The following is a 144,179-nucleotide window of genomic DNA, read 5'->3' as shown; positions in this document are numbered from 1 at the left end:
TTTTAAAATACGTCTCATTTTTATTTTATCCTTAAAAATAGGAATCCAGTCTAGGTCCAAAAAGATATGGAGAATTTTTACGATTTTTTCTGTATCTCAACCAGAACATCTTCTGAAGCATTATCTGATTACTCTGGTACTCACTTACTGGCATTTTAAGGCTAATTCAGGCCTTACTAACTATCCTTAATTGTCTGCATCACCATAATATTCTTGGAGGGGTAAGCAAACAAAAGCACTTTAGAAAAAACAGGGGAGGGAAAAAATAGGAAAAAAAAAATCCCTAGAAAACACATTCTGACCCTTAATCCAGTCTTTGAATAGGAATCTCTTCCCTATCTCTGTATGGTATAGCAGAAAAACAAATTGCCAAGGAAAAAGTACCACAAAAGTCCCTAGGCATTCTTTCTTGTAGACAAAACATTCAACATTGTTCCCTTTTTGAGAAATGCAAAAGTCCACAGTACTGTATTTTAGGAGTCACATATTGTCTGTATATTAATATAATAATTTACTGTTATTTAGATCCTGAATAAAAGATGGCTCCTTTGTCCACATGAGCATCTGCAGTACAGAAGATGAGCCTGATTTTTTCAAGACTAATCATGACAAAGAGGAAAACATTAATATAGCCTTATCCATAAGGCTGTCTACCTGAGCCTGTCTAGAAAATATAAGTGCCCCAAAAATTATCCAAAATTGGAAGTGAGTCTGTACAATAATATCATCCATTTTAAACCCTAGAATTAAAAGTAGTACTTATATTTAAATTAATGCATGATTATTGCAAAGAGAATTTAGCAGGCATGGTTAAAAATGTCCCTGAAATCTATTAGCAAAATACAACATAGCTGACAAGCAACTATCACATACTTACACCAAAAGAGATTTTTTGTATTGAGGAATTCACCAGGTAGCTTCTTTTTCTGTCTTCAATATTTGTCTGAAGACTGCATTTAATGGGCTTGTTTATTACATTATAAAACACTTATTTTTGCTTTTATCTCTATGAAAATGGGACCTTATTTTTTTCAGGAAATGTTCTTGGATTGAGTAGCCCCAAAAGAGTCTTACATCCCTTTAATCTGCAAAAAAGTCACAAACTGTCTAAAACAAAATCCACATTAGTCTTCTTACTTCCAAAACATGATTTAGAGCACTACTATATTATCACACAAAAGTAATAAATTCTGGAAAAGGCTTCATGGGCAATCACTTGCAGAATCATGGCTCTTAGGAGAAACAAACACATGGGTTATGTAGAAGGAACAGGACAAACCTATGACTTAAAATTATCTACACATTTTATGAAAACAGAAAGCAATGAAACATAAATAAAAACTTTGCATTGGAAGTTTGAGATCTAGAAGAGTCCTTTTTTTTGAGTCAAATGTGATTTTAAATTATTTTAGCTTCAAATCAATGGCTTTTTGGTGGAAAATGGAGGACATAAGAATCTGAAAGGCATTTTTGGGAAGAAAAGTAAGTGTGGAGGAGAAATTTAACAACACCTTCTTATGAGCGCATCTCTCCTGAGTATCCCTCAAATTAATCCAATACCCTTTCTTTCAATATTACAAATAATTGCTATGGAAATTTAAATAGTAACATTTTAGAATGATAAAATGGTATCACACAGCCAAAGATCTTCAGACAGGACTGAGTTGAAGAAGCTACAAAATACTTTCATGTAAATATGTTTTGCAATTAAAAAAAAAAGTAAGAAAAAATTAACAAAGGGTACCAACACAGACTAAAAAGAAAGAGCATTTACATCTCATGGGTATTTTGAATACACTTTTGCCTCCATGAGGTGGAACTAGAGCTAGCTGGAAACCCACTGTATTTCAAATCGCTCCATATGGTCTCATTTTTCTACAAAATGACAGAGATATCCATGTTCTATCTGAATTTTATTATTTCATATTCACCCATAAAAACAGCAAATATAAAGGGAAAATACTCTATCAATGCTATCACACTGTTTTCCTCCTTACAGACATGAGTTTCACCCAAATGCCTTACATCTTCCTTCTGAGGAAAGAGTTTAAAGCATTCTTATCTTTTTCCACTTCATTATCCCTTTGACTACATGACCTTTTGTGTTTTGGGATGCAATTGATCATGGGAAAAGTCAGCAGATTAATATTGCAAACAAATGAAAGTCAGCTTTCAAAAGATCAAATATCCTTCAACAAGGCATCCTAAAATGAGGAACAAAAGCAAAGCATATTTTCCTGAGTGCTTTGTACATAATGTTATGTTGTGTCAAAGAGGTAAAAAATCTCTGAAGTCGTTCAATCTGAAAGCAATTGTCTTTTTTTCTTCTACATTCCCCTCTACACTTTAATAGGGGTGAAAAAAATATTTTTCAAGGAACAAGTTATGAATATTGAACGCAGCTCTTCTTTATCCTGTTGTTTCATGGTTAATTTTCATCAAAATGTGAAAGCTGGCATGGTACTGAGAAGCTGCATACTCCCTTTCTTTAAAAGAAATTATGAAGTTCACCAGATGATACACCACTCCTTCCCTCATTGATTTTCTCCTCTCAATTCTAATTTAAACAATGAGATACATTCACTTCTTCCATCCTCAAAAATTAAAAATAATAAATGATGAAAGTGACTTGGCTTTAGCTTCCATCACAAAGCAGCAGGAACTCATACTGAAAGAAAACCATTTGTTTTCCACTGAAAGAATTGCCTTTTTATTTAAAAATTAATATAATAAGTTTTTGAATTATTGTAGGGGAAAAAATCTATTTTCTTATCCATTAACTTCTTTCAGACTCTAGAATTTTCAGCTATTTTCTAGTGACAAGTTAAGGAGACTACATTTTACCTATATATGAAAATATTGTGATCACAGAATCTTGTTCCTATTTTCACAGATTCTTTTCTCACACAGTTTCTGAACTTTTTCTTCCCATCCCTAGCAGAATACATAAGGACATTTGAAGTCACCACTAATTTGGAGATTTCTCAGAGAGACTCTGACCAGAGCTTTCACTTCACCAGCAAAGACTGCAATTATTCAGCCATTAGAGAAAAGACAGGCAACATGTTTACCCCTCCTTTACAAAATCCTCTGGAATCTATTACTGGATTTAGATGGAAAGACTTTTTTAAAGGTTAAGCCTCAGTAAGAAGCTTTATGTTCAGATGGGCCAACCTGAGGAAAGACAAGTTTTCTATCCCTACCATGCCAACTTGATTTTATAAGCATGAATGTAGAAAGGACCTCTGAGTAAGAAGCAAGTCAGTATCACTCAGCTGCCATAGCAGACATGAATTCAACAATTACAAAAACAACAAATTATTATTTCCACTTTTAGCAGGCTTGATTTGCTGTTTTAAAAAAAAAAAAAATAACGTGACTGTCTCTTATGAGGAAAAAAAAATAATTGATGGAAATTGTCTGAAGCTCTGTGTTACACTTTACTTAGCAAAGCACTCTGAAAAACAAGGGCACACTATCCGCTATAAACCTGTTACTTTTATATATAAAGTGTTTAAATTCTGCTTGTTTGAGGACATGGGGTTGATGCAATACATTTCCTCTCGGTGCACAGCAGCACAAGGCCAAGGGCACATAAATCCAAACACTTGAGTCAGTCCTGTGGTATTTATTCCACCCTCTAAAGACACTGGCTGAAACCTTCACAGAGGTGCTGAGTGATACAGTTCTGCATCATTCCCATCTCTAGAGCATCACAAATGTTAAGTAAATCGACACCTTGGTGCTACAGAAAGTGTCTAGTTTTCTCAACAGAGATATCTTTTAGGCTTTTTAACCTTTCTGGATCTTTGGTAGAAGCTCTTCATCCACTTCAAATTCTCTGTAATCCACACCCTACATACCAGGAAAGTATTTGGTTTCTCTAGTGAAAACTGTTTTCAGTAAAAACTTTTAACACAAACACAGGCATTAAGAGAAAATTATTGTGCATTGTCCCAGGTGACTTGTACAGTTATTTCAATTCCTAGAAATTCCATGCAAGAAGATCCCATAGTTAACAGCAATTAAGAAGCCCCCCACCAGCTATAAATAAAAAACAGAGTTAAAAAATAAGTAACTTACTTCACCGAATTGATTAAATAATTGTCTGCTGATGGAAAGTCTGTGTATTACCTAAGCTGCAACTTTAACAGTTGTCCTAGTTCATATGAAATTTCAAGCAAAAACAGATGGAGAAAATCAGACCACTTATCTAGCATGAAATATCATCTCAACTTACTTTAGATTTCATTTTTGAAAACTTTTACCACGGTCTTTCATATTGGCATAGATCAAGACAGTCTAAATGACAGCCAGGAGCATTTCCCTGTGAAAGTAAGACTTTGAGAAGCATGCTTCTGTTGTGCAAACTCAGTGATAATCCTTTCATAAAGTAACTGCATTGACCCTAGCTGTAATCTACTTATTTGGATAAAAATACTTTTCATCTTTTGAGAGAGCTTCCTATCCAAAGTGAGATATGATCAGACACCTGCTGAAGCTCCATGAACAATTTTTAACTACAGATACAAGCTGATCCAACAGCTTCACAAAATTGCTTCAGGACAAGCAAAGCTAATTTAAAATGTTGCTTGTCAATGTTATCTTCTGCCTACTGCAAATTATCTAAACATCAGAACAGGACTACTCGTCTTCACAAAAAAGATTGGCTGCTGATGAGAAAACATATACACTCAGAAAAGGTGCTTGTAAAATTAATATTTAAGTATGTGAGTAGACTGGACTATTAAATCTTCCTTTCCTAAAGTTCCCTTTAGGGAATTTAAAGCCATGACTTAGTGGGTGAATTCACAAGCAACATCAATAGGTTAATGACTGAAGCCCAAGAAGAATAAACAATGAAGAGGAGCTATGAACTTTTCCTCCTTAAATTCTCATCTGAGTCATTTATTCACTCTGATCAAGTCTGTTTGGTAAGCCAGATATACAGCTTTGTCTTTCCATACTTAGAAGATGGAGGTTTCTGGAATCAGTCAAGGTCTGAGACACAAATGGATGTTGACTATTGCAGAGCATTATGCTCAAAATCTTGTTTATCGGGAGAGGAAAAAAAGCCAAGAATTTAACATTAGTATAATAACCTAATTTGTCATTATTATTGAAATCTTGGGCCTAATCCAAGATTCATTATGAGTACATATGTAATTATTACCAGGAAAAGAGAAAAATTCTTTGATTCAAGAAAGTTTAAACAGTAATACAGTTAAAATTGTTACAAAGAGAATTCTTGGTTTCTTTTCCTGATATTAAGCTCACACTTCCATGGTTCAAAAGGCACCTGGTGTCACTCTAGTGTTGGCAGTGGAGGATTCTACAGCTACTTACCATCAACAGTCAGTGGCTTCTTCTGTCTAAAACTCACTTGAGGTCATTTCTATACATCTGGTACATTTGTTTTTACAGTTTGCTTTCTCTTCATTGGCCTGCAGCAATACAGGACACTGAATTTACGGAGGTGGTAGGGTTTATGGAGTTGTGATACATTTTATTTGTTCTCTTTGTTACCCCTAAACTCAGTTTCATCCAGTTCCAGGTCTTCATTTCTTTAGCTGACCATAAGAAATTAATTTCTGAGGGGTCTGAAGTGCCCCATATCTAGTCATCTCACAACAGTGCTCCTCTACAGTGCACTCTAGACACGTCTAGGGTTTATCCATCCCCAGACATCTGCTACCATTCCAGGACTGTACTTCTCTACACTGCATCATTCTGTTAGATAAGAAATATCTTGTTTCACATAAACTGTTTCCTTGTTACAGATATCTATAAGAAACTATTGCCATACTGTACAATTTCCTTTTTCTAATAAAAAAATGAGGCACAGATACCTGGTCAATTACAGAAATAGCTGCCACAGCTAAATGAAGTACAGCAAAGTACAAGAAGGTCAAGAAAAGTTCAGAGAAAGCAAGTCTGACATGCCTCAGTCCTGAAGCCTTCAAACTGTGCAAAATTTGCAGCCAGCTGCAGTAGAGAAATTGCAGTGGAGTGTGGTAGGGCTGTACAGTGGCAAGAGAGATTTCTGGCATGGAAGCTGGCAGAAGATTCTGATGATGACACATTAGCCAAGGTACAAACTGAGCTAGAGAACTCACTGACACTATCTATGTGACAACAAGGCATTGAAACCACTGCTGCAGAATGATAAATATAAGCTCATATAATTATTTTTTTTTAATTAAGAACTTGATAAAAGTTATTTTCTTATACAGGTAATGAACTATGAGGCTTAAAGCAAACAAGAAGTTCTAGAATTCAGTAAAGAAAGGATCCCAGAAAGTTAGTGAGAGAGTGTTTTTTATTAAAGACGCTTTAATTTGATATTTCTGCTTTAAAAGATAAACTGGATAGGACACAAACAGCAGGCTTCACTGAAAGAAAACAGCCTAGCAGTGATAAAAGCAGACTAATATAGAGATGAAGAGGATTTGAACACTTTATTTCAAGGGATAAACATTTTATAATGATTTCTGTTGAAATAATACTGAATGTTGAACTAAAAGAAAGTTCAAAGAAACATTTTAGAGTGTGAGACAAAGTGGTTAATGCCTTTTTCAAATGTCATAGCAGGTACAAGTTCTCTGATTTTAATTAAACTAAGGAAAAAATCTAAAAGAAGAGGCTATCAAGCTGGAACAAGCCTGGAAAGATTTAAAAGATGTGTAGAGATGGTGCTTATGGACATGGTTTGGTGGTGGACTTGGCAGGGTTAGGTCAATGATCAGACTGAATGATCTTCAAGGTCTTTTTCAACTTAAACTATTGCATGGCTCTACGTAATTCTTCTATTGACAAAATTAAGTTGCTCTCACTTTTTAATAAGTGCTAGACATACATAGCATCAAAATCAAGACTAGGCAAATTGTAGTCTACCTCATCTTGTGCATCACCAAACACGCATACAGTTGCTATCAGGAGTGAAAATAGAGCAAACCTACTTTGCATGTTTGAAAGAATAAACAAATTAAGTCTCACTAGGAGTTGCAAGTTTCTCTGGTTTTAGATTCTGATGTTTAATGTGGTACAGACATATTGCAACACACTCCTTTCATTAGGTGCCTTTTCCTCAATATTCCTCCAATTCCTCAATATTATTGGAGAAGGCTAAGGTCTTACAAGAATACAATCTGCTATTTCCTCTTTAAAATACCTGAGTATGATACAGCCTGATGAGCTATTCAACAGAATTATGAGGCTGTTTCTCACCTTTTGTTTTCTCCCTTTCATGCCATCACCTATTTGCATTTCTTATATTAATGTTTGAAGCTGAGACTTTTGAGGCTGAAATCATACTTTTTTGGTTCAGTAGCTTCTAGCATATATAGCTGATACATAAATTAAATGCATTACATTAAAACGTGTATTAAGAAATGGCTTTTTTCTTTGTAAATGAAATTTTGCTAGACGTTATTTACATTAATTGTGCTTTGAAGACAGATCAAAGAGGTCATGACAGGGAATAGCAGAGGTTTTTTTTATTTATATGATAAATGAAAGCATTACACATAAACACATACAGAATATTACCTACTCCACTAAATACAAAACTGTAGGAACAGAGTCCTGATACATAAACTCAAGCCAAACCTGCACATGCAGAGCTGTTCCAGTAAGACATCTGTGGGCATGAAAACTGACAAAAGATGTAACAGCTATGAAGTTGTGCATATTTTTAAAATTTGAATTCTTTTAAGCATTAGGAGATATCTGTATAAATATCCCATTGTTTTCTCAAATTCTAAGAGAAACTGCTTTGCCTTTTATCTTTAATAAAATAAATGGCTATAACAAAAACAAAACTGGTTGTTTTGGTAAAATTAAGCAAATTTTATTTAGCCATATTTGACTTCTGTTCTCCTAAAGATTCCTGCTTCAGAGGGTGATTTCAAGTGAAATTTTTATTTACTGAACTCCTGAAGAAAGACATCCCTTTTTCCTGGGACACAGATAAAATCTTCAGGCTCAGTATTGGAAACTACTGACCAGAGCATTCATCCTATGAAATATCAAATTTTAGCAGTCACTAAAATGTGGATTTATTCAATGTTTAAAATCGCAATCAAAATCTTCTTCCCGAAAAAAGAAATACTACTAACAAAAAAAAAAAAAAATTGGGTTGGAGCTGTCTTTTAACTGACTTTTCAGGCTCAGAAAAACAGCTACTGTTGTGAGAAGAGTCAGAACATATTAATTTTGATGACTAAAGTTACTAGCAGCCCCTATCAGAAGAAGTGCAACTTCTTCCTACTGCCTCTGCATATTTTTGTCCCATTCAGGAGGACTGGCAAGTATCTTTTTGGAAAATACAGTAATTAAATAGCTTTTGTAGGTTTCAGTTTCCACATTGAAACTGATTGGAATGAAAGGAGATGAAAGAATCAGAAAACAAATATATTAAAGCAGATTATTCCAGTAAACCATTCAAGGGGAGGTTCTTTTTGTGTTGTTTGCTTTGCTTAAATTTGTAATCTGAAAAGTGATTACAACCCCAAGGTTCTATATGCAGTTTTCTCGCCATCCTTACTTTTTGCCATGGAACTCAGCTCCATGCCCTTCTTCCCCTCCTCTCTTAAAGTATTGTGCAGCATTTACAAAATTAGTAATTCCCAAGTTTCAAGAGACTGATGTCACAACTTTTAAAAAAATTATTGTAACAGACATCATATGGTATTTGTTTTCTTCCTCACACACAGGAGCTTCCAGAGGAAATATAATCAACAGTCAGGAAAACAAATTATACTTTAAGTATATAAAACACTAAGATTTTTAGATTTCTAATATGCCAGACAAAAATACTTTAGCTATCCAAAGAATCTCAGTTTAGTTTTATGAAACCACACTCTCAAAAAAAAAAATTAAAATCCATAGATTATATTTATATATCTCTCAATGGCTAACAGCAATTTCCATTTCAATTGTCAAAGAAGACACTTAGAGGTGATTTGGTCAGCATGTGAGAGTACTTTATTTAGTAGGGACAAGAATTCTGATTCAAGTAGGTGAAGACATGGTAAGGTCTAGAGGCCAGAAAAAAACTAAACAAATTAGACTGAAAATGAATTAACAGTGATGATAATGAACAGTGAGAACAGTTTATTTAAAGATGTGCTTGAACTGTTCATCATCACAGACTTCAAACTGAGTGGCTCCTTTTCCTTGGCCAGAAGTTAAGAGCAGGATGTGAGAACTACTGCAAAGCTCTGTGGCCTGGGTTGTAGAAGAGGTCAATGAGCACCATTATATTGGTTTCTGCTGAAAACAATCTCTCTACACTTTAATTAAAGCTGAAGAACATGCCTTCCAGGAGCATGCCTTGATGGCTATGCTACTGAAACACATTAAGAATTCTCATTCCTCAGAAAGCATGAAAATTAAAACTCTCCTTAAAGATCCGTGGGTGGGGAAGAAAAAGTGTTCAAAAGGAGCAAGCTTCAGATCCACACAGGAATTTTTAACCCCCACAGCATGTCCATAAAACTACTTTCTTACAAAAACAGTAGTCATTACTTCCTAATACAAGAAAGCACAAGAACCCCAAAAGAAAAAAAAAAAAACCCACAATGTCAGAAGTGGCATCCATTTTTCCAAGATCTACTGGAAAAAAACAGGAATACGCTGGGCATCCAAATAAATTTTTAAAGATGTACCAGCCAAGAAAACTTCTGGCACTGTGGGACCCATCAATTGTGACTGCTTCAGTGCAGGCTGAGCAACAATGCTAAAAAATTTGGAGAAAAACCTCTTCTTGACAATGATAACAACTTTTAATTAACTTGATTCTCTTTCCAACTTAAGAGACATGTCTGCTTAGATATTCAAATTTTTAAACATTTTCAAACTCAAATTCTCTTAAATTGGTAAATTCTTTTGTTTCTGTGCATGACCTTTAATTTAAAATTATTTTTGCTATGATTACATAATGGCAACCGGATGGCAATATTTTTTCCATCAGGTAAAAGTTTTTAATGGATAAGATTTCAAGAAGCTGCAGAGAGTCATGATTTTAATATTACAGTTTAGAGCTATTTATGTTATTGTAAATTTCAGCAGCGAATGCAAAATAAATCTCACTTAATGCAGTGAGTGTGTATGGAAAAGTATTTACTAAAATCCTCTTTATGTAGCTGTCTTTTTCATCAGCTGAATAGCTTTGGTAATGCATCAGCAACATCACCTTGAAAAGTAGCTGGGGGGTTTTAATGACCAATATTGGTCTTATTTGCAATCTATCACTCTGCAAGTGCGCAAGCTCATTGTCCAAGAGCATTCTCTTACCATCCCACATCGGTTTACACAGTGTTTGAACTTGCCCTTGGACATGGTGAGAATGCCACATGCTTGCAGAGGCAGTTTTGGCTGAAGTCAAAGGAAGCCGGTTTATGAGCGTGAATGTAACACGTACTCTATGGTTGCTTACTGAAACACCGAGGGATAGAATAGACTAGAACTATTTCAGTTGGAAGGGACCTGCAGTGGCCAGCCACTCTTACTGCCTGACCTCTTGAGGGATGACCAAAAGTGAAAGCAGATTATTATGGGCACTATCCAAATGCTGTTTAAACACACAGAATTATTGGGCATCAACCACCTCTCTAGGAAGCCTGTTGCCATGTTCAACCACTCCCTCCATAAAGAAATGCTTCCCAATGTCCAGTCTAAACCTCTGCTGGTGAAGTTTTGAGTCATTCCCATGCATCCTGCCACTGGGCACCAGGGAGAAGGGTCCAGCACCTCCCTCTCCAGGTACCCTCCTCTGGAAGCTGCGGGGAGCAATGAGGTCACCCCTCAGACTCCTCTTCTCAAACCAAGATAAACCCAGAGTGCTCAACTGGTCCTCACAGGACAGGCATCCAGCCCATTCACCAGCTCACTTCCCCTCTTCTAGAGGCATTCAAGAGCCTTCATATCCTCCTTAAATTGCACACAGCACTCACCAACACTGAATACACCAGGATAATCACCAGTTTTGAGCAGATACTGTGATTCTTGCAGCCCAGGATGCCATTTGTCATCTTGGCTGATGTGCCACACTGAGGTGGCTGCAGCTTCCCCCTGGTGATGCCTCTGAAGGAAGAAGCCTTTTCAGTATCTACCCTGCAATACTGAGATGATCTCATCTGACATGTTTGTGGTTACATATATAAAAAGATTACAGCTTTTAAACAGGGGCATGGGAATTGTCTTTATCAATGCCATCAGCATCAATGACAAATATGTTTAGTCTTAGCTCATTCTGGGCAGATTCTGATATGGCTGTTCACACTCCAAGCATCATATAAATACCACATGCCACAGATTTTAATCAATAATATTGTCAGCCAAATCCTACATATTGGTAAGCAGATTTGGTGGAAAGAGCAATAAAAACATTTGTATATTGAAAAAAAAAATTAAAATATTTATCTGAAGCTTTAATAATAAAAAAATTTTAAAATCACAGATATGCAGTATGATGAAATCCCAGTGTCCTATTTATTAACAGACATGCTTTCATTGGGAATTTTTTTTGCTAATTTTATCCTTATGTTAAATACAAATTAATTTTTCACTAATTCATTAATTACACAATTAGTTTTGTGTTTATCATTTGAGTTTACTTTCCACACCCAAAAAGATCTAAGGTACATAGTAAAAAATCCATATGCATTTCTAATATACTTCTACCACAGTTCAAGAAAATACCTATTTAAATTGGTTTTAGTAATGACAGGTGTCTGAACATTGTTTTGACATTTTAGGTAAGTATAATAGTAAGGCTGTGATACTAAGATGTGATATTAAGGTTCTCAAAAGCAATTGTCTGTTTACTTCCCACTGAAAAATAAAAAAGTCAAGTGACTTTAGCTAGCATGTTTGACTGCTGAGAACAGAGTAAGTCAGGGTCTGAAATAAAATGTGATTATTATTTCTGAATAATGATTATAACGTCCAAAATCAGAACTATAACTTCAAAACTCACAGCTGTGCTTTGGAGGTGGGAAAGTAAGCAAGTGCCTTATAGCAGCGCATTTTTACTGCTCACAAGGAACAGCATTGCATTGGGTTAAACACTGTGGCACTCAGCTCAGACTCAACAAGTAATTACACACAGTTTTAGTTTCCAGATAATGATATCAAACACATACTGCACATTTTCCTAAGGGAAGTTCTTAGTAGCTAACATGTTTGGAGTTTCCCCATTTATTTATTATTGATTAAATAGCTTAATCCTGTTCAACGCAAAAGTACAAGAAAATAAAAAGGAGACTCTATAAAAGTCTTCTGTGTGGCTCTTGAGTTCAAAGCAAATTTTCCAGCTGAGTTATAAAGCCCTGGAATGAATTTCCAATGAAAATGCTAACAGGCCTTTAGCTACAGTTGTGCTAGCGGGTGTTGCTAAAACAAATAGAAAACCCTGTGAGTGCCAGAAAAGCAGCCCATCATTAGAGGCACTTTTCTAGACACTTTTTATTATATCTGGGTGATGATAATCTTCCCACCAGTGGGCATGCTGGGTTTTGGCACACATCAAGCTTGTCAGAATCATTTTACACATTCCAAACAGCAGGCAGAATAGACAGTAACAAAAGAGAAAAGAAACTTTCTCAACATGGTGTGCATCTTTGTTCTCAGGCGTTGCTATTGCCTTTTGATGGAGGAAACAAAGAGCCATTTAACCAAACCACTATGCCTATTAGAGCCATTGACTCAAGTTCCAGAGGGGATACCAGAGGGTTTTTGGTCCACCCTCAGCTCTGACAGAAGAGGGCAGAATCAGGTTTTTGTGTGAAAGTGGAAAACAGCATGCCCAGTAGGTTCTTTCCAGACCCTAAACCAGTCAGTTACAGCTATGTCCCCAGAAAGCTCTTAGCAAAAAAACAGTTTTATCTTGACATTAGGATATAAACTTATATAAATTCAGTCTTGCAGAGGAAGACAGTACAGGACACAGTTACTGAGTCACCCACACAGATCACCCTTTTCAGCAAAATCAGCAGGTGCCACTCTCAGTGTCAAAATAAGGAGAATTTTTATCCAGTGTTCCCAGTTTTATCCAGAGCAGCCAAAACATTACATTTCACAACACTTACACAAAGTATCACCGTTGAAGGAGACAAGGAAATGATACAAGGCAGTCATGGGAACTGTGACCTAATCCAGCAAAAACTCAAAAAGGCTGCTCACAGTGAAATGTACAACCCTCTTAAGAGGTATTGCAAGGGTTAGATCAAACTAGAAGCAAAATCAGGAATGACACTGGACATTACTGACCATGTTCCCCACCATAGTTGATGCACAGCTCCACGTTACCTCACCTTTTTTGGGTGATGTTAAGGACACAATGTCAGACAGCAAGCAATAATGAGATTGTTCTCCCACAGAACAGGAGGAGAGAAAGTCAAGGTAAAACCTGACCTGTTCTTAAATTAAATTTAGCATATTCACTCTGGAAATGACTGAGAAATATCCAATATAGGTCCTCACAAAGCTGCTGTCAATCACTTTCAATTTTTCAAAGTGTAACTAACCAACAGATACTTGGAAGAAAATAACACAGACACCTGAAAAAGCTGTATGTCATGGGTGCCACATCCATGATGAACATTTTGCCTCTAGAAATTATGCAGAGTTCTCCTTCATTTCCAAAATGAACTGACTTCTTCATACTGAAATGTACATTATTCATAATGGCTAATTGATGCAAAAGACATTATGAAGTGTGAATCTGATTTCACAATTTGGACATATGATTTCTCAAAATCACACATGTACGTGAAATATGTGAATTCATTCACTCTGTTCCCTGAATTAGTATCCCCTGAGGTATGTAACATGTTTCTGTTCTAGGATTTAACTAAAAGTTGCAACAATTGACAGAATTGGATATTTACTCTTTATCATATAAAACTCAGTATGGATTATTTCTTTCAAATGTGACATCACATTACAGTTGTTGTGCTGTTCTTTATTCATACACATTCCTTCCCACACTTTTCACTAACAATGTCTGCCCAGGCACTGTACTTTTCAAATGTCAATGTACCTTCAGACCCAGTTTTTCAGATGGCAGTACATGGAGGAAGCTTAAATTCCACAACCCTGAGCCTGCCATGATTCTTTTTGAATGACCATAATGAAATGTATAACTTAAGGATTTACATTAAGATAATATTTCCTCCTTTCAAAGCAGAATTTTTTTTTCACAACTCCATACATCCAAACACACTTTTGTTGGCACATTTTCTTCCAGGCTTTCTGCTTACCTTCCAGAAATAATGGGGGGGAACAAAAGGGAAAAAAAAAAAAAAAAGAAAAAGGTGCTAGATTAAGTCTTCTAAAACTTTTCCCAATTGTATACATTGCTTCTGCTTTATATACAAAGACTTAGCTTGGAGGAAGTCTCTAATGCTAATTTATAAATCCTTGAAATGGGGGGTTTAGAACAGAATGTTAATATAACTAACTATATAGAGATATGCTTGCAGGCACTGCTATAATGAAAGAAATAATTACATCAATAAAATTATATTAGTTTGACATTAACAATTTGCCCAAGCAAACAATTCCGAATGACTAACAAGCACTATAAATATGACTGCTGTCATAAATCAAAGCTGCCCATAACCTAAGTTCATGCAGCCCCTTGGAAAAATATAAAAAGAAAGTATCATTAGCAATATTAGGAATTTCATTAAGTACAGAATTCTAAACTTTGTCTAGATCTGAAAATTTAATCAACCATCATGTTTGTAAGACTAAAAGAAAAAAAAACCAAAAAAACCCAAAAAAACAATCTTATATCTCTTTGATTGTAGTTATTTCTGCACATAGGAAATTATAGTAGCATTATTAGCTTCGTGGAAAAATTTCACCTACACATTACAAGATCCAGTTTCTCACATCAACTGCTACAGTGTTTTGTGATAGCAGTTTTCTGTTTCTTAAAGATATTTTTCTCTCCATATTCTTTAAGGGGTTGCAAAATATAGTTGAAAAACCTTGAGTAACTTTATCATATGAACGTTTTTGTAAAATCATAAATACAGATTCAAAAGTTGAGAGTCCAGAGATTCTTCTGCCCACACCCATTGAAAAGTCTACCTTCTTCATTGACATAGGATTTTCTTTTGTTAGTCTGATTTAAACTAGAAACAAAACTCTTAGAGCTAAATCCACACTATCTCATCTGTAAATTTGCTAGAGCATGTCCCAGGAATAGGAATATAGAAAAATCCTAATACATTCAGAAACAGATTTGCTGAATATAAGCTTGTGAACAAGTCTCAGCATGGGTTAAATGGTCACCTTTGCCCAAAAAATACATGGCTGCCTATAAGCTAGTGAGCTACGAGAGCATTTCTTTTCCAGCTTGACCTAAGAAAGTAAGCACCATCACATTAAAAAAAAGTAATAAGTATAATAAATCTCAAATCAAAAGCCAAATACATTTTCATAAATATTTGTAGCTGACAGTAACACCTGCCAAGTTAGGAGAATATTTTGTTGAGTGAAGAGGAAGAGGACAGTTTCTGTTGGAAATTTGGCAACAGTCTGTGGACATAATCAAACAATTTACAATATTTCTCTGGGAGTATTTCCAAATATACTGTATCGATGAGATGATGAGCTGTTATAAAGTAAAGCCTAAAAACATAATTAAATTCAAAAGTATTTCCCACTACTTTCTGAAGGCCTCAATATTTTTCAAGCAGTTATTAGAATGGAAGCACAATGAGTTTTTCACAATCTGGCCCTTCTGTTATGGATCGCTCTCGATTCCAGGACACTTAATTTGTGTAATGCATGACGATGATCTATGATGTGTAGCATCATCTCAAGCAGAACTAGTGAACTCTGTTTTTTCACTTTGAGTAGTGCATCCAGAGGGAAGCATACAAACAAAATGAAGAGCTTTAGCATGAAAAATATGTTGCTACAGTAAATTGATGTGTTAAATCGTATTGACAATTCTCCTCACCCTGATAAATATCTTCCTGACCTGTACCGCTATTACATAACAGACCATTGCCATGCACAGCCATTAACACAGCTATCTAACCTAAATATTACCTTCTTCTCTTACAGGTACATCAGATTTTCTGCCAGTGCAATGATACTTGAACTAGAAAGACCAATGTATTGAGGCAGTAGACAACTATATCCTGCTGAAAAGCTCAAAGGACAAGCTCAAGAAAGAGAAAAATTGCAAAACAGGTCTTATGTCAGGTAATCATTTACAGCACTGTCATACTAATGGCTACAGAAAACCAGGGGAGCAGTGACAATAGGTGCATTCATCTTGCTACAATGCTAGAAAAGCTCCACCTGTATCCCCCTGCACTCTGTCTCCTGCTGTCCCCTGACAAGTGCATCCCATGACAGTGGATCTGATAGTGGGGACATTACCAATCTGTCATCCCTTCTTCCTGAAAGGCACCTTGACTGCAAATAATGACTAAAGGAGAGCAAGAAACTACCTCTACATACAGGTTTCTTTGTTATGATGCTAAATTCACAGTCATCTACTGAATGGCTCTAAAGAAAAGATAAAGCATCTTAAAACTCATTTTGCCAGCTATGTTGATATATATGTATATATATGTAAATGTATATAAAATACATTTGCACTTCAACAATAGCTTTGTAAATATTTGCAATCTTAAACTCTTGCGGTAATTCATAGTAGCAGGACAACTCTTGTTGCTAATGGTCCTCATAATCAATGTGGTCAAAAATTACTGTGGCAAAAAGGAGGTTCCCCACTTTTAAATCCTACTTTTTTAATCCTTTTAAATTAAATTTCATGGTATTCATAGGACTACTACAGTTAAAAGCTATTTGTGCTTGTTTTCTGCCAAAGACTGTAAACAGATTTTTAGGATTGTGTCATTTCACTTTGTATCTAAAATGAAGAAGAATCATGAAAGCTTTCCATTCTCTGTCATGTCTATGACATCACAGTCAAAAAATACTGAAGCAAAAAAACAAGCAGGTCTACCTTGGGCCAACAACACTGAAGAGAGTAACAATCTGCTGAAAATTCTGTGTCTTAATCCTTTTTCTTTGATAAGAAAGAAGGCAATACGTCCACCTGTATTCTTCTATTAAAAGGCTATTGCTAAGTTTTCCTGTAATTTTGAGATGCCTTTGCAGCAATTATTGCAATGTGAGTGATATGATAAATTTTGACAAGATTTGGAAGATTTACTCTTCCTATCTTTGTGATTTTTTTCTTTTTAACAATATGTCTTTTGTTGTGCTTTTGCAATCCCATAAAATTTTACGCACAAGTTATTTATTACAGCAAAGTTTAGCTTGGGGATTTCTATTGGTATGAGGTTTACAAATGGAGATGAGATGAGGGAGAATGTTCATTGTCATGATAGTGTATTCTCCCCATAATGATAATAATAATCTGTCCCATCTGTCTAAATCTAATCTAATAGTGTTTATGAGTGGTTGAAGGCGTATTTTAATTAAGTCTTGTTGTTGCACTGGTATGTATTTTAGTCCCTTCAGGGATCATTTAAATTTCCAGTTTTCAATATAGGGTATGTAACCACTACATCATGTGAGAAGCAGCCTGGGCTTGAAGCAGTTAATTTTTGCATCAGAACTACAGGATCTATAAGCTTAAAACAAAGATCTAAAACAAACATTTCTGGAAGAACAGAGGTTCATTACTCATAGCCCAGAAAATGTTTTGGTCTGCCAAGAGTCAAATATCCAAAGTAAAATGTGAACAAGCAGTATATTTTTATGCTGTTTCCATTGTAACTGAGAAATTATTTCATAGAGGTGTATTTTGTAAAAATGGATTTTTAAGCAGATCTTTTTCTTTTTTAAATCCTTTGAACCTCCTTACCTAAAACATACTGTGACAATATTTCTCATAGATATATGAGATATATATAGAATATTCTCTAAATCCTTGCAAACTTCAGCTGTTACCCCAACAAGATAGGCTGTATTCCAACAACACAGATCAAATCTACTAGATTAAACTACATGAAAGCAAGGCAGTTACCTGAAAGTTTTAGCTTTTGAAGGAAACTCCTGATCTTTAGCCTGCCCAGGCCAGTGTATAGATTAAAAGCACACTGAGGGCACCCTCAAAACTGATATGACATTTCTCATGTCCAACCTGCTCACTCAAGCTTACAATGAATCTTTACATTTGCACTTCCATCAAAGACAGCAATTTAAAAACTGCTGATTCTTCCAGTCACAGGTTACCTCCTTAAGCACATATGTACTGGTTGTTCAACTTCCACATTTTAAAAAGGACAGTGATTACAGGTCGGAAGAACTTCAGTTTAGATCTTAAACTTGTATAAAAGGGAGATCTCTACTGAAGTGACCTCAGCTTTATTCACATGCAGGCACTCCACACACTCCATACAAAACCATAAACCTACTCTTCATATGCATATGTATACATATGAATATACTTCATATGGACACACAAGTACAACAAATGTATATATACTGTTTAATTTTAATAATATTGGAGGTCCCACAGTCTGTGGAGATAGGAGTAGCTTAAAACTTTTATATTGAAAATTCTATTCCACTGAAATCACTCAGGAACACAGAGTGCCACTATCTAATCTAATCTAACCTTACCTGTGCAATTATAAATTGGATGTCTGGTCCAAACCAGTCATTATACTGGTTCTGCAGTCAATAGAGACTCTTGTGCCACTGCAAAGGATGTCTCATGGCAGCTGAAATAAATGCACATGTGGGTTAGATTGGCCTCTTAGATACTTCTGCATCTCTGCTGACTTCATAGCAAGTCTCTGAAGTGAAGTTCAATGGGGAAGTCAAGCTGGATAGGACAGTCAAGGACTAGGTTTGACTGCCTTTGGAAGGCATGATGGATACATGGAAACAGTAATAAATCACTCCTTTTGGAATCCATAGGAACTTTCCTATGGACCTGAGCAAGAGTCAGATATCCCTTCCACTCTTACTATATCCACTGATGATCTTTCATACGCCTGTTTACCTATGCATGTTTTTACACCCTTTAAGAACATTCAAAACATGGCAAATTTATGCTATACATTCAGTATAAATAAAGTAGTAAGGCAAAAATTGACTGACAAGTAAATGCTTTCTTTCAAGCTTTTTTTCATTTGCTTATTTTGCTGCTCTCACTTTAATGCACAGGACACGCTGTCATAAAAAAACATGTCTAATTAGTGTGCAAGTGCAAAAATTATTTTTAAAGGTTTTGCTTCTAGCCCCTAGTTCTACCAGAGAAATAGATGGATCTCTTCCTTTCATGTTTTCTTGTTTTGTTTAGGTTTTTTTAAGGGACAAAGTAACATAAGTTCTTTAATTGTATCACATGCTAGTTTTACTGCTAGAATATTTTGAGGATTTCAAACCATGGACTTAGGAGAACCAGTGGACACCTTTTATCTAGACCTTTCAAAAGCTTTCTATGAGATTATTGGAAAATATAATGAGATTTTTATCTTTTTACAAGAATCATCAGGAAAAACAGTACACAGGGTTAAGTGTTAGCATTGATAGACTGGATATAACCCCCTCACACTGCCAAAAAATGCTCAGAATTATTAACAGTCTTTATTAATTTTTGAGAGCCCTCAAAGCTTTCATACAAGAATTCTTATTATTGCCCAAGTTTGCTACTGTGCAGTCACAAGAACAGATAAAATCAACAAGTGTATCATTGCAGCAGTGCTGAAAATCCAAAACATCAGAAAGCCAAAGACTATATTATACCAAATAGTTTTATAGTATCTCGTAATTTTATATGCAGCAGACTGAGAATTTCCTTTTAGAATAGTGTATGCAAAGATTTACTACAACAGAAGAGAAAGGAAACAACATTCAATAATTAATGATAAAGACAGGATATTTGCTATTTTACTGTAAAACCACACCACTACAAATCCAGGGGGAGGCACCTATTTTCAAAAGTAATGCTTTTCATTTTGTCTAGGGATGTTGTCTAAATAAATTGTCACTGGAGGTTTCTTAAAAAAATAGGACCTGAAGAACAGGATTTCCTACCAAGATAGTTTAAAAAAAATAGTTCAATGTGTTAAATTACTGGACAAAGTGACAAGGCTTTTATTGTTTTTTAATAACTCTACTGTTTTCTTAGGAGATGATGCTGAACCAGTTATGAGACCAATTTAATTACAGAAAACAACAAATGATGATTTGAGTATAATGCTACTGTGGTTGATTTTGTTCCATTTCTAAGTTACAATATAATTTTAACAGAGTAATCCTCCAGGGTTGTTACAGGCACTGCTTTTTCCAGAAAAAAAGATAGTGAGAAAATGTGATAATTAGGTATTCTATAACCAAAAAGAAAACCAAACAGAACTCCCCAAGAGCACTCTGTAAACATTTCTCCAGAACCCTGATGACACTGTTTCTCTTTTTGTTGTTATATTCTGGATTGGAAGCCAAGTGAATTTTGTATACAGGTTTCTTTATCACATCACCAACAGCAACAGCTGCATGTCCCAATACAACACATGGAGAAAGCACATATTTGCAAAGCCGTCCTTCCTTCCCCTGCTTTTGCAGTAGCAGATCTATGAAAGTCTTGCTATGATAGTTTCAACCCTGAAAATTACACACAATTGTCTGAAGATAGTGCTGAAACTGGTTAGTGCTGCAGAGACGGATGTCCAGAAAAATTTCCAAGCACAACCGGCCAACAGCAATACCACGTGGCCTAAAACATTAAATTTATGTCCACACTCTGAAGAAGGAGAAATTCTGGACTGTTTTATTTCCCATTATTTTTCAGTACTACTGACACACAAAACTGTAAGAATTTCAGAGAAAGGCAGCAAGGGTGACCAAAGGCCACCATCCCTAAATGTTCTAGGACTCTTCTTAAGAAGGATGAGGAAGGATGGAAAGGAAGAAGGGAAAAAGAATAACTGACTGGAGGACACTTTTTGTAGTAGAGTTCTATAAGATCATGAGAGACATGCAGAGATTGGGTAAGGGGCAGAAGCTTATTGCTTCTTCCAGTAAAGGGCCTAAGGAGAAGCAACTGAAGCTAAGGAATTTCAAAGCTATTAAAAAGCAAATTGTTCATATAACATCATTACACTGTAGAACTCCCTTCTGCCAGATTGTTGTAGCTTTAAGAAGCTCACACAGGTTTCAAAGCAAAGAGCCTAATGTGGGAGAAAAAATACACAGAAATAAGCATTGAATCTCGTTGAGATGTAAATTATTAAAGAGATGGGGAGATTCATACAAGTACTGCTCTTTACTTGTCCCAATTTTGCATGCTTCCTTAGATTACCTGCTTTTAACTGCTGCTGGAGAAGGGAATCTGAGCTACAAGCCTTTGGCTTAACCTAGCACAACTATTCTTAGAAGGCATATGAAAGTGCAGATATTACCAAAAGCTCATTGTAGTTTCAGATTCACAAATAACACCAAGCAGCACCACACATGAATTTCAGCATATCCATGTAACCTTAACTTGCACAACACGTGGACTCTCAGGTGGTTTGTATGATCTCCCACTTGTATTATTTTCCTCACTCTAAGCAACCACCTCATGTACTCATATTTAAAGTCTGGATACTGAGCAATATAATCAGTTATATTGTTATAATCCTTACTAAAACTAATTTGAAGCCAAAATCAATGGTCCATAGTAGCATGATTATGTAATTTCCATAAAAAGGGAAAAAAAAATCACTAAAACAACCTAATTTTGCAGCTGTACAAAATCTAAAATGCCACCAGTTCAATCAGTTTATCTGTTGTGAAAACAAAAGTTTTCAAAATATGCTTTCTGATAGCTGCAGATAATTTTGTAATGCCATTATGTAGGAATTCAAACTTGAACTGAAACCTACCACCCAATGCTGCAAAAATATATATTTCAGATCAGTTTTCTGTCCCCTTTCTGTCCTTCAGCCTGAAGTAGAACCATAGCATAGTACTAAGAGATAAACCACATAGTTTATGGCTCTAATGAGATAAACAAAAACGTAGTAGGATCAGATTTACTCTGTCTTACTGTTTAATCAAATTGCATGCATTTGGAAAAAAAATGATTGCTACCTAGAAGGATTCTTATGAGCTGGTCCTAAAGGCTATCCCACTGGTAAGCACCACTAGAATAATGAAGTTCAGGCTTGTCAAGCAAATTCAATTGTATTATTTACAAATATTGTGTAAAATCACTAATAATGGGAAAAGAGTGCACGCAATACCATTTTGCTATTTTGTTTGGGTTATTTGTGGTTGCTTTCTTAAAACACAGCTTGAAAAATCTAAACACCTGGAAATATATTTACTTGTAGAAGTCATGCATGAACACAAACTTCTTCATTAAGGACACTAAACAAACACACATTTCTTAGAACAGGATAAAAATCTTGTGTACACTATCAAATCAAGGGGAAATTCTAACTATGGTACTTGCATTAAAGCAAACTTCCAGCTTCCTGTAAACTTACTCAATACTACTCTTCCCTTAAAGAAGGGAAAATTCACACTTCCCCCCCCCCCCCCACTTAAATAAAAGGAAAGCACTCTTTGTTCTCAAAATACAAACAGATGCAAACTGATTGAATTACTGTTGCTGGTTAGCTCCCTAAATGTTATGACTGCTGCTGTAAAAGTTTAAGAGTCCTCTGATTTGTAGAAAGAGCATTAATTGTTCCTATGGGGCATAATTAGGCTAAATGTAATGTAAATGTTGACCCTCAGGTCAACAGAAATAAATACCAAATTTCCAAGAGGAGCTGCCCCTTGTTCCTTCTTTTAAAAATAGATACTCCTACTTCATTAGTTTACTTTATAAAATAGTATCATCTTCTTGTGACAAGTCCACCTTTAAAATATTCAGAGAAGAAAATCCTCCTTTTCCAATAGTGCTTAATATGTTCCTATGCCTTAGATTATTGGCTTTTAAGATTACAAGGGGAAAGATTAGGAAATTATTAACCAAATTTCAAGGAGGAACTTGAATTCCGCTCTACTCTTTATGTTCTTTCACATCTATATTGTGATTACTACAGCTAGGTCTTCAGTAATTGTCTGCAGTATCTGAAACAAATGAAGAACAGAGAATGAAAGATCACTACTTTTGGTTTACATTACACACCATTGCATTTCCTCCAGGTCAGTGATGCTGACCTATCAATCAGAAGAATCAATCAGAACATCTTGATGAACTCCACCAGACTGGTAAATAACATGAACACACTAAGGCAAATCATTCAGTAACTTAGACAAAGAAACTACTTCATTTAAATTGCCATTGAAAAGTTATGAAGGCTGTTTCTAATGGAAGGTAAAATGTTTAAAAAATTGTGATTAAAAATTGTTGTAATATGTGTGCATTCTGTAACCATTGATTTTTACATGGCATGGGGAGGAGCACTCAGATTAAAAACTAAAATCAGAAGCAAATCAGGTTTTTGCTGTCTTCAAAGAATTTTAAAACACAAACATCAGGCATCCAGTTAGAATAAAAGATAGCTTTGCTGAAGCCAGCACCACTACAGGATTGACTTGAGTTCAAAAGCCACTTATTACGTTCTGCCCAGGACTCTTAAAAGGAAACAAAAATTTGTGTTTTCCTGATTATATTCTTTTCCATTAGCAGAAAACCTTTGAGTATCTGAAAAATAACATTTATCCATTGTATACCAGGAAAACTCTGGAACACACAAAATGCTTGTCTTGCCTGGAATCCAGCATGATGAAAGACATTAAATGGATCACCACATTCAACACTGAAATAGTCATTCACCCTACAATTTATCCCTTAGATGCTTATTGCTGCACCATGTAAACAAACACATCTATTTTCCTTAAATAAACTGAAACATTCTGCTTCTCTTAGCAGTTTGCACAAGTTTTCCCTCTTAAATGTCCTCAGTTAAGGAGATGTTACACTGACTGCCATGACTGTCAGTCTGTCTTAAATACCACGTGTGCAAAAAACAGCAAGACCTGAGTCTTGCTTGGATACATGGGATGATGCAAAGCCCTGCAGAGAGAAAGTACAAGCTGGGAAAGGAGAAGGGTACCAAGGTAAGTGTGACTTTCAAGACCAAGCACTGGTGAACACATACAAAAAAATATACCTGGGAACCCACACCAAAAAGCCTAAAATGTCCACTGGAATCACAAATCATCTGCTTATTATTTGATCCACAAGCAAAGGAGTAGTTATAGTATGCCTGAACTGTAAAGGGTATGCCAGTGAAGTTAAAAATATATCATAATTTCTCCTTATCTGGTAAGTTAAATAATAGCCCTTTTCACAGACCCTTTTTCTCTTCAGATTTACTTTATTGCAGATATTCTGCTGCCTTTTAGCTTCTGAGAAATATTAAATATGTTTATGAGAACACCTGGATGAATTTTGAGTCATACCATCCTTTTCTAATTCAAATACTATGTTGCATAATTGCAAGCCACTTCATGCTATGTTACCAAGCGACTGTTTCTATCTTTAGTGTAGAATTGGTATTTTTTCTTACAGTGTGTAGTTAATGAAGGACAGAAACTTCATGATTAATTTAATTTTAACCATAGAAGTAGGAGATGACTACACAAGGATGACTAGATAGGAAATTGTCCTTTTATAATTGTCAATTTGTCAGAATCAGTCTAGAATTTCACTGTGAATTTATTTTCCATTTTATTCTCTGATCTGCACCCAAGCCCAGGCATGTAACACTTATCTTCTCAGTGATCTTACCTTGTGTATTTGTATAACAACTTGCACAACAGAGCCTTGATCAGCTTCTCCCAGGCACTGCTGTGATAAAAATTAAGTGACTGTTTTTCCTAGACAGTGTCAGGAAATGACTGCGTGTAGGGTTCCATTAAACAACAGAGTCTATTAGAAAAGGATTAGAATCCCATTTTTTAGGTACCTTGTGTCAGTATCGTGGTTAATCTAAATAGAAAGAAAAATATAGACCATCTTATGATGGTCATAATCAAGATCATAAGAAAAGTACCCGACAAATATTCTGCACTTACAATTTGTCATGACCTTACTTTAGTAACCTAAAATAAGCAAACAAACCCACAAAACCCAAGAACAAACCACCTTTTCCAAAGCTTGGGTATATGTTTTACTACTATAAAACATTTTAATTTTCTACTTTATTACCTTTATTATTTTTAAACCACTCTCACTGTTTGTATAATTAAAAAAGACAGAATTTGACATGCTTCTTGATGTAATCTTTCTTCTAGTCCTGTTTTATACCTGTTTAAAAGCATAAAGCATTTCCTGTACTACACAGTTTTTATCATAAAATATATTCTAAATTATGTTGTGAATCACATGACACAGGTCAAAGACTTGCATAGCTTATCAAGCATAACTTCTGAGCTGAATTATGTCAAAAGTATCTTCCATTTATTTATTAAAATGCCACACTTTAATCATAGGTCAATGAAGAATAAAAACTTCTCATTAGAAATTAAATACCTATGAAAAATATGTCTGCATTATGATTGGTATGTAATGGAAAAAATCAGAAAAGTGGGTGATCCTTGTAATTATACAATTTCCAGCCCTATGGTAGCTGACTCTCTATGAAATGTCAACCAATGCTACAGGGCAAAAGGAAAAAAAAAGCAGAGAACATGAGGAATGGGTAATTTCAAATGAAAATCTGTGTTTCTCATTTCACATTCTGAGCATTCTAATACATTACAAGAGGTCTTGAGAATTATTACTTTTGCAAATAAGAGATTTTAAATACAAACTAGCTCAGAAGCATGAGTTTTTCTTTGCAGTGAGAAAATAATTTGTTATCCATGTATTATTCACTTGTTCAACTACATTACTGGTAGCTACTTTTACAACATGTTATACAAATACATTTTATACAAAAATCTGCTGTGAATGAATTCTGAGGCATAAAAAAGTGTGTTAGAGGACCTACAATAAAGTGCAATTTCATAGGGGAGTTTTGAAAAGTGGTGTTTCTGATATATTCTCATCTTAATTTCTCCAAGCTCTGACGCAGGAGCAAGAAATGAGAAAATGAATGTATAATGCAGATAATATATTCACATCTAAGAGGCAGGAGGTTTATTCTTCTAATACTTCTGTCAGTGATATACTGGATAAAAAGAAGATCCAAAATAACAAAAACTTATTAGTAACTAATCTATATTTCAATAAAACACAAAGGAGTAAAGTAGAATATTGCATAGAAACATATACAGAAGAGACTATACCAGACCTTACTGAAGTAGTAGGATCTGATTTTTGTTTACAATAAGAAAACTACAGTAATATTTTCAGGACTATAAAAAAGCATTACAGGAAAAACTGCTGAATATTTTTAACTAAAATGAATATCAAATGGCTCCAAATATCAAAAGTCTTTAAAAAAAAAAAAATCTCAGCATGTTGTCTTACCAGGAAAACTGAGCGCAAAAATAATTTTAAATATTTCAACCTGAAGCTTTTGGTTTGTTTTTTTTTTCAGTTGGGGCTGCAATCATCCCTTCAATAAGATAGATAATTTGTTCAAAAAACATTACTAGACAATAATGATATGAACTGCTCCAGTTAGGTAAACATGAGGAATTTGGGGCAGACCCTCTCTTTTCAGAGGCTGACTTGTCCCTACATCTGTACGCATCACCGACATCCTTTCCAATGTGTAATTCAGTAAGTTCTTCGTGCAGTCAGTGTTATAAATCCTTTCTTTAAAGATGTGTATAGCAAAATAGTCTTCTATTCCAGCATTCTGGTTTCTATCAATGACACTGTTCTGCATGTTGCTACTCAAGCCCCCTCTTCTGAGAGGGTTCGATGTAAGTTCCAACACACCAGCAAAGAGGGTCCCTTCCTCTCCCACACCTGTGAGATTATGAGGGGCTCAGGGAAAAGATGAAGGGGAACTTTTATCTACCCATCAGTATGGGTAGAATGAATGCAAGTTTTCTTTCCCCATCTGGGCAAGGACTCAACAACAATTATTTGCATGATTGTCATGTCGAGATTAATTTTTTGGAAGATTTTCTAATGATGAGAAGCTGAAGGCTGTAAATGAGCTGTTCTGTTTTAAAGGATAATTCTGTAATTTGTGACTGTACCAGTATTCTTCCTCATTTCAAGGCCAGAGCTTTATATGCCCATCTACGGGAACCTTCTGTAGCTTATGAGATAGTATCCTAGTTAGGAAGATCTGAGGCATACAACAAGTACAAGATGCTGAGGAAGTGTCTTTGACTAGAGCCTTAACTTGTCAATCCTCTAAACATGCTGCAAAGCACATATTTTACAATTCTCTGCTTAGGCTGTGAAAGTAAATAGATACATACATGGTTTCTGGTTACTCCAATTTTGTTGTAATTATGAATACACAGGCGAGGCATGCTTACATTCTAGATGAATGCAGACAAAAACACTGGGGAAAGGTATAAATAAAAATGTATTCTTATGGTATAGGCTTCTAAACCGCAGTAGGAAAGGGATTTTATACCCTCTTTTCTAGAAACAGAGTAGCAAGATCATTTTTTCTCTCAGTAAGGTTTTGCAAGCAGTGGAAGAAATATTCCAGAAGCTGAAAGGTGATACCCACTTAACCACAATACTCCTTCTGTAAACTAGTTAAGCTCATTGATTACTTAAGCACTGGAACAGTTCGGGGTGCTATTACAATCTCTTTGCATCCAGAGTGTCAAAGGGGAGAGAAATAATAACTAGACTTATAAATCTAAGAGGCTCTTGAATCTCTGCTGGAAAACACTTAAGGAAAATAAAATACTTCACTGTTTTATTTTTAGAGTCTGGAGCATGTAAAAGCATTATATAAAGTTAGTTCTTTCAGTGTGGAAGTGTAGCTGGATACAATTAAACATATACATCCATCAAAATAATTTTACGGGGCCTAGTCTGACTGAAACAGTTACTATTTTGTATTTTTAATGTAAATTATCTGTACGTTCATCAACAACAAAAAGCATACAAGAAGAAAGGATACAGAGTCACATATAAAGAAATCATAAAAACCAGAAAAATTCTTACCATCTTCTACTATAAATTTACCAGTAACCACAGTACTATATTTCTGAATAGAATCCTAGCCCATTCACATTCTAACTTCCAAATCTTTAATCTCATTCTTTTAACTCTTTTCTGGAGTGCCTAAACTGTTGTTGATACATGCATACATTAGCATTTATCTAGTCTCAAATAGGAATTAAATCCAGTATTTCCCATTGAACTAGTTGAAAACTACACTACTTCTGTTTCCTTGAATACCAGATGCATTCACCAGATACAGAGGAGTGCATAGATCTACTGTTTTGATTCTTGACATTTCATCCTTTACAACTGGTTGAAACTTTTAAAATTTTGACCACTATAACCAAGACATCCAAGCAAAAAAGGGAATAGGACAAAAAAAGGGAAAGCAAGTCCTCTGGCCTGTAGCAGGCTTTCTCACAGACTTCTTATGGCTTTTCCTTAAAGCTTCAATGAAATAGAAAGTAACTCTTAATGCCAGATGCTTCTTTTAACATTCAGAAGTTATTTACATTGGGTAAAGATACAAATTATAGAAAAATAAGACACATAGATAAAAGCTCATTAGTTTTACTCCTTACCTCCCTAATTTTTCAACTCAACTGTGTATGAGACTAAAAATCTGTGGACTTCTGTGAATGTCCCAAAGGAATCACATAGATTTTAACCTCCAAGAATTTAGATTTAAGAGAAGAGAACACAAAAATTAGCATTAATAACACTGAAATAATTTTTATTATATTTCACCTAGAGACCATACAATATTCCTATGTCAAATGGTTTGAGAAACCCCTTCAGAATAACTTAAACAATCATCTAACCATTCATACTGTTAAATTAAAAACCCTATATATTAATTTTTAAAAATAAGTGATAATGGGGCTTTTGTTGGTGGACTGAGAACTGGAGACATTTTCTGATTGGTGTCCAGGAAAGATATGCCATATTTAAAACATTCCTGACAACTGCAATATATTGCAACTCTGATTCTTCGTTTTTATTTTGATGATGTCTTTAAAGAAAATTCTATTTAGAAAAGTGAATGCAACAGCAACATCACTTTCTACTTTTACCACCTTCTAACTACTTTTATTGGCTTCAAAAATATCTGAGTCCCAGAGCTCTGACAGCATGACAGGCATTTTCTGCTTGCTCATCATTATCAAATAAAAAAAGATCCTGCCATGTACCCTTTCGTCACAGCAGGCTACATTACATTCTCAGTCTCACTGCACAACTCACTGTACTCATATTACATGGGGAACAGATCCTCACAAAACTGCCTTAAAACAAGTGACAGGAATGAAATCTATTTTAAAATTTGTAACTCAAAGTGTTAGATATAATTAAATATACACAAGGAAATCTGTTAAGAGTACAGCATTTACAGAGTCATCAGGCATGTAATATGATAAATTCTAGGTAACCATTACTACTTTAACAAAAACTGTTAATTCATAGTAATCGATCAAATTTTGTTCAAAAAACTAGGATAACACACATAAAGCTACCTCTTTGTGGTAAAGTAATACGTGAAATAAAGTTTGCATATTTTTTGTCTTGGTTTATAAAGCTTAGTAAAAGATCACTACTCTTATACAGCCCGATATTTTGCTGACTGCATTCCCAGATATATCACTGTAAGACTACACATTTTCGATATGCTTGATCCTTAATTCTCAGTATGTGAAGCAACAAAGATTTGAAGGAAAGGAGCAGCAAGTGTAGGTTGCCTGGGTGCTTTCGAAAAGTGTGCTTTTCAATATGCACCTCAAGGTTCATAATGAAGTTTCTGTCTTCCTTAAAAGATGAAGCAATTGTTCACTTTACCCTGAGTGACCTCTGCTGGCAAAATAACTTCCTGGCACACAGGTTAAAACCACTAAAAGCACCTTTGTGGTTACATCATGAACATACACACACATACAGAATTCATTCATTTTTCTTGGTGAGAGCTAGATGACAATGAAAATTAAAACGTTTGCATGCTCAGGTAGTTATTGCCCAAGAAGCCTTGACTGGTTTTGTTGAGTTAGTCAGTTTATCTTAGTCTTTTAAAGAACTGTACAGTCAGAACTTCATTTAAAGGGAGCATTTTGAAGCAGCAGCTACTGAACAAGTAGTGGCATATGAAATATAAACCTGGAGTTTATTCTTACATATAGGTCTGGGATTATACTATGGTACAGAATAGTTTCTTTTTTTCTGGAAGGCACAGCTGAATCTGGAATGCAGCCTCGTACATTTTGAAAAGGGTTTTCAGAATTCCTGAACAGATTTAATCAAGTCTTACTTAATGATTATTTTTAGTAAATGAAAGTCAGTCTTAGAGTTATCTCTGGTTTCATTTAATGGAGTGTAACTAAAATTTATTTATTTTGAGGCATTCCAGAACAGTACCATGAAATGTTTCTGTTCAATGCAACTCTAACTTAAAGAAAACTGCTTAAAACCATGAGATCACTACAGTCCAGAAAAAAACCACAACTACAATATATTCATTTTCATTGTGATGTTTCCATTATTAAAATATCCACATACTACTAGATTAGAGAAGGCAAGAAAACAATTCAATTAATTAAGAACAGGTACCCAGTTCTGACATCTATCAGTATTTCTGAGACAGCACGAAAAACACCTTTATAGAAACAACAGATATATCATGGTTTTGGTAGTGCAAGTGATATCTAAACTCTGAGGTCTTCACAGAAGAGAAGCACTCTTAGGAGTTTTGACCAAGAAAAATATTACAATTCATGACTGCTGATCACTGCAATATTCTGCCTTATTTAACAATGGCCATGAAAAAAATAGTGAAACGTATTGGGTCTCTGCCTCAGCAAACAGTAAAATCTATTTATATGCAAATAAGCCATCCATTATTAGTTTGAGGAAAGACATAGGCATAAAGGAAAAAATAAAATATCACTAGAAACCCTTAATGAAATCTATTTCAAAACATAACATTTTACAAGAGCCCTCATTCATGTAATATTTGTTCAGGCCTAGGAGGGAATTGGCGTGTTCTGAACTTAGATGAGAACTGATACCATGTTACTCCCCATGCCAATTTATTACATAAAATGCATTTATATCCTTGTGTAGAAACAACCTGATAATTGTAAATTAACTGCTTCCTTCTAAATAAGTGTATCCTTATGCTACAAAGTAATTTTATACTCATTTGACTACTGACAATTTTAAATTATTTCCTTTTACTTTTAAATTATGAACATAAGAAGATGGGAAAATATCAATATTTTACATTTTTATTCTAAGATTATAAATTTTCAGAGAAGAAAGCCTCATTTGAGAAAACTTGATTTCATGGGTGAAAGTCCCAATAATCTAGAATTTGTTTCTCTGAAAGAAAAATTGTTAGATAACTCAGTTTTAGCATTCAGTGAATACAACGAAGAAAAGCAGGAAATAGTTTAATGGCAACCCCTTACATTTAGAGCCTTGAATAGCTAAAGGCAAGACCAGATGTCAAAACTCTAAATACCATCTCCCATTACTCCTCTGAGTACATATTTTTCTTCCCAAAATTTGAGCTCATGTGAACTATACTTAAGTGGAGATAGGCATGGAAATTTTGACACTGCACTCTGATACCTTTGGAAAAACAAAACATCTTTTTCATTGTTCAAAATATTTTTTTTGAATAATAAAAACATTTTTTTCAGCCAACGAGCCCAAAACCCACTCACTCTTTGAATATACCTAAATATAAACAGGGAATTTCTCATTCTAAACATAACAGGGAATTTCTCATTCAGCAGAAAACTCTCCCCTCCAGTTACTTGCAGCCCCATCAGCTGAGTCCAGTGCAAGCCACATCCACAGGTGGGGCTGTACCTGCACAGCTCATGTGGGAGGCTCGTTAAGGAGCATCTGCTGGAATATCACTTAGTGATAATGATTGATAATGAGCAGGAGCCAACCATCAGCACAAACTGTATGGCTAATGAGCATCAGCCAAGCAAAGGGGTGCTCTGAAATTTGAAACTGCCCTGATTTATCCACCTTCCAAAGATGCCCACCACAGCAGCTTCACACTCCTCAGCTTATATACAGATATTCACTTTTTCAGTTGCAACGGCGCACACAAATATGGGGAATGATACCCAAAAAGTGAAATTATTGAAAATTACTACTCACACGGAAATTAGAAATCTGAATGTCAATGTCATTTCTTGTGAAACTATTAAAAAAAGCTGGGAGTTTTTAAAGCAAGCTACACAAAGACAGTTCGACTTCATTATTTTATTTAAGCATATATTTTCCTCCATTTCAGTCTTTCATTTCCTGAGTAAAATTTAATATTTAGCACACATTGTCACTGAGATTCTTCTAGACCTTCCTGAATTAATAATTGCAGACATGACCTTATCCCAGTTTACAGATTAGTTCTATCAAAGGAGAGGCAACTCACTAGCTACAGTATTTTAAGAAGCACTGTAAGAAACGTTGTTTCACTTTTAAATCTTAGAATTCATGAATTCATAGCAACACGTTCCAAATGGGGCATTTGCCAATAATGCTTTCACTCAAATTTTGACCTATCTCAACCTCTGGTTCCTGTGCAAGTGGTACAAAAAGAATATAAAGAACAGAAGAACAAGAATATTTCCTTAATGGGTATAATAAATCAAAATTACTCCAGTAAGAAGCAATTACAGCATATTTAACTTCATAGCACTCTTACCACTCAAGTCAGTCTCTAAAATTATGTGTTAATTTTCATTCAAGTGATACGAAAAAAAAAAGCCCAAAATTTTCCACCCAATGCACCTCTTCTTTGACCTTTTCATTGATCAAATTGTCTCATATTCCCTTAAAACCTTTTGACTACAGTGACACTATTAGAAAGGCCATAGCTATTTAACTTGCTGCTGTCGAAATCTGCCAACAATTGCATTCATAACATTACTAAAAGAGTGCATTTTTCAAAGACTGTGGTCTCTTTGTGCCTCAAACTAATGTCATACCCTTCAATTCCTTAGAACCTACAAGCTGCTCAACACCAATTACTTTTTCAACACTAATTTTAAGCTTTGAGTATAAGGTGAAGAGGAGGGTAAAAACAAAGTACTTCTTACTTAAAATTCACATTGATATATGTCAGGACTACTGCTTAATATCTTAGCATCTTATAGAAATTGGCATTTTAAAACAATACATATCAATATGCAAATATCAATAAAAATTAGAAAATACTCAAAAACACCTCCTTAACCTAACTAATTCTAGAAGATTTCAAGTAGAAGGAGAAATATAAATTCCAACAAAATCACAGAGAGCAAGCAATTCCAAGATTTGTGGAAACACTTCAATTTAGCCAATATCAGAATTATGCAGTATCAACCATTCAACACAAGACATCAATGGCAATAACAATAACAATCTCAACACCAAGAACTTAAGTTCTCTGCTCTCAGTGTAACTAATTTAAGTAAGTATTATATTATAATCACCGTACAAAAACTCTGCCTCCACAAATGGGGCTCTAAGAAGCATCTAAACAACACATTGATGAATTAGATTTTCCTTTCATTGACTAGATTTTTTTTAAAAATCATTCCACCATCAATTAAGCAGAGCTGTCCATCATGACAATCCCCTCCACAAAAAATAGTGGACATATAATAGACAAAGTAATCATATCTGGATGTTTTACATTAGGAAATCAACAGTAAAGTGTTCAACAAAACGCACAACCACTCATCTTTTGTCTCCCACCCAAAAGTAATCTATGCAGGTTTTAACACTCAAAACACAGACATTAAACCTACAGGTAGAGCACAAGGTATAGTAACTGAACCACTAAGACTGCAGTAACAAGGCTGACATGTTACTCTGACAGTTCCGGCTACGAACCTACGTCAAAGAAGAAAAGACTTACATAATTATTTAACTTAACAACCAGAGTTAAATTACTTCTCCATAAATTTCAGGACAAAAAATAAATTAAAAAAAATAAATAAATAAAAGAAAAAGAAATAAATCTTTCTCCTCCTCTTCCCATCACAGGGATATTAATGTTATCTAGACTTGCAAGCCCAAAAACATGTCACTATGAAAACCTGAAAACCCCTTCATGAAATTATTAGATCATCAAAGCCATCCTTAAAGACATTCTCTCATAAACCAAAGAGAAAATATTCTTTAAGGTATATCCAAATTCTCCTGAAAAGTTATGCATTATAACCCACCTTTTCACCTCTCAAGGCAGCAAGAATGCCACCACCAGCATGTGTACCAGACTCCCAGACAATGATGGAATCATGACCTACCAGGAGTCCTCATGAGTACAAGACAAAATGTTCAATTAAGTCCAGATACACAGGTTTCTATTTAACCCACAATAATCCTTTAAGAAGTAACTTCTATTAATCAACATATAATATACTGACACAATCCCAAAACAGACTTGACAAAGAAGATATTTAAAACAGCTGGATCACCAAACCTTCGCACATTTCCAACATTTGCACCATAAGCCTGTATTTTATCACTGATTTTCTCCATCAACTAAGTATTATACTTCTATCAGGCTGATATATGCCTACACCACTACAGATTTTATAAATGCTGTGATGAACATCTAAGGTGTAAACTTCAAAATTATCACATACAGAAAATCCACAAACACAACTGATTCCATTAAACCAGTCACCATCCAAAGTCAGTCTCAAACAAGCTGCAACACACAGCTAGGTGCTCTTATATCATCATGTTTTCTTCAGGAAGAACACATATGAGACCCACCTAAATAGCCCTTTATTCAAAAATTTTATTAGTCTAAGAAATATTTTTTCTAAACTATCAATTGCAATTAATTTTATTTACTACAAAACCCAAACAGAAACCATGTAATAGCAGTTGTAACATACTACCCTACCATAGATATTTACACAATAAATCATTAATCATTTTGATCTACACTGACAGAAAGAAATCATATCAGAATGATGCCTCCTACCATTCAAATTAATACTCCAGCTTAACTAAACTCATCATTAAATGCAAATTCCCCAAAGTCTGGAAAGCACTAAATAAAATTAATTGCTATTGTGTTAGAAATGTAGATCTATTATGCTATTATGCTTCCAAAATCTTGTGATAAATACTTGGGAAAACTGACATTTTACTCTAGCATTTCCTGAAAAGTTGTTGAATAATGCTGTGCTAGTCTATAGCTAAGCAGACAAAAATCAAATTCCACAAAGCAAATTCAAATAATCCATAAAACTTAAAAAATATCCAGTAACCAGGGGGGGGAGGGTATCTTTGTAGATCAATTACCTTCCAAAAATGAAGCTAGGAAGAAAAATTAATAGCTTTATTGTATACCAAACACCAAAGACTCCATAGAGGAACTTCTGTTAGGACATTACTTTCACCCTCCTCCATTAACTTGTAACCCGTCTTCTTTTTGCCTAGTAAATAACACTCATACCCCTTCTTTCTGTCTCTTCCTCTTGCCAAAATTATCTTCATGACAGGTGACAGCTATCTTTCCTTTGGGGTGGTCTGATGCACAGTCAATTGCATCCAAAGCAATGGTCCACACATTGTATTCGGCACGTAAATTTAGTGCTTCTCTCAGACCTGAGAATGGCTGCTGGACACAGGTCCTTCCTCTTACATTTTAATATCAGAACCACAGAACAGCCAATGATTTAAAATACAGCATATTCCAATTCTTATTCAAGACTTGAGTCCTCCGGGCAGGTGGAAAAAAAATAAGACTAAAAAGATGAGGGAGAAAGGAAGAAGTGAAACAGGACAATTGAGAGAGACTGAAGAGGTTTGCTGGAAGCACTGCTACAACTATCTGTCCTTTCATACAGACAGAAACCAAGAAGAGTCTGAACACCATAACAAGTGGAAAAGGACTAAAACTGCTTGTACAATTTGGACTTGGAGATTAGGGGAAACAGAAACTTCACTTCAGCAAGTTTTGCTTCCATCTAGCCAGCTACTCCTAAGCAATATGACCAGATCAAAAATAAACTTTGTCTGTGTTATCCTCAGTAGAGGTGAAGACTTCATATAGCGTTTTCTGAGTGTAGTTCTCTTGTTTGAATGCTCATTTTGCACATGTGAATGAGTCCACTATACCAGGAAAAAAAAGGCATAGAAAGTTTTTCTGTGAAATTAATGAAAAACACTAAATATGGCAAAGGGACAATCACCATCACCTTTCATTTAATTTTTTTTCCATTCTATTACTGGACCAGGTTGATTATTACGTTTGCAAAGTCTTCTGCTATATAAACTTCTTTAACAAAATCATCTGAGTAATTTCCTGATATATTCTGCTTTTGACAGATGTAGCATTTGAGGACTCTCAGACAATCTGAGAAAACATAAAATGGATTTTCTGAAATTGACCCCAGATTAGAAACGCTATTGTCAAAGTCAACAGTACTTTTCTGGTCTTATTTCTTGTTTGTTTCTATGAGGGCTGTTTTATTTTCAAGTTCTTTCATATTTTTCAAAGTGATTAAAAAAAAAAAAAAGGAACTAAAGCTATATCTTTACCTTAGGGCAAAATATCTAGTCACACTTCTATGAATTTAATGGGACTGCTATGTGAAAGTAGAAGAAAATTAAAAATTGTGAAAGACAACTCTGGTTTATATGGAAGAAAATTAACAGTTTAAATTTCACTTTGGTGTATAATGAGTGAATAATTGACACTCTGGGGACCTTTGCTATCTATAAAAACACACTTCTTAATAGAAAGAAAATTAAACACCACATGTTTTTAAGTGGTCCCAAAATATCAGCAATCCTCAGAAAACTAAACAGCTGGGGGGAAAAAGGAAGATTCACAGTATGCCCAGAAAATTAAGAATTATATTTTTTATATATAAACTGTATTTCAGAAAACCTGCATGCCTCTGAAATTACAAAATATCCTTGAATATGTTTACTTGAGTTACCTGTAGCGTAGGATAACCAGTTGAAAAATGAATGAAAAAAAAATTATAGATTTTCTGTGTGATTATCACATAGAACTGGTATTACAGAATAGATTCTTTTTAAATTATAGAATCCCTTTACATAGAATTCAAGATTGTCTGTCATCACTACATCACACACAGCACTGACAAATGTACTGATAGCAAGAGCTGCATGATTTTCACCATGTGCCTTGAATTCGTAGGCGTAGTTGAAGATGGAGATGGAATCCTGACTATTTCTTTTCCTGAAAAACAGTCTATCAGAACTAGAGTTTGGCACATGCAAAAGTAAATTTATTTCATAAAATGTTGTGGATGGACTGCTCAAACATTTCAGAAAAACCTGTTTATTTCATCTACTCACAGTATGTAAATATTCAGTCCTTTAGGCCAAACATTATTCTCACAAAGCTTCCTTTTTATATTATAGTAATCCTTGAAGTTCTCCTGAAAATCATGGAATCATAGCACGTTTAGAGATTGGAATGGACCTTAAAGGTCATCTAGTCCCTACCTGCTCTGCCATGGGCAAGGACACCTGCCTCTGGGACCAGGTTGCTCAGAGCCCCGTTCAGCCTGGCCTTGAACACTTCCAGTGTTGGGGTATCTACAGCCTCCCTGGGCAACCTGTGCCTCACCACCCTCACAGTAAAGAATTTCTTCCTAACATCTAACCTAAATTTCTCCTCTTTCAATTTGTACCCATTTCTCCTTGTCCTACAGCTGCAGTTCCTGACAAAGACTCCCTCTCCAGCTTTCCTGCAAGGTACTGGAAAGGAGCAGGGGGATAATGCTGGTTCTGAGTAACAATGTGTGAATCATTTAAACTGTTCTAATCTCAAGCCGTGATTTTCACCTTCTGTGCCCCTAGTTCTCCTTTCCAGCCTGCCACAGCAGGAGGAGAAGGAGTAAGCAAGAGGCAGGATGGTTTGGAGAGTCTCAGTGGAAGCACTAAACTGGGGAGTACCATTCCTAAATCACAACATGGATGAAGCAACCCCCTTTTTCCTACATGACATAGCAGATCAGTTTGATTGGCATTCTTTGCCATTGTTTTGGAGAAAAGCAATCAATATTTCACAAACTACTTGTTATTTCACAACTTTTTCTCTTTAAAAAGGAGCTTTTCAAACAATTTACTATTTTCAAGTGAAGATTCTACAAATACAGACAATGACTTTATATCCATTTAGAACCAACCTGGATCTTTTCTTCTGGGTTCTTTTCATTCCACATCTTCATCTAAATCAAGCGCCAACTGAGTTGCTTCCACCTTTTAGGCAACAATGTCTAACAGCATGTTTTAAGGATGTCTCTTGCATATTTCTAGCTGAAACCATTTATCTGTTCTGTTATCATTAAGGAACGTGGCTGACCTTATAGAGCTATCTAAACTCAAATGTCTAGAAGTGCATAAGAGATAAGCCTGCAGGTAAAGAGAAGGGACATTACTTCAAGAATAGTTGATGCAAACTAGTCCAAATCCACCTACAAGAATTAAAATAATTATTCTTCAGGCAGGTAGAATTGTTTTGTCCGCATGAAAAAATGTTGCTATATTCATACAGTAAACACAGATGGTTAAATATTTTCAATTCATAATAGCTAAACATTTATAATTCATAATATGAAATTTGAGACTATTTAAGGCACTGTGACAGAGCTTTTATTACAGCACAATTGTTTGCATGCATGGTGATTTAAGAACGGTACTTCAGAAAAGTAGTGAACATTACTGCACAAAAGTATGAAACCATAATATTACCTCTACTACAAAAATAGGCTAAATTCATTCCAGGAAATATTATGAGAAAAAAATTACTGGGAGAAATTAATGTCTTCAACAGGAAAAATCTTAATAGTTTATCCTTAAATATATCAGCTTATCATTTTAGCACGAATTTGATGTCTGTATCTATTTTCAAGGCAAATTATGTCATCCATGCTTTAGCAGTGGCCTTTTTATACATTTTATTTTTTCCTATTAAATATATCTTTAATTGTCACAAGAGAGTTGAATGTTCTCCCTGCAACAGTCACTATATTTTCTTCCTTCTTTCTAATTTTTTTTCACTTTCATGGGATAAGAATACTTTTTTTGTTTTTTAGTCAGTGAAATGCAGCAGATTTAGGAAAGAGCAATAATGCCTTATTATTCTCACAGTGTTTTGTTTACATTTAGTTTCCAAGAATGGGATGACAGTCACTTCCAGCAACACTTAAAAACAACAAACAACAAAACCAAACTAAAATAAATTTTAAACTTTCAGAGTCAGGTAAACAAATTTTATGTTGTTATCCTCAAATTAAAAGAATAGACAAACAGGATAATTATGTATATCCCAAATTAATACAAAAATTAAGAAACTTCAGCATCCAACAGCTAACAAACTAAATTCCAGCCCTTTATCCCTCACATAGTAAAACTTTTCTCTGTTGAAGACAAGAGGCCTCAGGAATTTTGGTAAGTCTGACACACCATGATCTTATACAACATTACATCTAACAAAATACTAAGGAATAGTTAGAGCAATCTTTAAAGCAGAAAAAATAATATGCCAGGCTGTATTTAGCACTGAAAAAAAAACAACATATAGAAGGCTGCTAAATTATTCAGAAATAGTCACTGTCAGATTAAGGAGCCAAAAGACATTTGTATCACTTTTGATCAATTATTACACTGCACATTTTTAAGAACACATCAGTGTTCTAGCTTTACAGAAAATTAGCAGGTGAAGAGAAAGCAAAGCTCCTACAAAAGTAAGTTTTGATCTGGTATGATTTCCTGCTTCTTTATGAAGTTTTGGGTAAATCAAGCACCCTCATGCTCTCAGTGGTTCTTACAGATGTGACTGTCTTTACAGCCTATTATTTGACACAGGTGGATTTCCTCTTTTATTAATAAAGCAAAGGAAAATACCAGAAGGAAACAAAACAAGCTTTTAGAGATTTCCAAGAAAATAATCTGCTATCAGTAAGTGATAACCAAACTATTTAGAGATTCAGAAAACTATCTTCTTTGGACATGAAATACAATGTTTATTTGATATTTGCCATGACATCACTCTCACACAGAAAAAAAAAAGTAGTATTTTCTTATTTGTTATTCTCTGATATTAAATCAGAGTGTTTTTCCCCCTCACTACCACCAATCTCAGTCTCAGGTTTGTATGCTATATAATTTTCATACATACACACACACACCTGAAAAGATTCCAAGGTAGCATCAGGTTTTTATATTTCCTTCACAGCTGTTGATGTTAAAGAATCATTAACGGAATAAAACATACATCCACCTACAGTAGGTTTCCTTCAGCAGCAAAATTAGAAATAGGTCTTATCTGTCAAAAAGTTCACAGTATGTTCTTGCTCATTATTTTAAAAGTGAAGACTAGAATTTAAATTTGAGGTGTTTAGGATACTGTCATCTCTGTTCCATAATTCTGTCCTTGATAACAGTTTAATTCTACTAAAAGTAAATGCTCTTCTTATTAAAGGAAGACTCCTTAAAAAAAAAATAACTTCCAATACTGCTTTTAAAATGAAAGCAGAATCAGTGTTCTCTGACCATGCTTAGATGTTATTCCTTCCCATCTTTCTGTTTTACCTGACAACTCTTCAGATCAATGGAGTCTCACTGTTAAGTTCACAGAGCCTGGACTCTCTTGGCAGATTTTAAAGAGTGTAAGTATGTGCTCTGCAGCTGTACATATTGGACAACCTGAGAGTTACATGGAAGACCCCCTGGGAATGTGCAGCAGACAAAGGTGAATCAAGGCTACAGAAGTCCTGTTGCATTCAAGTTAGACATGGGAATTCTCCCTAGCTAGATTCCGTCATTCTGGACTCTGGAATTCAACAGATGCTGATAGCAGCTTGGAGAAGGTTCAGGGGACACGTTGAAGAATAGTTGAAGGACTGAAAAATAAATACAATGCCAAAGCCTAAAGGGTTTTATATAAGAAAGAGAGAGTTAAATTGTGACATGATCACGTGCTATGAACTCTGCTGGCTTCCTTAGATGGGTTAATAGGGGCTCCTATGCCTTCACACAAAGATATAAACATGGAAAGGGGCAGGGACAGGACGAAAGAAACCCACAAAAGGTGAAAAAAAAGCACTAAAGTGAGACACATTCTGACTAAAGACATAAGTGTGACAGTAAATGTAAAGGACCCCTGAAAAAACTTACTGAAATCAAGATAAATCACCTGAAATTTTTCATCAGCACAGTGGAGTTTTTCTTAAGAACAGGATCTACATTAAGACAGATACTGGAATCAGAAACAGAAAAATAATCCCAGGAAATGCTGTTGTCTGTGACACTGTCATGTGAAATCTATTGCCATGACAAAAAATAATTATGGTTATGATTTTCCAAAGTTGGTAAAATCTTTCTATTGAACTTACTGCATTTCACATCAATAAAATTAGACTTAAACAGAAACATTTTCTATTGCAAATTTATTTAGTAATTTTTGAATCCAGTCACAAAGGATACATCTAATCCTGTTAAACAAGGAAAATTTCCTGCTAGATTCAAAATGCTCTTAATTAATTAGAGGTAATATATATGTATACAATTTATTTTCTGCATAGTGAAATGACAATCTGATATGGATTATATAAAGAAAGTAAGCTTTAAAACATGGGGAAATATTTTAAGAGTTTCTTTCATTTTTTTTTAAATCAAAGCTTCTCAGACTTTTAATACCACTTGAGAAACATCTTTCTGATCTTAAATGATGTTAACATTTTTGTCTGTTCAGTAAGTCACAATATCTTTTCAATACAATATGGAAACACATGTTCATAACTCCTACTTTTCCTTCTAATGTGTCATTTTTTATTTCCTTCCCAATGTTATTTTTATCTAAAGAAAATAAAAATTACTTCTATATATTCTTTGTTTCTTAGCTTTGATCTCACATATAAATTCATTTCAAATAGTGCCATCTTGCTTTTCTCAGACCACAGAGAGCATCAAGTCTTGCTGCAGCAGCAGTTTGATTACAGGAAGAAAGGCAGCACATTTAATGAACTCCTTATTTGATCTGCCAATGCAAATGGATTTTGATGTTTTTTCTAACATTGACTTCTAAATATTTTCACCATTAGTCTGAGCAAGGATGGAAAACAGAATAGGAAACCCACAGACACTATCTTATCTATGTGTAACAGTACAGAATTTTCAAGGCAAAGACTTCTATGCTAAATATATTGATTAGTATAGGACACAAATAATTATAATATTTTCTTTGACACAGCATAACTGACACGAAGTCACATGACTAACAACAGAGAAACAAAATAAGAAAAGGTGAAAGAAATCCATCTTAGCTGTTTATAAAATTTATGAAGAGTTGAAATTCAGGTGGTGAAAAAGTTTATTCTGTATGATAGAAAGTTCAGAGAAGAACAGTGCAGAAACTATGGACAGACTGTGAATCCACAAGAACAAAACTAAACTGGATTTTGAAAGAGGGGTAATACCAGGACCAAGGTAATACCAAGGTCTAACTTCCAATCCACATCAGCATAAACCCAGAGAATCTGTATGTTTGGGAAAAAAACTTAAAAGTTGAGAAAATTTGTAGGGCAAAATTACAATCTTTTAATTCATGTAGATTTCTAGATTCCAAAATAAGTGTAGTAGAAATATTAAAGTGTCATATGTGGAAACAATTCCAGAATGAGGGAACAAAAGGGAATGTCAATAGAGTAGAGCCAGCAAGCTATCAGTTTTTTCTACTGTGATTTCCTGGTCAGGAGTTAATTATGGAAAATAATGAATGACACACAATATCAAGTTGTTCATTTAATTGCTCATTAATTTTCAATGTCACATGGGAAACTTAGAGACTGTGTGTGATATGATAGAACAATGGAAAAAGCAGAGAAGACATGAAATATAAATTTTATGTTCATATGAAAATACCAAATAGTACTACATATATCAGAGCTTTGACACAAATGCTTTCAGACTTCCTAAATTGTTACCCAAAGACAATAAGAAAAGGCTTCTAAATTCTTCTTTTGTTCCAAACCTACCCCTCCCTGAGTTTTATACACATAAACAATAAATATATTTCTGCAAATCGAAATACGGTTTTCTACAGTTAGATGCCTTTTTTATTTCATTCCAACAAAAATGGAAATAACCTTTTGAAAGGAATCAGCAACTCCACTGTAAAGACAGGTTAGGCTGAGTATCTAAAAAGCAGACCTAGTACTTTATCAACAAAATTCTTGCAGAATATAGTGTTACATATAATTACATATGGCGTAGATCTATAACATATACTATGTTATATAATATATATCATAGAGTGTTGATGACTGAAATGTGTAACTTAACCAGTCATACTTTATATTCATTAGAAATTACACACAAATTGTGCATTGCCTTGCACATAAATTAAGCGTACATTTTCTCCTGCTTAATTAGCCTAATTTAGTAAAAAATCATTGCAAACATACTTTCAGAAAAAGCATGTCAACAACTTAGTTCTGTTGAGGTATTTTAACTCCAGTTGATTGGAAGCTGTTCACTGATGTAACTTTTTTTCCAAATTAAATATGGAATTATCTTTCTTAGATGCTCATAGTTTTGTTTCTCCACCCTTCTGAAAGAAACTTTAATGACTTAGCTGATAGCATATCTGTCATTAATCTTGTTAAAAAAACAAGAAGAGCTCCTTAGAGGAGGGAAATGAGGGAAATTGTTCTCTTTATTCTGTCATTTCATGTAATCAGCTAGGAGTACATGAATAAAGAAGCACAACTAACCTTTCTGATTCTTTTTATTCTTATTCTTGTAAATAGCATCACTAACCAACAAAAAGGAAAATGCATCGAAGTCTTCCATGCATAACATTTGCAATTTCTGAGAATATATTTTCCTAATTCATTTTTTCTTTTGTTCTCTTGATAAAGAAGAAGGCTTCTGCAAATTATGCTCTTGTAGATTTATAGTCATGCTTTTCAACAGCTCAAAGGCTGCTCTGAGTTTTTGCCTGATGTTAGATTAAAAGATGTTTTTCAAAGAAATAGATGAGCATTACAAAGTTATATCAATGTGTAAGAAACTTTTCTCTAAGGAAAAAAAAGTCCTGTTTCCACTGGAATAAAAAATGTGTAGAATTGTTTAAAGAGAATAATCATCACATATGTTTTGCTTAATTATATAGAATTAGGAAAAATAATTGACTACGGGATAAAGAACGGTGCGCATTTAAATGCTAAATTCATGCAAGAAACAAAAACTAACGCTCCTGCACTATTGTAAAGTAACATTGAATTGTTATGGGATTGATATGAGGAGAGCCATCTAACATTGTAAACATTTGAATAATTACTTAGGATAAATAGTGATGTTTTATTGTGATGTAAAAGGCTTGCTGATTTCTCCAACTAAATGCCATTACAAGAAATTGCAGTTACAAATATAGAATCTGGGTGCACAGCAAAGGCTGATAAAATTAACCTTTGGATCCATGCGACACTAATTGGGAAAAGAAACACTGGAAGCTTCTCATACAGACTAGGAATTCCAAAACAAGAGTTCTGATGTTGTAATGGGGTTTAAGTTGTCTTTTATTTATAGCAGCTGGAACTTATCACTCTCAAGCTGCTCCTGTGAATTGAAACTAGATCCAAAGGAACCACAAAATTTTTTAAGTGACAGTCTCGACCATTAAGATGACTGAGATCTCTAGAAAAATTACAACAGAAAAATTATTTATAGGCATGGCTGAATGCAAAAGAAGACCAGGTAAGCCTTCTGTGGTGTGAAAAGAAGTCATCAGTGCTGAGCTGCAATGACAAAGGAATTTGAAGCAATGGTGGGATCTGGAACTGAAGTTGCTATGTGGTTTCCAGCCCTTCTATAGCCAGAGCAGCCAGAAAAGCTGAAGCCACAGCCACACTGTTTCCTACAAAGTTTTACACAGATCACCATATATGATAAGCTAAATCTCCCCAGCAGAATCAGTGATCACCTCAAGAATGAGATCAGTTCCATTCAGCAGGAACTTTTTAAGCCAAATTAAATATTATTTTCCATACAATGAAAAAGTCAGTCCTGAAACTAGAATTTTCTAAGACATTCTCAAGGGCAATTGCCTCCATGTCCCTCTAAATATATAGGGCAAGAGAAATATGCAAGAAAAACAGACTGTGAGACTGAGACAAACATTGTAGACCTCACAGATCACTTATTTGGAAGTAACTGATGTTCAATATGATAATAAAAGAGATTTTTAGTTCTAAATTTTCTAATATTCATAGACAAAGAGGGAAAAGGAAAAGTGGAAAGGAAGATAAGGAAGGCTTAACTGGCTCAACACCACCAACACACCACTCAAACTAGTATTTATATATATAATATATATATTATATATATATATATATATATAGTATATATATAATACTCATACTAGTATTAGTATGTCAAATGACATAAAATACCACATGTATTCAATGGGTTTTAAACATTCAAGTGCTATTCCTACATACCATTTTAGGGCCTGGGAGGTGTTAGGTTTGCATACCAAACAATATTAAAAACCTTTTGAAAAAAAACTCTACTAAACCCCTACTAATATTATTTGTTACTGCTTCATACACTTTTATCCATTGTAGGAAAAGGAAAATCTATCATATAAGTTTGCCAGAAATTATTTGCCAAATGAAAGACAATTTTTAGAAGAGCATTAAAACCCTCAGAGAATCAAAGATGAAGAAATCCTGTGATCATGCAGCCACTTCAACTCTACATTCTAAAAAACTAGGTAACATTTGGTTAAATTTGATGAGGATCCAATGACCACATCAATTGTCAGGAAACTATTCTGAGTGAAGAGTTGCCTCATGTTCAAGAAGGAGAGGCCTCAAAATTTAAAAGCATATCAGATATTTCATTAATTCTGTGCTTTTCCAGCAATAAAATCCCTTACTCCTTCCATCAACCACTGCAATAAATATCACATGGAAAGTAAAAAAGAAGTCATCTTAAGATACATATACACAAGAAATTTCAGTTTAAAATTCGAGTTTCTCCAGGATCTGCTAAAGACAGGGCTTATTTCTTCCAGGATTAAAGGTTCTGAAATTCAAAAACTTTTTGTCTCTAATCTTTTCCTATTGGAGTTTAGCAAAATGAAGTTAAGTTTCAAACCAAAAATATGCACACGCATATGCACAATCTTGGATTTTTACTTTTTTTTTAAAACAAAATTATAATAGCAAAAGTACTCAGAGCATGGATCTTTTGTCTTTTCCTCCAAAAGACTGTTTACTGAGCTTCATAAAAGCATTTTGAAAGGTTTGGGTTTTTTAATGGTCCACACTACTTTTAGAAACAAAGATTAAAGTGCTTTACAGTTGGTTTGAGTACCTTTTCAAACACTTTCCTGAGCTCTGTTCTGTACTTTCAGATAGGAATGACTGATGATTCATTCTGATATTCCTTCCACTCTACACAGGAACAGATATCTTTGAAATGATGGGAAAATTCATGCAGACATCTCAAGTCCTGTGCCCTCAACCAATCAATCAGTTAATAAAATAATGGGATCCTATGCTGCTTAGAATGTGGGATAGTTCTTGAAAGCACTAAAATGAAATTCAGGTTAGAAGATCCTATTACTCTCTGAAGTATGTTACATAAGAGAAGGAAACAGAAACCCACTACATCTAAGTTTGCTTAGATGGCCTACAACGGTATTTATATTTATTTTCACTTCTCTTAACAATGACACAAAACAAATGTGTTCATCTGATAATCTCTAGGAATAGAGAGCTAGAGATTTGCATCTTCCCAAAGCTTCTCATTTTTCCTGTGAAAGGCAGACAAGTTGTCACAACTGAGTCTGCTACTTCTGAAGAAAGTAAAACTCATACACTGGAAAGGATTTTTGTAGAGGAAGGACTATTCATTCATATTACTTTAAATACAGCTATTACTCAAATCTCACAAGCCTTCTGCCTGAGTTCTTAGTGATCACAGTGGTGACAACATTTCTCCCCTCTTGCAAAGAGCAAAGCACAGCACCACTCGATGATTTTGCAATTTTCATTCTGACATACATTCGCTTCAATTTGTATTCGATAAAATCCTGCACTTGATGTATGAGTACTTCTGTGAAAAGAAGCAATGAGGCGGAAAACTGTCTTTTGAACTTTTTCTTTCACTGCTACACAAGTCATGGTATATTTCAAACAACCAGGAACTGTTACAATCTCTGAAAGCATGTACTCTGGAATGAATTTAATTTAATCCTTACAAAATAACTTGAGTGGAAAACACAGTTCAAAAAGAGATAGTGTACTGTGAATTTCATTTACAAAGAAATAAAATTATTTGCTGTACAACTATAAGCTCTCCTCATACTCTCCTGGGATGTTATGATTTTATAAAGTGCCATTTTCTCTGCTTGTAGTGAATACAATTTTTGACTTGTCAAAAATTATTTAGATTATTTAGATTAACTTGAAATACATATAAACCCTTGACAAATATTCTGCATGCTGTGAACTAAACCCAAGTTTTGAGTTTTACTGGCTTCTTTAGAGAGGGAAATGTTCATCTTATCATGAAGTAAAAAAGATTCCAGAATAATGGACAATACCAACTAATACAGAGCTGTTGAATAACACGATGCAATGAAAGATCAGCAATTACCTCCTCCCAGAAGTTTATTTCATTAGTGGTATAGATCCCATTAAAGATTACCTCAAACTTTATTACTCTACGCTACTCAAATGGAACTCAAAACTTTGCCCTTTAGCTAAAGATTGCAAAGCAGAGCCACCCAGTGAAATTCACAGCCATATGCAGCAGGACGACTGCTGAGATCCACTGAATACGCAGATGCCTTTCTAAAATGTCCACCTATTTTTTAATTACATTGTGTTGAAAACTTTGCTTATCACTTAAAAAAATTAAAGGGTTTATAGAACAAACTGTATTATACAATCTACCTTTGTGATTCCATCCTTAAAAAACAGACACACAAAGGACTTTGAGTCCCCAGTGGAAGCCCCCAACAAGCAACTGGTGGATGTCCCTTTCTGAATTGAAAAGTGGAAAACTGAGAAGATGAATTGAGGAAAGCTATTTCTGAAAATAATAAAACCGTCTTAGTTGCAAGCTTTAAGCATGTTCCAAAAGCCACATATTGTGGCTGAGGTAATTCTCCACTTTCTTAATAGCACTAACAGATTATATTCATGTCAAAGTTAGAAAGATAAGTAGTACTAGAACCTGGACAGGTACAATTCAGTGCACCCCTGAAAACAAACTCCACGTCACACAGGTGTCCCCAGGGCATCATGTGGCCAGTGGAAAGCACACTACAGCAACATTCTCTGGTAAAACAAACAAACAACAAGCCACACCAAAAAATCCACAACAGACAAAGCCCCACAAACACACACCACCAAATCTTGGTGGTCCACGCTAGATCTGCCCTATGTACACCTTCAACTAAATAAAGATTATGTGTCAAAAACATATCATTGTATCTCTTACAGGCATATGGAAGAACAACGTGCAGATGTTTTTATATGGATATAATGAACAACCACACTACCACACTAGGGAGTTGCCATTTGTTTCAAAAGATAATGCTAATGTTGAAATGAAGACAAGCAAGAGGAGAGGAGTGCCTCCTGACTTACTGCTGGTAGCTTCAGTCATCACTCATGCAATGATTTAGAAGCCAAATAAATACAAAAAAAAAAAAAAAAGAGGGGGAATTAATGATAGATACTACATTACTTCATTTGGGAGGGGACACATATTTATTTGGGTTTTTTTCCGTTTTGTCTTCTCTTTATCCTAGTCAATGGGATTGCACAGCCCAACAGGGCACAAATATGAGGTTAGTTCAACCCAATCTGAAAAGATGATCCTTTGTTAACCTCATGTGCAAACCTTTCAAGACAAAATCTGATAATGCCAGGTAAGTCCAACCTTACATTGTTTCAGTGATTAAAATCTACCACGGAGTCAGACTTTCTTCCGCACTTAAGTCAGAAAAAACACAAAATAAACATTAACAGAGTTCCAAGCCACCAGTACACCAACATATCAATGGAAATGGATTTCAGCACAGGAGTATTTGATAACTTATCTAACAAAGATTTGGAAACCTCCAGATCCCAGAAGCCTGGAGAAAAATGAAATGTTGACATTGAGGGCTTCTGTAAAAACATCAAATGCACTGCAGAGATCCCCACAGAGCAATCTTGTACTCACAAATAACATATGATGGAGAAACACAGGGATTCGTTCCCCACAAATGCAGACATAAGAGAATTATTGTCTCATATAAATTCAGTAATAAGGCCTCCTGAAGGGATTAAAAAAGTAAAGAATTTGCTTTTGAGTACTGAATGCAGTATAGCATTGAATGTACATTCAGATATTGAATAACAGATGATTAAAACAAAGGACATGAAAATACAATTATAAAAAAGATTATGCCAGGTCACAAGCTTCCAGTTTTAATCATAATTTCGAACAAATTTCACCATGAATAGCTCCAATTGCACTACTTACAGGAATTACTGCAGATGACAGGGCATCACTAGAAGCATCAGGACAAAACATTTCCAATCTTAACGTTTACAACACCCATATTTACCTAAATTTCCATTTGAAATGCAGCTACTCATCTACTGCAGATGGTCTTTTCCTGAGTTTAAAATGAGGAAGAATTAAAGAATTATCACCATTCATGCTTTGATTTTCCCATGAACTTCAGAACATAGAATTAAGCCTTTTCATAGGGCTGAATGTATCCTAAAGGAGATGGAAACAAATTGCAGGCACTGTCAAGGCATAGAGCTAATGAGTCCAGTGAAGATCACCATCAATATCACATAGTTCAGTCCCTGAGAGTGTAAGCAAAACAATTTTACAAAAGAACACATGGAATCAATGATTCTTTCAAAGTTATACAGAGAAATATTTTAATAGAGTTAACACAAGTAAATTAATAACCAGAGGAAATTTTACAAGGAATACTAACTCTTTACTTGGAAAAAGAAAACTCTTTAGATGATATATTCAAATAAAGGTAAATTAAATTTTAATTCAGCAACATAAAATCCTAAACAAAATTACTTGCAACAATGTACCAGAATTTCTCACAAAATTATGGAAAAATATATTTTCATCATGTGCAGACATAGCTACCCAAGAAGAGGATGTTTGAAAGTAATTTGAAAGGTTGAAAGTAATTTGAAAAAGGGCCCCTACTAATTTGAGGAAACTGTAGGGTGGGGTCAAAATTTAATACCTTGCAAGTAGTCAGCTGTGGTGAAGTAATATCAGAAAGAACAAGAAATAAAGTGTTTGTATAAAAGGCAGGACATGGAATTTTTTTTCAGCTTCTATGTAACCCTGAAAATGTCTTTTTTGGGACACGTTTGAGGGTGATTATACCATCTTCACTGGTTTTCAAGGAATGTTAAGCCAATTGTACAAAGTGGAAGGAAGTAAGTACAAAGTGGCCTTCCCTAGCCAGCTTTCTGACCTGAATAATCAAAACCTCAGACACCTGCAGCCAGAATAGGAGTACACCAAGACACTCAGGAAAGATTTACTTCACTGTGAAATGTTCATGAAGTTTCATCATAGCTAAAACAGAACATGTAACTAAAAAAATAAATAGATGCATTTAGTAAAGAATACCAGGATGAACTAACAAAGGTTATTTTCTGAGCTGGAGGGCACCAGCTGTAAACAGATTAATTTCTTCTGAAACCCCTTAAAGACAAAGCTTTGTGAAAACATATCTGTGCTGTGAATTCAGACAGCTGCTTTTTCACCTTTAACAAGTATATCCAACCTATCACTCATCATTCATGGAAGTTTTCCACACTTAGCACTGTCACACACCTTAGCATCAATGAAAGTCTGTTCTCCTAGAAGTTAAGCTTCCCCAAAAAGAGAAACTCCACCATAACCCAGAAAATGATCTCTGGTTTACGGAAGTAGTTTGAAAGTTTCATATTAAGTTTTTTTTTAAATAACTAAGAAAGAGAAAGAATGCAGCTGTCCAGCTAGGGAAGCTGCCATATGCATTTCACCGCCTTCTAGCTAAACTGGTTTATCTCATTTTCAAAGTCTCTATACAGTTAAGGAACAATAGAAGTACGAAAATAATCGAAAATATATTTATAATCTCATTTTAAAGTGTTCCCAGTATATTCCAACAATAAAGGAAAAAGAGAAGGTAGAAAACCCACGTATGTTCAACCTGAGGATCCACTCCAAAGTTCACTCATCAATAAGAGCAATTTACTTTATTCATCAGATACCACGTTTCCTATTAGAAATCAAATTCTAAATGTCACTTCAGTATCATTTTATAAACTTGTAGTTACTTAGACAGACATCAGAAGCAACCAAAGCATTTATTTAGTTTTCTCAGGAAATAAAAAATAATGCTGCTTACAAAGTGAATGTTTTATTGTTTTTTTTCTCCTGATATTTGTTGTCTTTTTTGAGTTTTTTGCAGTTGAAAGTATCTTAAAAAAATAATAGAAGGTTATTCCATGGTACACATCATGGCAGTTTTACATGTATTTTATTCTTTTGTACCTATTTGTTCCTGAATTTGGGGGAAAAAAGAAATACCAGAGCATAACATTTTGCTATTGCCTTGTCTGATGTTATTCATCTGATTACAAGCTTAATTTTACAGAAAAGGCATCAAAATATTTCTAGAAGCTTTTATTCTGAAGCAATACAAAATATAGCAAGAACTCACAATCCAGAATATTCAGTGTTTATGTTGTCCTTTACCAGTGTAAACCTCCAAAAAACATCCCATTTATAAATTAGTTTGCCTTCCTGTGAATAAGCTGTTTGCAATATGATTTTAAGACCTGATCTCATATCTGTTCAATAATTATGAGACCAGAAAAAAGTATTTGATGTTTTTGTACCAATTTCATTGGGTGTTATTTCCTTGGGCTGATGTTTTAACACTTCCTTTCATCAAAGGTGAATAGCATTTTATGAAAAAATTGTATCTGAAACACAATTTCAAATTTGCTGACCATCAGTGTTGAAGATGTTGCGCAGAGCAAATTATCATAAGAAATATCTTAACATAATGACATTTCTTGCAATTTTAAGGTTACTAAGGTAATTAAGCTTTCTAAGAACTGCAACAGTTCAGAACAGACTAACCTTCAGCAATGCTTATTACACTTACAACATCTACAGTAATCATCTTTTGAATGCAAATTAGGAGGAGTTAGGATAAAAAATTAATATCTGCAGCACCAACAGTTGCAAAGTGTCTTCTAACAATGGAAATCCTTGTTAAGATGCAAAGGGGAAAAATGACGTTTTTTATTATAAAATTATTCTAATAATCTGAAATTATAATTTACTAGCAGATAGATGCTAACAGTTATCCTAATCACTTGTATATTCTCAATCCTTGATCTGTCCTCCCAATATTAATTCCTTTAGGTTGCATGGTCTATAAATTGAGATGACACATTCAAAAACTCTGGCTCATTTATTCAAAAATATTCATTCCTGTCCAGGTGTTGTGCAAATAGCTTCATTTGCAGAACAGACTTTTTCTGTTTTACAACTAGAGTTGCCATTGTCCACCAAGACAAAAACTCATTAAGGGTTGAATATTTTCAGAAATCATTGAACTTAGGGAGATTTTGGATGGCAGTTAGAACAGCAAATCTTTATTTTTAAAAAATTGATAAGTAACACTTGTGAAGTTTATGCTCCAAAGTTAAAGATTTTTCTCAGTTCCCTTCTACAGCATTTTAAAAATCTGGTTTAATTGACCAATATCAAACTAAAAATAGGAGTTAAGCCAATTCTTTTAATGAGACAGCTCTAATACAGGTTTGAGGAAGTGCAGTGTTTGGAAATATTTGAATAAGTAGTTGTAAGATGTAAACTTGAGAAAACCCTTCAGCAATAATCACTCCATCAAGGTAAGATTTCTGTGGTCTTTTAGCATGAGCAAATCCTGCTTAGCATAACTACAAAAGCCTGTAAGGACTCTGATTGGCAAGCTGTTAATGATGCACCTTTAGAATTTTCTTTCATAAAGAATGTGCTGAAATAGGAAAGCAAATTAAAAATAAGCTCATGCATATGTCCATTACTAGTACATGAACCTGCATACCTATATTTCACAATTGTCTTGTAATATGTTGGAGAAAAACTAATTTTTTAAGCCACTGGAGCTGGATAATATCTTTTCATATCTGTTTTGCCCCATTACTTTTAATTTGAGTAAAAAAATAAATCACAGTCTTATGTTGAAATTGTATCACAAATAAAACACAGTGCAATTAAATAGCTAACCTTCAATGGACAAACCAATAGCTGGAAAACGTAGAAAAAGCATGAGATCTGGCTGTAGATCAGGGAAGGAGGTATCATTACTTGCAAGTAATGATAGTAGGATCATTACTTGCAATTCCAATAGTACAATTTAATTCTGAAAGAATTCTTGCTGAAAATACAGAAAATCTTACATTTCCCCTCTCTCTTGTTTTAGATGCTTTCTTTGGAACCTTCTAGCTAACAACAAATACTGTAACAAGGGTCTATTGGCTTTCCCACCACATAAACAATAAACAGAGCTGGTGCATTTACTTCCCCTGCCTGGTTCTAGGCTGGGGTCAGGATGCACACCTGGAGAGCCAGGCCATGGATACACAGCCTCTTCCAGGCCCATCTCTTCCTTCTCAGAGCAGCAGGAGGTGCCAGCAGCTCCAAGTCAGTCCAAAACATGAGTACTGCTTCCTGGAATAAAAGGATTTACATCTAAAGATCTACTGGCATTCACAATATACCATACAAAATACAGCTATTTTCATAGACAGATAATAATTCCACTTTTAGAGGACTAAATAACAGGGCTGTACTTCAGAAATAGATCAAGATCTTTGCAATTCAGGATGCATATTAAGGAATGAGATTATTCCTTTCAGTAGAGCCATGAGGAGAAAGGTGATACACATAAGAAAATGGCTCAAGAATTTGAATAACATTCGTGACTTCTAATTTCTTCCCCTTTAATTTTTATATATTTGTAAAACATTTTTAAAACTCAATCAATAAACAACAGTTTATCTACACTGGTTTTGTTGCTTAGGTCTCCAGATATCACCTTATACAGAATTAACTGTATATTGAGGTGAGATATGAATGAAAAATTTGGTAGGAAGTATCATTCAGCATAGGCTCCTCAGCATTCATTTTGTTTGATTCCAATGGGACACCTATCGCAAGGTAGAATTTTTCAAACTACAAAGTTACTTTAAATTTCTTAATGAGACCAAGGTGTCTAGAAGACTTTGAAGCTGATGGAAGAGTAGCCAGCCATCAAACTTCAAAAAAAATTACTGATATCTGAATAAACGTAAGAAACATCCTATAGAAGTACAAATGCTTATGCTATTTAAATTATAACCACAATGACAGCACTTTCTATTTTGCCATGACTATAATGAAAGGCATAACACTGGCCAGATATTTCAGTATGAAAGACTTTGTGCTAACAGCTACTGCTGAACTGCAGTTTGAGTTCTTAGTAGCTGAAAACTATAAGAGGCAGCTCTTGAACTGGATTCATCCCCATCCTGCCAGAAAGGAAATGAAAGTATTCTTGGACAAAAACATGCTGAAAGAAAAATATCTGAGGAAAAGGGGCATAGGGGAAAACCTGGGCTGTAAATTTCAGAAAATTATTCCAAAAATAATCCTTTAGTTTCAGCAAAAAACAACAGCACTACTACTTGTCTATTTTAGGCATTTGTGTTTCTAATTTGTATCATGCACATCTAATACATGTTTCTTCAGTGTCTCTCTGGGAATATCAATAGAACTATGTTAATGTCTTCCTAAGATCAGGATAAACCAAGGAAATCTTTTCCATTTTCTACCTTTCAAAAATAAAATTAAATCATGAAGTTCAGCATTCAAATATTGATCCTTGCCACAAACAAGAAACTAACACTGCTGTTGAGATCTTGCTGCTGAACATCAGTTGGGCCATAAGTACTGCAGCAACACTAATTGCAGGTAAATGTCAGTATTTTAATGTCAGGCACAGTAGCTTCCTCCTGTTTAACCCTCATTATTAATGCATTAGCAAACATCTTTATGTTCTTAAGAATGACTGCCCTATTACTTTAGGAATATTTGAGAAGGTATTAAAATTAGATTTACTGATAAGTTGTAACTCTCTGAAGATTCCCATTGGAAAAACAGGTACTACACATTCACACTATGCTGGTATTCCATGATCTGTCTCATTCTGATGCTGTTTTTTAAAGTCTCTTCAGCAATTCTGAAAACCATCCCATGGATAAATTTAAAGGTGATTGAATAAAATTAGTTGAGGCCCCCAAACCTGCTCTGTAATAGCTATTATTTGGCTTCAGTTTGGTGAAATGTAGGGTCTTAATTTTCTTTCCCGGACTCCTTAATTATCCCTTTCTCTGCTCCTTCTAATTTAAAAAATAAATTGTTTCCACTGACACCTTCAAAGCCTTAAGGAAAAATGTTAACAACTTCAGTATAGCACAAAAGCTGTTAGAGATGAAATCTTAATCTTCAGGCTTTATGGTGTCTTTTTAATACACTCAGTGATAACTGTTATGATCATTATTATCTAACCACATTAAAAAAACTAAACAGGAACACCTCCCAAGCACTGCTTCCCTTCAGTTCCTATATTACAGGCAAATGTGGGGTTTTTTAATTTCCTTTCATATGAATTGTTTTTGCTAAGAATTGCTTTTGCAAAACATGCAGATGTATGGAAAGAGCTAACAAATTCAATAGAAAAAATTAATCTAACATCATTTTATGAATACAACTTTTGTTCCTTATTTGGGTTTTTGCTGTTGACTACATTTCACAATTATATTTTCATAAGTTATTACTACCTTCATAACTGGAAAACAACCTTTCCTATCCAGATGGAATTCTTAAGAATATCATATTTGCTAACTGAAATTTCTGAAGAGGGAATAATTATCCCCTTATCAGTGAGACTGATGCTGAATAAGTATCCCATCATCAGTGAGACTTTTCATAAGCAATGATGCAGCCTTCTTTTTTAGTGGTACTCAGAATAACTCTCACCCAGAATCTAGAAACTCAAAGTATGTCATGTCCACTGCCATTATTACATTACCCACTCAAGACTTGAAATTAGTCTTTCACTTGAGCTCGACCAACACCCTTAACACCATGAATTATATTTCACTGGGGAACATGGAGAGAATTCATTGCCAACAAATGTGCCAAGTTATCATTACTGAAGGTAGCAGATTTTGAAAGCACTTTGGCAGGGGCCACAGCAGCAGCTGTACATACCAGAAGTATCTGTCAGTTCAAAGTTTGCAATTTACTTCTCTTAGTAACACCTCCCCTCGAAAAAAAATAGCAACAAAAACAAAAAAAAAGAAAGCCAACTTAAAATTGATTTGGCTAGAATTAATATCTAGATCTCAGCACAGCTGCAGATCAATATCTTCAAGCTTAAAACAGTCTCAAAGCTGAGACTGTATCCTAAGACACTTTGGAGCATTCCAACCCAGCAACAGCAAAAGCAACTAGAGTTTTGCTTGCTGGTGCCTGCAGTGGCAGACAGCAGGAGCAGCAACACCGAGCAGCAGCTTTAAAAAAAACACCCTACAAAAGAACTGCCCTGAATTAGTGGAAGCAGCAGCTGCCCTTAGATATATTGCTCTTTCCATTTCTTTGTCTTTCAAATATTGCCAGAGTAGACATCTTCCCAAAAAACAGCAGTGGCATTTGACATTCAGGGATGATAAACTTGAGACCAGCCTAAAAGAACAGCCCGGATATACTTATCCAGTATAAGGTTACTGCAGAGTATGTAAAATGATGAGAAAAAAATACAAGACTCATATATAAACAAGTAAAAGGAAGACAAGGGAAAAAAAAGAGAAAAACAACATAAGCACATAATAGCCACACTGAGGAAATTGTTAGTACTTTATGTAAAAAGGGGCAAGCAATACAAAAATATTGTTGTGCTGACAGTCTGTCAACTTTTGTCTGGTATAAAAAACATTGGAATTGGTGATGCAAATCTTTTTATTTCTTTCATAATAGACTTAAATCAGATTAGATCACCTTGTGCTAGATGTAAAATTTAAGACTTCCAGCAGTTAAATTCAGATTTTCCCTCCCTGTTTTTCCGGCAGAGCTCTTCAAAAGGAAAATGCTATAGACATGCATATATATAATGCATGCTGAAAATCTACATGATATGGCACAGCACATTCATTTTTAACACCTAAAATTAACACCTGTAGTAGATATGCCACATCAGTGCCATGCTAATGGGTCTAAAATTATTTCATTAAGAAGCAGAAAGCCAGGAAAAGTGACATACTTAATGTAAAATGAATACAGAATATTTGCACAATACAACCTTCAAATAAAAAGTATCCCTATAACATACGACTGATTTGTTCAAAATACTTACCTGATTGTATTTAAAATGTTTCTGTAACTTGCATTTACTCTGTAATCATGTTTGATTTAATCTGTATTTTTTTCACTTACACAAGTAAATCTTGTGTTTTTTAGATGATATCCTGTAACCTAATTTTAAAGTGATACTGTATTTTAATAGACACCTTAACAGCCACTGCTCTCTAAAGAATGGGATAATAGGGCAAAGCTTACTAAAAAATGCATTGTAAAAGTTATTCCTGTGATGTTATTCCACTCACTTTAACAAAACCCTCATAATTTTGACTTTGTTTCCCCTTAGAGAATTTCCCTCAATTACACCCAAAAACTCTTGCGCATTTCCTAACACCTCTCTGCCTAATTGGAGCCCTCCCATTTTTATCTAAACGTTTATTCACTCCTATCTACAATGATATCTTTTTTAGATTCTTCTTAGAGTCATATCTTAAAGTCAGACTCACAACATCTGCATGAATGATTAAAACAGGGATTCTCACCCTGGCAGTGGATTTGGCTAGGTGGACAGAAAATAAAGTACTTTTTATCAAGAGTATACCCTTATAGAAATGAAGGTTAGCTGCACGAGAAAAAAGACTGTGCAACTGTGAAGGCAGCTCTGCTTGGAGTCAGAGGTGGGAACAGGAGGTCCCTTCCAATAAAAATTTTTCTATGACAATATTTCTGGAAGGCCTTTACTCCTTCTTTACATTTTTCCTACATTACTCGGAAAAACCTTAAAACTCTCCTCAGAACTAACGTGATGCAAAAAGGAAAATGGCAGCTGAGATCTCTGGAGCACTTTGGGAGAAACTCTGCTCCATTACACTTCTGACAGCACTCGTGGTCAAGAATAACCCTTTCTCAGCACCACTTATTTCCACACAAAGGGGTGGTCAGCCACGTTTTTAGGTCCTTCAAGCAGATTCTAAGTGAAAACAAAATCCAAGAGTCTAGCAAAACACATTTTCTAAAACTCGAGAAAACAGCTCTTAAGAGTCTATATACTAGTTTATGATCTGAAAATTGCGGTGATTTCTGTAATACCATAGAGACAAAACACAAACCTTTTCCAGCCTAAAACGTGCTCAATACGTGTACTAGGTAAATAACACTGCTTTGCCATTTCCATAGTATTTCCAAAGTATTGAAATGATGCAACATTTTTAAGCAGATTGTTTACATTGCAGCTATTTTAGAAGTTCTAATGCACTTTGAAGAGCTTAAGTAAGCACAGAATTACCTTCATAAATACCAGACAATAGACTACAATAATAATCTTGTTATGAAACTCCAGCTTTATTTGTCCTGTTGGAATGGTTCATTCTACAATACATTGCTGGTGCTTTGCTCTAACAGCCAGAGACTCTTAGAATTCCTGATAACATTACTACACTCAAAAGCTTCATTATTTCAAAATGTTTTATCATCCACTGATCGCTTTTAGATTACTCTGGGGACAACCTGTTCTTACAAGATTAGTATCACACTCCTTAACCATATTTTGTTTACTTAACACTACAGACTCCTAAAATCTAGAAATCTGGAAGAGGTAGATAAAAGCTTCCTCATCTAAAAAAAACAGGTAATTTCATCTGGTAAAGTATCTTCCCAAATATAAAGTTTATTTTCCTTTTCATTCTTAATGTTCTACTTTATTTTGTTTGTACGTGCTTTGAACAATGTACTAACAGAGTACACTACAGCCATATCACTCCATGCTGCTATCTAATTAGACTTTAGCAAGTAAATAGAAAAGGACTGAGTCAATATTTGAATGAGGGATTTCCAATGAACAAGAGCATCTGCAGTGACAGTTCTGTCATGTTTTACATGCAAATCTGCCTTCTGAGCCACTGTCAACAATCTGACCTAGTGTTAACTGTGCAGAGATATTTCTTCACTCTTTAGTTATTGGTAATTCTGTAGCCTTATCTTCTTAGTCAACAGCTGGGAGAGAGAGCATTGGGCTGAATTTAAAAGCTCTTCCTCCTCCACTGCAGTTTGCTGCAGCACCAGACTTGCATGTGTAGATCCCAACCATTAAAATTCTGCTGGGGCCTTGATCTCAGAAGAGAAAAGAGTTAGTCCTTGACTCAAGCAGCACAGCTGGTGAGCTGAGCCTGAAAACTAGATCCTCCTTCAACCGTACTGATAGTTCCCTGTCTCTTTCTCATCCCTATCATCTCACAGGATCCCCATCTTCTCTTAAGGAGCCAAACAGTTGCCTGACACACACCAAGTTTCTACATTCCTCTTTAGGTAACTTCACAGTAATTTGCTGCCTTTCCTAGAGCCCACATCCAGCTGTGTGTCCTTGACCCTTATCCTACACCCTCTGCTCCTTCAAACCAGCCACCAACACCTTCTCTATGCAGCCAAGTCTCTCTGGATCAGCCTAGAACTCAAGACAGGAAGGCCATGGCTTCTTATAATATCCTCAACTCAAGGAACTTACAAAGTCATTTATCTGGATTGAGTTCACATGACTTTTACTGAGCAGACTCCTACAGTTATGACTAAAAAGCCACTGCTCCTGTTAAAATCAGCAAGACATGGAACCTGTCCACATGTCCACAGTGAAAACATTCTTTCAAGGTGCAATAAAAACTGTTCATTTCCCTCTATTTTTAATCCACTGGTAAGAAACGTGTCAAAGCAACCTTTTTCTATCAGTTATTGAACATTTAAACACAAAATATTTTCTGATGTTTTTTACAGCCTTAGAAAAAAAAATCTATTACTTTTCTTATGCAACTGTCTAAGCACAGGTAAGATAATGGACCAACCTTGATGTTTAAGATTGAAGAAATGTTTCAGAGACTTTTCTAATAGGAAAAGAAATTGCTGAAGTGCCACAAACAAGGACCTTCTTTTTAAGGCTTAGCACAATTATATAACTTGTTCTTACCCAGGACTGTGAACAGATTATTCATTGTTGCCTGGAGAACACTTGCAGTTCAGGGTTTCCTTGAAAAAGCATGCAAAATATTCCAGCACTCTGATCATACACTGTGCTCTGAACCAAAATGAAGAAACTAGGGATGGTCAGAGGATTCACCTCAAAATGTTGTGTCCTTGAAATATTTCCAAACTGCAGTGCAACAGTAAGTGTTGAGGGTATTCAGTAGATGTGATGCTACTGGAAATGGGAGCAGATCATTGTTATATATCAAAAAGAAATGCTGAGAATATTTAAACACATGAAACTTAAAATGAAATATTTATGGACTTCATGCATTTGGAAAACAGGCCCATAACCAGAGATTAATTTTCATTGCAGTATTTTTATACTGAAAGATAGAAATAAGTAATAATTCAAAAACAAATAAATTTTTTTGAAAATAAACATAATTCTTACATATATGTTCTGTTTGCATATGTTGTTGACTAATTTTCCCTCTCTTCTGTTTTCCCTAATTTATATTCTTCAATTTCATATTTTAATACTTCATGGACAAATTATTTCAATATATTATAAAGACAAATTGTCCATAAGCAACAGAACTAATGATATTCTGTTTCCTATAGCTTCATGTTTCATGGTTGACTTATTTGATGTCTAATAAGCACTCCAATGGAAGTTATTTCTGTGCATAGGAATTCATAGAACCTCTCTGCTTTGTTGATTTTTCCTCTAGAAAAAAGTGAATTTTCGCTGTATCCCGTACCAAGTGAGGGGCTAGGAGTCTTTGTCTATCTGGCTGCCAATATTCACAGTAGCAATGTATTTTGAGAATAACACTTTTTTAAGTTGAGCAAAGCATACGAAAGAAGTCGAGGGAGCATGTTGACACAGAACACACAAAAACTAAACCAAAACCCTTCAGCCATCTCAAGGAAAACATTTTATCAGCAAGATGTTATTATTCCTAGCAATTTTAGTACAGCATTTTAGAGTAAGTGCAAGTTACAGAGATAAAGCTTTTCTGTTAACACCCCCAGTCTCATTTTTTGCAATTGACAAGACTGATTTTTCCAGAGTTTCATTTCATGCCGAAATATCACAATCTGAGTTGTGAAATTATGCCTTCTTTCTGGCTTCTTTTTGTATCATTCATATTCCCTTAATAAACTTTGCACTAAAACCTGACTTTAAAGAATAAATATTTTTTTTAAATATTTGGCTACTGCTTAGTTTTACATTGGTTCCACTCTCTTAGCATGGGCACTACAGAAATATCAAATTAACAGCCATTACAAGTGGGTTTGTATTACAGAGAACATAACAGTTGCCATATGCCCTAAGGATATAAGGAATATTCCACACTATAGAATGTCAAGGTCAACATATAAAGAGGGAGGAAGAAAAAAGAAGGGGGCACATTCAGAGAAAGAGCATTTTGTCCTCCCCAGTAACTGTCACACATGATGGAGCCCTGCTTTCCTGGGGATGGGTGAACACCTGCCTGCCCATGAAAAGTGGAGAATTAATTCCTTCCTTTGTTTGCTCATGCATGTGGTTTTGCTTTATATATCAAACTGTCTATATTACAACCCATGGCTTTATCCACTTTTACCTCTTCCAGTTTGTTCCCCCATCCCACTGCAGGGGCATGAGGGAGCAGCAGTGTGGTACTTAGTCAATTGCTGGGGTTACAACCACCCCAAGCTGACTGGGGTTTATTTTTTCCTTCCCAGTACTACAAATACAGAATAGCAGAAAAAGGAAATCAGTGTGATTTAAAATAGGACTACACTTTAGTGCAAAGAGAATTTTCCTTAACAAAAGGCCAATTCTAACTGGCTCACTGAAAATCCTAGCAAAAACTTTTGGATGCACAGAATGTAATAATCAAAGAACTGAAGTGTTTTAAAAACTTTTCAATGTTTCTGGGTGAACACTATTACAATCCAACCAGCAACAAGAAAAAATAATTAGTTTTCACAGAATACTGACTTTTATATCAAAGTTGCTGCATGTAGTCATTGAAAAAAACAGAAAACGTGGACAAAGCTACCTCAGTGTGATATGTTCAATTAATTTTTAAGATAAATTCTGTTACCCAAAGTAATTTATTCTAGGACTGTCTCAAACATATTTTGCTGAAGATTCAATATTTTTTTCTCTGTAACAAAGGGAGACTTTGGTGTGGTGCAGTACTTCTTATTATCTGTTCCACTCTGTATCTGCCACATATTCTGTGCTGCACAAGACATATACAGAACAAAAGATAAAATACTTCTCATAATAGATTAATAATGCAATGACTTTCAAATCATTCATGTAAAATCATTTTCAAAGCTATGATGGAAAATTCACTAGCCTTACTTGGTATCATTTTTGTGATGACATCTGCTAAGCACACACTCCCATTTTTCTGAACAATTACTGTAACAAGCATAAAAAGTAGGATCTTCCCAGAGAAGCAGACAAATATAAAATGCTCGTTATCCTGGAATAAGCTAAACTTGGCCTAACTAGCATCAATAAACTGTGAGAAGATGACCTGTCATTAAAGTATAAGAGCAGTTTCAAGTTTCTCTTTTGTGATACCAGGAAAGGTGTAATCAAAAATAACACTCTAGACCAATATTTGCTTCTTACCATCCATTTCCAGGCTCTGAGTCTTATAAACCAAATCCACATTTAAGCTTGTCAAAAGACTTTTCAAATATTAACTGGCAAGATGGGAGGGAAAGCATGGAGGAAAGGATGATTCTAGAGAGCCACAGACTTCCATTTAAGAGGTCTCAGGCAAGTGATATGACTAAATAATGGAGAAAAGCCAGAAGCTTTTTATAAATGTCTCATTTTATTATAGGAGTGTGGTGGCTCCAAACACTGAGATGAGGCAGCTTGGTAAATTTCTCCCTTGAGGCAGAGTTCAAAGTAATCAATTACAGGCAAAAGGAAATTCCTAGGAACAGAACAGAATTGTGCATCTTGAACCATGGTGAAGGACAAGCCCACGACAAAAACATATTTTGCAGTGACCTAGAAGACAATAAGGTTTGACAGATGAGACAAAGAGCCATAGACCTGATGAGTAAGTGTGTCTCTTTTCCTCTCATGCCTAATAAAGCAGCTAACCTGGGACCCAGAATGAGTTAGCACAGTCAGATCTGCACATTTACACTTGCAATAGACAGAGTTTATGCCTTGATGTACACGGTTGAAACAAAGAAAGCAGGAAAACAAGTTTGATCATTCTGGCATGCTTCTACCTGGTGTCAGAGTAACCTAGTAATACTGGCAGGCAGCAACAGCTTCCTTCCTACTCTACATGCAGTGTCTATTAAAAAAATGCTAGATTTAAGTGCTATTGCTGGCAAGATTTTAAGGGGTGACACATTCATTCTTCAGACTAATTACTTAATTGAAGCAGCAACTCACATGCTTCCTGAAACACACCTGTGTACAGGGACAGAAAGGTACACACACACACATCCCCCCATTTGTAAAGATAAATCTTCAAAGCATGTCTGGCCCAAATTACAGTGGCTCAGCATTCTTTCTCCTGGCACAGCCAACACAGGCATGTTGTGAAAGACTGGCATTAGGATCATCCTTATTTTTCTGAGTATGCCTTTTTAAAAGCTGTAAAACTTCCACACAATTCAAAGGTAAATATACTTCCTCTATTGATTTCATGGCATTTAGCTAAACAGTAAATTTCAATCTTTTTTAGGAGTTGTGTTCATTTCACAAGATGAACCTGCCCCCCTTTAAGTTTGCATTGACCCTCACTCTACACAAAGGCGTAATTCCATGTTTCTGACGTTGCAGCTTCCACAGCAACCACTGCTATGATCTTGAAGACAATTTTGAGCAACTAAAAAAGGGAATAAAACACATTAAGCATGTTTAATCTGGACTCTTCAGCTGCAGAACCTCTTTACAGCTTCAAGGAAGAAAAGCTGTCTATCTTTCTCCACCCTGCATGTCACAGAAGCTATAACAGTTATCAGCCTAATGTACGCTTACATGGGAAACTATGTATTTTTACTAAATCCACAGGAACAAATTCGAAATTTACTGTTTGTATAATAATTCTCTGTCTATAGACCTCCTTTCTGAGAGCAGATGTTCTCTGAAATTACATAATCCTTCTCTGACTAGATGACAGTTGTCTCACAGTTCAGATATTTCAGCATCTGAGCATTTAATGACAGAGATCAATCAGAGAAATAATAAAAGAACACAAAACCTAAAGGGCACGCCAATTGCACTACTCCTCAAAAAACCTGCAAGGCAAAGGAAATTCCCATCAATATTTTCACATGAAATGTGCAATGTTCATATCACTAAATGGATCCCAGTGAGGAACTTGCCTCTTTGCACACCTGTGCACTGCCAGGCTTCCTTTTTTACAGTAAGAGAGGACGTAGTGCTTTCACATCTATGAACACATTGATCACCGAGGACTGAAAGCTGGCTGAACTGCCAGGCCGAAAACTGGCAGGTGGACAGTCACCAGTGGGGTTCCTCAGGATAAATACCAGGCCACCAGCACTTAACTTCTTGCATTAACAACCCAGAGGATGGGACAGAGTGCACCTTCAGCAAGTCTGCAGATAACACGATCGGGGGAGCAGTTGATGTACCTGGCATCCACGCTGCCGCTCAGAGGAACCTGGACTGGCTGAGGAAAAGATCCGACAGGAGCCACTTGTAGCTCAACAACAGGAAATGCAAAGTCCTGCACTTGGGACCAGTGCAGACTGGGGCTGACTGGCACCTGTCATCCAAGGAGAGGCTGAGAGCCGGGGGTGTTCAGCCTAGAACACAAAAGACTCTAGGGGAACTTCTCACCGTGTTATACATAACTGATGTGGGGAGTAAAGAAATAGTGCCAGACCCTTTTCACCAATATAAAGTGACAGAAAGAAGGCAATAGACCTATGTTAAAACACAGGAAATTCCATTCAAATAGAAGAAACCGGGGAGGAGGGGGGAAGAGGTGTTTGGTTTTTCAGGGGTGTTTTTGCTTGGCTGTTTTGCTTTCCACTTTGGGTTGGGTTTTTTCCTTAGTGTGAGAGTGGTCAAAGACAGGCTGCCCAAACTAGTTGAGAAGTCTCCATCCTTGGATAAATTTAACACACAAATGTAGATGGCTCTGCACAACCTGATGCAGTTGACCCAAGTTTGAACAGAGGAGGGTTGCACTAGGTGATCTCCAGAGGTGCCTTCTTTCCACCTCTTGCTCTCCTGCAAAAGAGCAGCTACATAAAGCACCCTTCCATGACAGCAGCAGCACTGATCACATTTTACATTGAGCAATTCCTGAAGCATTATCCATGGGGGAGGCTGCCTATATTACTGGTATAAAGAAAGCTGTTCTTCCCTCCACGTTGCTCCCTGATCATACTTTTTTCTAGCTTTTCACTAGTGCTAGCAATCACAAGGTCATAGAGAGTCTAATAAATTGGAAATCAGATGGAAGTAAAATATGAAAATGAGTTTTCAGTTGATGCAACCAATTACATAATACACACTCTCCAGTAAAAAGTAAGACCATGATCAGCTTAAACCCTCTCAGTATGACCCTAGACAAATTTAACAACTACACTCTCAAAAGCAGGACAGAGTGCTACAACCAATTCAAAAAGACTACTAGAGAAAAATCAAGAGTTGATAGAACAGAAGACATAAAGAGAAATTTCAGCTTAAAAGACAACTGCAGCAAAAACAAATATTCTCCATTTCTGATTTAAAAATATCATGGGAAGGGAAGCCTCTAAAGAAACCAAAGAATCCTCAGAAGTAAAATATATAATAAAATACAAGTTTTCCATTGTAAAAATTTTGTATGGATTTTTTTTTAATTTGAAAAATCCATGTTTTCAACACCCAGATTTATATTGCTTGTCCTGCTCAAGGCAAAACATAGCTTTTTAGCTTTTACAAAGTCTATATATACATATGTGTTTTAAACTACAAATATGACTTGTTTCTAGAGGTGTATGTGGCCATTTCCTAGATCAGTTGCAAGATTAGAACTTCTGAGAAAAGGTAATTTACTGCCTGGTCTGACACACTTTTATCTGAATTCTTGGCAGGTCTCATTAGGAGTGCCTGTTAATGGCACTCCTGATTCCCTTGTGCCTACTGCTCCACACAATTTCACTCTCCACAAAGTGCCACCTCTTTTTCCTGCCAAGAGCTGAAATATGCACCAAGAAGTGGAAGATAGTAAGCAGATTCCCAGTTGGATGCCACATAATATAACCAAGGCCTTCATCCCAGAGCACAGATGCATAGCAAAGCAACAGGCGTAGAACCCCAGGTTTAGGAAATAGCATTTCCCTGCAAACAAACATCAGTTGCAGCAGGCTGGCAAAAAGAGGGAAATATTTATTTACATACTAAATATTCTTTGAATGGATAAATGAAATGCTTTCACTACCTCTTCTAAAATTACATGTTAACCTCTGTGTATGAGAATTTAAAATTTCTTAGTTCAGAATACACCAGCCAACAGCATAACTCAAAAAAAGCCCATTAATTGCTGTGTTCCATCATGATATTTCACCATTATTACCTTAGAACAAATTATGGGAGGGTTTCTAAGTTGGGGTTTTTTTTGCTACCAATTACATTAATAAGTTCAATAGAGAAGTTTAAAAAATATTAATCAATACCACATTTTAAAAAAAGGTTAGAGGTAAATTACATATATTCTATGTATTGCAAAACCAAGTTCACTCCTCATGGAGTGTAATTTTTATTCTTGCGTTTTGGGCACAGCAACTGACAGAGCATATTAAATTTGAAAGTTATCCAGACAGAGTTCATTTTAAAGAATAAAATCAGTTTTGCTTCTGGAAATTTCTGTGCTTTTGGTTTATAACAGATTTAATCAAACTGTCTCTGTGAGTTTTTCCTTAAGTATTGTCATCACAGGGAAATAGGATATGTAAGAGAATAAAGCACAGCTTTAGGCATTTCAAAAAATATTTTTTTCTGTGGTTTCTATTTCCCAGGAGCCTTGTTTGTTTGCTTGCTTGTTTGCTGGGGGCTTTTCTTGAGTTGGTTTGCTCATTCTCAAAGACATTTGTTTCAGAATCCTCTTTCCTACATTTCACCAAGTTGTATGTAGGATAAAATACAGAGAAAAGAGTAGACTGTGCATTCTTTCATCCCTTTCAACCTTCACAACTTCTCCCCTCATTTGCTATATAAATAATTGTTTACATATCGAACTCATTTCCAAGCAGATGAGATCTTAAGTCACAATCTCATCTGTGATAAATGAAAATGCCTGTTATACAAATAAAGCAAAGAAATTGCCATTATGTTACTGGTATATTGGAAAGTCAATGGCTTTAAATTCCTCGTCATTTGCATCATTCATGTTTCACTAAGTGAAACATCACAGATACAGGAGGAAATCATCATAAAAGCTGAAACCACGTGTTCATCAGGAGGATGTCATACTGGGTGTAGAACAATCTAATCATAAAGGCTGCTAGACTTGTGTTTAGTTTTTCACTTCTCCAGGGAAGCAAGAAACTGAAGGACATAAATGTTGCATAGCACTCACTCAACAAACTATATCCTAAGTTTCCTTTTCTTAACCTGTCACTTCAAAATTGCCTTTAAACCAATTAGAAATATTGTGCTGGGCCAGACTGGATGAAATAGTTACTAAAATGCAGCCAGAATTAAAGCTTTATTCACCACCTTATTTGCAAAGTCATAAGTATCTAAAAATCTGCACTTTTCTGACTTCTATTCAGAGTTAGCTCAATCACACGTTTGCTTTAAAGGGAAGGAAGGAAAACAAAAAAAAACTACCTAGCTTCTAACTTGTAGTTTTGGATAAGCATGATGTGTTTTTCCTCTACTACAAACAAGAATTTTAATATTTGAACAAATCTGGCTTGCACCTGTAATTTTTTTTTACCTGCTTAGGAATTTGTTTCATGGGGGTATGAGATTTTCCAAGGCTAAAACAAAAACAAAAAGAAAACCAGAAATACCAAAATAAAAGCTTGGAAACTCTCTTATCTTGAAGTTGTATTTTTCCCCATCATTATTCAAAATTGTATATTGTTTGGAGGAAATAAAGTCAGGGAGAATACGAGAGCAGTAATTGCCTGAGTAATGTTTCTTTGTTAAGAAACTGGGTTAACAATGAGACAAAAACAAATCACTTGATTGAAAGACATTGATGTTCTCAAACTGCAGCTGACTTACCATAATTTTTCCTTCACCAACTCTACCCAGCTTACAAGAGAGATGAACTGAAAATTCGTTCTCTGAGGAGAACTATTACAAAAGGACTTTATTAAACCAGGTATTCCACTTAACAAACAATCAACAATCAAGCCAACAATCTTAACTCACGGAGAAATTCAAACACATCTAACAAAGCATAATACAGAAATGTCTGCTGTATGCATCATGTTAATCATCATCATGTTTGTTAATTCTTTCAAGTGTTTGAAATTCTATTTGTATGCTAATTATGGAGGTGCAACAAAAGGTATGTAATAACAAACAAGCCAGTCTCCTTCACTTCAAGTAAAAGTACTTCTGTCCACTCAAACTACTGGCACATAATGCTTTGTATTAGAAGATGTGCAGAGCTTTGGCAGGACTGATTTTTTATCTTTTCAAGCAAGTATAAATGCTTTTGTCCCATACAAACCTCTAATGTTAAAGGTATTCTTTTATCTGTCAAGGTGCCATCTGGATGTTCTGCCAATATAAAAGCTCCTGGCTTCAAATGAACACAGCTAGAAGCACTTAGATCTTCTCTTCCTGTGTGATGCTGCCATTATAATTGTAGTTACTTTGAGTTTATACTACCCATGCTCTCTCTCCACAGGCTGTGGAAGGAAATGATGGCCTTAAAAAGTCCTGAGAAGCAAAAGAAAGGCAGCTGGTGCAAACTGGGGATCCATTCTTCAGTTCCATTTCAGACATTCATTCAGACTTCCTTCCCGAGGGGGGGAAAAAAACATTTTAAAAAAATTTAAAAAGCATCTCTCAGTGTCATGACAAGTATGTAATAATCCCCAGAGAACATTTAGAAACCACATTTTCAACTAATGTCACCAACTTCAGAATTGTCGTTTGAGTTTTCCCATCAAGTGCAAATCATTCCCAGACCCAAATTTACTATTCAGGCAGGAATTCCTGTGTTCCAGAAGAAGGAACCGAGCAATTCCTTCTCTCTTGAGTCCATATACAGCAAGTTTGGAAGAGTCAGTACCAGAGCAATGCTTCTAGGAAAGTGTTTTATCCTACTTGATGTGTTCTGTTTTGTTTTAAAAGCTTTAACAAAATACAAACCAATTAAGAGCTAAACTGATAAACTCATACAATTCTCACTGTCCACTTCCTTTCCTTTTTACTCAATGTTCTGTGTTTGGGACATTACTGGTTGCCAGAGAAAAATCTGATGTTGCATTCTTCTACAAGTCATAAGCTACAAATTATTCTGGCATGGAGCTAATCTCATGTTGTGTCTCTTAACACTGCTCTACAGTGTCCAAAATACAGTTTTTAGTGACCATTCAGGTACAATTAGGCACAGTTTATTTAGTTTTTATGCAAAGCACCTTCTTCCTACCTGCATAAGTTCCAATTGATCTGCTGGATGAGTGGTCTTTTGAGATAAGAGACTTTTTAAGGCAGGGTCTGTAAGCTTCAGCTCAAACAAATTCCAGTATTTGTGCTGCTTGCTGCCCTTAGAGCTTTGAGGAGGCAATGCTGAGCCTCTGTTGGGCCTTTCTTGGTCACAGACTTCTGCTTTTCATAACTACACAGCAAGCCTTGGGTGTGTCAAACTCATCCCTCCTGATCCATGCAGAGGAGCTGCAGAATTTATCTCTGTCCAGTTAAGGGATGCACGTTAAGCCTGTAAATTTCAGCACCAGCTTTGGAGACTGGGACACACAGGCTTCAATCCTCACCCCAATGAACAGCTTTGTTCACTTTCCATAAAAAGTAAGCAAAGCAGCATCTTGGGAAAAGAGCTAACAGCGTAAGCTTTTGAAATGGGATAGTGGGTGTGATGTCAAAACCAATATAAAGTAGTAATATTAACACCATAAATAAATGGGGGATAAATAAGTACAAGTGAAACCCAACCTCATGTAAAGCAGTTAATTTGCTTCACCATAGTGGAATTGGGACTAAGATTACATAAACTAAGAAAACTTTAATGCTTTTACATAGGAAAGCTTCAGAGATGCACACTCACAGTATATGGCCCAACAATGCTTTGTAAAATGAGGTTAAAGGCTGCTGATCTGTATTTCAAGTCCCACAACCTCAACTCACCATCCTCAGAGTCTGCCATCTTTGCAACCTTCAAAGTCCTTAAAAAAGGTTGTACACTAACACAACACTTCCCATTTCCCTAGAACTTGAAAAGCCAGGTGACTAACAGTCTTTGACAATGGAAATGGAATGCTCCCTGCCAAGGACTCTGTGCACAGACCATACAGATGATGTGACGAGCTCCTAAGTGACTGTATTACAATAAAAAATGAAGCATCCTTAGTCCCTATGCCCTGCTTTTTGGTGTACTGGCTTTGAACCATCTGTAAACACACCACATGCCAGGAGGACCAAGTCAAGAAAGCATCAAAGCACATAAATTAAATGGCTCTTTTATCTCAGTCCCATATGTTTCTACATTTTATTCTAATTTTTTTGTTTCATACACAGCAGAGCTGAAAGCTGACAAAATCCAAGAGATTCTATCCATCTCAACACCAATCACCTAATATTTCATTATTTTTATAACAAAAAAGAGTTTTCTGTTCATGCCATACATGGCTGATAGGTCCTAGTTACCTTCCATATTTTGATTTTTCTTTCCATTTCCACTGGGCAATAGCCACAATAGTTTGATTGGAATATGCATGATGTACAACAATTATTAAAGGACAGAAATTCTTCAGTGAAAGATCCTTTAGAAATATAATTATATTCCCATGTAGTCTTCAAATCAATTTCAAATATCTAAATGCATAAGGACTGTCATGTAATTGTAATTCAATTTGATTCAGAATATAATGCAATTTTACTAATGTCTATATAAGACATAAAAAGATGAGGTACCTTATACAGGAGTGTACCATTCATTAATATTATTGAGGAACTGTCTTACTAAAAAGTTACTTCTGAATTTTACCATGTCTTTAGAGGGATGAAACTAAATTGTCCTTTGCATTATTTATTGCATAATTTTTGAATGTCTCTATCACATTCATTGTGAATCTATAGCCCCATATATCAAAAAGAAATTGGAAAAAAACTGGGTATAATATTTAGGACATGTAAGTAAAAAGTACAAATATTGTCAATTCTCATAACCATTCAGAGTCCATCAAAGAATGTCTACTTAATTTCAAAATCTATAAAAGTAATATTTTAATATTTCAAAGGTGCAAGAAAATGCTCCATCTCTGTGGCTCAATTCCTGTGTAAGTTATAGAACCATAACACAATTTAATAGAACTCTGAATGTCATTATACAGATTAAAGGACTGGTACACATGGGCTGGCAGCTGATATATGCACTTTTTTAAAATGAGAAAGTCTTTGGTACATTTTGGGTTCCTTAATTTAATAAATAGCACATGCTAGATTTTGAAAATTCTTTATGTAAGTCATATATCATCAAAATATACATCTACCCTTATTCTTCTTAAGAGTGTTCTGCTAAAAACCCTGAAACATCATATCACAGAGTTACATTATGTTATTTGCTGTTATTTATTTCTTCTAAGACATTAAATATTGTGCATCTCTATTTTTAGAAGGAATCAGCACCAATATCTGGGCATGGGCCTGTGAACAGGGAGAAGTGTTGCAATTATCAGTCTTTGTAAACTTTACTGTTCAAAGTGCATTGAATAGAGACAAAGAACTAAAAATTTAATTAAATTAATATTAATTATTAAATTTATAATTAATTTAATTAATTTAACTAAATAAAATGCAAGCTATGAAAAGTGGTACTCAAAAAGAAGCTACTTTAGAATATTTTGAGTCATAACATACACAGTGAAAATGCAGAGGCCAAAAACAAACGTATTAGAAGGACTAGATCTCTTTCATGCAACAAAAAAAAATTTAGTTTGCCTTTGCATGGTCCTATAAAAGCAATTCTACGGTGCTTTTACAGCTCACTAGCTACTTTTATTCAAATGTTATGACTTCATTGGAAAACTGACATTTCTGATTCAAATATATAACCTTATTTTTAAGATAACTATCACCAAAAAAGTCTCTTTTTATACCTGATTTATCTCTTTTTATAGTTACCTATGTGCAAAGATTTTCTTTTTATTTTTCTTGTATTGATAGTACATTGTGTAAACTCTTCAATTTTTCCTTTCTTTTGCAGCAAACCAAATTATAAAACTAAAACAATTATTCACTTGCACTATGAGCTTTTAAACTGAGGAGTACATTATAGTATTATGACCTTTTCCTCCCATTTCTTAGGCAAGACATTTTATAATGTGATTTAGTGAACAGTTAAAAATCAGGATTTAGATACAGGTTCAGGTAGAAGGAATTCTGACTGGTTTATAGGTGTATAACAAAATATAAATGTACTGATATCAGCAGGTTTGAGATAGTGGAAAAACCTTGGTTGCTAATTTCAGTTCCCAAGAAAAAAACATTAACTTCTGTAAAAATTTAAAAGGCTATAATGAAACTTCTTAAGTCAAAGTAATTATTATTATTAATAATTGTATTAATTATTTATCTATAATGAATACTTACTGAGAATTAATAATTATGAATACAATAAATTTACTACTATATTGATCCAAAAACCAAAATTATTTTATAAAGTAGTTATTCAGGGAATCATAGCAAATAATGTGGTTTGGAAAGTACTTGTGAAAGTTTCTTATGCAATAGAAAGTAAATATCTCAGACCCTGACATGAAAATTATTCAAATCAATGTAATGACTTCCATTGACTTCAACAGGTTTTAAAATACAATTTTAAGGCATACAGGATCAGAACTAGTCAAAATTCAGGATTTTGACATTCAAAAAATATTAATGTATACAGGTATGAGCAGTTGTTAGCAGGTTTAACAGATATTACAAAAAAGATTCTGGAAGTGATAAAACAATATTTTAAGGTCTGATAATTTGGTGAATTACAATTCATCTTAAGTTTAGAGACAACAGAATGCAGCTCTCTGCAGTTTAGGATTGCCCTCAGCAATAACTTCATGTGGAGGGCTGATGTTGGCCAGCTGCCAGACACCCACCCAGCTGCTCTCACATTCCCCCTTCTTCAACAGGACAGAGGGAGAAAAAAAGATCAAAACAAAACAAAAAGAGAACACCGCATGGGTTGAGATAAAGTCAGGGAGAGATCATTTGCCAATGACTGTCACAAGCGAAGTAGACTTGGTATGTGGAAAATGAATTTCATGTACTGCAAATTAAAATAGACCTTGGTAGTGAGAAATAAAGACCAAGCTGCAGCAATTATTTTCCTCAACTCCCTTTTTTACCCAGGCTCAACTTCAATTCTTCACTCCCATGTCCTCCACAGTCTCCCCATCCCATGCAGTGAAGGGTGAAGGGGACCGAGGGGCTGCAGCGAGTTCTTGGCAGCTTCCCTTTGAAATTGTGTTATATGCACATCCACTTGGGAGTAAATCTGCATCTGTGGTATTTCAAAGCTATTTATATGATGTAATAAATATAGTTTTACTTGGATTAGAAAGAAATGTAAAATCCTCAGAAAAGCTGATGGTTTTGTTAAAGAAAAAATCCTTATTACCTTCCGAAGTCAGTAGAAGTTTCACCATTACCCTAATACAAAAGACAGTTGATAATTACAACTTGACAATAAAACTTGTTGTCAGCTTCACCATCTTTGCCTTTTTGCTTTGTTCAGCTTATACTTGGCAACCATTAAATCACAGTTGTCTAGCACATGGTCGCTGTTCACTGAAAACACAGCCAATTCCACACTAATTCTAGCAAACTCCTTCTTGCTTGAACTAAAAAGTACATCTGATTTCAACAACGGACATGCAAACTCTTATTAAACAAAAAAAACCCCAATCAAGCAAAGAAAAAAACCAACAAGACCATAATTGAAATAAAGCCATCTGCATACCATAAGAAAACAAAGACAACTATATTTAGCTTTTAGCTTTTTTAAATCTTTGCTATCCTCCAGTCCACTTTCTTATCCTCAACAACTCTTGGGGAGGGGGGAAAAGCTAGTTTATTTTGTTCTCAAGTTCAAATAATTTTTTTTCATAATAATTATTTTTTCATATTAATTTCATAATAATAATAAATAATCAGCTGAAATGATTCAGCTTTATAAAATATTTTACAGTTTATAGTTTTTTGCCCAGTTCAATACATTTTCACATTAATTTTAACAGTATTAATCAAGACAGTATTTCTCAAATATGGGACAACTGGCATATATGAACAGGAAATTTCGTAGGGAGGTATTAATCATTTTCTCTAATGTCAAAGGGGCAAAGACATAACTTTTTTTCCACAAACAAAACTTCTATTTTGATTGGATATTAAAGGTAAATTATATAGAAGTAGTGGCTGTTCATGGATTTTTACTGTAGGAAATGCATTTGCAAATCCTACACTGTAGCACCAACTAACAGGAATTTATTTTACTGAATTTGCAATTTTAAAAAAATTGTATCTATTTTACAAAGCAGCATCAGCCCCCAAAAATCCATGTTTCATGAAAGTAAGCTGGAATTAATGAGCTTATTAAACTTAAAATGTCCAGTCATTCCCACAATCTTTCCCATAGCCCTTCATGCTTGCAAAAATTAATGATATTGACACCACAGATGAGAAAATTAGAGGGCTGTGCTGGGACAGAGGAGAAGAGAAAGAAACTGGAGACTGATAGAATGTAGAAAAGTAAGGGAAATACAGTTAATTAATGTTATTTTATGTACATATTGTGGTAAGGAAAAGCTTTAGCTCACCTGAAGAGTCTGTGAAGACCCATTGGTTGCAAGAGACTGCCATGAAACATCTGTTCCATCAGTCCCAAACCCAGCAAAATTAACAGAGCAGTTAACACAGAGGCCTGCAGCACTTGAGAATATTTTGGAAATCTGGTTAAAAGTGCAGGACAGGATTTTTGAGAAATCAGAGTCTCAGTGTAAGGACCAGGAAAGCTTTGAGACCTGCTGGAAAATATGACCAAACTATTGCTGGGCAGGAATCATGAAATGAAATGTAAAATACATAAATCAAGAAACTGGACTTCTTGTACTTAAGAAGTAAACAGTACAGAATTATTTTTTTAAAATGTCTGTGTTGCTGTTGGAAGACAACAAGTCTATTTTCCTTCCAGACATCTTTACTGGTCAAGGTAATAAGGGTAGAAGATTCTGGTTAGTTTAAAACTTGTGTTATTTGCTAGAGAAGGAACATCTAATTTAAAAATATATTGTCTATGTACTTTATACACAGGGAGCTTAAATATTCAACTAAATCACCTTCCTCTACAGCCAAGATCTTTATTTTTTCAACTAGGTACAGGAGTTCTCAAACTTAAAAGTACTGAGAACATGAGAGCACTGTACAGACATTGTGCCTTGAGTCCAAGAGGAACTGAAGTCTCTCCCAGGGGCCCAACGACATACTGAGACTTCAAAAGGAACCACAAACACTACCTTTAAAATAATTTTAAAAAATTCAGTCACCATTCTTCGTGCTTTTTTTATTATTATTATACTTTGCAAGCTTACTGGAAACCACGAAGTGGAAAAATAATTAAGTTTTAGAAAGTCCCCAGCAGCTGAGCCTACATTGAACTCCTTTGAAAATGCATAGTTCCTCAAATACTGTAATAAACACTTAGGATTCTTGATCCTAAATGCAAAGGGGGAAAAAAATAAAAAGAGGGAAAATACTTCTCAGTGATTCATATTTGGTTAAGAATGTTTTCTAAGTCTAAAATATTGCTTTGTCTTCCATATCTATGGAAACCAACAGACAACAACATTGATACAGGCACCTATTTTTCTCCTGCTCATTGAGCAGAATTTCAGGAAGGTCCATTCAAATCAATAAATTTTCACAGTAGGCTGCAAATCAAATCATTACTTCCTGCTCAGAATGCCTCAGAGTAGCTCCACACTGACAATCATAATGAATAGGGAATAAAGCCACAAAATTGCCGTTTAGCAATTCTTAGTTCCTAGGCATAGTGACGATGAACTGAAACACAGGGGCACCCCCCAGAGGAGGAGGAATTGTATGCAATTGTGCCTCAGATGAGGAATGTAGAGATGCTAATGTAGTTTATTAGATGCTATTTTAATCTCTCACACCATGAAACATGAGAAGATGGTAAAAGAATCCAATAGGAACTGCCACAACATCATGCTGATTTTCATTAAATTTGTTGAAAGGGGACTCAGCATGGAATTATTAAACTGCTTTCAAAGGCAAATGACTAAAATGGCTCATCTATTTATAGCCATTCTTCTCAATCACCTTTTTTTTATGGTGACACCTACTAGCTCCTGCTATATTTAAGGTTCTGTCAGGCTTTCCTCAAAACCACAATTTTTTCAGTCTTCTACACTGGTGATAAACAATCTTCTTTTAAAATTAGCAATAAAGCTACTTAGGAATGTTTTTTAAAACAAAATATACAGACACCTAGTAAGCCTTGCCTTCCATCTAAAACATCGTGAAATTACAAGCTTCAAAATTATCTTAGCGTTTTGATGGCTTAGAAACAAAATTGCTTCTTCCATAGCAAATTTATTGAAGAGCAGTTTATATTTAAACTAGATACACCCTTAATGTATACATGCACACATGTATATAAGAAATTACATTTATGTATATGCAAATTTGTAGAATAATGTGCTACTTGAAAATATTTACAAAGAAAATGTTTCTTTTTCAGTGAACTTAATGGTAAAAAGGAAATCCAGACATCATAGTTTTGGTTACAAAAATCTCTGCATGCATGAATTTAAGGGATAGGGAAGGTGCCTGTTATTGGGACTCCAATTGGAAAAGGAAGTGCTGCTGCAGCAATTTAATATATGCAAAAAAGTCTGAGTGACAAGGCAAAGCATCACCACACCAAATACACTCCTATTGCTCTACTGTCAGGGCATCTGTAAAATGTGAAAATTTTTAAAGTTTTTAAAATACCCAGGGTTTTAGAATCACCCAAATTTTAAAGTCACACAGCAAATTTCATCCTCTAATGAGGACCTACAATTCTCTTTTTTTTTCATTCAAGGCAGTATTGACATAATTTAGAATAACAATTGTTACTTTCATATAGCCTTTAACCTACAAAATCAGATAAATCATCAGCATTTTAGTCCCTTTCCTCTGATCACCCACACATTCAAAATATGGCCTCACCTCATTAAAAAATTCCTACTTGAGATGCTTAAAAATTGTTCTGTGCTTATAAAGAAAAATTGACTTATCAGCTGGCCCTACAGATCCATCTGAGCTACTTCAGATCTTGCAATACATCACATTATAAAGAAAAATAGCTCTTGCAAAGAGAAGAAAAAAAATTCAGGAGAAACCCTGCTTTTATGAGAAGGGTGTTGGAGGTCCAGGATCCCCAAGATCATTAAAAAACTGGCAGAGGATGGCAGAGGATGTATCTAAAGAACAGACAACTACAAATAATTTCCAGAGCATGAAAGCTTCCAAGGAGTGGTTCTTGAACAAACCACTTCTTTCTTAATTTCATGGTAGAAATATACCTTTATACCCAGCATTGTTCATCTAATCTGCTGAAATGCATTTTACTAATTAAAAAAACACTACCAACTTGCCTGATGAGTCTTTCATCAGCTTTCAATTGTGACTAGGCAGGAGCAGCCATTGTGACTTTTTAGTCCTAACAGTGCTCAGGGTACTGAGCCCAGCCTAAGTAAAGCTGTATAATTTCATTGGTACATGCAGTATCCAGACAATACCTTTGTTGCTTCATTCAACTGCTTAAAGCCATTTGAACGTGAATGCAATTTTATTAATTTGAGAAATTGTTGTCTTTTGATATTCAGATATCCAAATTGGATGGGATTTCTGAGGCTTCAAGCTAAAAATTACCAAAATTAATTTAAAAAAGTAACAGCAGATATAAAACCATTGAAGCCTTTGCAAGCCCTTGCTGCAAAGCAGTAAATAAAGACAAACTCTCCAAATTCAAATAATAATAATGCATTTTACAGTAAATTTTAGGCAAACCATTTAGAAGCTTTCTGAAAATAATTCTAGACTAGGCCTACTTGTTTAATTCATTGCAGCATGTAGTAACAAGGGGGGGATTAATAAGTTAGAGATTTCCCTCAAGATGCAATTTGCAAACAACAAAAATTTACAGGAGGCTTGTGAAGATACTAATTAGATTTGCATCTACAGAAGATAATGGAAATACATCAATTTACCCTCACATGACCTTGTTCATCTAAAAATAAATAAACAAGAACAAATTGATTAAATTCAAAAGCTATATGCAACCACCCAGAATATAGATTGTACCTGAGTTTTTGGATATATTCTTTTGATTTAACAGGATCACCCCACCCAGGGGCAGCACCTTGCACTTGGCTTTTTAGAAGGAGGTAGCATCTCATCTCTTTCTAGAACACTTGCTACAATCAAGAGAAAGGTCAGTCAAGAGAAAAAAGCGGGGGAAAAAATAAAAGGAAAAGTTTTGTTAGGTCACAGTAAAAAACCTGAAATTTTCTGCTTATTGAAAGTGACATAACTAAAGTCAATACTAGTTGATACCATTAATTTGTTCTGAATCCTAGGTCTGTACTGATCTGCTGCTGAGTGGCAATAAATGTCAATATATAAATGCCAGACAGATTATAGAGTCCAAGTGCTAGAATTTTGCTTCTTTGATCAAAATAATTTTCCTGAGTTCACTTGCAATTGCACTTATCCTCAGACCAATTATAGTGAAAAGATAACAACTTCAGACTGTCTTATCTGCAAAGGCTTTATCCTACAGTGCTTTACCTTGGCAACATTATTATTTGTTAATTCTCTGTCTGGGAGCATACATATATATTCATGTATATAATGTCTTACCTTCATAACAAGCAATTAAAGAGTTGGGGCTTTCCATTTATCATGTTTTCTGAAATTCTTTTTTGTGCAAACAAAATGCACAAGTATTCCATAATAGGTGGAATAATTCCAGAATAGGTGTTAACTACATAAATATATGAGTATGTCTCAGTGACATCTCCAAATATGAGATTATGCAGGTAGGAAGTGGTTGGACCTACTGTGGATGATGGTAGCACAAGGAACTCAAAAAGCCACAAAAGCTATCATTATTATTTTCAGCTAATGTTATCAAAGGATAAACATAAGTGAGAATGCATTAAAGATCATGTCTTGGTCAAGTTACCTTATTTTATTACAATTTATTGCTCTATATTTTGTATTAAATATACACACTATCTACAAATCCAGAAATATCTTCTCAGTCAGATTTCAAAAACACAATAATGAGCCTGTGTTGAGGGGAAATCTTTAAAGGACTGTAAGATGCCTACCTGAGCAGGAATGCAAATTCTTATTGCCACATACAGAGTTCAAAACTTTCCTCCACATTAAAAATATCTTTAACATTTTATGAATTGGCACTATCATGAGCTTTGCATTTAAATGTGTGTAAATGGCAATTAATAGCAGGCAACCGCTGAGCTGAAATTGATTACTATGTCTTATTTCATGATAGCCTCAAATTTATCTGTATAACATAAGTTCTGCAAAAAATAAATTGACTTCCTAAACAGCAAGATGTGAGGAACTTTAGCAGCTGGATGCTAGAGGCTCATGCCAAAATCTCAATGCTATAATGTTGAAGTAGATTTTTTTCAGAAAGACTAGCATGTGCTTAAGTACAGAAATAGATCATTATTTTTCACTTCTTCTTCATGTACTGATATTCAGATCAAAAGATTCTTTATAAACACATAGAGAGCAAAATCAGATTTCAGAGTGAGTATTGTCCAAAAATAAAAATATTATGCCTGAACATTTTAAAAACACTGAAAAAAGCAAGATTTAATTGACTATTTATTTTTTTATCAGTCCATTTGTAAAGAATGATCCCAGTTTTCACAGCTACCATAGCCAATAATGAACATTTCTTCCTTATTGCCCTCAATGAGTCCATGCTCCAGGACTTGGCTTCTCAACTTGATAAAGAAAAAAGATGATTTAAAGCTAACAGTTGACACACTCATGATCACTGATATGAGCATAAAGCATGGGATGGGGATTTTTAGTGTAGTTTTATTGCAATAATGAAAGATTACAACTACTTAAATTCTAATTTCATCAAAAATCCATCCAATCTTTTGTACATACAAGAATAATTGGCCAGTTGAAAGCTACTGTATCACACTATTTCTCAAGAATTTTTTGTCAGGCAACACAGAAGGTGTGGAATTTCTGACTTCAGTGCAGTGACTTCATCAGTTGCTACCCTTCAATTAATCAGCATGACACGAAACATTTTATGCTACTCAGGTTAACTTTTAAACAGCAGGTATAGATGAGAATCATAAAGCTGGCATTCATGGCTGACCATCAAGACAGTAAGTTAATTTTCTGAGGGCTGCACTGTAAAGACAGCAAGGGTCTTTTGGGACACTCTTGATGGAATGTGTCAGTCACAATAAAGTATATTTTTTACTAAAATAATACAAACGGCTTTAAAGACCCATGTTTCAATAAGAATTATCCCTTCAAATATAAAATAAATAAATCACATTCCAAATCTGACAAGTTAACTTCCACAGCTCATAAGCCAACTTTGCAAAACAAAATTTGTCTTGAACACATATTTAAACTAAAAAAGACCTTTGATATTAATTAATTTCATAGAAATAATCAAATCCAGAGCTTGTGTTTTTTAATCCTCAATGCATATAAATACTACATTTTTGCAGAGGACCATCACCAAAGATGCTACTGCAAGAAGGAAGACATAAACATAAAAAGCAACCTTCTATCATTTCTATCCCAAAGTTAGCATGTATAAAAAATTAAACCACCAATAGCCCTAAGGACATTTCTTGTTCATGAAACACTGGCTGCCTGGGAGAACAGACACTATTGTTGCATTGCAGGGTTAACACACACAATTTCCCAAACACAAACTGAGCACAGTTTTTTCAAAAACCAAGTTGGAAAGTAATGACAATATCCAAATACCATCATAGCAGCTACATAAAAAGCACTTCTTTCCAGAAATATAATTTACTACAAAATGACAAAAATAAATGTAAAGCATTTAGAGGCTCACAGATCTCCACTGCCATATGGTATCACAGCATTAGATGAGCATAAAATAATAGCTACCTATTGTAAAGTTAATGGAGTAATTTATCTCATAAAATGAATTTTAAAATCCCACATGAAATCATGCAAAACGTTCCTATAGCTAAATACCTTAGCAAGCAGAAAACCTCCAATGCATTTGGCTTTAGTATTGTTTTAGTTTTTATACACCATGTGTTTTCAAAGCACCGTAGTCTCAAGGAGTTATCAGAATCATAAATGCTACACAATGGAAATTTTCATTAACCCTACCTAACAAAATTTTAAACCTCAATCAGAGAGTTTAAATGTTTAAATGGGACTGCTTCCCTTGAAGGGGGCAGGGATACAGGTCTAATACAAAATAAGAAATGTAAAGTAGATAATGAACTGTGCACTTCTGTGACCATAAAGCAGGCAGCTGTGAACCCAGAACATTCCCAAGGCACAGCACACCAGCCTGGTGGAGTACTTGTTCTCAAGTGAAAAGTGATAGTTAGGAAGAGCAGAACAAAAAAAAAAAATAATAATCTACATGCATAATTCAGCCTGAAATGAAGATATTTCTTTCATGGGAACTCATCTTTTCAGAAACAGAGAGAAGGGAAATCAAGGAAAATACCTGAAAGGAATGGCCTGTCTTTTGCTTGACAAAGATGCTGCTTTTCAATCCTTGCTCCATGTTAAGGTGGTAAACACACCACTTTTAGCACATCTCATCATGTAGGTCGGTTTTAGTTCTGTATTTACCCTGAACACATCTCCTGTTACAGCCCCATCAGTTGGGGGTTCTTTTCCATTCTAGCTCTACCTGCAGCTGCTTCAGCTGGAGACATTTGTATTAAGGTTTTCTGTGTGAACCTCTCAGCAAATTTTCTCATCTGTCAGCCTTAAACTCCTGTCCATCTCCAACTTTGTTTTCTCTAACAGGAATTTCATTCAGCACCTCTAGTTTCTCTGCGCTTGTGACTTCCAGAGGAAATCAGATGACTGCTTTCCCTTAGCAGGCTCTCTCTTCTCTGAGTTCCCTAATTTACTACAACAAATCTCCTACCAATTTCTCTGGACCAGAGAGAAAAAGCACTCCTCTTCCTCAGCACATTCCAGGAACAAGTCCAAGAGCCGCATGTCATGCCATATTTAGGGTATGACACCCCAACTATTTGTTATGTTCTATCCATTTCAGCTACCAACACACTAATTGCCTAAAAACAATTTTTTATCCACTGTGCTGTCTCTTCATAATCACCCTTGAAATTTCCATCTTTACTGCTAAATTTGTAGAAAGTATGCAAGCATTAAATAAAATGTTTAAAAAATGAGCAAAAAATTTACTTCGTGTATTTATTTTGAAACATGAAACAAAATTATAATTGTTACTTTTCAAACCAGTTAATAATAGTTAATAGCTATAATTTTATTCAGTTTGTTTTCTGATCTATTAGGCCAAAGTGTTTGTGCTTTTCAATAAAAAAACTGTTCTGTAAAAACAGGAAATAGACTGCAAATGCAGTATACACTAAGAAAATGCTTAAACAGAAGCAAAAAAATGGGAAACTTGTTACTGTTAACTATAAGAATTTCTTTCTTTTCACAGTATAACAGGCTACTTTAAGAAATGAAAACATCCATAACCTATTTTGAGGCAGAGGTGTCATAGAAAAGACTGAGCTGGGTCCCTGTGTTATGCATCTACAGTCTTAATTAACAATTTTGGTCAGCAACCTAGAATTACTTACAATAACTCACCAAGCCTCATTAACTGGGGCACGTGGTGTGCACTGGTTTTAGTACAGCTCCAAAGTGGTTCTGTTAGTGATTCAGTATGAAGGCTATAATTCTGACAATATATTTAAAATGTTCTAGCTTTTGAATAGAAGCCACTTAACTGCTTGGGCAAGATATGTTTACAGAGAGAACAGAGCTAAAAGCAATCCAGTTACTAAATCACTCAAAATGCTATATATTTCCTGTCCTGTCTGGATATAGCACTTGAGCTTTTTACTCACATCCACAACTTGATAACATAATGAAGTTCAAGTTACTAAACTGATATTTTTAATAAAACAAAGATATTGTTAATTAAAAAAAAAAAAAATTAGCAACAATGCTTAGAAGGCTTAGTCTTTTCAGAACTGTACTTAATTCCATTTTGCACGTTGTACAATCAGAATGCTTAAAGTCTTCCCATATAGGCACAAAAAAACCCCAAACCAGTGTTTGGTATTCTATTTGTTCATTACCAATGAAGCCAAAATTCCAAATGGTAAAAAATATTGAACAATCCTTTAGATTACACTTAATTATAGAGAATATCATTATTAGCACATTCCTACACTTTCCCATTCATGATTAAATATAAAACTGCTATTTAATGCAACTTTGTTTGGTTTTCATCCCTCATTTTCTTCTTGTTTTTCAGTAAATCAAGTCCAATTTTTTTCCTGACTTCTTTTTGTGTATTTTCCTTCCAATCTCACTTCATCACTATCACCCTGTCTTTGTTTTCCCCCCTGTCTCTCGAAGACTGACACTCATATCAAGCTAGTCTATGCATCCAGAATATTTGCTCACTGGAGAAACTTCTCTCATTCTCCTTTAAAACCCTTAGTCAGCCTTTGCTTCCTTTCTGATAATTTATTTTGACTTTTTTTTAGTCCCTTATTTATCTGCCACAGGATTTAGAATGCCTGATTAAATCAAGAAGCATTCTAAAATCAGACTTCTGCAGATCTATGTTTCACATTTTCATGAATTTTAACTATACCAGTAATTCAGAGAATATTCTCTAGAGTTCTCCTGTTTATACTGTTACCTAATTAAATAGTGTTTCTAGCTCCATAAAGTTATTTCTCCACTGCCTTAAAAAAAATGTGTTGACAGTACTTTCAAATAAATACTAATTAAAATTTTTGTTACATCACTCACTTTCATAACCATTCCTGTTGAGGTTTCTAATTAAAGTAATTCTAAGATAAAGATACCAGAAACCTTACAAAAGAATTTCTCAAGAAGAGAAGACAAAGCTTCAAGACATTTCTGAGCAGCTGTGATCCCAACTTCACTTATCTGGATTTGGCTCTCTCTGGAAAAGATCTTAGAAAAGAAATGCTGTTTTAGGACTGATGTACACATTTGATTGTGATCAATCTAATCATAACCCTTACAGTTAGATCATCTGGATGTTTATTTCACAGCTCCTGAAGGCACATGTCCAGCACTGGGAGATGCAACACATGAATACAATATGATTAAATTTTCAGTGTTGATGAAAATATAATTTTTTTTATTATTAAAGTTTGAATATCATGCAAGGGATTCATTTTTAGAGGACAATACACAAAGCAGATTTTATCATTCAGTTTATAGGGCCTTCTAAAAATAAAGAAATATGAAAACAGTTTTTAACTAGGTATAACAACTTGTAAATTATTTTAGTGTTTACTTATGGCTATCTAAAACCTATATAAAAAGTCATTATTAAGTTTTTTACTTTTTTTCCCATTTCCTCTAAGTTCTAGACTATCAGAGAAGATGTATTTGAGTTTGAATTTTTTTTTTTTTTTACTTTCAAAGAAAAGGAATCTTGGAGAGTACTGTAAAAGATGAGTGAGAGTCATGTTCCCTATTTCCTGGAAATATGAAGTTCCATAAAGCACCAGCTACTTACAAAACACAAAAAATGCAAATACATATCTTCATATTGCTAATAGATCCCCACACTGTTATGTAGACTTTACAGTCAATTAGACACATAAACAATAAAATTTATCCCTGTCATTGAAACAAAAAATAACTTAATAGAAGTACATCTTTAAACACTTTCTGAAGAATTTATTTTACTTCTTTTCTAATTCAAGCAAATGATGTTAACCAACCTCAGTGCATTTCAGGTGCATGGAAATTGAAAGAGCAGGTAAAAGACAGAACCAGCAGCACACTATACTGGTGTATTGGTGGCCATAAAAGACTATATTTAATTAAGTACTCTCCAGGAGTACTGCAGACTATGAATAGCTTAATAGCAGCCTACCAGCAGTTTGCAAGATTACAGCTTCAGAGGGGATTAAAACCTGCCAACTTCTTTTTATAGTTCCTACTTTACAGAGACTTTCTTCTTTTTCCATGGTAGATTTCAATAACTGGATTAATTTTTAGTTTGATGAAAGCTTGGCAAAGACAACTGTCCCTTCTAAACAGTTCCAAAATGGACACAGAGAGGATAAGTGCGTGGGTTGCCATGGACACAGGTGTATGTTATGTATTAAACAGTCCCAAATTCATTCTTTTCCTACAGTTTATCTTCAATTCTAAGCTAGATAAGGTTATCTAACTCATCCTCATGAAACCATGGATGCAAGTACATTCCTGACACAACCAGGAACGACGTGATTCTGCTTCCCAAGACAACATCATTCACAAAAAAAAACCAAAAGTGTGATTGATAAAAGTTAGAAGTAGAGCACTGACAAACATTAACATACTTATCCTGAGGTCCTGGCCCAAGGAGGCCTCTGTAGTGCTTTGCTTTACATCCAATCCTATTAATTTCAATGGGCCATGTGCTCAGTTGGTTCAGCATCCTCTTAAGGCCACAAAATTCACACAAAGTACCTGGGGAATTTACTGGAGAAATTAGTTGATTTTACGGGTACAAAAGTCCTTCCTAAAGTGACCATCCTGGAAAAATATTTCTTTAATCGCCTGAAGAAGCACTCAAGCTCCCAGAAACATTTGTTCCCTCTCTCGTATCTCTTCATACATGTACCTACTTTACACCCACTGTTCTAACAAAAATAATTTTTCTCTTCCAACAGACATGGTCTCATGTGAAATCCCAGATAAGCATAACTATTAACTCAGTAAATGCAGATGCTATTATACTGAGCAAGGCCCTGCAACACAAATCCTAAAGCTTGAACACTCATTTCTGCAATTTACAATATTTAGTTGAAAATAAGAAATAACACAACCAAGCGTCATGCTCAAAGACTATCAAGCATATAGAGGGTTAAATATTTTCATAATTATATAAGAATGTGTAATGTAGGAGATAGCCTGATTTAAAGTGTTTTTTAAACAAAACACAAGTGGCTGAAGGAGATATGATGAATTAAAAAGGAGATTTAAGGAATACTTTGATATATCACAAAGCAATTTTCTATATTATTTAAAACACATTTGGCAGTATTTGCTTCACAGACAATTCAAAAAAACAACAATAACCTTTTAACAATTTCTTCTTGTATATGCGTATTAATAACAACAGAGTGAAATAGCATTCTGAAATATAATTACTCATCCTTTGTGTATCCATCCCTCCACAAAGTAATCTAATAAAGAATAATGTATCAATGAGAAGCGCTTACACATGGTCACATTTTGGCCTGTTAAAAACCATGTCTTTGTGTTCTATATTCGAATCAAATTAGATTTAAATATTAAAATAGCAACAATGGTGAATGAGCATGATTCTTTTAGGGCAGAAGAAGTATCAACTTTAGTTTATATATCTAAAAAAAAAAATAGGCTATTCATCTTTGACTATAGACAGAAGATAATTTTCTCTCAGTAACATAGACATGGCAACAGAATGTAAAAAAGTTAAAATTAATCATGTTCTTAAATGCTTCCTTTCAGTAGAAGACGATTTATAAAGTAACAGGTTGCAATATGTTTTAAAATTCTTTGACACCTGATGGAAATAGTGAAGAATAATTTTAAAAGTATCATAATTTTGAAGTAGAAGGGAAGTTGTGACAAAGAACAAAAAGAGTATGCAACAAAAGCATGAAAGCAAGAAACCTGAAGACTAGTCTAAGAACGTGTTATTTCAAAAAGAACAAGTAACATGCCTGATTCACCACCATACTTTCATCATGTCTTAAGTTATCCTTTAAACTTCACAGAAAAGCCTAGATTTCATACCATTGTGAGTAAAATATTTTGCTTTAAATGACAAGAAATGTCAAAACTGAATGGTTCTGCCTTTAAACTCATCAATTTTACAAAACAGCAAAAATATACAGTTGTGAACAAAAGTGTAGACATGTTTTGCTGAATCAGTACTTACCTTTCCTCTCATTGGTTAGCTCTTTTTTTTCACTAAGTACAAACAATTCTTAAAACCATGCTGCTCGTTTGGGAAAAAAAACACCTTCTAAATTCCCACACACTTTTTGTCTTTTTACTTTCTTTTCAAAGTCAATTTTTTTTAAAGCTCTTTGATAATCAGCAGAACCAGGAGTACAAAAATCTTGCTTTTCAAAAAAAAGGCAAATATTGAGGAGATGAAGATCCAAATACTGCTGTCCTGACATATACCAAATACACATTTCTTTTAAACTCATTTTCGGTACTACAGGGATGTCATCATTAGGATATCATCACGGGGTAATGATTGGGCTGAATGAATAATCACTGTCAAAGATACTGGCAAAAAAATAGGGTTTAATATAAATTTATTTTAGAGAATCATTCAACCACTTGCCCTCCCATCTGCAGGCCACTACTAAGTTGGTGTGAGAAACAAACTGGCCAGTAGAGTGAAAGTGTAATTCATACTCATGTATTCACGTCACTCTCTAAAGGGGATCAGTACCTTTGCCAGAGGCAATAACCACATCCACAGCATCCAAAAGGCTTTAAATGTGTTACTGAGTAAACCCCTTTCATATTTCATTATTTACAAATATAACCCCAAACCGCAGTTAAACTTTTACGTATTACAGTTTTTCAGTTTGTGGTTTGACTCCCCTGTTTGAACACTTTACTGCAAAACCAAGTCTTAGCAGAAAGTTCTAAGCTGTGTGTAGTTCAAAACACTCCAATGAATTATATTGCTTGTAGCATAGACAGAAACATACTACACAATTCTAATGTACAATTCTAATTGGAAATTTTTGCTCATGCAAGATTTGTATCAAAGACTACATACAGCTCATATAAATCTGTTTTACTTTGGAGAAAACTAGATCCAATGTGACACATGGTAGTCCTTCAAAAGAATGCTGCTTGTTTTGTTAGAATACAAATGTAAGAAAATAAATTAACAATAGATCTCTGTATTTGAACATCACATAAAAGGATGATCTTTCTAAACACCTTATGCTATGGTATGCTATGCTCATGATATTACTAATTCCTGCCATTCCAAGTTATATTTTGTGAGGTAATTTATAGGGAAAAAAAATTGTGCAGTGCTAATAGAATGAATTACTCCAAAATGATTTCACATTTGACAACAAGTGTCTGTCTTGGACACTGTCAAAGTATTGGCACATTAAGACATTCCTGAAACTTTGCTGCTATCATCTCTACCTCTTGAGTTTACCGAGACCATAATTTTCTTCTCTTCTTCTCTTTTCTTTTCATCTCATAAGAATATTTCCTCTCATAAGAAAAGTAAAATCAATTTTCTTAAGTACAGTCTTAGGGAAATGTTAGTTGTTTAAATTATTTCTGATATGAATCTTATACCAACTCAAAATTTTCCTAAATTACTTTTATATGTTTAAAAATATGCATTATACGTTTAATAATAGGAAAGATTCATATTAGAACACAACACTCAAATGGGTTTTTGTGGCCTGTAACTGGTAACTGATTGCCTAATTCATAGTATATTCTTTTCAACTTACACATCTGCAAAGATTTTACATCTGAAGGACTTCTTCATGCAATCGTACCATCAATTACATTAACCTGAGTTACCATGGATTTTGCTTTTCTGAAAAAAAAAAAATCTGTCCTAAATGGCCAAAATACAGCCTTTTTTTTTTAAATCAAACAGCTTTACATCAAGCAAGTCAAGTATAAAGATGTCATATGGCTAAAGATGATATAAAAACAACTGTGAAATTGATCTGAGATAGTGAAATGAAAGATGCTGTCCTTAAAATTGTGTACCTGGATTAAAGAGTTAAATTAAAACCACAACAAAAGAACAAAACTAAACCACAACTGTTCTATAAACTGCAAGAGTACAAGAAAAATTCTTTTATATCAAGGAAAAGATAACCTTCAACCAAATGTTGTGAATTTGACTAGCAGCGAAATTTCTTACTAAGTTTTTATTCATTCTGGTAAGATATATTTATGTTACAACAGGGTTTTGTTACAAAGAACATAGAAAAACTGCTGCCTACAAGTTAATCACAATAGTGGGCAATAATTAATTTTGTTCTGAGTAACTCTGCCATAAAAAGATAGTAGAATTAATTTTGATGATTAAAATCAATCAGTCATTCCCATGTTTACCCTTTCATTAAACTGCTATCACTCCAATACAAGCTGTCCTATTGAATCATTTATGTTGAAAGAAAATACTTATACTAACATCAGATTCTTCTGGAGCCAAGAGGGAATGGGAACACATATCAGACAAACAAATTTAAGGCTATTTAAGCATACAATTACACCTGCTATCAGCTATAGACTTTGTGAGAGTTCAGAAACTACTTTTATTCTATGCTGTAGGACAAGTAAAATGTGAAAAACTGCAAATTTTGTTTGCGATTCACACAACTATGAACAGAATTACAACCAGTACTGGAAATACAAATCAGAGTGACGTTAGTGCTTTAACTTGAATGAATTTTTTTGCCCCTGACAAAAGGGTCATTGAATATTTTTGTAGTATAAAAATACTGAACTACTACAGCCATGAATTAAAATATATTTATTTTGTCTAGCAGAAAAATCTATTTTATATTTATACCATCATGAATATAAAAATAAGGAATGCTGCACATGGATATTAAAATCATTCTTAATAACCTCCCTTATACTGGAAAGCCTTTTCATCCCTATTTGACTGAAGAAACAGGAGCCCTAGCAGATTAGCATTCAGCTACATCCTAAGCAAGACAAGATAATGACTGTTTTTGGCTTCTTTCACCTACAGTATCCTGAGCTTCAGTCTACTTGTCAGTAACCATGCACAGGGAACACAGACAAACTCCTGTTGAGGATCTGCATGGAGGAAAGTCTCTCGGGCAGGAAACAGCACAGAATTTAATTGAAGAGCACCATTCTTTCCATGAACTCAGTTTACTGGTTCAGCAGTCTTTATATACATAATTTTGAACTAAACCAACCAAACTATCAGTAGAAAACTGATTTTCATAAGCTGAACATTTATTTTTGTTAAAAGGGACAAGAGAAAGAAACAAAAACTTTTAGACCAAGATAAAAGCAGAGCAACTACTTAGCAATTACCACCATGGACAAAGCAGACTCTTCTAAGGGAAAGTTAACTTCACTTTTGAGAAACAAGAAGACAAATGTTAAAACATTTTTTCTCCCTACCTTTCCCAGGCTCAGCTTCACTCTGTCATTACATCCTTACCCCTTTACATTTATTTTACACACTTAATAGGAAAAAGCTCAAGTTCAAAGTGTCTTTACTCAGTGCTGATTTTCCAGATTTTCCAAATTGATTTTCAATTTTCTGAAACTGAAAACAGGAGGTTCTCCCAGAGCTTTCTCTCATTCAATCTGTATTTCTTGTTGAATGAGACAGATTATTCCTAATATTTTTCCAGGTATTATAAATAATCTTTATAAACCATATGCTTACAAATGCACTTTGAAATTCTTATGCTGTTAGAATATTCAAGTGATTTGTTCTGTTTGTGGTTAAGACACACATCATTACCAAATAAAAACAAAGTAGTGTAAATTCCATTAAGTAATTAAATTCTTCCTACTGAGTCAATAAGGATTGGATGAAGAATTTAGAATTCTTGTATGAATTCCAAGTTCTAAACATCTGAGTAGTTTCTCAGGACCTTAAAAAACACAACTTAAACTGTCAACTCTCTTGAGAACTTCCCATGCTTTTGCCATATTAATGTAAGTGTGTCACACTAAAATACCTTTAGAGCTGAAAGTGTAATTTCTGTCAGCTATCTGCCCTGCCCAAGAACAACAAAAGTTATGTCTGTGTTCTTTGGAGGGTCACTCCAGCAGCTGATAAGTACTAAAAGATGTAATTCTTAAAGACAAATTAATCAAAACATCCCTGCCTCTCAAACCACACTAAAAGTTTAGAAGTGACAAAAATTTGCTATGTTAGCATTACATATTCCAAATTTTTCTCAGCCTCTGATACTCCATTCTCTTGAGGTGTGTTGACACAAATTACAACATAGCTGTAGATATTAAAAGCTACTTCTATTGAGATTTCTTCATACAAAAAAACAATCTTTTCTTAAGAAATAACATCAAATAATATTATACAAGTATTACCTTGTATCAATACTGTCTCCATTAAATTAATTTAATCTCCAGAAAGCTCAACTAACTTGCATATTCTAATTAATATCATGCTGAAAATAGTTAATGATGCTAAATTACAGCAATCTTTTTAAAAGGGTCAAATTTGTCGATCTGCATTTAAGCTATAAACATCAGGCATGAAAATGAATCCGTTTTGAAGTAACACCAACTCTGAAAGGTTCCACTTAAGAAAATTATTTCCTTCCACAATTTTTCTAATGTTTAATCAAGCCACCCAGCAGAGGATTATAACTGAATTGCTTTGTTGTACCTCTCTTCCTATAGCTCTAGCAGAATTCCCCATTTTCTTCCCTGGAGTTTCAGAGAAGTTCCTGTCTCTCCACCAGGATCTGTGCAGGCACACAACAGCTTTAGAACTGTTAACATCAGATTGCTTCCTCACACCTTAGAGGTATATTTGTTATAGTGTAATTTTATGCCATCATATATATATATTTATGTATGTTCCCACAATATAACAATTTCGCACTGCACAGATCAGCACCAGTAATTGCCAAGCACTAATGCTCATGATGAACTAACATGCTCTAGAATTTATGAGTGCTAGTTCACATGCCTCCACTTCCAATAAATAGCTGTCCTAACAAGTCACCTGTTGAAATTCTAAAAGGTAACCCATTGGAAAAAAGATGATGAATGATCTGCAAAGCAGCATTATTTAAAATCAGTGCTATGTTTGTCATATACAGATAGCTACAGAGAATATGTAATTATTCAGTGTCTTTAACACTGAAATGTAATTCTGCATTGGTACATGCAATTGTGAAGCCACTGAAATGTATTTATCATTCCACTATTCCCTATGAATTGCCATTCTAAATATAAAAGTGTTCATGTTGTCAACACAGTAGTAAAACATTGCCATTCTTTCCAGCAGTATTACCACATCATAACAGAGTCAATGGTTTTAATCATGATAAAATTGCAAGAGACTATATCCCTTTTCACATATTCAAAATTGAACAGCAGAATGAAAATTATTCATGTAATTTCCAACTATTACCAGGAAAGCTGGCTGTTAGAGGGGTAAAAAAGTAGTTTTTAATGATGGAACAGAGAATCAGAGATGCACAAAGGACGGGTGTAAGAATGAAAGATCTGATGCTAGTTACCAAAAAAAGAACAGAGGACAGAAGCAATGAAAATTAACATAACCAGGAGTCATTGAAAGATGACACATTTTATGCTTGTAAAGGAGGTTAAGAAACCTCTACAACAAGCATCAGAGGAATACTAGAAAGGAAATTAATCACCTGCGTTTCAGAACACAGTAAAGAGGATGTGCCATATATAGCATGGAGTTCACACAGATAAAGGAAGATAAAAAGGAAATAAAGCAAAAGCACTTCACTCAAAGAACACTATCTATTTTGTGTACCCTAAGGCAAGATTCTCTGGAAAACATAGTGTCATTGTGTAATTAAAGATTGTATCACCAACTACACATACAACACGGCCGTATTGAGGTTACCTGCATCATCCTAAATCAGAGCCTCTCAGATCATTTTAACAGCTTTTGCAAACAGGGTAAATACATGCAAGTATGCCAGATGGATGCTGAATGTCATCTTTACTGCTGGGTAATCAGAGATCATAAATACATAGAACATGCTAACACAGGATGCTATTTCTCAAAATCTGAAAGGATGAATAAATTTTTGTGTTTTCCTTAAGTTACAGCAACAAGCTTCTGCCACCTTTTTATTGTGCATAACATACACATGAAATAAACTTTGTAGAAAACAGCTACAGCAGCAAGATATTGCACTTCTCACAAGAAGCTATTAATGCTCCCTTCCAAGCACCAAGAGGAATCACTCATCTCTTCTGCAAGAAGAAAGCATGTCTTTGCTTGGTGTCCAATTCATCTGTTATACATCAAATTTCAAGAACCATTTTTTGATTCAAGTGTATTACTTATGACAACCTCACTAACAGTATTTTTCACTAAATATATAGCATCTATTTTATTTTAAAATCTATTCAACAGAAATGGTTTCTGGTTTTTAAAACAAAGATGACCACATGATTTTTTCTTAAATATTAAAAAAATAGTCAATTCTTATTCTTGTATAAAATTTAACTGTAGAACAGTGTCACACCTTCCTAAGGGGAATGGTCTCTGTTACAACAGGAACAGTGTCCAAAAATACCTTTGCCTTTAAATTCTGAGTGCCACAAAAAGAAAGTAGAAATTCACACACAGCAACATGGGATGAACATTTTCTTACAAAAACAATTTTTCAGAAAAGTTTAATAAGAGAAATATTGTTAATGAAAGAATATTACTTTAACACAAGAATAAACTGTACAAAATTAGAATCTATTCTAAACCACAATATACTCATTATTTAAATACAGCAAATGTCTGCCCACTAGAAAACAACTTATTACAAAGAGCTAAAGAAACAAAATGCTATGATAACAATTAAATTCCCTCTATAGTAAATATGATTAAGTGGAGGATGAGGTTTGTCCAGTAGGGGAGAGTTTAAGTATTTCTTTTAACACAGCAACACTTTCTTCAAGTGGAAAAGGGAGCCTTTCTTCACCAGTAAATGTAGTTCCTATTTCATTTAGGAGCGCATTCCAGGGGAAGAGCTAGTGGCATGATCAGGCTTTCCAGCTGTAATCAGTCTGCCTCACATTTAAGAGTGTTTTACTTAAACACAGTGTAAGGAATCTTCTCCATAAGACACTGAAGTGGAATGTCAACTATAATGTTGCTAACACTGAAAATACATGTTTAACTGTGCCAAAATTTTGAAAGAAGGAAACCCATAGTAAATAATTTACACATCGAATGTGGATTTTTTTTCAAAAACGTCTTTAACCATGGTGTTAGAACAGGATTTAAGCTCATGCAGTGTAAACAGCATGAAGTAATAAGGAAACAAGGCTTTTACTTTCCTCTCTTGGCAACAGGATTATGAATGTATTTTATCTTCAGCCTTAGCTCATAGAATTCCTTCCAAAAAAAAAAAAAAACTTAATTTAGTCTGTACAGAAAATATTCTGGTTCCAGAAAAAGAAAATGAGATGCTGAAATCACACCTGGAGTTCAAATGAAAATACTGATTAACAGTTCAGCAGTATGTTATACACCATAATATTATTTTTATAGAGATGGTCATGAATAATGCAAGTCTCTGTTTTAGCCCTTTCATGTTCTCCAAGATGGTATCAGACAGAATAAATAATAATACAAATAACTCCACTAAGTATAAGCTAGTTTGTCTAAAGAAAAAGCTTAATGTTATTAGACTTATCATAAATACTTTGCCCTGTTTCTATGAAGAAAACATGCATGTGTGTCCTGTACTGGACGACTTTGTCTGTCCTCCAGGTATGCCCAGAGGGCAATGTAGGCTATAATGACCCATCTGTTCACTACTGGCAAGTGGCAAACTTCTAATGAAGACAGATGTGGGTCACCCTGTACAAGAAGGCTGCAGGGTGCTAATGAATCCACCTAATGGTCACTACCTGCCTCTGCTGACTGATTGATGAGCAAAAGGGTTAAGCTTCAAAAGCACAGACAAGTATTTCAGGCAATCATTAGTCTTACTAGGATCTCTCTGTCACACCACTTACTACACACACACACTTACTTTAATGTTGTTTTCTCCTATTTAAGAAAAAAAAGCTTCTATTATTTTACTTTAGACAACGTGAAATAACCTGAAAAGCTCAGTAAAGATCTTGTGAAAGACTTGCTGCTGTTATACCCAGAGAAATAAAAGTTTCCAATATTCATATAAACATGACCTCTGACACTAGCAGTAAAACCAAAAACCTTAAAGGAAACAGCTACTAGTTGCAAAACCCTACAGCTATTCATCCTTTCTAAACACTACAATCTAACAGTAGTTTATGAAAGAACTTCTTGCAGTGAACTCTATTCACACAGACCTCAAGTTAATGGATTTTTTTTTTTTTTTAAAATAGCAGTTACTACAGAAGCAAGTGAGGATTTGACTCATTCTGTCAATTTTTACATGAAGGTTATGGCACCACAAAAGCCAGATACTTGTGACAAAATATTGCTGTGTATCCAGCCATTCATCAATTCAAGCAGTGAGCAAATGGCAGGAAGTGTTACCAGAGAGTGAAGTTCTCTAGAGATAAAGGAAGAGGGAATGGGGGGGAGGAAAAAAACCCAACAACCAAAACAAACAAAAAACACACACCACACCAAAACCAGTCTGTAGTGAAAAATGTTATGACTTTGAGCTAGTGTGGGGTGAAACCTGCAGAGCACATTGCCATCTGCCAGGATTCACCAGGATTTTGTTAATAACCAACTGCAACAAAGCAAAGTCACAGCACTATCCAGAAGTACAGAGAAGTAATAAAATTATTCATAAAGCTAAAACCAGAAGTATTTTTATGCAAGAGCTTTCGGGGAGAAGTGGCTCTCTTGCTTTCAGAATCAATTAATTTCTATTCCAAACAGCACACGAGAGTCTATCCATTTAATTTTGGATGTAACTCTACTAACAGTAGACAGGAAGTACAAATTTACCAAGAGCTGCAAATCATCCACTGGGAAAGATTTTTTACCAGCTATACCAGGTAATTGTATATTAAAATACAATCCCATAGTAACATTAAAGCAGTAATACACTGCATAAATAGCTGGTCTTATAAAAAGGCAGAAGACATCCTTACTAGAAAACAACATTTTATTCTTTGCCATGCTCATCTGTTGAATAATCTTTAATAGACCCAGTAACCTCATTAGACACCCAGGCTCTGAAATATAAATTGAACATCAAGATCCCATCACTTTTATTTTACACAGTTCACTACATTCCTAAGTGGAGGGGAGAGTCTGGCATTTTAGAAAAAAAACAATGTACTTGAGAAGTAAAAATAATTGTTACATCCTTATCCTAGGCTAAAAATAAAAGAAAAGTTATGGCTTGATAGGTGCCATGTAGTGTTTGTCTAGGTCATAACCTAGTAGAAATTCTAAAAGTTTTGATAAACAAAAGCTAACACTGAACAACCTTTAACTCCCAGAATAAAGACAAAAAACAGCCATTTCAACTCTTTTAGCAGAATTGAACATAGTTGTAAATCTGGTCTATGTGTTGAGCTTGTTTTTACATCCATATAAAACTAATGAGTTGGTGACACTCAAAAACTTACCTTGCATATAAGCAATGACTTCTAGTAAATATAAGGAAATTTATGCCTACTCTGTGAGGGTATAAATTACAGTTTTGCCTAATATATGCCAAGAGTGACTCCAGTGTAAGTTACCTTTTCAAACAGATTTAAATTCACAGATGATTTACTATTGTTCCCAGAAGAGAAATGATTAAGCAACCTCAGAATTTTGCCTGAGGCAACAGAAGATCTTCAAGATCCAGCAACTGCAATATACACGAACTTGAGAATTTTATTTTGCAAGAAGCTACTAATGTTACATATAAGGTAAAACTACCTCTATATGATGAATTTATGACAGGTGATTTCACTGATGTATTCTATGAAAGCAAACTAAAAGTAATCAGATAAGGAGGGGGAGGAACAAAAGAAACCTCTGGGAGCAAAGGGTATCAAACATAGGTGAAGTTTTGCAAAAACAGTAATTTTGTATTCATGGGCTTATTCACAATTTCACTGGCAAATAAAAGCTGCCACAGTCTAGAAAAATGTCCTTTAACATTTAAAAAGAAACACAAGTGTTGATATCATCGCAATAGTATGTGCGCAGAATACTCTGAAGAGAACTGCTGTGTTTGTCACTTAACTCACTTGCCATGTGAGGACCTGCAATTTATTAGTGAGAAAAACTTACAATTCCAGTTAAATCTGGTTGTTAGGCACACATTAACCTGTGCTCTATTTTTCTCTATTATATCCACTTTCCTTTAAAAGTGTAATTACAACTGACAAAGTATACAATAGCTTTAAAAATTTACAGTCCACACAGAGAAGACATTTCTACGTGGTTGAAACACAATAATGAAATGGCAAGTGAACTGGCAAGTTTTTATTGTATCCCACCTGCCTTTCCTCAAAGAATAAAAGAATCTATTCTAAAACCTTTCAGAAACTTGAGTCTAAAAAAAATCCAGCCAAAAATCTGCATGGAGGAAGGAAGTTGATCAAATTTACAAGTAAGAACTCTTCCAAAAGGCACACAAACCTGTGCTAGGCCAAAGCTTTTCTCTTCTAATCTTGATTATAGATGGATTTAGAAATCACATTATTAATTCCTGCCTCTTTTTCAGAAAACTTTGGTATAGTTGAAGATTACTACTAGTAAGATTATTAGTAAGAAGTCCCCCTTTATTCTTTACAGTAATGAATACAGCTCATTCATTTTTTCTGTCTAGGAACCTTCTCTAAATGTCTCATTACTCATAATTTTCCTCTAAACTGGCTCTGATTAACCTCCACATCTTCTACTTGAAATGTGCTAGGGGTGACACCATACAGCAGGGAAAGTTTGCTCTTTGTAGCTCACAAGAATTGTTCGACATCCATTGCAGGTTAAACTTCTTTGTAAACATCCTAATACTAACACTTAAATATAATTTTCCCTTTTTCACAACAATGACACATTTTTTACACAGATACAGCCTAAAGATTGCTGTTCTTTGGCATTATTCAAAGAATTTGGAACAAAGTTGCCAATAAAGACATCTGTATTAATGAAGAAATGAGAAACTGGCAGCACTTCTCCAAGTTGTACACATTTTATTTTTACTGTATCAGTAGGACCAAGAACTGAGGTCTGGGTCTCCAGTCCTTTCTCTGAAATTATTCAAGAAAATATTATTTTGCATTTGCTCAGTGAAAGTTATTACAATAAGTGCCCTCAAAAGCCTAATTTCCTTGAGATAAAGTATCATACTGATACTATTACAAATGAAAAAAGAACTCAATTCTGTGAACTTTTCACTACAAAATGGGCATCACATTTTTTCATGTATCCAGGTGAATGCTTCACAGTTTTAGTTCAACTCCTCTTTTTTTCTGAGATAGTATAAACCCCTCGCTTTCTTTCCTACTTCTTAGAGTAGGAAACAGCCTACACATGCTTCTTAATTTACAAGCCATTTTATCAATTCTAAGGTGATAGTACTTTATATTAAACACATTTTTTAGCAATACAAAAAAATTGGCTATAAATACATTGGGATCAACAAAATGTTTAGACTGATTTAAGTTCTCACAATAAACATGTACATGATTTTCCCATTGCATAATGATTACTTTCCTGTATTGCAAAGGAATCAATTATACCTTGTAAAATGCCAACATTAGTTATCCATTTAAGTTCCATTTACATTCTCTGTATGTGTATAAATGTGTATATATATATATATATATATATATATTTATCTTAACATTTATTTTGCCAGACTCCACATGGAAATTCTCTGGCTTGGCCAGCTTGGATTTGGATGCCTCTCTTTTCTCAACCTTTCACATGGTTTTTGTTTATATATTTTTAGAACTGCAAAATATATAAAAGTACATGCATAAAACATTCTTTCAAAATAAAAAAAAATCAAAATATTTTTACCTTTTTTTTTTACTGTAGATGTATTAAAGAAAGTATTTTTTGTCTGCTTTTCAGGTTGTTCTTGTGAGAACAGAGAGCTAGACAAAGAAAGAAAATGAAAGGACAGAAATCACTGTAAAGTGTTCTTTAGTTTGTGTTTGCCTGACTTTATTTTCCTTTCACTTAAAATACAAGCAAAATTAAATCTGTAAGTCTGTCCATAATTTTAGAGATTTTTTTTTCCCAGCACTTTCAGCAAGACTCCTGTATGTCCCCAACTGTACTACTATTTCTCATTTGCTTTATCTAAAAGACACATTTTCTTATAAAATTTTATCATTGTTTTCCCGTAAGAATCCTTTGGGAGTAGGGAAACAGGGAGAAAAGCAGTTCACAATGAAACAAAGTTACCATGCAAAGTTTTAGCTGGCAGAAATCACATTCTAAAATCATGGAAATCCTGTAAACTGCATTGCCTCCTTTTGTTTTTCACTCATTAAGATACTTTTAGAAATTAATTAATAAAAAAACAATAGGGAAAAATTTTATATTGACCATATTTAAATAAATAAATAAATAAAACCCAGCACCTGAAACTCATTATACAGACATTACAGCAAAACTACACACTGTAACCTCTGGAAATCCTAATTCAAGCCCAGTTTAAAGAAAAGAAAAAAAAAAAAAAAAAAGCAAATATTTTAAGACATCAAAACCTCAGTAACGTAATTTGGGAAATCTGTGTCTTTTCCAGATGGGACACTATGACGAATAGACAATTAGAGCTGCATATTTAAACATTTGTGAATCTAAATTAGAATGAACTGATGATTAAAAACACTGGAATTTGCAGCCTGGTCTTTAGAGGAAAAAATGGATATGCATTCAGGTTCAGGAGTCAATTCATCCCTTCTTGATAATTTTTAACCTATTAGTCAGTCTTAACCAAACTTGACTAAGAACTTGTAGACTTGTTGACATTAAAGTTTTGAGAAAAGAAAGACTGTGAAAAGACACTGCTGTGATTAATGGGCTGCACTGTAAGCTCAAGTCTTAGCATAAATCTATGGATCTACAGCAAAGTGCTATGAATGCCTTTAGAATACAAAAAGCCTATATTAGCATGCAATCTGTCCTGGGCACCAGCAAATCCAGTCCCAAAGCTCAGGGTTAAGTTTGGTTCCAAGAATGAGGTTTCCAGTTCCAGCATTCAACCCCAGAGCACGTGGTTGAGCTCAGCTAAGTGTTCCCATGACTATTTCCCACACACTCATTTGAACTGAGGGTCTCATTCCAGCTAAGGACAAAAAGCTGGGTTTTAGCTGGTCAGTTGTGCTTTCCATACCATGAAGAACTGAGATCTCTTTAAGGTAATTACAACATACTGTTCATCAGCTTCAATTACCGGGATGTACTCTTGGCTTTAATTCCCACTTAACACATCTTTTCCTCATAAATTTTTTTATAATAAATTTGTATGCCTTAGCACATAACAGAAACCTGAAAAGAATATTGTAATCAGACATCTTGTGTAATTTGAAAACATGAGGCAACATTTATTCATCAATTTTTTATTGAAATTTAAAACAAGATAGGGAAATAAAAACCACATTCTCTTCCTCTCTTAACATGCAGTAAAAGACACCTCATTTTTTATCAATTCCTGCCTACAGAGACCAGGTAACCCCTCTCTCCCAAATCTATCTAGTTTTCTGCATTACTTCTTCCTTTGTAAAAGGAGTTCTAGGCTTCCTCATCTCTCTGTGTATCCCTTTACATTATTCCTTGTTTTCCTCTTATGTCACACGCAGATTTCAACATCCAAGAAACACTGAACTACTTTACTAGGAGTTAAAGAATGTCGCATAAAAGAGCCAAGAAGGTAAAATCCAACAGTTCAGTCCCTTAAAGCCCTTAGCATGGCTCACATCTGATCACATGCCAGGAGAACAGCTGCCTCCCACCAGTGCTGTTTACCCATTTACATCACTGTTCAGTCCTTCAGTCTTTTTTTTTCTTTAGTGAGACAAGGTAGGAACTTCCTCATCAATTATCACCTGAGAATATTCCAAATAAGAAACCGTGGTTCCCAGTGTATATTTGAAAGACATCCTTGTCATTTCAAGAGATCTCATCAGACAGCTTTTGCAAGTTCATGCCATATTAATACAAGTACTTTCAGGATTCTCTGTGTAGCAATATAATAATCTTAGCTATATTAACCTTTAGTCACAAGGTTTGTGTGCCAGAAATAGGCATCTTTCCTCAGCTTTACATCCACATACACAGGTTTTCAAAATTCACAAGTCCCATAGATAAAGTTAATTGAATTTTAAGAAAATTAATTTTATGTATGTGAAAAGTTACTTGCAGGTTTTTCTCAAAACTATCAATATTTCTCTTTTGCACCAGTAATAGCAGTTACTCATTTAATGAAATCCTGTTGGTTACTTCTAGTGCTCAATTTTCAAAAACAATGCTCAGTGTTCTATCACTTCTCACTGTAAGCTGGTAGTATCTGTCCAATTTACCTTACAATCATTTACACTCACACTAGGTGAAAGTATAAAAACTAAGAATGTACAATGACAAAAAGTTTTATTCCTGAAACACATTTCCATGCTGGAGGCATGGAAAATTCAGTCAAAATTGAAAATACAGGTGGGTGTAGTGAAGTATTGATTTTTTTTTTAATTTTCTAACTGCAATCTCTAAAAATACAAATACACAATTTTATTATAAAGTATTTTTACATAAGAAAATTAGTATAGAGAAGCAAAAGCAGTTGCCTGTAGCTTAAGTCTTCTCCCTGCATGCATGCCCTAAAGGCTCAAAAGTTCTGCCAAGCAAGGTAAACCCTCTCAAATTTCATTTGTTCAGTTTAAAGCAAAGCAAAACAACAGCACAGGCAATTTATTCTGAATCTATTTTTCATGTATATTAATCAAACCTTGATGAATTCTGAGAGGAGTCACGAGTCATTTGATTACTATTTTGCTGTATTCCAGAAGCGTGTGAAAATACAGAATCACGCAGTGGGTAAGGCTGGAAGGAGCCACAGTGGGTGGGTGACGTTGGATCACCTGGTCCAACCTCCCACCTCAAGCAGGGTCATCCCAGAGCACATTGCACAGGATTGCATCCAGACAGTTCTTAGATATCCTGGAGACTTCACAACCTCTCCAGACAACCTGTTCCAGCCTCACCATTTCTAAATATGAAAAGCTTATGCTCTTAAATTATTTCACAGGATTTACACCAAAGTAGGAAAGGCAGGGGGGGAAGCTTATGGATTTTCATTCTTAACTAGCTGGAGGTTTTTTCATTTTCAATATAAATTGCAGGGGTTTTTTCATTCTCTAATAAAAGCCCTGCACCTGGAATCTGAGTATAAATTAGTTTTCAAGTAGTAGAAAAAGCTAAAGTGCCATTGCCTCCTTTTCTTCCTATAATTCTATTACTGTGGGATGAAGAGGTCATATTTTTTCTTGTCTCATTTTTTCTTGCTGTTGACTTTTTTGTAATGCAGTGTAGCTTCCCTTTAGAAAGTTAAAGGAAAGATTTATGGGTCTTCATTTTTAAATGCTTATCTAAATACATTTAGTGGAAGCCTATTCTATTACAAACAGCTGCTCTTTGCAATAACTAATGAAAGCCAAGATTACTCGCTGAAGGGAGGGGCCCCACAATATTGTCATACAATTATGCAGTAAACCCAAAACATCAACACCAGCCTTGTTCCAAAAATGGAAAAATCATGTAATTATTATCACAGGATGATTCCAACAACCACTCAATAGAGAAATATAAAGCTTAAAGAAAAGAAAGCATAAAATTTTTCATCTGCTATCCTAACACATGTCAAACAAAGCTTTAAGTGAGTTATGCTCCTCTAACTCTAATTATGAAATTTAGCACTGTAATTAGCTAAAACAGGTCTAGTTACATCACAAATTTTTAAAACTCTCTTGGTAGAAGCAATTCTCCAGAGAGCCCTTCTATTACTACTTTTAGGGAAAAAATCTTCAAAGAAAATCACTTTAAATACTCAAGTAGTTTTTATGACCACTTCAAATGACATTCAAATAAATCTGGCCAAGACACTGGAAAGGATTTAAACCATGACAGATGTTTGCACAGCAAATTAAGACCAACCTTATAGATAATGCAATCTGAAGTTTATTTTTTAAATTTCCCTTTCCAGCTTCTAATGAATTTAGAGTTGCAGCCTGAAAACTTATGCCAAATCAGCTGCTTGGTTAAATATATAGATATAAGAAATCTTTCTTTTTAATTTTATTCAAAAGTTCCACAGACCCAGGCCTGTGAAATACGTGTAGAAACTGCTCAGGCATGAACATCAACATTTAATTAACATTGCATGTTTAAAAAGCTCCAACAAGGTTTAAGACCCTATCAGAGGAATAGACAAGTGAGGCACTGAAGGTCAGAATCACACAAATGAAATCTGTCAATGCTTGGGATTTATGCCAAAGTGCCATTTATAATAAACCCAGGAGCATTGCTTACCTGCAAACACAACCAACACCAGGCAGCCTATTGATCGTGGTGCTGCTTAAACCAAGCAGCAGTCACTGAATGAGATTCTAAAATCTTGTTTGTCCCAAACTTTTCAAACTAACCTCCTTTTTTACTTTTAGTTTAAGAATAGGATGAACAATCTGAAACTGCAACTCTTTTTTCTGTCATTGTCGCTTTTAAAAGAAATTTGAGCTGGCCGTTTCTACTTGTAAGACACACAGAGGAGGAAGCAATGGTCATACACACATTTTCTAGTTTCTTAATGACCACTCATACAGCAGTAGAAATATATAGTCTGGAGCCCTTAATGAGCACCTCTACAGGAAGTTACAGACATAAATGAGATGCCTTCCTCTTAACACAAAGCTATAAGCTCAGTGAGAAAAAATACTTCCTTACATCCTATTTAAAAATGACCCATTTGGCAGTCAAGAGAAGGGGCTAAATAAAGGATTAGTTAAATGAGGATTAATTTTACTATTTGCCTTCCCTGTTTCTCCCAGTATCTTAAATTCCATCACTTTGACCTTCACATCCCTTAAGAATTTGTCCTTGTTCATCAGCAACAAGCCCAGCAGGGCACCCTTCCCAGCTCTGAGTCACTCAGGGATCTGTCCCTGGCTCTGTCCCATAGGGCTGAATGGACAAGAGGCTCAGGAGAGCTGATTGATATTCAGGAACACTCTCCTCTGAGCACATTCTGATGTGCAAAAAGGCTATCAAGTGTGGCAGAAGACCAACCTAGATGAGTCAAAAGCTCAAGTAAGTTACTGGAAGATCATATTTTTTACAAGCCATCAAGTATAAAGTAAATCGGCTTTCAGTAAAGGAAACCTTTAAAAATGTGTTCACTGCTCTGAAACCACAGCAAAATTAATAACTGTAAGGATTAGATTTCCAGTGAAATAAAGAGAAATGTCTGCATATATGAAAAGAAAGTCTTCATGAAGTGTAAGAGCTCAGGAACAGCAAATGAGCCTGACTGCTGCAAACCAAAAGGCTAAAAAGCAGAAGACAATCAACATATAATCAGTACAATGCAAATAAGAACAAAAAAAAAATTGTACTAAAGTATAAATATCTAATTTTTGAATGAACAGATCAAAAAATAAAATACCATGGCTTATTGTTATTTACTAAATTACATTATATTGCCTGGACCTGGCCCACCTTGAGGCTTAAAGTCACCCCATTTTCCAGTTACATGATTGAAATACATCCCTTACATTACAGGGCAGAATAAGTAACAGAGAGAAATAGGAAGGAATAACTTAATTTGTCATAGAATTTTGCAGTTTCTCGGCCATGTTTGTGCCCTATCTACAAAGTACAGCTAAAATATATACTAGCTGCCAGCCAAAATTATTGTATAAATAACACTTACATGCTTGTAGTGAAACTTATTCATAGAGCCGTTTGTTAGGGCATTTCTTTGCTAGTAATACCATAATTACAATATAAACTACATTGTAGTTTAATTGTATTCCCTTCCAAAGGTCTTCAAGCAGGTTTTCCCCCAATTTTCTAACTCATGCATCTCCATCCTCAAACCACCCCAGTCTCAGTGTTCTCCACAAACAAATAGCAATTGGTAAGCTAATAATTCTCTAATACTACCAAGTTTATTTCACTAACAGCATTGTGGTAATGCTGAAACCACTGAGAACAGTAACTCCAGTTATTAGCTAAGAGGGCTTTGAGGATTTACAACTACAGTGGTTCTCCAGCAGGGAAGCAGCTTGTGATTCCAGACAGCATATCTCACTTCAGAAACAAAACTTTTTTTAAAATGTCATCTTACTTAATCAAGTCAGATTACTCATTTTAATTCTTATTCAGAGCTGCTTCTTAAGTCATACACAACACATTGAGCAGAGCACAATCTCTCCCAGAGATGCAGTGGTGATTGTCATAGAAAAGTCAGCACTGACTAATAATTTAGCTTCAAACTATATGGATCAGAATGCACAAAGATGGCAAGAGGAACAAAAATTCAGGTTACCACTGTCCACATCAAGCAGTCAGACCTCAGCACGGCAAACCCACTCAATGGACCACTCATTTGCCCAATTACACTTTCTGCACATATCTGCATTGCGGATTTCCAGCTGTCAAACACATCCAGCTGTGGCCCCTTCAACAGATGTTACGGAAGCTGGGGCAGCAGAAACAGTTCCTTTTAGTGTAAGGTATATAAAAAATGTACAAATTTTATGTTCATATATTGTCATTTTGTTCCCGTATATGTTTGTGTCACACTTTCCCCTCCCCGAGCTGGAGTCTAAATTTCTGGTTTCCAACATGAATGCATTTAATAGTAGTCATGGGCTGGAAATAGGTGAATAAAATGGACTAAGCTTGATAGAACACATTTACCTTGAACCCACCACAAAGATCCATATAAATACTTCCCTTCCCTCCATTACAAGCTTTACAGCTCCATGTTCAAATCTACAGATATATTTGAAATTCAGTGGCCTGTAGACAGAGTGCGCCTTTAAGCATCAGAAAACAACTAGTTCAGTAAATACAATATATATATAAAATTTCACTCACTAATTCTAAATCCATCAAAATGATTCACAGCAAGTTTTAGGTGATTTCAAACAAATCTTTTACATTGACTACAGGAACAACATTTTCAGTTACATGCCAAGAATAGGAGTGGCTATCAAAGAATATCATCTTTCTAGTATTTTTGGGGAAAAAAAATCAAAAACCCTTTGCTACCAGTAACAGAACATGTACCCCAGATCAGCACATTTTTATAATTTAATCATTTTAGCATTGAAGTCAGCCCCATTTCAGAAAAACAACTCAGTTATATATTTTTTCATTATGCATAAATGACTTCAGGATCCTGAAAATAACAGCTAGTGTCTTCCTCACTTTAGATTCCTTTTTATAGATCTGTAGCATCTCTATTTCCAGTATTTCCATTTCTAAACCCACAGGCTTACATATTTCTTTCTTAACATGTCACCTTTTCCTTGTAAGAAAAAAAAAAAAAAAAAGAAGAGGAAAAGAAAGAAAACCAAAAATAATGTCCTTGCTTGTAAAATTCCTCCTCCTTCACAATTTAAAGAAACTTAAGATGATCATTATTATAAAGGAAGCATGAGAGTTAAACTGAATTTTTGGAGTAAAAGGGTGACAGCACCATCAAGTGGTTTTATAAGGCACTGTTTATTACTAGTTTCATGCATGGTGAAACAAGAAATAACATTGTTCAGCTATGTACAAAATGTTCTCTTCAAAATTAGTTTTAATTGTGACAGATTAGATCCTGTAGAAATATAATTTATTTTGAAGTCTATAATAAGGATAAACATATTGAATTTTTTATATGGTTAATTCTGTGGAACTACTTACATTTGATTACAATACTAATAGAGGAAGAGCACAATATTATTATTAATGGAACAGAACCTTTCCCATGGCGGGAAAAGTATATTCTAACCACACTGGTGGGGGTCTCCAAGAGTTGGAGAGCCCTGGTTTCCAGCACCTCCTCTATTAACAGGGAAAATGTTGGGCAGAGAGCATTCTCACATCAGTTAGAGCAAACTGCTCTGGCAGCTATAAACGTGAAATGAACACCAGCCTGAATCCCACCCAGAGGGGCATCAGCTCTGGAAAAAGAGAAGGCATTAGCATGTCTAAAGGAATGAGATTAAATTATTAACAATAAACTGTAAAAATATACAGCCCTGCTATGGAGATTAAAACATGCACATTGCCATTTTAGTATGAAATTTGTCTATAGACCCACAATATCTGAACTATCTGCTTTTCTCTTCTAGGGGCAGCACTTGAAAAGTAAATGAGCTTTATACAGAACAATAGTGCATTCAGAAACATATCTTAAATACTTTGAACATATCTAATATCACAGTATTTGTTTCATAGAAGGTAAAAAGCCTTCTATGCTTTGCAAATCTAAATTTAAAAAAATAATAAATACAGGGGAAAAAGCATTCATTCTCTCATTTTATTCATATCCTGGTTTTTTGTATATGTACCCTATTACAGACCTTACATGACTGAAAAAAGAATTGGAAATTATGAGCAATTTCAAATATCACAGCTGACTGCACTGAAGAACAAGGATTTTTCCGATTAAAAACTGAAATGCTGAACATTAGCAGTCATGTCTACTTTTAAAACACTAGTCACATTATGAATTCTTAAGGAAATTTATTTATTTGAATCACCCACTAATTCAAATGAGTATGTTTCCCAATAAAAATACTGCCTTGCCATGTAAATATGTCATCCGGTCAGATGACAGGCATTTCTAGCCATATTCCAATATCTACAGAAGAATGACCAGCACATTCTCAGTCTGTATTTCCTCTACTTACTATATAATTGAAAAATATATTTTAAAAGACATTTTTAACAGAAAGGGACAATCATTTGTATACTTGAGTTTATGTGTATAATTAAGTGACTTAGACAGAAATCTGTGCTTGCTACTCCCTAGGATGCCATATATACACACATACACACATATTTATACATTTACATTCTATTATTTAACATTTAACCATTCAAAGCATCCTAGATACCTCACAATCTCTGGATTGAGCAGTCCAAAGCCTCTATGATATTTTTCTAGGCATGATGCAGAAACTGAGAGCAGTTTCAGCGTTAAGAAAGAAACAGGTTACAGCAATTAGATCATGTGATTTCTCATTTACAGTTTTGCACATCATGATGACTCCATTAAAGTTAAATTTTATGGTGTAGTAACTCAATTCTTGAAAGTAAAAGAGTATATTGTTAAAAAGATCTGCTTGAGGTAAGACATTAGATGGCATACAGTAAATCATATTTTTGCATATGAAATAATGTTCTTCACAAGTAAAATGTCATCCAATTTAAATGCATCAAATCAGAACACAAAATTTATGATTATTTTTTAAAGTAATGACATCAACTTCTTTTTAAAGTCATTAAAGTTCTTTCCACCCCCTCCTTAAAGACAGATATGATGTAATATGAAAATGTGAAGAACTAATGATAGTTCCCCGCAAATAACATTCATGAATTGGTAGAGTGATAGAGTGAGTATGTATGCATCTAGATTAAGAGAACATGCAACATCAGCTTCCAAAAGGACAAACGTGACAAAAAAACAGGAAATTGGTAAGTTCAGTGATACTTTGAGTGACAAAATGGTTAATTAGTGCACTCATTTGTGCAAAATTCTATTTGATCTAAAATGTTCAAGATAGTCCACTGGAAATCTCTTTTAAATGCACACACATTACTTGATTGTAACTATGATGTTCTAAGCATTTTTACTCTATATAAATGTAATTTTACTATTCACCTTCATTTTAAATTGCCAAGAAGCATTCATAAAGAATATCTTGCTCTGTTCAATGACACTAGCAGTGAAATACTAGTGATAATGCTACATTGATACAGTACCAGTACAACGATACCACAGTGAAATAAATTTGACCATAATAAAGTGTAATGACCATAATAAGTGTAAATACTGAAATTCAGTATTTAAATATCGGGAAAAAATATTTATGTAAGTGAGTTATGACCAACAGAAATGTAACAGTAATAAATTGCATTTCTAGTTATTAAAGCTACTCAGCTTTAAAGATGGTGCTTCTCAGTACACTTTTGTACTTTTGCAAACTCAAAAATTTAAGTGTTGTTTTAGATATACACATCTTTAAAATCTTCAGTAAAAACAATATAAATTGACTGCTATTTAACATACTAACCTGTACAATATTCAGGCAAAGTATCCTATCTGTAATGGAATTAAAAATCTTTCTAAAAATACTGACAAAGACTGAAGAATATATTGATGCACTTTTAATAACTGTAAATCATCCAGCTCTTTATGCCAAGAAGCATTGACAATACCAACTTCAAGGTCATTGTCAACTTGGTAAGTCATTAGCAAATAAAATATGGTTTAATTGGAGCAAACTCAGCAAGGAGCTGCATTATTTTAAGTGAACCCTGCAATATAACTTGAAGAAGAATTACTAATCGCCACTCCCGTTGACAATGAAATGGATGAAGAAGGTGCTTTGTAACTTTTTTCTCTGACTTTCCCGTAATTAAATATGGAAATGGATTCTGTGAAGAATTAGAAGTCCCTGAGTGCATTAATTCAGGCACTAATGGACTGCCTTCCAGTGCTACAGCGCACAGGTAGTTCCCAGCATGTTGCCAGCATTAGCCGATGTATCAGTGTCAGACTCCAGCAGTACCTTTTAGTTTCAATACCCAACCTTGTAAAGTAGATTTAGGCTGATTATACATGCTGTTTTAAAAGGATGTATTTTTCACATTCTCAAATACTACCAGGAACTTTAAGTTTATTGATGAAACAGCTGGAGTAAGACCTGAGATCCCATTGCCTGAAGATGTGTGTGGATATATTACCAATATACAGTGATTATGTAGCCTTTACAGCCACCTCAGTAACCTCTTGCATAGCAATTGTCACTGGTTTGGGTGTTAATACCTCTTTTAATAAAACACCAGTCAAAATAACCTCATTTGCATGTTGTTCATCTTCCCCAGCACAATATATCATAAACTCCCTAATGCAATCATGCCATCGAAGGTTATAACACTCTAACTAAGGCAGGGCCTCTCAGCACAGACCTTTTAATGCTGCTGCTTTGTTCACACACTCTACTTTCTCACATTATGCCACAGAATTATTCACTCCCTCCAGCTCTTTTTCCAAACCATATTTTAAGGGCAAGCATAGCCCATAGCCTTAGATCTGCACAGCTCCCTGGTCCCAGCCTGATACATCAGTCCTACCACATTTTCAAAGCAACTGCCAATCTCATCAAAGCATAGTAATATTCCCATAAGAGCAACTGAAAATGAACAGCTCTTTTGTTGGGGCTTTTTTAAACAAATTCTGTGATTTTATAGAGCGCATATGTCGTATCGCAAATATTTTGCCTATTTAAAAATAAGATTTTAGTTTTATTGTTTTCTAAGTGAAGGCTTTGCAGATATTTCTCTGTACCAGAGGGCTTAGCCCAGAAACACAATGCAAATTCTTTGCTCTTCCTTGGCGTTGCATGTGGGCACCAATCCACTATAGCACTTCTGTGTGTTCATAGTTTAAAACATGTGAGCAGTCCTAGTTCAGTCAAACACAACAGCTAACTCTGTATTTAACTATTAACATCTAAGTGCTTTGCTGGACTTAGGCCTACATTTGTTTGACAGTAAAAACATGCTTTGGGAACTCATGACTTATCAAAAATATATATTCACAGTAAGAAAAAAAGCAGCAGCTTCGGAACTCTTAGGTAGATTAAGGCTCTGAAGGCACAATGATGGAGCCCTGGCCTAGAAATAATGCTTATGTAAAATAAAAGTAAAGTTTGAACTCTAAGTCAGATACTGTCACTTCTACAGGGAGAAGATAAGGCCGAAACAGCTGTTAAAAGTGCTATAAAAACATTCACAATAGTTCATGATCCACTTACAAGCTTATTTATTGCATCTGCTTTTCATGTTGTTTCTTTTTATCCTATTATATTTTAACTCTGAAAATTCCTTAAATTATTAAAGTTTACTTACTGCTTTTATTTAAGCGAGTTTATAGTAAACAAAAATATAAAACAGGGTGCTTTGCTTACAAGAAAGCACTGTCAAAACCCTCAGAAAACAGAGCTGGCTTCAGACTATTTGAAAGTTCTTTCTCTCCTTAGGATCCTAACACTTTAGTTCTGTGTGTTCTGACACACTTGATTGCTATTATTGCTCATAAATGTTTTCACAGAAAGTATTACCTGAGCCCACTGATCCTGTAAGACTTTTTAAGAAAAACATACATCTGCAGCATGTTTTCTACTTATAAATATAAGCTTGCAAAAAAGTCCTTGAAAATAATGAAAAATGATCTAATTCTAAGAGAAGATGACAAGACTCAGGCATGATTAGCTCTACCCACGGTAGAATCAGAAACATATCAAGAAAAATAAAAAATTTTATAGAAACCAACAGATACAGAACAAAAGGTTGAACGTATGAATAGACTATAATGAATCTTTTAAATGTTTTCCCTTCTACCCTTAGTCATTCCTCTTTAAAGTAAAATCTTAAACTAGACCAGCATTTTTATCTGAAATCTGACTGAAACAGGGCAATGAATCTGAAATGCCAAGAAATTATAAAATACAGAAACAAAGAAACTGATCAAGAAACACAGACACATCAAAACTATGCTGCAATGTTTCTATAACTTACTCATAAGAAAGAACAGTAGCAAGAGAAAAGGCAATGACTGGTGAGATAATCTACAGTAAGGACTTTACTTAGAAAAGAAGTGATCCACTTAAACATTTTGGTCTGATTATAAGTCAATTCCATAAATAGTAACTAATAATTAGAGTCTTGAAAGATGACCATCTTTTCCCATGAAGGTGTTCATTATTTCCCTAGAGAGACAGAAACAGACCTCCTCTTTGTCCTCAAAACTCTTTCTTAAAAAAAAATTTAAAAATCAAGATATAAATATTGCAGGTAAATTAAAATCTTTAAAAAGCTTTACTATTTTTTTATCCTTTTACGTAGGATAACTATCTCAGAAGTAGCCAAACGTCCTTAAATACCATCATTCTCGAAAATAAATCAACTGAAAGCTGCCATGGTGAAAGATCAAGATTAAGATACCTTACAGTCTCTAGGAACACAGATCCAACAGAAGTTTCCCACTCTTCTTACAGTTCTTTTCAGCTGCATGGTACCAGTGTTGGGCAGTGTTTCTTCTATAACAATAATAATAATATTTACAAAATAATTTGCATTCATACAGAACTCCCCACCAGAAAGTTCTGAATTTATTGGATACTTACATACACCAGAAAACAGAAGAAAATAATCCAGTTCTTAGATTTTTAACAGTGATGGAACGGTCAACATTCGTGTTTTAATTCTTATGACAAGCTGTCTTTCAACATCTTCAGTTAAATCTAGATTTAAAAAAACTTTTTTGAATAAATTATGCAATAGAAACACAAATTTGCAATAAAAATTAAATTGTGCATTCTTTGAGTTCCCTTTATATTTTGTATCTCTTTTCCTAAAGGATGAAGCATACAGGTAGATAAAACACTACCTGAAAGTGTCCTAATCTAGAGATGGAAAGCTTACTGTAGACTGAAATTCTCACATTCCCAACCATATTTCCAGTATTCCATTATTTTAACCCCTGGGTCACCTAAGTACCACAGAGCCACTCACCGACTCCCCCAGCAGCAGCATCGGGGAGAGAATTGGAAAAGTGAGAAAACTCATGGGTTGAGATGAAGACAGTTTAGTAGGGAGAGCAACATTCACGCACATGAGCAAAGCCAAACATGAAATTCCCACAGGCAGGCAGGAGTTCAGCCATCCCTGGGAGAGCAGTGCCCCATCCCATGTAACAGGGACTTGGGAAGATGAATGCCACCAGCCCAAATGTCCCCAAGCTGCATTCCCCAAGCATGATGCCAATGGAGTGGGATATCCCTTTGGTCAGTTGGGGTCAGCTCTCCCAGCTGTGTCCCTTCCCAACTTCTTGTGCCCCCAGCGAGTGATAAGTGAGTCAGAAAAGGCCTTGGCACTGTGCAAGCTCTGCTCAGCCATAATGAGAATTTCTCTGACTGTACATTTGATTGCTCACAGACTATTCATTTTGCCTATTCAGTGTTGGGAAAACACGATGCCTTGTATTTGGGCAACAGCATCTGCAGAAAACAATTCCTAACAAAAAAGTGGAATGCAGTTGTGACTTTGGTCTCCACATGGCTCTGCTGCCCCCTAATGTATTTCTTGGAATAATTACAGGGGATAAGAGTAACCAGAAAGAAGGAATTCATTATTCTCTTCTATATTTGGTTTAATTACGAACTATAATTCACTGTATGCAATTATTGCTACTCAAGCATCCCCTTAGTATTTATGACAATCTACAGATGACGTTGCTACTTCAGAATCATCTGTGATAAGGAACAGTGAACAGTAGCTGTTGAGGGCCTTCAAAGGGACCCTTAATCTGTAATTTGAGATGATGTGACAAAAGCACAAAAGAACAGGGTTTATTATTACTTTACTGTAAAAATCTATCTTACAACAGAACTCCAGAGTTATAACCCAGAGTTTACAGATGCATCTGTCATGTCTCAGAATGGCTTTAAAGTAGAACTGTTAAACTGTGAAAGTTCTTTTATAATATGAGAATCTTTTTTTTTTGGTGTAGATTTGACAGCAGATTGCAGATTTACAGCATACCAGCTCTAAAAGTGATTTAACAACCTAAAAAATTTAAAACTTTGAAAATTCGCTTTTGCCACAGATTGATATAGACCTGCCAACTGCTCTAGTAGCAGGATTCACGCAATCAAATCCAAATACCTTTTGAAAAAGACATTCATATATATCACTACCCTGACCTACACTGATACACTTTAAAGATGAAAATGTCAAGAATTATGAGGAGATAAAGGTTTTAAATAGGAAAGAAATCACTGATAGGTTTCTTTGCAAAATGTTTCAGATTTGGAACTTGTATTTTTAATATTAAAGTTTCCAAGCATTAGTGTGATGTCCGGCACTTTTGAGACTAATAAAAATTAATACAAGATATTAACATCCTGAAAACACAAGAGCTATCACAGCTCATTACTCTCTAAGTCATTACTTTCCTAAAAAGATCAAATTATGAAAAAAATTATTTAAATACTTCAAGAATGTCTATGATCCAACAGGTGTCACGTATTGAAATCTTATATGACATGCTAGAACTTCAAGATTTTTCTGCAACAGCCCTTCTGTAGCTTAGAAAGCAGCATCAAAAGTCTACATATTGCTTGACTTTATTACAGATATGAAACAAGACACTTCTTTTACATATATATTTTTTTAATCTATTACTCCCTTTCTTATGAGGGGATTACAGGGAGGAAAAAAACCTCATTGATTAATGAGCTATTTGTTCTTTTTCCATTGTAATTTAAGACTGAGGAGGATTCAGGAAAAAAGATAAAATATCTTCATTCTCATCATTGTTTCTCATACATTATGACAGATTTTATCATTCTAGCACAAAATTTAATGCAAACAGCTTTATCACCTTTTCCCACTTGGGAATGTGGATAGCAGTCAGCTTGTCTTAGATGATTGCACAGTAAGAAAATACATGAAATACAACAACTGTAACATGGATTTTTCATTGCCACTTAGCTCCATGCTTTAGAGCCTAATTCTTTCTGTAGTTGCGTTGTTTTAGTATTTTGTAGCTGTGGGCACTGATATTACTTCAGAGTCATGTTATGCTCTTGTTCTATAATGTTCACCCTACATATTAAAGTTCCAAAAGCTGAATTTACCATTTTCTTCTTGTCAGAAGAACTTAATTATACATCTAAAGTGGGTTCCATTTCAAGTTATAAGTATCATTCTTCTTTGAGAGTAATAAGAACTACTGCCTGAGGCAAACAGCATCCCTGATCAGCTCCCAGTAGCAAGAGACACTGTTCCCATATATTTATCTTTGCTAGCAGCTAGGGACAAAAAAAGAGTCAAAAAACCTTCATACCAAGCTTAGGAATACTTAAGAAGGCATGAGGAAGATCAGACTTCTGCAGCATCCCTAGAGGTACTTAAAAGACATGTAGATGTGGCACTTCAGGACATGGTTTAGTGGTGGACTTCACAGTGTGGGCTCAGGGGTTGGATTCAGTGACCTTAAAGGTCTTTTCCAACATAAATTATTCTGGTTTTCCAGTAACAGGACTGCAATTGCAGCACTTCGTGGCACAAGGATGAAGGAGAGAGAAGTTAAAATTAATCTCTTTCCACAGACAGCACATCCTGTTCTGATTTTTTTCACCTGATCCCCACTTCACACTTCCCAGCCAAAATACCCACAGTCCATGTGGCACCAACCTGGAACCTTCAGCCTTGAGATATCACAAAATTGCCATAGGCAGGTCAGGCTCCAAGGCAGGAGAGAGGAAAACATCACACAGCAGCCAGAATCCATTTTCAAAATGAGTAAACCTAATCTATCTAATGAATCCTTTTAAAAATGTCCTTTCAGACCTGCGATCATCCTTGATGTCCTTCTTTGTACATATTTAAATTTTAAAATACACTTTCTGCATGTGAGACTTGAGACTCCCTTACACAGTAAAGTCAGGATTTTTTTTCTCATATTGTTTTCTATTTTGTTGACAATTACTAAATATTAATACATATAATTTTAATTTCTTCTAACTCATTTGGTGACACCAAAGCCTTTCTCAAAATGTTCATAGAATAGATTAATTAAATCAATATTACTTCTTGTTTCTGTTAGAAAAATCTTTTAAAAATGTGTGTCATGCACATCCTCATCTCTTCTCCTGTTATTAACCAAATTATAATAATAATAATTTGCATACCTTAGTTACTCAAGTCAGTAGTTTTATAAGTGAGTTTCATTAAAACAATTAAGGTATAAGTTATTTGTTATATTCTTAGTACTGTTTTTTAAGAGGTATGTGTAAAATAAAGGGGTAAAAATCTGAGTACCTTGGGAAGGTCTCTCAGCATCACTTGCATTCACTTCTCTTTCAGAGACAAGGATTTAAGAAAACTAATGCACAGCTTCTTTTTTAGAAATTGTTCTCTTGTCAGTTCATTGGGCTACAAGGACACTTTTAGCTACAGCAAAATCTGTAACTTCAGATAAGTAGCAAAAAAAATAATTTAGGGAATATGACAGCCATGAAAAACAACAAATGCAAAACTGATTTGTGAACATCAGATAACATTTGTCTTCAGGGGCTACATTATAAGAGTCTTACTACAGAAAAATAAAAGAAGAAACTAAGGGAAACAGGGTACATGAGATAAATAATAATTGCAACAAATGGTGCCTTCCTACATTTTTTCCATTGTTGGCAAACTTACTCGAAAGAAGAGGATATCCTAACCAAATCTGTTATAAGAGTGCTGATGACTGTTGCCATCCTAAGTACAAGGTTTCAGACTTTTAATCTCCAACTCTACACAATTATTTACCCCTGAAGTTGCAAGGGAACTTAAACAGGTTAACATGGGATCACTATGATCACATACAGTACAATAAGTAGAAAGAATTAGATCAAAAAACAAAATTTTGAGAGTAATTCTAAGATTGAATCTGTTTCTCTGTGAATAAAGCAATGCCTAACTGCAAATTTATTTTCAGCAGAGATTTTGTTGTGCTCATATTACTCTGTGGGGTAACAGTGAGAACTACTGCAAAAGTTTCAATTTATTTGTCACTTTATTTCTAAACAGCAGTGAATGTGAAAAAAGATCAAGAAAAGAATATATAGTTATAATAATTATCACTATTCAACAAGGCTCAAAAGAGGCTAAACTATCACCTAGAACAATTACTAATGGGTAGTAGTAGTAGTAGTATTACTATTGTTGTTGTTGTTGATGATGTTATTATTATTATTGTTATTATATGTGCTGTTCCCATCTTTGTTTCCCAAAAAGTCTGAAGTGACAAATGCTGACCACGTTACATTTTCTGCTCCCACAAAATGCAGTGCTCTAGTCAAACATGCCCTCTTTCTGCTTGCACCCCAGCACCAGATAGATGAGCTCTTTCTTTGCACAAAGTCTGCCATTAGAACACACAGATTATTTCCTAAAGACATTTGATATCACAGCCTGGGAGATCTTTTCAAGCCATGGAGAAATATGGGAAGATGAACAAAGGAACACATTTTCTCCTTTGACACTAAATTTAAACTCAGAGGGATTTCATTCTCCATATAATTATTTTTCCTTACCATTAGGCTGGAGGGGTTTTTTTGTAAAAAAAAGAAAGGCAACATACAAAGGTTAAAAAATATTCACTGCCCTTCATGGGTATGAAGAGGTAGAATTTCTTGTTAAAGTTTTCAACCACAGATTTGTAGAAAAGACTGAAAAAGCAGCACACAACCTCAGGAAAAGAACTGCACAGAGACGGCTACAGATGGCGCATTTCCCCAATTTTTCTCAGGGTACGTGGGTAAACTGAATTCTGCCCACTTCACCGTTGCAAACATGATACAGCAGAAAGCTTTGCCCTTTCCAATGCTTTCAGGGAAAAAAAAAAGAAAAAAGGATTTATAAATAGTATCTTCGGGCTACTGCAACTCCAAGAATAAACATATCCATACTGCACCCACATGAAGAAATCATGCTCCATCAACATCTGTTCCAGAATTACACACAGTAAGGACCACTCTAAAAAGCTGCTACAAGTAGAAATTAATAATGAATCTCTTCCCATATATATATATATATTATTATTATATCTCCTATTATATATCTCTTCCCTTATAAGTGATATCCTTGCCATTTAGGTGAAGTATCCATGATTTTTATTCGGGTTACATCTGTGAAATGCTAATGGAGCTCTCACATGAAAGATGCACCAGACATGGATCAGCGTTCACCCAGTGACCTGCCTCTGACGCAGGACAGCCAGCAGCCCCTGTGCATTCAGGGTCTGGAAACCTCTGCTTCTCTAATCATTTCTGGAGAAGACTTTGTGCAAAAGAAACTGCAGACTTCTGCTCCTCTCTTTTCCTGGTATCACCCTCATTTGAGGTGGATGTAGACATATGTATCCACCTGAGGCTGGAAAGAAACTCCTGTGATATAAATATTTCATAAAGACAGTAAGCCAATAAAAATAGAAGCATTTTTTATCTCCACTGAAAATTACACAATTCACACAGACATCTCCATAGAAAAGAAATTTCACGGCATGAAACTAACAGATGTAAAGTTTGCCAAAATACCAGAATAAAGAAATAAAAATAGTTGTATTTTGGCTGGTTTACATGAGAAGTCCCAGGCTTCTAATTCAGTGTCAGAGACAGAGCCATTAGATATGAAGGAAAGTTTCCTAGGTAAGATTTTTTAATGAAACTTGTAGAAATAAAGTAATGTAAATAAATAATTTTAAAATAACAATTTAAAAAATAAAGCACTAAAATATATTTTACAGAGGTGCCCAAGCAGTGTGAAAAGGTGCTTTAGTAATGCTGTATTACTATTTCTGATGCACATAAGATCATGTAGAGTCTGAATTTACTATACTCTGAATTGCACTATACAAAGATTCTGGTTAAAGACAATGTAGCAGTGAGAGATGAGTACATTTACATTCAAAGTTTTTTAAAAAAAAAGGGAGGAGGGAAACGGGAAAAAAGGCTCATTACACAAAGAACACTTATCAGGGAAGCTGAAGAGCCTCATATCACCATGAGAATAAATTATAAATATTTTTAAATTATGCAGATTAAATAGTCCAGATTTCTAATCCTGGGCCAGATATTGTTGGGGGTTTTTTTGTTTTGTTTTGGGGTTTTTCTTTTGTTGGGAATATTCCCAAGAGATTATTCTCCTTACCCTAGCATTTCTTCCTACATCCTGCTGCAAATTCGGCATCTGTTTCATTTTTCAAGCTTGTCATGTGAAAATATCTAGCCATAGCTTTCCACCAGAATTCTTTCCGCTGCTCAATCCTCACTCTGCTCACTTTATCTTCTTCCAATCTGCTGCGAGGTTTTGTTGATTCATTTTCTTTTCCCATTGCAGCTGAAACTAATGTTACCTATTGGGTTACTGAATGGATAAATTGCATAAATAGTGTTTTTCTGGAGAAAATGAGATGCTGGTCTGGTTGAGGACAAGTTTGGTATAGACACATACTTGTTCCAACTGTTTTCCCTAGATCCAATGCTGTATTTTAATTTTTCATGCATCTTTTCTATTTATCGTTATTTTTATATATATATATATACTTCAGTTGCATCCTAAACATCAAGCTCAGGATTAAATTCTCCATGCAATTAAGTACTGTTCATGCACATGAAAAACACAAATGGAGAAATGCCAGTTCCATCACCAGAACAATTTTTAAAATTAGCAAGTTGCTTTGATGAGTGCAGACCCAGATTTGCACTTCATACTTCCACAATATGTTAATAACAATTGCACAACATCTAAGACATGCTGTGGAGGATGTGAGAGGTACCATGTTGTGTTACTTGCTGAAGCTGAATATTAAATATCTAGAGTGGGGAGGAAAAAGCTAAAGAAGTGGGGTTTGAATTTTCACTGTTTGCTTGTTTTAAAGGTTGTTTTCCCATCTATGATTCTATGAAAAAATAGATGTTATAAACAAAAAGCATCCCATCCTATCCTATTCAATCTGTGATTCAGGAGATGTTCTCAGCTTCCACACCATGTGATTTAAACACATTACATATTGTAATTCTCTCCAAAGGGTGGTGGTTGTTACATATAAAATGTTTTGGAGGTTGCCTTTGACCACATAGTATTTTCCATTAACAGATATAATGTATGCATCTATACATCTACACTCTTTGTATTCAACCATGCATGTCAAAAAGAATTGCAAGGGGTTTTGCTATTCTCTTATCACATGAGCATTGCTAGAAATAAAAATCCATTACCATAAACCATGGAGTCTCTCATAAGGAGTACTGAAAATGGAATCATATTAGGAAGAAAAAAAAAACTGCTTATTGGCATCCAAGACTGCCACAAGCCCACCCTTCTCAAATAAAGCTGCTTAAACAATATAATCTACACAGCTAATTGAATTTAGTACATTCTATTGTTTTCATTAGGTACCAGGAAAGCAAATGCTGACAATATAAATGTGTCACCACAGTAATCTCATCTCACCTGCAAACTTTCCTTTCTTAAAAACTTGATGGCATTTTTTTCACCTGATAGCTGAGAAACTTCTCTTTCAAGTGAAGTTCTAGAGTCTTACAAAATAGATAAAATACATTAAAATATATTAAAATGGTAGGTTTTAACAATCACTGTATTCAGGATGCTGGAATTTTTCTTTATTCTGTTAGAACCATAGTCATTCCAAAAGAAAAATAAAACTATTCTGGAAAACACAATGAGTTATATATATGTGTATATATATATATACATATATACACATACTAATGAGTTTTATTAGGTTGAGTAAGACCCACTAAAGTATGCCATGGTGGCTACACAAATACAATATTGAAGGTTTCAGTAAGGTTGAATGGTATAGGGAAGAGGGGGAAGACAGTCGTGTCTCATTCCTAATGCCATAAGGTGAAAAGCAAGCATGATGAAATCAGTGCACAATTCCATACTCATGAACAAGATCAGGGTCTAGCACCAGCAGTTACAAATAACAGGTCATGGGATCCAAAGCCATTCCTGATTCAGACACCGTCAGAAGCCTTAACAGAAGTCAGCCTGACAGCTGCTCAGCAGCCGGTGGGAACTGAGAGCACAGTGTTCTTTATCCAGTTGCCAGTGAACAGCTGCCTGGCTTGGGGAAAAAAGCAGCATCATACACTGTCAGCAAGACAAACCAGCAGACTCAGCAGTTCTGTCCTTATTTTGCCAAAGCCATGTGGCTGCAGTAAGCATCACAACAGCCCTGTACTAACTAGCCCTCCCAAAATTCCAGCGTCAGCCTTAGCTCAGGACTGTAGTGGTACTGTCACGTAACTTCTGGTTGGCTTTCAGAGCAAGCTGTGCTTGCCCACGGCTGCCTGTAACACACCATGTGGGTGTATATGGGGCATCTCGCCCCAGGACACCCTTTATCACCTTCCATCAAGAAATCAGTGAAGTAGAGCATTTTATTCATTAAACCTTCTGCTAAATTGGCATCTACAAAATCCTGAACTAAATAAGTTAAACTAGCTAAATCTCCTGATTTATCTTGAAGTCTCCTGATAAATCTTCAAGTTACCAAACTGAGCCTTTTCCCAGTAGCTTCCTACCACTGGGGAAGCACGAACCCAAGAGCAAGACAAGACACAGAAGGAAAATGACTCAAGCTTCCAGCTCCTCAGTGTTCTGGGCACGCAGAGGTATCGCTTCAGTGCCACCCAAGATCCCACCCACATTCAGAAGTAGCACAGATTGCTGAGCCTGAGCTTGGATATCTGAGTTGCTGTTACATTCCCCAGCTGCAGGTTTGCCAGGCTGCAGCTTTCCTCAGCCTGGGTCTTCAATTCACACGTTATGTGATCACTCATACCTCTTCTATAAGTTGCCATCAGTGCAGAATACCTGTGCTCAACATTCACATCACCCAGCTGAAAACAATCACCCACACTCTAAGGCTGCAGGATACTTAGGATCACCGACTTTCAAAGGAAAAAATGGATTTTGTCTCAGAACCGAAGCAAGCTGAATTCAATCTTGTTCACCGAGCCAAAAGAGATCCTTGCACAAGCCTGCACAAATGCAAAAGAGACCAAGATCGTATTAAATAACCATCAAACTCTACAGCACCACCAGAATTCATACTTGAGTTCTGATTGTGTCCTGGACAATTAGAGAGATATTTGTTCTCAGTCCTACACTTATTATTCTATTTTAGGAACTAAAAGGCTTATCCCTTCCTCCTTGTCTCGTCAGGGGCTTTATGCAGCCTGTGGCCTGTTTCCATGGTAACCATAAAGCCAGGTGGAATGTACAGATGCCATGTGGAAGTGCACTTCCAGCAGCAGGCAGCAAGGGGTCAAGGTGAAAGGATTTCATGGATATATTTTTCTCAAAGCCTTTAGAAGTTAGATCAACATGTCAGGGGTGAAGGGAAAAGGGAGGGTCCAAAGCTAAGCAAAAAGTGATTACAAGAGGAAAAAGAAGAACAAAAAAATTGAAAACTAAGACCACAAAAGTGAAAAAACTAATTGCAGTAGAGTAGGATGGAGAGCTGTGACCCGTCTCTAGAAGCGGCACTTGCATCAGCAAAACCCAGTATTTGTTCTTTGTTCTGCAAAGCCATGTACGTAACTGCAATAGGACTTGCACAATTGGGGTTTTGTTGGGTTCTTCCCCTCTACTTACTGTTGGATGCATTCTCATTTTTAAAAAAGCACTAGCTATTTTACAGAGAGGCTTTTACTAAAATCCCACTGCTAATCCCCTTTGGGATATTTGATAGCATGCCAGCTGTATTGTGAGCTCAGAGGAAAGCAATGTAGACATTTTACACAGCAGGCACTATAGGCTCTACAGCTGCATTCCATAACTTACCCCTCCCTCCCCCTAATACCCAAACAGCACTTTAGGAGACCTTTTCAGCATTTTAGGAGAGGCCTTCTCCTGTTCAAGAGCCCCCACCTCATTTGTAAATGAGCTTCTCATTCCCATTTCTGAATGTATAGCATCATTTTGTAATTCAGCCCTTAAGTACAGGCAAAAGTTACATTAGAAATTACTTTTCTGGAAAAGTAACAGGGAAGGAACAGCAAGTCAGCACAACTTGCCTGATCACTGTGGATGAGGGCTTGTGAGGGTCAAAAATCTTTCAATGTGCTCCAGCTAGCAGCCACATGCACAACTAAGGGCAGAACAGTCTGTTAGAGCTGGCAGGAAGGTAGAAACGGCATGAGGGTGAATCCAGTGGAATGGCAAAGGGCTGTCTTTGTCCTTTTGAGCTCCTAGGTTTTGTCCTGTCTGCATTTATTTAATTCCATCCTTTCCTTCCTCTGGAAAATAAAGTGTAAATCCTCATTTTGTCTTTCAGCTTAAGTCAGATCTCTCCCAAGGAAATCTCAGTTAAAAATTAATAAATACAGAAATAAAAGTAATGCACTGTAGATCTAACTTGCCAACTAATACATGCTGTTATTCCACTAATATATATACAAAAAAAATATGTGCAAATGAGGACACACCATATTAACACCTCTAAAAATGTAGATTCCTCAGGGAATGAAAGACCTTAGCTAAGGTCTATATATGCTGCTAAAATACTTGCTTTGTAAACAAAGACACAGCAGTGGCACACAATTTAAGATTCAGCCTACATGCCTGAAGGTTACTGATGAGATGGGAAAGGAATATTCATTTTGTTTCAAACACACTTATAAAGACAGTTCAAGAATGAAATCTAAGTAGTGACTGCTAAGTCCAATCAGCACCTTTACCAGAAGTAAAGATCATTCCCAAAATGCTAATCAACTTTGTGCACTTCTGCTGTTATACTTGGGAAAATATATTTCTTCTGATAGGAGGTCAAACTTTTACAAATATTTTCAGAATTATTGATGTTTTTTACAAAATACAAATGTTTTGCCAGGTGGCTGACTTCATATGATAAAAGTTTTTCTGGATACTCCTAATTTTGATCTCAAATCGTACCTTCAGCTGTTGGATTTGTTTCAGTTATTTAGTTTTCACCAAAACATATGGATTTCTCAGACATCTTCAGAAACATATCCAACTTAGTTCCACTTCATTATATATATATTTTAAAAAAAACAAACCTATCAAAACTTTTTAAATACAAGCACAAAACAGAGCAATTTTAAACAAGGGGAGGAGATTAGTGTCCCAGTGATTAAATATGCATTGATGTTATTTCTTCTCTACTTCTTGTTCACTTCTTCTGTTTTCTGGTTACCTTCTGTGCCTCACCTACTATGGACCACCACAGCTGCAGCTCGCCTGTCCTGGAGTCTGCTTTCTTCATCTCTAACTAAGTTTCCATTCCTCCCACATAAGCATTCATGACAGAGGATCCCAGGCAAAGACTTTTGAGGTTTTAGCCATCTTATTCAATAACGTGATCTGACTGTCCCTTCCATTTAGCTTTTAGGAAGGATGTCCATGCACTTGAACTCATCTTGAATGAAGTCCACAATTGCTTCCGAGTGCCTGCTCCCACATAATGCAGTTTCTTCCCCTGCTTTGTAATTCTAGTTCACAAGTAACTCAGTTAGCAAAGTACATTCTTCTTAGATTCACTGGGCCTTTTGCAAGACCTCTGGAAATGGAAAGGTTAGCGTATAAACCATGCATATTGCGTCACAATTCATCAAATGTTACTTACTGCTTGCCCTAAAACCACAGATGCTGACAGGCACCCTGTCAGCAGTGTACAATGCCTGTGCTAATGATATCAACCCAGAGCTTGCATGGGCAGCTTTAGCTGCTGAATTATCTCAAGTACCCAAAGGCTCTCTCGGCTTTGACACTACACACAGTGAATCAGGGAGTCCTCACACTCTGCAGTACCTTCCAGCTTCCTCCCCCACATGCTTCCTTCTTTCTCCAAATCACCAGAACAGACCAAGTTTCCAGCACTTCCCTGTGCAAGCTAACACTACCATCTTATCAGAGAACTGAAAGCAGTCTTTAGCCTGCTCCCAAATGGAAACTGAACTCTAGAGAAGGTGTTTTGCTGGGCTGGCATGCATCCAGCGGAACAATTATAGAATGAAAGCGCATACATCTGGTTCTTTCCAAGCTAATTTCTTACCACGTTCTTAAGTTCCTTGGGGCTCTATGCTGTATCAAAGGCTTTAAATATCAGGTGCAGTGCAAAAGCCTGCAGTCACCTTAGACCCATCACTGCAACCAAGCTAATCAGGTCTTTTTAAAAATCTGATTAATAGGGAAGTCATATTCATACATCTCAGTTGCCTGGTAAGAGACCAGAGGAAACCTGGACAAGGTTTCAAGCTTTGACTCTCAGCCAACTCTGCAACATTCTTCAGTCTCTATGTTTCAATAATCAATACCTGAATTAGCCTGGGCTTTTTTTATTTGCAAAGTTACACTATTTCTTTGCTAGTCTCAGAAGTTGAGCAGACTGTGCAAGAGATTATAGTCTGGAGCACTGTTGACAGTTGAGCATGTCATCAATAGAAACAGTAACAGATTCACATCCTTTTATTTCTCTGATGACTTGAGGAAAGAACTAGAATGGTTGATATTTTAATCTCTTTTTTTACCTACTTAGAATTCAATATTTGTAAATCAGAATCTCACAATTAAGAATTTAAACAACAGAACACCTGAGGTAGTGTTACAATATTTTTGACTCCTTATGGCAGAATTTCCAAGTGTTTTATAAAATATCCTTCTAGCCCAGATACCAGAGAACACTGACTTTCAGACCTTCTCGAGCAAGGCCATATCACATCAGTATTCACACAGACAAAACACTCTTCTTTTGTATTCTCACTAGAATTTGCTTTGTCTTACGCTGGGGCTTTTCATCTTTAGCTTTAAATTCCAATGAACAAGAAATTGGCATGCTACCAATTTACTCTAGAATGCCTCACAGGGTTTTGTCTAGGTAAGGAACAAACATCGTTTCATACCTTTAACAGTTCAAATAAAATTTCTTTCTTCTTTCTTTCTGTTTCTCAACTGTCTCTTGGCCAACAGTGATGGATGAGTAGTTCTAAGGTGCATATTACAGACTTGTTTGAGCTTTGGATAATGAGATTTCTTTTCCTGCAGGTAAACTCTGCAGCATCCTCAGAGGTGGCTCACTTAACTTGTCTATCAAAATTCCTCTTTTCGTCCATTACAGTAAAATAATCATCACAAGGAGTTCTCTCTTCAAAGATAAAGTCATTTTAACTGAGGCAATCCAATTTCTTGGTTCAGCCTTCTGCACATAGGATATTTTCCCAGTCTGCTCTTATTTTACACCCTTGCTTACCTAAGCCCTTTGGATGTTCAGCACATCTTACGCAGAAGGCAGTCCAAAACCTTTTTCTTTGTTTGCAAGCTAATTGTTTAGTTCCTGCACTACTTACAGCATCTTATCTCAGCATTTTCCAAGCTGACCAGCAGCTTCCATGTCTCCTTCATTTCCTGGACAACTTTCTCGGCCATGACAGCCAGGTCACTGAGCACCTCATCAATCTGTCTTGCTCTTACAGACAGAGAGCTCTGTGATTTGGCTTCCACATTCACCCAGACACTTCAAATTGCAGGGTCAACAGACTTTTTATCTCCCCTGACAAAGCATTGGAGGTATCCCAGAAGAGACTGAGAAAGAATATTTTAATTCATTTTTCAAACTCTCTAGTTTCCTGTCTCATTTCTTGAACTCCTTTTAGCTTTTCTATTTTTTTTTTTTTTTTTTTTTTTTTGCCTTTCAGTGCATTCATCATCTCTAACAGTTCTGTTTGGGCTTACTGGGAACATCACCTCAGTAACTCTCTTCCTGGAAACTCTCTTACTTTGACACCAACACACCAAAATTCAACCTTCATCTAATGGAGGAAATTATAGTGTCTCTGCGTAGGTTGAATGCCTTGGGTAGCACTTTCATTGTTTCATATGTTATGACCCTTAGAAATTACTGAGTAACAGGGACAGGGTTAGCAAGGGCCATCACTGTTCAAGTGGACAAGTCCATCTACCTGCCCAAATACCTGCCTTCTGTGTGTCACTAACACAGCACCCGAGCAGCAGGCTGGCTGTGGAGGGCATCGGCATGCAAAGCCAGCAGCCCAAAGTGAATGGGGTACATCCACACCTTCTTTACCTGCCAATTCCCTCTCTGCTGGTAGCTGGAGAATGGTAGAAGTCACTCCATAAGCTCTGCATCATGGCTGGGCTGTGGTGCTGCTGCTAAGGCACCTGTAGGGCTGCCTCCTGTCTGGCACAAAGCAGAGACTGCTCATCTGCAGAGCAGCATTTCTGTTTAGTGTCAGATAAATCTTAAAACAAACAATAACAAAACCCCACACACCACAACCACACAACATTGAACCAAGCATGCCCAGACAGAAAGAAAAATTGCACTAGTCTAAGGACTAGCTCTTGTTTGGATCAGAGCCACAAGTTATCAGACATTGGAAGGAACTAATTGAATTCCAATTACCTATGATTTCTACAAACTCCAGAGCATCCAAAAACTGAGTATCTCACCTTTCTGATGTTGATAAATTAAGAGATGTGTTGGACAATTGCCATCTATTTGCAACAGCACAGGTTATACTGCACTTTTAATATGTGGACCCCATTTTCCTCTACAGCAAATTTGAATTTGTCTTTCCTGAACAATTCTGGGCAATCATAGCTATGTAGAGATCCTAAATAAGATCTAACCACTAAGAGACAAGTTACAGCTTGAATTTTCATGCTGGCAACAGATCAAGACATCAGTGAGATGCTAAAGAGGAGGTATTATTAAGGATCTGTATATTTGACAACCTAAGAGGAGATAAAGCCCTGGATTAATGCACATGTCCCTCTTAAATGAAGTCTCTTAAGCCTCATGTTATCCATTGCAAAAGAAAATGTAGACTCTTGATTAGAGGCTAGACTGAAAGAAGCACAAAACAGAGCCCATTTTTTCCCTTGTTTCACCAAAGTAGAAAAACTGAAAAGACTAAAATGGTTGGGTTGTGCCACTTTCTGCTTGTTTAACCCTTTGCTGCTCATGGATCAGGTTAATGAAAGTAGGCTCAGGAAGAACACCAAGTTGCATTTTGAAACTATTTTTTTTGTTGATGTTTATTTACACTTATTTTTCATCTGGCTTGTCCACACATATTTTTGTGCTGCTTTAATTAAGGACCAGATGCAGCAAAAGAGATACAAAAACACACATACAGAAGGATTCTCTCTGTGCCAGGGCAACATCCCGTTCTAATGCCTGTAATCAAAATTAATGTTGGCAGAAAATTTACACTGAACTAGTAAATATTAAACTGTACCCAGTACTGACACAACTGAACAGTTACACAACTCTAGCTTACAACTATTGTTCCTACCAAAACACTCAATTTCAGCAATTACTGTCTAAGTATTATGGAAATTGTCTCCATTATCATCAGTACCAGAACGCTTGATATCTTTTAGATCCCTTTCCTTCTCAGTCCAAGATGCAGTAGCCAATGCATTTCCTCAGTGCTGTCTGAGGGCTGTAATTACGCTCAGCCTGTGCCTAGAAAAGCCTCGTGCCCAGTCCATTTAATTTCCCTGACAATCTCTCATGAGGCACAAGTCTCACCAAGCTCATTAGTATCTACTCCCACTCCAGCAGGTAGATCTCAGACTTCCAGGGTCTTTTACTTGAAAGGCTACTTTATTGACAACTGTATACAAAGGAAAGGATTATTATGAATAAAAGATTAAAGGAAATCAGTGGCTATTGACCATTCAATAAAAGTAACAACAGCTATGCCAGCAAAACTTTGCAGTGCAAATCTGACCTAAATGACTACTTGAATCAAGTCTGAGAAAGAAAAGCGGGTTTACATCCTAACATGCAATTGATACAGTTAAATAATACCTATTTTACTGACACACTAGTATCTGCATAAAGGTGACAACTACTTCTAATTATATATGTTTAAAGTATCACTTTCTTATAAAATCATTTCTACACTCAGGGTTTTATCAGTATGCCAGTTTTATATTGAAAGGGAAAAAAATATCTTTATTTACTAAAATCCTAGCATCACACAGTATTTGGATCTGCTCTTTAAGGTTTGGGTAAGATAAAACTTAAATGAAGCAATTAGAAGATCAGGACAAACACCCTTTCCCTCAGCTACAGAACACTTAACATTTTCCAAGGTTTAGTCATGCTTTGATATTTATTCTGTCTCTGCCCAGAAAAATAACAGACTTTCTTCCAACAGATGTATTTGCATCTCAATATATGTCCTTGGTAACACTCAGTAAGACTTTAGTGGATTTTTCTAAATGAAAAAATTCTCTGTATGTCTCAAAAGTATGGCACACTCTTGCATTTAAGTGTTTGTTAGGTAGTATAATATATACAGCTCTGTCTCTGAATTGTAAATCGTTTAAGAAAAAAATCATCTCACAGAGGAATGGTAAAATCAGATGCTGGAAGAGGTACTAATTCATATAGGAAGAAGAATGACTCATCCTTTGTGAAAAATTATCTCAATGGATTCAGCCAACACCAGCCTCATATCTGTCAGGCTTAGAGAATTTCTGGGAATCTAAAGAGCCTGACATTCCTGTCAGCTCCAACAACGTGTACCCTTAATCAAGATACGCACATGTACATTGATGAGACATCGTTCCTGCCAACTGATCTGAGGGTTTGCCTGCAAAGAGAAGCTATCCCAGAACTCACAAGGGTGTGAATGTAGTCTGTCCACACCAGGAGCTTGCATTGAACTGGTATCCTGTGGTAGCTCTTTTATCCTTTTTCCCTTTTAACAAAGGGCAAATATGAAAGCAATCAGTACTTTCCTGTTTTTTTATCAATTTTAAGTCATATTTGATGTCTTATTTATGTCCAACTCTAGATTTTAATAGAGTACTTTATGTGGTACATTGGGGAAAAATACAGCACCTACATAAAAAGAAAAAGAAAATTAAAATAATATGCTCAGATTAAGACTCAATAGATTCAGAACACCAAAGGAAGTGAGAACACAAACAGATACATTTAACTGAAACATATTACCTACAGTGTTAAAGATGCTTGCAGCAGTACATAAATCTCTTATTAAAATGAAAGGAGTTTTACTGGGAATTACATGCAAAAAGATTGCTGAATCTGTTTCTGGATATATAGGATAGCTTACAGGCTCTATTTGCAAGAAGGCGATCCTTAGAACAGCTTGAGGACTAACTTCCCTTATATCTTTCATAATAATTTATTTTAGATTGTTTGAAATATAAATCATGTGCAGAAAAAAAACAGCAAACCCACAACAATCCTTGTGCATGCTTTCTGGATTATTTCTTCTTCAATAAGCTCTGAGAAGTGGAACATGAAAGATGGTAATTTGATAACCTGAATCTATAGGCCTGGATTTTCTTCCTCCAAAGAAAATTAAAAGGAGACAGGGTATTGCATACATCCCTCCCTGTCTGGATACTTCTATCTGTGGTGCACATTCACCCTAAAATAGAGACAGACAGCATAAAATGCCTGGAACGCAGTCTGTCTGCTCTTTTCCCTTTGTAATTATTTTCTTGCACTATCTGTGATGAGACACAAGTGACAGTCTCAGTTTCAGTCTGGAATTTCACTTTAGAAAGCCCAAGCATGACAAGTTAATTCTGCTGTACAGAACGTCTGCTGAGCACTTTGCAAACCCCTCAAAAATAACCTCTTTGATGTGTGCCTTGGCAGGGCAGCCAGGCTGCAGCCACACCTCGCTAGGAGAATACAGTCAAGACCACCAAGAGTCCTACAGCTGACCAAACACATACACAGGCATTACTTTGACAAGTTTTAGAAGGCAAAAATTAGAATAATAAACATTGGCCATCCTTTTCATCTTAATTTAGCTCTACTCTACACGGTGAAATAGCGTAAGTTCCCTACATATTTCAGGAGTTAAGAATAAGTTTTTTCCTCAGGCTTGTTCATCACCATTTTGCTCATTCAACACGTCTTACAGAAATTTAAGCCTACATGGTGAAAGATTATTACAGTTCTTACCCCACTGAACAAAACCACTATAATTCAGCAACTGCACTGAAGAGAAGGAAGATTAACTATTATTTTCAACAACAAAGCACAAACTCAAGGCATAGTAGTTACAAAAAAACAAGATAGCAGGCATGCCATAATGCACGTAGCCACCTCTGTCGTTATAAGGTTCCTCTCACTCAGCAATTACAATCTGCAGTAACTCCATTTAAAGAACTGCTACAAGATCCAACAGCAAATCTATGCATTCAGCCTTCCCTGAGTACATTGGTTAAACCACTTAGGATCATAAAGACCCCCTATACCTGAAGATTACTAAAAAATTAATTAAATAAATAAAGAAAGAAAGAAATAAAACCAAGCTTCTTTCTGGTACATGGTTTAAGTCCAGAGTGGAGAAAGAGTGGGAAGAAAAAGAAAAGCTGAAGCTAATGATTCTGAACAGCATGGCAGCCAAGCAAATTGCCATCTTTTCCTCAATCTCAAGATAACACCCTCCCACCTCAAGGCTGAGACAAAATCCTCTTAAATAGGACTCAAAGGAAATGTGCAACCTCTGGCTGCAGGGCTTGGCAACTGTGAACGGAGCAAAATGTCACAGGCAAGGGTTTTGCAGTGGGGCAAGACAAAATAGAATGTAGGGGAACCTACAAGTGTTGATGAAGTTGACAGAAGAAACAGTCCATAGTTCAATGTACTTATAATTTCAGTACAAAATGTCAAGTTTAATTTATACATTTCTAGTTTCCTCCTAAGATTCTAAAAATCAACAGGCAATTTTAAGATGTCATGAATGCTAACAAATATATCATCCTCTTTTTTAAGATCAGTCATGGAGGTTTTATACGCTACAGGTTAGATTCTCACATTCAGGCATTTCAAAGAATAAAAAAGGGATTTTTTTCTTCTTGTCCAAAAGCACCATATAATATATAGCCTCAGTGTAAATAAAAGGTAACTTCTTCAGAATTACAATATCAACCAGCATGAAAGCAAGCTTAAAAAGCAAACTCCGTTTTATTCTTAGGTACGTCGTATCTATTCAGATTATTTTCCTTTGATTTAATTGGAATTGTATCTTTTTCACTTGAAATAAGAACACTGGAAAGCATGGCTAAGTATCTTTTGATTTTTCTATATTTTTATGATGATGTCTTTTAAACCCAAAAATCATGGCTGCAAACATGGGAAAGATTAGAAGAGTTCATTCTCCTTCCAGACAAGATAAATCTGAGCCAGTAAAAATGCATGGAAAGTTACAGTAGGTTATAAGGACCCTGTGAAGGGGTTATTTGAGCTCATTTTCAATATAGAAAACAATCATTTTTCACTTCACTGGCCAATTAAATGAGTTCAAACAAACCTCTCATATCCTGGGGCAATGCAAATTTGCAAGTAAAAAAAATAGCACTCAATCTTAGAAATCCAAAGTAGGAGATCAAAGGAAAACACATAATAGTACCATAATGCAAATGAGTTTTTGCCTGGGAAATAAAAAGCTCTGCAAAAAAGTCCACGACAGCAGAATTCCTAGAGCTCAGAGTTCTGTAGCAGGGTTTGACTCATCTTCTTTGCGAACAAAAGCCTGACCCTGAGGAAAAGAGCTTGGCTGTTGGACAGGCACTTTCAGCTCCCCGAAGTTTGAAGCTTTGGAAATGCTTAACTTCCACTAAAATATTATCTATGACTTTTTTTGTTCATTTTGAAGTGATTGTATCCTATCTGCCCTGCACAACAAAAACAACCAAAAATCCATTAAAACAAGCAACCTCAAGAACAGCACAGTTTTTCAGTCAGAATAAAGACCTAGGGGTCCAAAAGCCTACAAGGAACTGCAGTGCATTATTCCCTTATTTTACACTCTCTGACAACCATCTTAATGCTTCTAATTTTGTAGAGTAAGGTATAGGGGAAAGTGGATGAAATATTCCACTGAAGCTCTGAGGCAGAAGTTCCAGTTATTGAAGGCTCCAGCTATTTATGTTTGTTCCCTCCTGTAAAATTACCCGAGGACTTTTTTACTTGCAAGCCTTCCAATTTATCAGGGTAATAAGCCATCGCTACGCCATTCACTGGTATTGTTTGCTCTCACTTCCAGATACTTTATGTAGATAAGCCGTTTGTAATGCTGAATTTTGATAGCCTTGGATGCCGCAGGAGTCTGAGTATGAGCCCGTGTGGGCTCTGGGAGGCTCAGCTTAGATTTGGGAGAGCTTTGATGTTGTCAGAGCACACAGCTGCTGCTCAGGTCTCATTGTTAGCCCCGGAGGAGATGCAGAGGTCAGCTGGAGTCAGGCAGGCATAAAGAGAAGAGGCTTCCCTGCAAACACTGCCCTACAGTCTCTGCAGAGGAGGAGAACTAGGAAGAGTACAGGGTATACAAGACAGTACAAGGGGCCAGGTGGGCAGGAGAAAAGGGAACAAAAAAGATGAGGTTGTCTCTCTCTTCACAGTGAGGCAGGCACAGCTCTCCAACTATGCAATTCTAAGCACTTAGCAACAGAGGTTTTCAGTCTTCTCAGACCTACATCTCCATGTAATTTGCAGGTGAGATTTGCACATTTTATTTGCACATACTTCACTTGAATGTACTTGTGAATTACACATCCAAGTCCACTCTGTTGACAATATTATCATAGCACACAGGTGTACCCACAGGCCCTGCTCCAGCTAATCCCTGAACTATTCCTGGCACACCACCAAGCAGCAGTGACTATAATGAACAACAACAGCAAAGACATGATAGCCTTATCTTTCTGGCAAGAGCTCTGAAAGCTCCAGAAACTCATCATCACTAAAGCAAACCAGAGAGAGGAGGGAAATATGTTTTCACAAAGCAGCAGTCTCACTGGGGCCTCCACTTATGATAACATTCACAGGGGCTTAGAAAACTTCCTCTAATAAAACAGTCAGTAAAGACTCATACAGGACAAATGCATCAAGGTAAACAGAGAAGCAAATAGCCATTTTAAGTACATTGGTTCATGACTTTTTATTCTTTTTAAATTATTTTCCTTATAATTTTTCATTTAGTTTCTAAGTCTGTGGAAAAAAATCGTTTTAGGGGCTATTAATTAAGAGATATTAAGCTGATTTAAAATTTAAAGTTTGGGTAGTTACCAGCTTCATACACAAAGAAAAAGGGCATAACCTCAAACATAACATCTATAAATTCAATTTTCAGCAATACAAAGCAGCAATTAGATTACTTGAAACCCCTTATTTCACTTAAACGTGCTTGCAGTTCTTGCCATCATCAAGAAGTGCAGGAAATGCAGCTGTAGTCAGCCCTGTAGCAAGAAGTTTAAGACTTCAAAGCTAATTTTTCAAAGGCCTCTCGGCCTGTTGTTGACAACTGTGTTTTTGTTTCAACTCCAGAGGTCCTTATAACTAAAAATATTAAGATATGGGTACATACATGGGTGTTTCTGAATGCAGACTAAGATCAAATAAGAGCCCTTTTTATGCAGCAACAATCAACAGGCAAACCACAGTACCATTTGAGGTGATTGGGAGCTCAGGGCTGTGACACAGAGCTAGGAAAGGCAACAGTAGATAGCACTGGGAAACTGCCATTTAAATAAAAATTTTCTTCGTAAGGCTAAAATAGAGGTGATAAAATAACCTCTTCTAAAACTTCCATTTTTTAATCTCCTTCTTTATAGGCTCTCCCTCCTATCACCTCCCCTGCAGCATCAGTGTGTCCCCCCTCGTTGCTGGGGTCTGTATTTCCTCTTGCAGATTGCAGGTCCTGTGCTGCTGCAGCTCTCCTCACCATGCCAAAAACCATTCAGAGTGCACAGAGTCAGCACTGCTGATTCCTACCTCCCCTTCTCCCGCGAGGGAAATCACTCCTAACCACAATCTCCACTGCCTGAAGATCAAGATACGTGGTAATTACCTTTGTTGCCACTTCCACCCCCACCTGCAGTGCTCAGGATAAAGTTTTCAGGCATGACAAGTACCTGTGTGGTCTTGCAGTGTGTCACAATCCCTGACAGGCTAAATTAACACTGGTGGTGGGAAAAATATGCTATCAGAGATACACAGCACTAAAATAGGGCAGCTTTGAATCAGCTCCAAGCTTTAAAATTAGAAAGCCTGATGAGCAAAACCAGTATATTAATACCTGTTATTAGGAAAAGGATGTATCTAGCAGTTTTTAGAAACAAAGCTAATGTGACTGGGAAGACACATGTACCTATACAATACATAGCCTACATCTCCACCTTTAAAGGGTCATGCTCAGCGCTGCCTAGGAGTGATCCCAAACACAACCATACAGTTCCTGGAAAACAAGGTCCAAGGTCCTTCACATGGAATCAGAATAAAAATCTGTCACAGTCTCACATCTGTCTCCCAATATTCTCCTCAGTAATGACCAGAACAATGAAACTTTCTATTCTTGTACTTTCTTATAGTATGTCAATTTTAAGGCTTCCACACAAGTAACCTAGACTTTGGCCTACAACACCGATGAAAATAATCTTTAAATGATTCAACAGTATAGATTTGAATTAATTGTAATTTAATTATTTTTCTATTTTGTTTTGGTAGCTTGTCCAGGAAACAATGAAGGAATGAATGGAAATATTAAAGAGTCCCTGCATTTCTAATTGCACAGGCATTCACTTCTGTCTGTTATCTGATCCTCTCTAAATGCTGCTATAGCCTGGATGTCTTCTAGATTAGCATCTTTCCCTACATGTCAGAACACTGCTACTGACCACAAATCCTTTTCCATCTTACTTTGTAAATATGTTTTACAGATACTTTTAGTCTCTCTATTGCATTCTTTTCTCCTGATGCATCAGATCAGCTTTCTCCCACAACTTGGAGTATAATAGACAATAATATTTTTTTCTTGATCTCAAGTCTAAGTTTACACTACAATTGTAAACTCTTCATGGTCTGTTTTACTCTCTAGTCCCTTCATAGTCCAACTGCTGCATCAGCTATCAAGCCACTGTCATATGCTTGGAATCATCATCCATCAAGCCCAACCATCCTCACAGCCCTTTCAAGTATCATCTTAAAGATTCTAGACTAAGCAACCCTCTTTTCACGTTCATCAGCAATCCTGATGCCCTGTATTATTCTTCAGCTTGTTGTATTGAAATTGCCATCTTTTTCAAGTAAGACAAAACCTTACGTACAACCTGAGGAACTTAGAGGCAACTGAACCTGCTCCCATAGGCATGATTTTTAATGAAATTGTTTTTGTCTTTCTAGCCCCACTGGGGAAAGTAAAAATATTTTTTGACGCTAGAATATTCTTATGTTTAGTTTTTAACATGGACCAAACCTTAGAAAGGCAAACAAGAAGTGACAAACCTGGCTCAGTGAAGTTGGTTTAGCACATTTGAAAAGTTTTGAGATGTCCTACTGCTACATATGTATACATAGATTAATACCCTTTTTGAGGAAAATCAAAGGGCATTAAGGAAGGAGAAACTGATACCAGCATTTTGAGATATAAAGCCCTCTGCTGATGCAAATCCCAAGAAATCTGCAGAATCAAATATCTAGATTTAACTTTTCAAGCAGTGACAGAGCGAAATGCTTCAACATCTTGAGAGTAGCTCTTGTGGGCATCTGAGTGTCTCAGAATTGCCTTTCTGAAATTCTCAGCCTCAGTGAACAGGCAAGCTTACTAAGCACTTGCTAAAACATTCAGAGGAGATAATGGCCTCACTGCTGGTGCCTAGGTGCAGATTTTCCCTAATTCTAGTTTTGGAAGACACTGGGGTTTTTTCAGAAATGCTGCAGTTTATTCTTAAGGCTATAATGGTTGTGGGTTTATTGGCAATACCATTGTTGGTACATAGATTTCAACATTAAAAAATAAATTCAAAAATCACAATCTGAGGCACTTGCCCAACCCTTCATGGAGAGCAGCATCTTCATTGCCTAAAGCAGCACTTTACTGTTATAGTTTCTCCATCATACACGTTTTACACACACACAGACACGTCCCCTGCCTTTGCTGATACACATTAATCACTTTCACAGCTTCAGGTGCTTTCCCCACCCCAACTTCTTCAGCAGTATGGTCTAAGGAAATTTAAAACAAAAAGAAACTTGATAATGAGCAACTCAGACCAGAACTCAGCATCTATCTGAAAATTCAGTCTTCTCAGATTTGCCCAACTGCATGATTTCAGCTATAGAAATGACAGATGTTATTTCAGGCTAAGTTTCTTGCAGCATCTCAAATACATCATGAATTTTGAGAACTTGCCCAGGAAAAATGACAACTCAAAAAGTTGCTTCGATCACATCCTGTACTCAGAGTTACCTGGTTGTAGAGGGGGCTCTACCTCCGAGACCCAGAACAAACAATATGCAACAAATTATTTACATTCTGTAATGCAGTCAGAGAAATATGACTTGCAGCAGCTCAAGGCATAGAAAGACAAAAAAGAAAAAAAATAAAAAGCCCATAAAAAACAGAAAGAAGGAAGGCGTGCAGCTGCAGCAAAATGCTGTCTTCAACAGGAATGTCAAGATTGTAACTTATTTGGGAAAATGACTAATTCTGTAGCATGGGAAAACATAAGCCTAAGGATTTTGTCTGTGGTATTCAAAGTTATTATTTCAGGCCCCCACAAATGCAAGAAAACCCCTTTTTTGCTGTTCATATGCAATTTATACTTTTAAGGTACCCCAGAAATAGCTATGTGCAAACACATATTTGCGTGCATGTACATATACATATACATTAAATATATGTGAAGATAGGTAGATAAATGTACATATTGAGTGAAAGTTTTTATGAATTTTTATGAAATTCAATGAAATCTCAAGCCAGTTTTACAGTTAAGGAGCCACAAAACATACAAGGTCCTCCACATATGAACATCCTAAGCAATTTTTACTACTTTAAGATATATAACCTGAATTCTGATACTGAGAAACCAAAAATGAAATAAACTACAGAGTTTATATTTTATCTGCCTCAGCTGAAGACAGGCTTTAAAAGGATACAGTCCAGGCAGTTGGATCTTCCCTTCTCCAGATTAACACTACCGATGATGTTGTGGGATGAGGCATATCACTGCCTCAGAATTGCAAATTCCTCTGAAGAGAGTCATCTGACAAATACATTGTTAATTTCCTAATTTCAATCAGAATTAGTTCAGTCATCGCGTGTGGCAAAATCATTTCTTGACAGGGACAAAACAAATGGAGCCAAAATAAAGAAAGAGTGGCAAGGAAGCCCCCAAGCTCACTGAATTGCAGTGCTGAAAATAGCAGAAAGATTTAAATAAAAAAACCCTGACATATAAACTTCTGTAATGTCTTATGCAAATTCTGAAAGTTTACTGATGGTATTAAAGCACTGCAGTATTTTGTCTGGCACTGAGGGATAGTGGGATTTTTCTTGGACTTTTGGGGGTTTTGGCTATTTGGTTCTAGCGAAAAACAGGCAGTAAACAACAGATTGCTTGTTACCCATCAATTGTTGAATGGGCATGCTCATGGCCATAAAATCACAGACTAAAATAACTTGCCTATACCACCTAAGAAGTATAAAGGTGATATTTCAAACCAGACTTTTTCTACTTTAAAATGTGCTTTTCCTTGTATTATAATTTTGTGGTTTAGGCATCACTAAGGGTTGAACACAACAGCATTACCTAACAATAGCTTTGCTATTATAATTATTATTGGTCAGGTAGAATTCAAATTATTTCCACTGGTATTACCATGTCTGAAGTAGTTTTCACAAATTAAAAATTACTACAGAGCTTACTTTTAATTACCTTAAATTAGAGAAATTAACGGAAGCAGAGAAACAAATAAGGCATAATTATCCTAATGGAGGAGTATTGTTTATGTCATACTAAGTAATATTTAAGTATAAAATGCTTCATATTACTAAAATAAAATGCAGCATAGCAAACTCTGCTGCAAATGTATTCCCTTCACTAGGTTAAGTCCAAAAACATTTCTTTACAAATGAAGAAGTACTAAAGGGACACAAGAACACTGTATAATTGCTTTGTACATCTAACAACCCCCAAATAAGCCTTTACACAAGAACATGATGGTATAGAAGCACTTACTCAGAAACAGCAGTGCAAATCAATAAAAGAGATTTTTCCAATTTACCTCACACACCTCTGATTTAAGTAGGAAACTTATTAAAATTAGGAGATGATAGTTAGCCCATATGGGGAAGAACATACTTATTCTTATCCCCAGAGAAGCTGAGGATCTCTGCAGACAAACCCTGTGAATATTTTAATCCCTTTCATTTTATGGTATTTAAATTTACTGAGGGAAGTCAAGTTCTTGTCAGCCTTTAGGGGGAATATAAACTCCCCTTCATCCTGCTCAACTTTTAGTCTCAGAGCTGCCATGAATAACTTCCATAAACACAATGCCAGCAGAGGCCGGCGGGCCAACAATTTAACCCAGATGTTTCATAACAAGCCTGACTTCGCTCACCTGAGCCCTGTTGGGTTTTAGTCAGATCCAGCTGTGTCCCATCACCAAGGAATAGCAACCACCTGCCCAAATTCTCCTACCCAAGACAGCTGTATGCCTGGATGCTGGTTAGGTGAGATTTACAGACAGGAGTCCAGCTAGCAAACCTCCTCCATAGTGAAGGGAAAGGCAAATATTGGCAAGGCCCCTATCAATCTCACCTGGAAGCAAAGTCCTTCCCAAGCCCAGATCTTATGACTAGGTCATTCAAACTGATTTCAAACAGACAGAATAATCTTAGATCAATTTTCTCCTCCAGCTGCTCTCCCATCTCTTCTTGAGGTTCGTAGAAAAAGCCATAACAAATATAAAACCCTAACAGGAAAACAAAACATCATACAACTGTCCAGTTAAATTTTGGGGCAAGGAGGAGGAAATTCCTTTTTGACTATGCAGGAAATCTCTTTCGGCTCTAAAGTATGAGTCAAGCCTACACCTACTGTAACTTCATGTGTTATGAATGTACCAAACATCATATGCCATTTTTACTGTTCCCAGTGCACATGAAGGCTGGTTATTGAAAAAGCCTCAAATTTTTAGGCCAGAAAGGATTACTGCAGTCTTGCAACATGACACACAATGCATACAAACTCACACACAGGTTTTATTTTTTTTTTTCAGACAGATTTAAGCTTTGGTGTTTTGACAGTTTGGGATTAAAAACCCAATTAGTTTCTCATTCATTCATTTTCCAAGATCAATCATTCATGTATTTAAGTTGCACTCATGGATAGGGAGGGTACCTTAGGTTGAGTACTTTTTTCTAATTTCAATTTATCAAGAAGTCTTTATCATGAATACTGGCACAGCAGATAATGGGAACATGAACAACATATCATAGAAAAAGTTAAGGTAATAATTTCTCAACCAATAACTGCTCCTATCCCACGGACCATGAGAGGCAGCTTACCTTCAGGGAGAAGGTTGCCAGCCAGTTGCCAGTCATCCCTTGGCAACACTCTTCCCTCTGCACACTTTTATTGTCTCCCCATTCACCATTGGAAGGTCTCAAGAAGTAGCTTGTCCTATTCTCCATGTGCAAGCTCACAGATAGCCCTGCATCATTTCATCTCTAGTTTAATAAGAACTGAGATTTCTCAAGGTGCCAGGATTCAAAAGGTTGCCTGTGCCTGTAAAGCGTTACTCATGTTTGCTTTCTTTGCCCTTCATTACTGAACAAGTTTTGACAGCCCATTCCCATCAGATGATGTGACTTCCACTAAATTACAGCACCATATCATATTTCCTAATGTATTTGAGTATCCCAGAATGCTCCTGGTGCTCATGTAGCCTTCTAGCATCCGTACAGAGGCAAGTTAAAATATATTCCTTACATGCACCTTTGTGCTAAATTAAATGATATAACGTATGCGAGAAGATATTCAAGGAGATGTGCTGAGAATTTGAAATTGATGCAAGATCTGAGAAAGAAAATTCATGGAGTGGTAAGCTCTGGAAGGTCACTTGGTCAAAGAAAATTTTCCATTTCCTTGCAGGACATCAGACTCAGTCAATGTTTGTGCGTGCAGAGAAAGCACTTATTAATAACTTCCTAATTTCTGTAGTCTACAACTCAATTTTCACAGCTGTGTTAGAAGTGCAGAAGAAAAGCAGTGATAAGCTGTTCTAAAGGATATTTTTATCAAGAAATTTTTCAGTCTTTACCCCACTGCTGAAATGAAATATCTTCTGAAATCCACAGAATATGCTTGTACAGGTTCTTTCCCAATTTCTACTGCAAACCTCACCAGTAACTCAATACATTGCTTCTAGTTGCCTCTTTTTCTCAAAAACCTGTGTTTTAATTAATTTTTCCGTCATGAGTACATCAGAAGCGTCCCAGTTTTGTTGTTTTTAATGAGATATTCTCACAGGTATCACTGGGCCACACTTTGCAGGTGCTGATAAAAAAAAAAAAAAAAAAAAAAGGGCACACTGATTTTGTGTATAATCTTCTGTGCATATGTTATCTAAGCCTAAGGGCCCAAAACTCTTCTACATAGTCTCTTGGGGATGGGCATTCTTCTTATGAAGATTCCTCTCCCTTTTGAACTATTCCATGTGTAGCCATACATGCCAGATCTTGCATTCAACTGTAAGAATGGCAGGACTGGATTTGGAGTTATTTTTTTAACAACACCCCTTTTTTCTGTTGTAATCTTGTACCTAATTAAGGGATTGACAAAAATCAAGTCATCAGATTGTTTGGAGCTTTCTCCTTCTGTTGTAGAATTAACAAGTATTCAGTCAAAAGAACAAAACGTCTCCTTAGTTTTGCATTGTTCTTTTCAATCCACTGAAACTAATTATAATCAAAGACATTCTACAGTCTCTTTCAGGCAGTGTTTTGAAGGCAGAACTCTTTAGAAGTCACTGCCCTCAAAATCCTTTCTTGGAGCAGGCAATGGTCCTACTTTTCTGGGTCTTGAAAAGGAACATGTGTGCATTTCATTTAGGGCATGTAAGTAAACTAGAGAAACTTGAACATTTTACTGTTTTTCCAATTTATCCTAGGTGGGATTTATCCCACATGAAATAACATGTGGAATATCTCTTCCATGATCCCTCAAAGACAGATCAGTAAGAACTTCAATGCCTTTCCCCCCAGACAAACAGAGGATACATTTGAGACACAGTTATTAAGTGAAAGCAAAATATAATGCTGAGTGAAAGAAATAAGGAGGTAAAAATATAGAACAAAGATGAATTTCAGACAAGGTTTGAAAATACAGGAAAGAAGAAAAAAATACAGCTTTTCACCACTTAGACTCATTTAAGAAGCCCTGTGGGTTTTTTTAAGTACTGAATTAGATAAACCCTGCAGTTAAAAACTCAACATGTTCTGGTTTGAATTTTCTGCAGTCTCAGTGCAATGAAAACAGTAACAAAACTGGTTGTGTTGTCTAGCATTATAAAACATACTAATTTTCAGCATCAGTTGATCATAAAATTACATATCTTCAGTGTCAAGTTCTGCATACTGGGACAGTGGTTAACCCTGCTGAAGTCAACGACAAAATTCTGCTATTTCCTAAGAAAAGACGTGGTGAATAATAGGGCTACAACAAAGTAAATGGATAAACCCTAACATGTTCAGTCTGTACTCTGCAGAAAGACTGATGAATTATTCTTTGCTTGTCACATCACACTGCCCTTTTACAGGCATGAAAGCTCCTGGGACGTGTTCCAGAGAGGAAATCCCTGGCAGCTGTTGACTGCTGGTGAGAGGGACTACTGGTGTCATTTGTGAAGCCACTGTGGGGGATGATTCAACTACAACTTCTTTTTTGCATCACTCATCAGAATTGTCCTTGGCCTATCCATTTTTACACAGCAAGCAAACCCCTTTTATCATGCTCTGTGTTCCTACTCTATTTAACCATACTTTAGGATTTACTCAGGTAAAACCATGAATGCATAACCATGGGAAGATTTGGAAAATGCCACAAAAGCTACTCAATTCAACATCTCCTTGCCCCTCAAATGTTTCCCACTGAAAATGCTATGAGCACTGTAACAGCAAACAGTTCCTTATTGTTCTACACTTTACAGATACTGAACACTCGAGGGCAGAGAGGAATCGGGACCACTGAAGACAGACATTCGTTTTCTTGTTAAAAATGCCTTCCACACAGAACTACTTCGTGCCTTTTTTCAGTTCCGGGTATGAAACCTGTCAAGTTGTTTCAGCAAAACGTGCAGCACTTGAACATCACTTGCCGCTTCCTCCGCTGATCTTTTTCCTCACACAGACCACCTAAAAAAAAACAACAAAAAAAAACCCAACCAAACAAAACCAATCCTTATCCATCCAGCATAATCCCCTCCTTCTTGGAAAACGCTTTTTCTTTTAATACATATCATTAAATATGAACTAAAAAACGGCGAGCGCCGTGTTTAAACCACCCCGCGTTCTCCGTGGACCGAGGAACGGCGCACAGCGGCGGTGGCGCGGGGATGCGCGGGGATGTGAGGGGATGTGCGGGGATGTGAGGGGATGTGAGGGGATGTGAGGGGATGTGAGGGGATGCGCGGGGATGTGAGGGGATGTGCGGGGATGTGAGGGGATGTGCGGGGATGTGCGGGGATGTGAGGGGATGTGCGGGGATGTGCGGGGATGTGAGGGGATGTGCGGGGATGTGCGGAGATGCGCGGGGATGTGAGGGGATGTGCGGGGATGTGCGGGGATGTGAGGGGATGTGCGGGGATGTGCGGAGATGCGCGGGGATGTGCGGGGATGTGC

General features: G+C 35.5%; 1 long non-coding RNA gene across 1 annotated transcript; it reads right to left on the bottom strand.

Annotated features, from left to right (window-relative positions):
• Positions 1-52,825: 52,825 nt before the first annotated feature.
• Positions 52,826-139,813, bottom strand: LOC148184181 (uncharacterized). The gene is made up of 4 exons (XR_015772773.1): positions 139,679-139,813; positions 113,055-113,171; positions 112,873-112,967; positions 52,826-53,827 (listed from the first exon to the last, which is right to left on the bottom strand). It is a non-coding gene; the product is annotated as an uncharacterized LOC148184181 (long non-coding RNA).
• Positions 139,814-144,179: the final 4,366 nt, after the last annotated feature.

Source organism: Pseudopodoces humilis, chromosome 6 (genome assembly GCF_049639895.1).
Source record: "Pseudopodoces humilis isolate 2021_Gansu_Grassland_sample_001 chromosome 6, ASM4963989v1, whole genome shotgun sequence".
Lineage (NCBI taxonomy): Eukaryota > Metazoa > Chordata > Aves > Passeriformes > Paridae > Pseudopodoces > Pseudopodoces humilis.
This window is presented reverse-complemented; position numbering and strand designations above follow the sequence as displayed.